This window comes from Nannobrachium achirus (assembly GCF_963921795.1).
Source record: "Nannobrachium achirus genome assembly, chromosome: 24".
Classification (NCBI taxonomy): domain Eukaryota; kingdom Metazoa; phylum Chordata; class Actinopteri; order Myctophiformes; family Myctophidae; genus Nannobrachium; species Nannobrachium achirus.
Window position 1 is genome coordinate 31188293 of NC_137831.1, and position 144179 is coordinate 31332471.

The 144179-nt window shown below is 42.9% G+C and overlaps 4 protein-coding genes across 6 annotated transcripts in view; 1 reads left to right on the forward strand and 3 right to left on the reverse strand.

Annotated features, from left to right (window-relative positions):
- Positions 1-1896: 1896 nt before the first annotated feature.
- Positions 1897-24809, reverse strand: LOC308280044 (uncharacterized protein). 2 transcript variants are annotated; one of them, XM_080720301.1, is made up of 20 exons: positions 24726-24809; positions 21042-21132; positions 19645-19767; positions 18867-18971; positions 17483-17737; positions 16736-16807; positions 16212-16322; positions 15694-15804; positions 12249-12327; positions 11736-11964; positions 8564-10400; positions 8296-8463; positions 7682-7843; positions 7335-7508; positions 6797-6970; positions 6365-6538; positions 5765-5938; positions 4770-4937; positions 4202-4248; positions 1897-2715 (listed from the first exon to the last, which is right to left on the reverse strand). In XM_080720301.1, exons 2-20 carry the CDS (start codon positions 21116-21118, stop codon positions 2177-2179), a joined length of 4779 nt encoding a protein of 1592 aa, XP_080576427.1. In that variant the 5' UTR covers positions 21119-21132; positions 24726-24809; the 3' UTR covers positions 1897-2176. The 2 variants fall into 2 exon arrangements, with proteins under 2 accessions (XP_080576427.1, XP_080576428.1); XM_080720302.1 differs by lacking the exon at positions 19645-19767.
- A 9852-nt stretch (positions 24810-34661) lies between these two features.
- LOC308280215 (EF-hand domain-containing protein 1-like) lies at positions 34662-36125 on the forward strand (the record flags this gene model as incomplete). The annotated part of the gene is made up of 1 exon (XM_080720477.1): positions 34662-36125. The coding sequence occupies one exon, from the start codon at positions 34662-34664 to the stop codon at positions 36123-36125; it is 1464 nt and encodes a 487-aa protein (XP_080576603.1).
- A 5046-nt stretch (positions 36126-41171) lies between these two features.
- mpp4b (MAGUK p55 scaffold protein 4b) lies at positions 41172-66874 on the reverse strand (the record flags this gene model as incomplete). Its single annotated transcript, XM_080720478.1, has 18 exons — positions 41172-41363; positions 43212-43346; positions 43862-43970; positions 45202-45295; positions 45995-46075; positions 48088-48261; positions 51741-51761; positions 52539-52580; positions 53042-53112; positions 54652-54848; positions 56116-56190; positions 57052-57137; positions 57892-57973; positions 62424-62555; positions 65034-65117; positions 65584-65661; positions 66023-66144; positions 66817-66874. 18 exons carry the CDS (start codon positions 66872-66874, stop codon positions 41172-41174), a joined length of 1833 nt encoding a protein of 610 aa, XP_080576604.1.
- Positions 66875-70454: 3580 nt separating this feature from the next.
- als2b (alsin Rho guanine nucleotide exchange factor ALS2 b) overlaps positions 70455-144179 on the reverse strand; it is a 76497-nt gene continuing 2772 nt past the window's right edge. Inside the window, exons 2-36 of one of the 2 annotated variants that reach the window (XM_080720300.1) lie at positions 142760-142868; positions 141540-141685; positions 139424-139862; positions 138275-138863; positions 137933-138114; positions 135839-135993; positions 127225-127402; positions 125007-125103; positions 124028-124105; positions 123047-123328; positions 122236-122407; positions 121720-121909; positions 120475-120540; positions 119009-119171; positions 108548-108679; positions 107512-107640; positions 101568-101644; positions 100440-100506; positions 99166-99383; positions 97790-97855; positions 90094-90192; positions 89424-89588; positions 88563-88674; positions 87809-87886; positions 87306-87439; positions 86682-86846; positions 85885-86002; positions 83099-83256; positions 82669-82785; positions 82027-82203; positions 80359-80416; positions 78214-78275; positions 77004-77153; positions 76029-76125; positions 70455-75509 (exon numbers count right to left, since the gene is read on the reverse strand). In XM_080720300.1, the coding sequence (XP_080576426.1) occupies positions 75471-75509; positions 76029-76125; positions 77004-77153; positions 78214-78275; positions 80359-80416; positions 82027-82203; positions 82669-82785; positions 83099-83256; positions 85885-86002; positions 86682-86846; positions 87306-87439; positions 87809-87886; positions 88563-88674; positions 89424-89588; positions 90094-90192; positions 97790-97855; positions 99166-99383; positions 100440-100506; positions 101568-101644; positions 107512-107640; positions 108548-108679; positions 119009-119171; positions 120475-120540; positions 121720-121909; positions 122236-122407; positions 123047-123328; positions 124028-124105; positions 125007-125103; positions 127225-127402; positions 135839-135993; positions 137933-138114; positions 138275-138863; positions 139424-139862; positions 141540-141685; positions 142760-142779 (5175 nt within the window). In that variant the 5' untranslated portion in view covers positions 142780-142868 and the 3' untranslated portion in view covers positions 70455-75470. Of the gene's footprint in view, positions 75510-76028; positions 76126-77003; positions 77154-78213; positions 78276-80358; positions 80417-82026; positions 82204-82668; positions 82786-83098; positions 83257-85884; positions 86003-86681; positions 86847-87305; positions 87440-87808; positions 87887-88562; positions 88675-89423; positions 89589-90093; positions 90193-97789; positions 97856-99165; positions 99384-100439; positions 100507-101567; positions 101645-107511; positions 107641-108547; positions 108680-119008; positions 119172-120474; positions 120541-121719; positions 121925-122235; positions 122408-123046; positions 123329-124027; positions 124106-125006; positions 125104-127224; positions 127403-135838; positions 135994-137932; positions 138115-138274; positions 138864-139423; positions 139863-141539; positions 141686-142759; positions 142869-144179 lie in introns of both variants that reach the window. The other variant, XM_080720299.1, reaches the window with a different exon arrangement.

Below are 144179 nucleotides of genomic sequence, written 5' to 3' on the forward strand. Positions count from 1 at the left end.
AACAGAGAGAAAACTGGATTAAAATGATGAACATGCACTCCTCCTGAGTCCTGCAGCCGATGCGAACTTTGTTACTCCTCCTCATCACTGGCCCAGCCTCTCTGCACAGCTGCTCATGTCCACCGTGCACACTGCAGAGCCACTGCACTGACTTGTTGAACTTCACTTGACCTCCTCAGCCAAGATACCCAAGAGGCCCATACTGTCGTGCAAAAACATCGTGTCTCCAATATGTATTCAACTTTTAATTTGTTTGTTTGTTTCTTACTTTTGTCCCCTTCTTCTTTTTCTTCCTGTAGTGTAAATCAATACTTGGCATAGGCCTACTAAAGTGTCACACAAAACTTTTGTGTGGCACTTGTGTGACACTTTAGTAGGCCTATGCCTTTGCTTTGTGACAAAAGTAGGCTATAGCAAAAACATTGCAAAATGTCTGTGGGGTATTCAGCCAATGAAAAGAGTTGTTGCTGATAGTTTTCATTTCAAAAGTGTTCCACTTCCAATGGATCTGTAACACTTTTACCCCTCAAATGTAATGACAAGCAGGCCTAACAGTTTTTGGACAATAAAAATCAATAATCAAAACATTTTTTTTTGTAAAAACATTCCCTGCAATTTCACAAGTTTTCACACATTTCCACCATAGCTAATTGCTTCTTAACACTAATTGCATCAGGCAATGAGATGGACTGTGCGTCTGGTCTGTGCCTCACTGAAAATGCTGGGAAACTCTTCTGCTATGAAGAAAGGAGAGAGAAAAACCAAAGGTTTCCAGTGCAAAACACCATGCACAACCAAGTATAATTCAGGCATTACTTTACACATAATACAGGCAAATATAAGTGTGCCGACCTGTAAGGACACAAAGGTGCTATTAGAAAGCTTTGCATTTTTGCAAAGAGTTCCAGACTTAAATTCAAAGCACTTCTTGCATTCACCTTTTTCACGGATGAGAAAACTGCAGCTGAAAGCCATATTATGTTTCATGTGTTACTGTAACATGGACATCTTCTAGGAAAGCCAGACAAACAGAACAAAAGGCTCTGGATCAGCTTCTCTCTTGTATAGCCTAAGTTAATTATATTGTATTGTGACATACTCCACCGCACAAATTGGACCAAATAACACTTTATTCACAAAGAAATGACATAACGGAGCTTTAACACAGAATTAATCATCAGAGACATGTTTCATCATCCTGAACAGTGTACTCATTACATTGTGCTGTCATACATTGCTCTCTATTCTAACTATCGTAGTTTGTTTCCTCAACTTTCTCTGTGGCTCTTCGGCTCTTCCCAATCAATTCCTAAATCTACCCTAATATTATCCCCTTATGCACTTATCTTTTCTATTTAACACATTTTCTGTTCAGCGGTTTCCTCCTTTTGTGTGCCTCAGGCATGTGTTAGGGATGTTTAAATAGTTATGTTTAGTTGTAGGCTCTGTCTGTAATGAGATGGCTTTAATGAATTTGAAGTATTGACGTCAGTTATACTACATACAGGGTACAGTTACAGTATGATACAATTGTACAAGGCTTGTCATATGCATTACAATGATAATATGCCTAAACATGATGTCACAAACACCATTTAACCGCAGTGTACATGTTCACGTGTGTGTGCGCGTGTGTGTGTGTGCGCACAAACCTGTACAGCAAGCAAGGGTCTTCAACAGGGGGTCCGGGACCCCTAGGGGGTCCTCGCAGTTACCACAGCGGGTCCTCCAAATATTTTGTGTGATAGAAGCTTTTTTTTCTCCTTTTTTATATTAACCACTTGAACCCTAGCGTCCATATTCTGAGAACTTAAGCCAAAAATAGCAGATCTACAAGCTCACAACACCTCGCAGGAAAGAGGTTTGGGTTGGAGGAGAAAAAGAGCAGACTAAGTACAGAGTGAAAGGTCAAGTTTATTAAGTATTGACGGTTCAAGTGGTTAAATATCTGAAAACACAGATTGACATGAATCCAAAATACAGTGATGATTGTGCCGTCAAGCGATGAAACTATATGGTATCTATGGGTTGAGGGGGGTCCCTGCTTCATCTTTCTCTTGACTAAGGGATCCTTGGCCTGAAAACGTTGAAGACCCCTGCTGTACAGAGTGACCTGTCCTTTCAGTAGCAGTGTGAGTGTTCCACCAAGACTCAGGATGCCATTGTGCATTACCCCTTATAACTGACACAGAGTCACAGAGGAGACCGAACCAAACCAGAACCCAGGGTAGAGGGGTTCAGTGAAAGTGGACTGGTAGGTGTACCGGTGCGTCAGCATGTCAGAAGAGACACTGTAGAAGGACAGTGTGCCAGCAGGCCAGTCCAGATACACTCCTATTCTGTTGGAGACAGAGGAGGGAGGAACGGGGAGGACAGTGCTCTTCCCGTTGTGATGGACAGTGTAACTCTTGCCGTGGATACCATCAAATACCAGACTCCACGACTTGTCGTTGTTTCCAAACAGACTGGCGGGACCCAGATCTCTCCTGGCGATTGCTCGGTACGTCACTGCGATCGAAACGAGTCCACTGCACTCTACCTCCCAGTAACAGCGTCCAGTCAGACCCTCTCTACACATCACTTGTTCCTTATCAAACCTGTCCGGGTGAACGGGATACGACTGCTTTTCTTTCACCCGCGTCACCTTTCTGTTCTTCTCAGACAGAGAGAGCCTTCTGTTTACAGTGTTTTGGTCCAGCGTGAGCTCACAGGCATCTGATGGAGAGGACAAAGCAGAACCAGTTTACAATCAAATAATAATAATAATTTACTATTTAATATAAATGAATCATCTTCATGACATGAAAACTGAAAATACTGTAGCCGCAACAGTTACAGGAGAGCAAAATAACTACCATGTCATTTCTTTCATTAAATTACATTAAAATACTCATATACTTGTCTATCATTCATCTAAACTTCAGAACAGACTTTACCATGCAAATCTGAAAATTACGCCATATTATCTTTTGAAAATAGCAGATCTACAAGTTCACAGCGTTGTGATTGTAATTCGGCTATTTTCAAATAGCTGAAGTACAGGGCTAAAGTTATTAATGCATGTTTTGTAATAATAATTCCAAACTACAAAGTAACTAAAGTTAGAAACTAAAGTTTTCAAATAATTGTAGTAATTGAAGTAGTTTCAAGTAATTGAAGTAAAAGTATTGAAAATTGGAAATGTACAGTACCTCAAAACTGAACCATGAAGCACAGTACTTGAGTAAATGTAATTAGTTACGTTCCACCACTGCATTATGAATAGATGATAAGTACTGTATATCACTCATTAACTCAGCACATTTACTGATAGATTGCAGTCATGTTCAATCACTCACTGATAGAGTCAGAGATCCGGTGCTTGACTGTTACCTGCACCCCCTGTGCTTTATTCTCGCACTCTTTCCTGTTATGACACACCTTATCTGATCTGATGGAATCTTATCAGCTAATCAGCTGTATGTGTGCTGCTTTGATTAAACTAGATCGGGGCCTACTTGGGAACAATTCAAGTTGGGAACACTGAAAAATAGGGAATACACGCCCCGTCCTGTTATGCAATACCCATTATACCCGTTAGTCATAGTACCTTTGTAACCGTCTGTATGCCTGTGTCCCTTTTATGTCCATATATGGAGATCCCTATATATGTCTGTCCTTGTCCATTTCATGGCCATTTATGGAGATTTGTATATGGGCATACATGGGCATGCCCATATATGGGCATTTGGGGGGGGGGGGGGATAAGCAGTTGTGGAAAGTCCATGTGCAGTGGTAAAGGTCTTCGCACACTGCTGTTTTTTCGGACGAATATCGGAGTGAATTTTGGAGCACGTAAATAAATCATCCAAACGTTATGTCAATCATGTTTAACTTTGCACACTGCCAACCGATTAGTATTTTTATTTTTATTTATTTTTTCGGACCAGGGTCGATGTTTTCCGATTTTCACAGATGTCGCCACTGGGTCCCTTACTCTCTCTCTCTTCTCTCTCTCTCCTTGGGCTGAAAAACATTTATTTTTGCGGATATGGATTTCCAAAACGCAACGAAAAAGCGCAGCAGTGTGCAACCACCTTAAGAGTCTGTGGAGAATGTGTGGAGAATGTCTGAAGAGTGCAAATTAAGTGACTGACTGTGCACTGACCAACTAATCAAATGGCAGGTGTGGGCAATCCAAATTAATTGAATACACACTTACACTTCCTCAAACCTGATATCAGCCTCACCAAGCCACCATGGTTGACACTGGGGAGGGACGAGAAACAAAGTCAGTCCTGTCTCTTTACTTGATAAAAGTATAGAAACAATGATTTATAATAATATTTACAACAATTAACATTAAAACACTACTACACTGCATCACAGTATGATTTCCCTACACAAGTGGTTCTCAAACAATTTCATGTCAAGGACCGTGGATCCCCATCTGAACAGATGTTGTATAGGGACCCCAAGAGGAAAATATTCATGGGTTGCATTTGTAGTCCTACACCAGCCATTTTGAGGACCAACACAGGTGTTTTGATTAACATCAGACAAATTGAACACCTGTGTTGGTCCTCAATATGGCCGGTTTAGGACTACAAATGCAACCCATGAATATATAAAAAAGAAAAAATATATATTATTTCAAAATACTATACTATTTTAGCCAAAAGACACCCCCCTGGAACCCCCTGGGGGTCTCCGGACACCACTTTGAAAACCACTGCCCTACACACCATAAAACATTGATTGGCATTGTGTAGCAACGAGTCTGTGCATACTTGCAAGTCTTCAGTTTCAGATCCTTCAGTCCAGCAGAAAACATCTTCACAATTGTTTCATTGTATTGATTGTAGCTCAGGTCCAGATTTCTTAAATGGGAGGGGTTGGAGCTCAGAGCTGAGACCAGATATGTATAGCCTTCTTCTGAGATGAGACAGCCTGATAAACTACAGACACCGCACGCACACGCACGCACGCACGCACACACACACACACACACACACACACACACACACACACACACACACACACACACACACACACACACACACACACACACACACACACACACACACACACACACACGTTTCAAATCACACAGATTAACAGATATAAATCGACATCAACAGTATGGAGGATCTCTCTTTCTTTCTTTCTTTCTTTCTTTCTTTCTTTCTTTCTTTCTTTCTTTCTTTCTTTCTTTCTTTCTATATAATTATAATAATAATGCTTATTGTTAAATACTATAGACTTATGACGAGTTCAAGAGCAAATTTTCTCTCATTCACAGTACAGGAATAGAATGACAAAATCAGTCCTTGCTTTCTTATCTTTTTCAGTGGCGCTAACGACTCCTACGTCTGGCTTTGTGTGTACGTATGAGTGTCCGTATGAGAGTCTGTATGAATGTCTATATGGGGTGTGACGTTGGTGTAGTGGTTAGTGCATATGCCCTTCATGCGGAAGGTTGAGTGGTTCAAACCCTGCGCAAACTGACACATGACTCACATATAACCTTGCAAAGAACCATGAAATACCAAAAAATTAAAGTTTGTTTGCTTTGCTTGTCTAACACAGAGAACTCACATGGCCACTCCAATCTGTGTTGACTATTACAATTAGGACAAAATGGCTGAATTATTCCCAAAATACGTTTCTCATGAAACATAATGGCAGTGTTTCCCTAAATGCACTTATAGAGTGAAGACGGACAACTCCAGCGATTGTCTGCCTTTGCAATGATCGTCTGTTGAACTGTATCAAGAATACTGACCTGAGTGTCACCAGTTTACAGTGTGAACTCCCCAGTCCACCACACAAAATCGGCATGCCTGAATCCTGCAGATCGTTGTTACTGAGATCTAGTTCTCTCAAACTATTGCCGTTGGAGGTGAGAACCGTCGACAATTCCTTACAGCAACCCTCTGACAGGCTACAGCCACTCAGTCTGAAGAAACATTAGTGATTAAAGCAATGTTAATACATTTTGTTCTGTAAAAGAATGATGATGTAATGATCATTTAAATGTTATTTATTCCTTGTCTTTAATAATCATTTTACGATTAACTTGGTGGTAATAGCAGGTGCACACACTGTCAAGAACATCACGTGAACACAGCTACCTCTTGACTTAATTTACTCTCAATAACATTCTGCACACAAGTTACCTGACAAAACGATCCTGACCCACATGATGGCCAAGCATTATTTCTTTTTTCTTTTACTTTTTTTGTCCATGGTTTATCTCTCTGCTTCAATTGTCTTTGACTCTTTGAGCTGTGCTCCCTAACCCCAGCTCCCTACCCCCCGATCCCATACAAGTACAGCAATTGTCAGCCTTTCCAATGATCATCTGTTGAACAGCAATGCTCACCTGAGAGTCTGAAGCGTACAATGTGGACTCCCCAGTCCACCAAAGAGCAATTTAACTCCTGAATCCTGCAAATCGTTGTTACTGAGGTCTAGTTCTCTCAAACGTGAGGAGTTGGAGCTGATAACTGCAGTTAACTCCTTACAGCATCTCTCTGAAAGCTTACAGCCACTCAGCCTGAAGAGACATTAGTGATAATCAATGGATGGGGGAAAAGGGTTTCAAAAGTCACATCCAAAGCCAAGTTCAAAATTACATAAATGATCAAAGCTGAATTAGAAATATTTGCACTTCATCTTTGGCTATTCTTTACGATAGCTAGGCCTATTCCTAGACACAAAAAAAGAATATAGCATAACAAGTTATTTGTTGAACATACTGTATGAGTGTGGCAAATAAATCTCTTGGATTTCCAATAGTTTTAGTAATACTGACCTGAGTGTCTCAAGTCCACATTGAGGATTCACCAGTCCATCAAAGAGCAGAGTAACACCCGATTCCTGCAAATCATTGTTGCTCAGGTTCAATTCTCTCAGACTAGAGGAGTTGGAGCTGAGGACGGATGACAACTCCTTACAGCATTTGCCGGAGAGGCTACAGCCACTCAGCCTGAAGAAAGGCAAAATCAAAGTTTAAATATACATTTCTTTCTTGTAAAAGAAAGATCACATAACATTTTTGAATAAATCCAATTATCAGTGGGCTCACTGGAAGCCGTCTCACTATTTTATCATCACTTATTAGGAAGTGAGCTCACTCACTACTACACAAATAGTTCCACACTGTAGATTGGATTATTGAGCAAACATGTGTTTATACATTTGATATTATTTACAAAAGGCATTGTCTGCCATCACCCAATAAACAAAATAATACAAATAGTTATCAGATTTTAGTTATCAGATTTTACTCAGGATAAGTCTGGATATGAATAGTCATCTGTTCAACAGCTTCAGGAATCAGAAATATTGACCTGAGTGTCTTCAGTCTACAGGGTGGACTCCCCAGTCCACCACACAGCAGCTGCACTCCGGAATCCAGCAAATCATTGTTGCTGAGGTCCAGTTCTGTCAGACTAGAGGAGCTGGAGCAGAGAATCGATGAAAGCTCCTTACAGCATCTCTCTGAAAGCTTACAGCCACTGAGCCTGGAGAAACAGAGATAAAATCATTTTTCTGTAAAAGATCGATTCACATTAAATATATATCAACATTAAAATATCTTAAGCAACTGACTCAAAGAAAGTGCAAAGAAATCAAAGTATAGCCTAAGTCAGGGTAAATACATGTTCATCTGTTGGACACCTTCAGGAATACTGACCTGAGAGTCCGTAGTTTACCCCATTGTCCCGCAGAGAGCAGGTTCACTGAATCCTGCAGATCATTGTTACTCAGGTCCAATTCTACCAGACTAGAGGAAACGGAGCTGAGAACTGATGATAACTCCTTACACCATTTCGGTGAGAGCTTGCAGCCACTCAGCCTAAAGAAACATGCCAAAAACATTTGCATGTTACAAACATGGCAATGAAGAATAAAAAGCCATTCAAATATACTACTGTATATAAATAGTGTACTATGGGGCTTTTAAGCCGTGACATCATTTTGTAGGCAGAGGAGAATCTGCCCCCAGAGCATTTTCTGTCCCTCGCTATTTTCAACAGATCCGAGACAAAAATAACGACTAAAGTATAATTCTAACACTTTCCTTTCAACAACAAAGAGAAGAAAAATGTGTAAATAGTAAAAATAGGAAAAAGATTCACGGAAACTGGGGGCAGAAATTCTCCTCTGCCTACAAAATGATGTCATACTTAACAGCCCCATAGTTATTGACTGTATTTGACTGTAAACAAACAACTCAATCCATCTGGGGACCTCTACATCTATTTAAGTCAGGATATGGATGGTCATCTCAGTTTCATGAATACCTACCTGAGTGTCTTCAGTCTACAGTGTGGACTCCTGAGTCCAGAGAGCAACTCGACTGAATCCAGCAGATCATTGTTACTCAGGTCTAACTCTTGCAGTCTAGAGGAGTTGGAGCTGAGAATAGATGATATTGCCTTAAAGCTTCTCGTTGAGAGGTTACAGCCACTCAGCCTGAAGAAACATTAGCGATAAAATACATTTAGTATATTTTCTAACCTGTAAAAAAGAGATGACTTAATTAATGAATGTATCCAGTTATCATTTCACCTACAGAGCTGTATTGGAGGCTTCAACTACTGGAAGCATCTTCAGGAGAGCCTCTTCTGAAGCAGAGTATTTCTTAAGATCAAATACGTCCAGCTCCTTTTCTGATGTCAGCAACATGAAGACGAGAGCTGACCACTGAGCAGGAGAAAGCTTGCCGGTGGAAAGACTTCCCAACCTCAGGTACTGTTGGATCTCCTTCTCTAGAGAGTGATCATTCAGCTCATTCAGGCAATGGAACAGATTGATGCTTCTCTCTATAGTGGGGTTGTCTCTGATTTTGTTCTTGATGTACTCAACTGTTTCCTGATTGGTCTGTGACTTACTTCTCATTAGTTCCCGAAGTTTTCCTAAGAGACTATGATTGGTCTGTGACCTACTTTCGGTACGTTCCAGTAGTCTTTGTAGGAATGTCTGATTGGTCTCCAAGGAGAGGCCGAGCAGGAAACGGAGGAACACGTTCAGGTGTCCATTTGGGCTCTGTAAGGCCTTGTCTACAGCACTCTTGAAGAGGAGATTTATGTCAGGGATTTTTGACTTGGGCCTCTTGGGTGCCTGTGGATCTGAGAGAAGGTTGACACCAGTGTCAACGAACTGGAGGTAGACATAAAGAGCAGACAGAAACTCCTGAATGCTCAGATGTACAAAGAAGAACACCTTGTCCTCCAACCCACGCTCCTCTTTAAAGATCTGTGTCAACACTCCGGAGTACACTGATGCATCTCTGATATCAATGCCACACTCTGTCAGATCTGCTTCACTGAAGATCCGGTTGCCTTTTTCCAGCTGTTCAAAAGCCAGTCTTCCCAGATTGCGAATGGCCTGACTGTTGTCTGGATTCCTGTCAGAAGGTGTCTGAGCTCTGTCATGATACTTGACATTCTTCTGTTCAGACTGAACCACCATGAAGTGGATGAACATTTCAGTCTGGTTCTTTGGCAGTACTCCTTTCTCTGCTGTTCTCCACATATTCTCCAGAACTGCAGCAGTGATGCAACAGAAGAGTGGAAACTGACACATGGTCTGGAGGCTTCGTGATGTTTTGATGTGTGCGATGATTGTTCTGGCCTTCTTTTCATCCATGCAACTCTTCATGAAGTACTCCTCCATTTGCGTTTCCGTGAAACCTTTCACCTCTGTCACCCTGTCAACATACTTAGAGGGTATCCGATTGGCCGCTGAAGGTCGTGTAGTTATCCAGATGCAAGCGTTGGGGAGGAGGTTTCCCTGGATGAGGTTTGTAAAAAGAACATCGACTGAGGTTGGCTTATTGACATCAGTCCAGACTTCGTTCTGGAAGTTTAGAGGAAGCTTACATTCATCTAACCCATCAAAGGTGAAAGCAACTCGGGCCCCCTTTAAAGTGTAGATTCCTGCTGCCTTGGTTTCACCAAAAAAGTGATGAAGAAGTTGCACCAAGCTGAAATTCTTCTCCTTAATCAAATTCAGCTCTCGGAAAGTGAACGGAAACAGGAAGTGCTCATTCTGTTTGGCGTTGTCTTCTTTGTCTTCTGCCCAGTCAGAAGCGTACTTCTGAGTTAAGGCTGTTTTACCAATGCCAGCATCTCCCGTCATCATCACTGTTCTGATTCTGCCTTGTCCAGGTAAAGGTTTAAAGATGCCTCCTAATTTGATTGTTGTTTCTGTCCTGGATGGTTTCCTGACCAGACCAGTATCCTGGCTGGACGCTGTTTCAATCTGTTTGACTTCATGCTCATTGTTGGCCTCTCTACTCCTGACCTCGGTGATGTGGGGCTCTGTGAAGAGCTGAAGCGTTGAGTTGTACCGAAACTTCTTCCTCAGATTAGACTTGAGTTGTTGCTGACACACAGGAGCAAGAGTTTCTAAATGAACAGAGGACACAAATGGAGCGTTACATTTTAGTTTTAGTCATAGTCTTTTGAATAAAATTTCATTACGTTTTAGTCATCTGAAAAGTTGTAGTTTTAGTCTAGTCTTAGTTTTACTTAAATATCAAGACTTTAGTCAAAAATGTATTTTGGCAGGCCTTGATTAGCCTGGCTTAGCCAGACTATATACTAATGCAGCTAACTGCAGTATAATAGTCTGGAGCCTATCCCATTCAGAAACAATTCTATGATGGGAGGTTACAAAAACGAGAGGTGGAGGGGAGCTGGGGAGGGGGGAGTCACTGTCACTGTTTACAGTACACAAACATCAGCTAAACACAGCAGGTGACAAAGACAGAAACCTCAGGAATGTAGCCTCCTCAGGAATGCAGCCCCATTTGTAGCAGTAAGCCCCATTTGTAGCAGTAAATAGTGTTGTTGTCTGTTCTGTTGCTGCATGGAGAATGAGATATGCTCAAACGAGTCATGCTGCGAGAGAGACAAAGTCTGCCTTACTTTGTAACTAGCCAATCAGGGGCTACTCACGATTCTGGAGCCACAGATTTGAAGAGCTAGCACTCGAAACTAGACCATCCCCACCTTGTTTTAACATGGGTGGATTGTTTAGCTGTTCTAGGCTAGGCCTTGATAGTGTAATCAAGGCCTAGATTACACTAATGGCTGATGTTACACTTGGTTGCATGCTGAAAATAGCCGATCTACAAGCTCACAACACGTTGCAGTGACACATTTGAAAGTAGGTCACAGACCTAGAGTCTCTTAGGACACCCGATTGCAACCAAGCATAAAATGACCTGTCTTTTAGTTCTACTGATTTCACGCTAGAAGTTATAACTTAATAATAATGCAGCAATCCAGATATAAGACCGGCACTTCATGTATAAGTGGATACATATACCGTAAGTGTTCAAATCACACGCTATATATAACTTCTTCCACTTAAATTAGATAACATACATGTGCCTTTGGCCTCATGGAAATCAAGTAATGAAAATCTTTTGTACCCACACGAGGATAATAAGTGCGTGGCCACCACAGGTGTTGTGTCTTAAAAAGTATTCACGTAACTGACCATGGGGTGGTCAGTCCCCATACATAGGGTAGAAAGACAAGCTTGACAAGCTTGACATGAGAGCACCTATGCAGTATGCAATAGCAATCACATTCATGGTTCATGTTAAAGCTATGAATAAAGATTGCTCTCAATCATGTTATAGCTGTGAATATACTTTTCTTTACGGCTCTCCGTCACAATACAGCTTTGAATAAATGTTTACTGCTCTCCTTCAAGTTAAAGTAGTTTCTTACTGCTCTCCAGATTGTCAGCCAGGCCCTCCTGCTTCAGACTCCTCAGGAAGTGCTGTGTGATCTTCAGAACTCCCTCTCTGAATTGCCTCCTCTGCTCCTCCCCCTCACCATCAGCCACCTCCTGCTCATCCCCCAAACTCTCTAAGCATTCTGGGAAATCTGTTGTAAGAACACTTTGGATCCTCTCCAGGTCGTTCTTCAAAAACTCGCCAAGATTCTCCTCAAGCAGCTGAAATGCAAAATAATCAAAAGTTAAATTTCGACAATCCCAAAAGGAAATGAATCCACTGTGTTTTCCAAGGTTTTTCCCATTGGGTGACATAACTTTGACGGAAGTTTTCCAGGGCTTTTCCCATGGGGACATTACTACACTACACCACTGGGGGGCCACTTCATGTGGGTCTATCATCATCAGCAGCAGCAGCAACGCTCACTTCACACTAGTGTGATTTTAAATTAATTTATACTCTGTGGTATGAAATGTAGAAAAGGTGTTGTTTTAAGTTGGCTCACCTTGAATATGGAGGCCAGGTCTGTTTGTTGCTCCTGAGCAGACTGATCAATGAGATCCTGGGAGCTTTCTTGTTGGTCTCTATGGAGAAACATCACACGCAAGCAGGCACCCACACACACACACAAAAACACACAGTTATGTCATGATGGTTGGTGGTAGAAACAAAAGCTGAACACGGCTGTACACTCTTTGACTCAACACATTTTCACTCGCAAACTCATGACATTCTGACATTTATCAGGAGCTCTGTTCGATGGCTAGGAGGCGCCAGCGCCTGACGGGTAGTGAAGTGCTTGCTTCCCCGAGCCCCCACGATGTTGATCCAATTGACCGACTCGTGGCAAAAGCCCCTCACTTCCCCTCTTCCTGCCGGGATGAGAGGGAAAGGCTTCACGGACAGGCACGACAGAGCATTTTCAGGACTCAACAGAATGGCCTATATGGTCCTGGCCTCCACCATCAGAGTGCCGAACACCACCGCTCTACTGGAGGGCTCAACCACCGAGCTGTTGGGGACACCCCGACTCTCTAACAAATGGCAGAGCTTCGCAGGCTCAATAACGAGACACTGTTACAGACTAAGGTGGCGCTCCAAACCTCAGGACGTGCAATGACCACTCACTGGAAACAAAGGAGAAAGGAAGGGGTGGTGCTGTGGACGTGCCAAATAACCCATCTCACAAACCTAGGCTTCGGGATCGATCAACTACGACAAGAGTGTGTTGATACCCGTGCAGATAGCAGAGTTCATAGGCGTTGCCCTGGACTCGATCTCGCTCACAGCCTGGTTGTCACGGGACAGGCTGCAGTCGTTCCTGTCCTGCCTGGCACGTTTTCAGCTTGACATTTGGTTCCATTCAAAACATGCATGAACTGCTAATGACTAATGCGATTAGGCAGGTTACGGATGAGACCTTTTCAGCTATGGATGGTATCGCTGGCGGTTCCCAGCCATTGTCGGCACAAACAAATACAGGTGACAAGACAAGGGCTTGTCCATGAGGCACACACATGAGTGACCCAGAGCTCTTCTGTACGCTTTACCCCATTATGCCTGAAACCCCCCACAGGGGCACTGGGTGTGGGAAATCATGCCTCTCCTGTACGACAGCCCCTGGCACCTCCCATGTTGAAGACACCTGATATAATCTGTTCCAAAATTCAGCTGTTTTGAGGAGTGTAAAATGCACCTTGCGACAAGACCCCTATACGCAGTTAACTGCCCTGAACCATGGTGGCATGGTATGACTATACCATCCTAAAAAATTAGGAAACAGCATTTCTAATGAGATTTTATTGTGGTGCAAAAGAACTGTAACAAAACAGCATATTCATCTCTCTTGATGGACCAAGTTGAAACACATAATGGACACAATGGATGGATCTGTGTTCTCCTCTTGGGGTCCTCTCTTGATACTGTATGAGAACACAAACCTTAGTTAATGCTTAGGTAATGATCACGTAGGCTAATGATAAAATAATTAACTCACTTCTTTTCTGAAGACGATCTTGCCCACCGCTTTGCCTTGACTCTCTTCAACAACTGTCTGCCGCAAGCGCAGAAATCCAACGAAAGGCTAGGGGGGACACATGCAAAATTCTCTGTTTTTCCCCACCTTTTCCTTCAGATACAGGCATCTTTTTTACGTTTATAAAGGTGCCGTCGTCATTATTTACTTTTTATCACTGCTGCAATAACCACAGCAAAGCACTCAAGAGTCAAGACAGACATGAATGGCAATAATAACTTGTATATTTAACCAAGAGCAAAGCCACACAAAACTACAACTTTCTTCTACAGTATGTGCAGTAGTAGCATGAGTGCTCTAAACCAGCCACCAGCATAGCCCAAACCACCAGTAAGACTCCCTAATCGGGAGATAAGCAACCATAATGTCCCATACACAAACTTTAGAAGGCAATCGTAGTCAATCAGGAGGGAATATGGGAAATGGGACAGATCCATGTTGATGACATGACTTTAGAGATACTGTGTACCGCTTTGCGTGATTTTAGGCCAAAATCTGTAGGAGCAGTGTCCAAAAATGTGTTTTGCAAAAATTGATCTGATGGTTGTGCTAGAAGAGGGCCATGTGAGAAATCAGGGCTGGAGGTTGTGATTTGCCATCCAAGAGGTGTTTGTGCAAAGTTTGGCATCGATAGGGCCAACGGTGGCAGAGATAAAAGTAGGGGCAAAAGTGTGACGTAACAGACGCAGACAGCCAGGGGAGCTTTTCAAAGTAACTTGCGACCTGACGGTCGCAATAACAGGCACGTTACAGTCACAACCCGTCATATTTTCTTATACAACACAAAAGCATGCAAAAAATATCAGGATTCAACAGACTGCCGCATATCCCAAACAGCACACATGCAGCATCCCCAGCAGGCCAGCACACAGCATCCCGCACAGAAGGAAAGGCTAAAGGAAAGGCTAAATAAACGTAGTAGCTTACCATGTGCAGATGCACACACATACAGAGAGTGGGAGAGGAGAGAGGCATACTCAGTTCACTGCAAGACCACATTTGATTTAACAGCAAAATGACATAATTTATATATCAACATTTATATCGTCGCTGTCAGGTGGAAACCTCATGTCAAAAACTGTTACTTTTCAGGGTTCAAATTAGAAGGTCGCCGATCTACGAGTTTGTAGAGCTTGTTACTTGTGTGTGCCGCTGTAGTATGACAATTTAAGGCATTCGTTTACAGGAGGGGGGAGCATAAAAAGTATGGAGATGACATTTCAGCGACGATATTATAAATGTGACAACGAATTGTCCACACACTTATGACATGTGCACGCATGTCATAAGTGTGTGGACACACACACAGGCACGCGCTAAAGCAGGGGTCATCATTATATACGTACACAGAAAATGTGTCCGTGACAAAGACTTGGTCTTGTCCATAGTACATTTTGTATTTTCTTTTTTACACACCATTACAATGTTATGTTAAGATCCAATTACTGCATGTGAAGTCTCCACTACGTTATTCATAATAGCCTATGTATGACACTGATTTACTACAACATGCAACAAGGAGTCTAACTATGCTAGTGGTTCTCAAATGTTTTATTTGAAGGGACCCCCTTAACGACCCTTAAGTGTACCAATGGAGTGTACGGGTACATTGGTTCTATTTGTACACTCTCAGAGTTATAGACCTGTTATGATCATTCAGGGTCATTATGTGATTATCACTTATGTGTTTTTGGTAATATTATATATATATATATATATATATATATATATATATATATATATATATATATATATATATATATATATATTATATACTGTATATATTGACACAAATTTCCACCACAAGCCAGGATGGCGGTGACCCCTGCCCAAAAGTTGTGGCTCATTTTCAATATATTTGCCATTCGAATAGTTTCTTGTTAGTTTTTAGCTCTTTTCTCTTCCAACTCCTGACCTTTCCTCAGTAGCCTGTGGTTCATTTTGGAGCTCAGGAGGATCACACATGGACTGGTCACTCTCCATGGAACCACTGGCTTCAGGGGACTCTGACTTCTCCTGATGGACACTGACAGCAAGATGAAAAATGTAAACACTTTCTATGAAGCCTAGAGCACTAGTTCCCAAACACTGGGGTTGCGGCTCACAAGTAAATGTGCCTTTTCTTATTATTATTTGGAAACAAATCGATATTTCAAAAGATCTTTTATCACAATAATTCGTAAAAACATAAAAAGAAATGTGATAACAATGTCTTAAATGAATTAAAATAAGATATAAATACATTAAAAAAAAAGTAAGTAGTGAAAATAGCAGATCTACCAGCTCAGAACGTGTCACAAGGTGACATGTTGTGAGCTTGTAGATCGGCTATTTTCACTAGTTTGTGGCAAAAGTTGTGGCTCATTTTCAATTTATTTCCCATTCAGATAGTTTCTTGTTAGTTTCTAGCTCTTTTCTCTTCCAACTCCTTACCTTTCCTCAGTAGCCTGTGGTTTGTTTTGGAGCTCAGTAGGATCACACATGGACTGGTCACTCTCCATGGAGACACTGGCTTCAGGGGACTCTGACTTCTCCTGATGGACACTGACAGAAAGATGAAAAATTTAAATTACTAACTCTTTCTATGAAGCCTAGAGCACTAGTTCCCAAACACTGGGGTTGCGGCTCACAAGTAAATGTGCCTTTTCTTATTATTATTTGGAAACAAATCGATATTTCAAGAGATCTTTTATCACAATAATTCGTAAAAACATAAAAAGAAATGTGATAACAATGTCTTAAATGAATTAAAATAAGATATAAATACATTAAAAAAAAGTAAGTCGTGAAAATAGCAGATCTACTAGCTCAGAACGTGTCACAAGGCGACATGTTGTGAGCTTGTAGATCGGCTATTTTCACTAGTTTGTGGCAAAAGTTGTGGCTCATTTTCAATATATTTCCCATTCAGATAGTTTCTTGTTAGTTTCTAGCTCTTTTCTCTTCCAACTCCTTACCTTTCCTCAGTAGCCTGTGGTTCGTTTTGGAGCTCAGTAGGATCAGGGGACTCTGACTTCTCCTGATGGACACTGACAGAAAGATGAAAAATTTAAATTACTAACTCTTTCTATGAAGCCTAGAGCACTAGTTCCCAAACACTGGGGTTGCGGCTCACAAGTAAATGTGCCTTTTCTTATTATTTGGAAACAAATCGATATTTCAAAAGATCTTTTATCACAATAATTCGTAAAAACATAAAAAGAAATGTGATAACAATGTCTTAAATGAATTAAAATAAGATATAAATACATTTAAAAAAAAATCTAACCTCGGTTCGAAGTGAAGCGGTGATGTGTTCTAGAGCTATGAAATCTGTGTTCTAGATCTATACATTCTATCTTCTAATCTAGATCTATACTTTCTATGTGCTTTAGTTCTATATTTTCATGAATTCTGAATGAATGAATGATTTTGTCTGGAGGGCCAAATTGTCATGTGAAGCTTGACCAATCCTCAATTCTGCATGCACGGGACAGACATGGGACAGACAAAGCCACACCTTGGAAGCGGCTTTCACCGCTTCAAAAAGTAAGTAGTGAAAATAGCTCTTCCAGCTCAGAACGTGTCACAAGGCGACATGTTGTGAGCTTGTAGATCGGCTATTTTCACTAGTTTGTGGCAAAGGTTGTGGCTCATTTTCAATATATTTCCCATTCAGATAGTTTCTTGTTAGTTTCTAGCTCTTTTCTCTTCCAACTCCTGACCTTTCCTCAGTAGCCTGTGGTTCGTTTTGGAGCTCAGTAGGATCACACATGGACTGGTCACTCTCCATGGAACCACTGGCTTCAGGGGACTCTGGGTTCTCACAACCTGCCTTGTCACTCTTCATGGAGACACAGGGTACAGGGGACTCTGGTTTCTCACAACTGGCCTCGTCCCTCTTCATGGAGACACAGGGTACAGGGGACTCTGGCTTCTTCTGAAGGACACTGCAAAATGCATTCGCCCTCCCTCGGAAACTGACAGCAAGATGAAAATTTTAAATTAGTAACGCTTTCTAAGCCTTGAGCACCGGTTCGGGACCCATCTGTGGGTCGCGGCTCGCAAGTAAATGTGCCTTTTTTTATTTCTTATTATTATTTGGAAACAAATCTATATTTCAAAAGAGTTTAAATGTATTTACATTATTTTATCACAATTATTCGTAAAAACATAAAAGGAAATTTAAATTAAACAATGCTTTAAAAAAAGTGAAAATAGCAGATCTACCAGCTCATAACGCATTGCAAGGCGACGTGTTGTGAGCTTGCTATTTTCACTAGGCGGGGTCACAACGAAAAAGGTTTGGTAGAGGCCCTAACCTGGGCACCACCCTTATGACTTTGAAAAACGATAGTAATAAATGCCTAAAACGTTAAGCTACCGTAGGTGTAAAGTGATGCACACGATAGGGCCCCATCATCTAACTATTAATTTAAGGAACGTCTGTCCGGTGTCTGTCCACATGCTGACATCACTGATACTAAACAGTGTCGCCACCATGGTAACAGCCGCGTGCTGAAAGAATGCCCAAATAATATCTGTCTACCATGATGAAACAAGTGACCAAATTTGGAGATGACTGACATCACTACAGTGCCCAGATTTGGAGATGACATCACAGCCTGGCCTGGACATGGAACACCATATATGGGCATAAAAGAGAGACAGAGACAGAGATAATGGAACTTCCATATAATATGTGCATGAAAGGGACACGTAAATTCATGCCCTACCGGCCTACTTGATCATAATAGTGTCAATTAAAAGATCAAAACTAGCAGATCCGCAAGCCCGAAATGCTGCACAAAACGATGCGTTTTTGAGCATACAGATCTGCTACTTTTGCTTTTTATTTTTATATATCCTGAAAATCCACAGTTTTGGACAAATGAGGTTTCCACCCGACAGAGATGATCAGCAGTTTGCATGATCTTTAGTTAATGCTTAATAAAATGCATAATAAAAAATTACCAGTTGTTCTTTAGAGTATTTTAGAGAACAACTGTCTCTGTAGAGGAACGCGCACATGCACACAGACACTCGCCCACTACAGTCTGAGAAGAACAGCTAAATAATCTGTTTCTGTCTGTTTTTCGACATTCTTACCTCTGATCAGTAAAGTGGCGTTCATCATCTTTGACGTCGTGAGTTGGATCCATGGACTGGTCACTCTTCATCGGGTCACAGCTGGGCACAGGAGACTCTGGACTCCTGGTAGGAAGATGATGAATACTATTTAGTTTATCCTTTACTGAATCATACAATCCATGCGGAAATCCAACGTCAATCCTTTCAAATTAGCACTCTACGCGGAATTAAAGGTCTCATGACATAACATTTTCATTTTTTCATGTTTCCTGACCTCAGTTACACCAAAAAACCTGAACTTTCAACAGTTTTCAGTTAAAACTAGAGCTGGGATGCGATTAAAAAATGTAATCTAATTAATTACAGGCTCTGTGATTAATGAATCGCAATTAATCACATTTTAATCGCACATCGATATTTGACCTGAGAAGCTTTTTTTTCAAGTAAAACACATTTTGTTGTACGAGTGTGTCAATGAGTGAGTTTTTGAAATCTAAATTTCTCATCCACTGGGCCAAGCAAAGCGCTCTGATCGGCTACTTCTCCCTTTGCGTTTGTTGTCTCTTCTTGGTTGGTGCCAAAGGTTGGTGCATCGCTATGATCGGTATGCCGGAAACTGAAGGTTCTGTGGTGCAAAAACTAAGTGCGATTAAAATGAGTTCATTTTTTTAATCGCGTTAATTTTCTGTAATTAATTAATCGCAATTAATCAGTTAAAGTCCCAGCCTTAGTTAAAACATTTTAATACACGCACAAAAAAACGGCATGTCATAATTGCTTTAATAGATTGACTCACCGACTTGAGCGGCGAGAGACCTTTTCACAGGGGTCGGAGTCACAGGTAGAGCGTGCCGTTTCCTCAAACTGTTTGATTATACTGCTAATCCTTGTCCCCACCCTGCCAGGCAGCATGATACAGCTTTTGTTTTGGGAGGGGACAGAGCAGCAGTGAGACACCAGGGAATTCCAGAGCAATCAAAGCATCTGTCTGCATAATGATATGTCAACAAGTGCAACGCAATAAGGACAGACTAAACACGTTATACGAACATGTAAAGCAGTCGGATTAAGAAGGACAAACATCATCCTATAGCAACAAACTATTTGTGATGAAGCGAAATGGGAAACGCCTGAGATGCCTTAGTTACAGCCAAGGGCTCTGGGCTAAACGAGGACATGTTAAAAAAAAAATAAGTGAAGGAACTGACATTTCTATTAGTCATGGGTCCTGTCCTGCGTGCCTTATTCTTTATGCCTAAACCTTACTACTATTATCTTATACTTTTTGGAAATCTTAGAATATATATTTTTTAAAGTTAACATTTGTAACTCAAATATTTGCTTCTGGGGGGTCCCTGATACATATTTCGAGATGAGGTCGGCGTTTTTCAAAAAACCTTAGAAGGATTTAGAAGATATTTATAGAATCGGTCGAAATACTCAACATTTTCTCAACAAAAATGGTAGATATACAAGCTCTCAGCTGTGAGCTTGTAAATCTGCTATTTTTCAATAGCTAAATTTAAAATAATTCCAATTCTTAATAGATTAAAAAGGTTATTTACAGGGGCTCCCTGTGCCAAAACAGTTTGAGAGCCACTCCACTGCTAATTTCAGAAAGACATGAGGTGGTCAAAAAAGTTACCATAGCCACATTTCTAAAATAGCAAAAATAGTTGATCTACAAGCTCTCAACGCTAAATTATAACTCTTATCTAAATCATAACACATGTCGCATGTAGATCGACGGGCATTGATTGCGATCAAATCAGTTTAAATCTGTTAAAACTATTCAGAGTTGAGGACAATGTGCATAAAACAACAGAATTTGAGGTTGAATGTGAGCCTACAAAGCCAAAGTGCAGTAACTACATTTTTGGGCACACCAACTTTGTTTATCCCAATGGTCAAATTAGCCTTTGTGATTTTGGGGGATACACAATTACCTCAAGAAAAGATATACAATCAGTGTATATCACTGATTGTATATCACTTATCACTTATACTGTATATTGATACCTCATTTGGCTGACCAGTTGGACATTTTTTCAGGCCATTTTTCAAGTATTACTGCACTCGGCTTTGTAGATGGCAATTGCCATCCCCTGGTGACACAAAGGACGCCCCTGCTCTAGGGGTCCCGGCCGGACCCCCCTCTTGAAGACCCCTGTTCCAGATATTTTTTGCTTATACCTCTCTGCTTCTGCATGGCTCTCATGTTCTCCACACAGAGTGGTTCCAGAGGCAGGGTCCCCCTCCTCTCTCTCCATAGTTGAGCAGAGACCTTTAACACAAACACATCCAGCATGCTGTCAGTTGGACATATTCATGTACATTAAGAGGTTAAGGGCCAATTCATACTCCACTTTTAGAGACGAATTTATTTCGGTTCGGCTCTGTCTAAACTACAATGATGTCATGTCAATATGATGTCATTCAGAGGTTCTGCCGAGATTTCGTGACTCCCCTGCAATAATGAATTATTACATAGAATGGAAAAATCACACCCAGTGTGAAGTGAGCGTTGCTATTTACAAGTTAATTTCATTAAGCATCATGTGAAGCTTGACCAATGTGACCCTGGACGCACAACAAACTTTGAGCGCTTTGTGCCAAGATGTAGGCCCGATGTAGGCCACACTTCAGAGCCAGGACAAAGCCAGATGTTTGAGCTTAGCTCCTTCCAGGAGCACTGCTAGTTTTTCAGCTCAAGGGCCCCTTAGCTGAGAGAGAGATGAAGCAGGCACCCAACATGTTGTATAAAACTGTGTTTCATATTAAACTTTCTAAAAAATGTCATACAGATTCATAGACGTCTTTGACAGCACTGTCTGCAGTACTGTATGCTGGATTCATGGTAATGTGTATTTTCAGACATTAACATTAACGATTAATTTGTAAACTTGACCTTTCACTCTACTTGGTCTGCTCTTTATCCCCCCACTACACAAAAACCTCTGCCGAAAACAGAAAGGCATTTTTGCAATTTTTGGCTAAAGTTCTCCTCAGTAATGCTAGTGCTCAAGTGGTTAATGTAAAAAATAAATCACACCTAGTTTGAAGTGAGTGGTGCCTTTTATGAGTAAATTTCATTACGTGTCCCGCAAAGCCTGGCCAATGTCAAGCTCTGTGGGACGTACATGCGGACATATGTACACACAAAGCCAGATGTACAGTAGGAGCGTTTAGCACCGCACAAAAGAATACTAATTGTAGCCTATCGCACAAAGATCTGGCACCCTCCCCTGCAGTAACTCTGAGGACCCTCAAGGAGTCCAGGACCCCCTTGTTGAAGACCCCTGGTTTACATCCAGTTTGAATTAAGTGGACAACATACAATGGAGCAGGGGTCAAAGCCATTTTGGCTTGTGGTGGATTTTTTTTTTTTTTTTTTTCACAGACACAATGAAATAGAATAATATTACCAGAAACACATAAAGAGAGCCTTGAATGACCATAACAGGTCTGTAACACTGAATGTGCAAATGGAACCAAATGGAGTACTGGTGGACTCCTAATATGCCATAGTGTCATAGTAAATATGTGTCATACATACAAGAAAACCTGGGGACTGACATTCAGTAATCGGGTCTTATGATGAAAATAATTAAATTATGATGGTGTGTAATAAAACACAATCTAGAAATTGCCACGGACGAAACCAAGTCTAGCCACGGAAACATATGTTTGTATATTCAATGGAGTCAAACCTAGCCTGTGCCCACCCAGTCCAAACTGAATCAGTTTACGTAAAACTCCACAGCAGGGAAGTCAGAGAGCAGATGTAGTTTTACAACGAGTCCAGTAGATGGTGCACGATATACACAATTACTGACAAAGTTACAGGTACCAGACAGAACCAAGAGTGTAGTTCAAGACCAGTGGAGCCAGCTCCATTCTCGACAGAACAGAGTTGTAGGTCTTTTGTACAACAATTGACCAATAGAACACTGAACACCAAATATATTTGCCAAAAAATAGCTATTTTCAATGAATGTTTGTCACACAGAATAAGACACTAGGTTTCAAAGGTGTGAATGTTTCATTCCTGAGGAGCAGTGATGGAAGAAGAACTCACATGTTTTACTTAAGTACAAGTATCAATACTGCAATGTTGAAATACGAGTAAAAGTCCAGTATTCAAAATATGAATACTGCCAATACAAAATATACTGTAGTACTGGCATGACAATATACTTAAAGTATACCAAAGGTAAAAGTAGGCTACTCATTGTGCAGAATGTCTCATTTCACAAGCAAATGTATTTTTAATAAAATGTAGTAACTCTGAAGACCCCCTAGGGGTATCATTGTTGAAGACCCCTGCTCTACACCAAAATAGGTCTATTATTACTCATCCAACAGCCCTATTTTTTTAATTCATAGGGCTGGTTAGAGCCTCTATGAATCATGCAAGCCGACATCAAGCCGACGTAAAATTGCACATCAATTTACAGCCAACACAACCAACTGACTGGCGCCTTCTAGGAACGTGGAGCAACACAAGCCACTCTGAGCCTCCGCATAATGCCGGAGATGAGCCGCATAGGCCAGTGTTTCTCAACCACTGTGCGGCGGACCTTTGGTGTGCCCTTTGAAATGCTTTGGTGTGCCTTTGAAATTTGACAGTGAAGTCACAATTTAGGGACTTTTAAAACCTTTTTAATACCTCAAGAAAGAAAAGAAAAAAAAGACAATTACTGCATCAAAAGTAATCAACAAACTATATAAAAAATAAAACATTGGCCAAATTGTAAAATAATATAAGAAAGAGGAAAACATTTTGAAAATAGCCACACATACTGTATATCTATGTGTGCCCTGGGATCTTTTGGCTATGAAAAGTGTGCCCTAGCAGAAAAAAAGTTGGGAAATACTGCCAGGGGTGAGATGCCGCGGGCTCGGTTGGGCTGGGCGAGCCCAGACTTATCAAGCTGCACGCACCAGCAGCTTCATTATAAGTCACTCTGAGCCTCTGCATAATGCCAGATGAGCTGTATACAGAGGTGTGACATACATAGTCCATTGGGCCATACGAGATGTCGGTATCGGAAAGGTGGCAAAGGTCATCATGCATTTTTGAAAAGCTCTATATCTGTAGATTATATTTTGGTATGATAACCCTTTCTGAGACACAGCTACATTGGTGTTAAAAACCCCTAGTTTGACCCCTCATATGCTACTTAAAGCAGATTATTTTTTTGCTTTTTTTTCCCTGTAATGTAAAGTTAATGGGACACCAGCTCTTGCGGCTGATAACACCAATTTAGCTGTGTCTCAGAACGGGTTATCATACCAAAATATAATCTACAGATATAGAGCTTTTCAAAAATGCATGATAACCTTTGCCACCTTTCCAATACCGACATCTCGTAGCTATGGCCCATGGACTAACAGTATAGGCACTGAACAGTGAACACAGAACACATAGAAATGTTCTGGAGCAGCATGTTGGCCCGTGAATAAATTTTACGACACTGTCTGTAGACATCTCTGTGTTTTAATTCCTTGCATATTATGAAATGATCTCACTATAAATTGAACGGATGTACACAACCATAAGAATAAAATAGCCTCTACGTGTGGGTTCTACATTTTTAAAACACTGCAACAATCTGCTTGCAAATATATCATTTGTGCTGCTTTACACATGGTGAACATGAAATGCACCATTCCTACATACTTCTTCACCACGATCCTATGGTAGCCCATTAAACTATAATACTAGCCTATTCAAACTGTTAATCACATATTACCATTATGTATCAAATGTGGATACTAAATCAGTATCATTGTATACAATTTATAATTTGATTATATATGATGCAATGGCACATAAACATCTCCTAAAACATAATATAGGATATATAACCTTACCTGGTCAATTCACATCCAGATCAAGTCAAAGCTGATCCTTCATCTGCAGAGCATTGGAGACACTGAAAAAGAAAGCAACGTTTCTTCGCCTTCATCAGTGAGTGTGCGTGACTTTATGAGGGAGGAGTGGTCACACCACATTCATATTTCTCTTCCAAACATCTGTGCAACGGCAGTCTGCTGCTCTGAAATGAAAGAAAGTGTCAGATTACATTTGCTTGTTGTTACACTTACACTCATGTGTAAATGGTGTACGTTGCTATAGTAATGATGAGCTATTTCCATTAGCCTATACTGGCCAGTGTGAAAACCTCATTATTAGTACTTAATGCCTAATGGATGAGCAACATTTCATTGACGTTTCATGGTGTCATTTGATTCCATGCAGACTTTTAATACAAACCAAAACTTTTTCCAGTTTTCCACCCCTGGGAAAACACATGGCATACACACTTCCATACACGTTACACATGGAGCTATAGTGGTTTCACTGGTTTGGCCTGGAGGTGGTAGAGGAACAGCCAATAAGGATGTCGGGAATTTCCTTTAGTGTTGGGGCCGCTGAGGTTACAGGAGAGAATAAAAACCGTTGGCAATGCTTCATTTATACTTTGTCTAGCGGCTCGTGAGACGGTGTCTAGCGCTGAAACTAACAGATCAACAAGATTGGCTCTTTTTCTGGCGTGTGATACCATGAAATATATACGAAGAAGAGGCCTTAGCCTTCCTGCAGTGTTGGGGGGTCAAATCTGACCAATTTATTCCAATCATCCTCGACTACATCTGGAATATCTTGAATCACAAGATATCGGTGTACAACAGCCTGTAGCAGTCAAATGAGGACACACACACACACACACACACACACACACACACACACACACACACACACACACACACACACACACACACACACACACACACACACACACACACACACACACACACACACACACAGTTGGTATGTGCAATGGTGATTTATGGGTTTATGTTGTGTGGCGTTGTGTAGCAAAGAGCCAGCCACGTGTCTCGACATGAGATCCTCTACTCTGGAGCCAGATGAAATCATTAAAATGTTGACACATTTTTGTGTTTCTAGTCATAATATTTACGTCAGTAAATCAAAAATGTTAATGCGCCAGCTGATTGCTAAGATGTGATTCAGCTGCTATCATGACCTTAGATGGCAGCCTTCTTTAGTTGCCCTGAGAAAGTATTTCTTTCTTCACCCCCTTCTCCCGCTTGTAAACAGTATCTTCCAGGAAGGGGGGGAGGAAGGGAGCCTCCCTTCCCTGACTGTGTAAACTCAAGGGTTTCACTGCTAGAAGCTTTACAGCAGGGGTCTTCAACAGGGGGTTCGGGACCCCCGGGGGGTCCTCAGAGTTACTACAGGGGGCCCAGCAAATCTCTGAGTGATATGATACCTTTTTTTTTTACATGAAGGATTTGAAACCTATAGCATCCCTATTTTGAGGATAATTTAAGCCAAGAATAGCAGATTTACAAGCTCACAACACCACACTGCTAGGCGTTGAGAGCTTATAGATCGGCTATTTTCACTATAAAGGCATTTTGCTGTAGAGGGGAAAAGAGCAGACTACAGAGTATAGGCTACAGTACAGTACAGAGTGAAAGGTATTGACGATTTAAGTGGTTAAATGTCTGAAAATACACATTTACATGAATTCAACATACACAGATGACAGTGCTGTCAAACAAATCTATGAATGAATCTATTAAAAACACAAGACAATTGTAATATGTAGTGGGGTGGGGGTCCCTGGCTGCTTGCATCTCTCTGCAACCTTGGACTGAAAAACATTGAAGACCCCTGCTTTTCAGTAGTGTTGGCCTGGCGAGCATCCAGGGCAATTTTGCTGTGGCTTACAGTAATGTGGCTCAGGAAGAGACATCAAGATTGTAGGCAAGGGCTACAACAGGAAATGAAACGCCTGAGAAGACGTTTTCCTGCCATGTGGATCCGCTAACAGAAGATAATGGTACTATTCCGCCATGGATCCGCCATGTGGATCCCCGTTGTTTTTTTGTCGTGTCCTTCTGTCTCTTCTCCAGACAGAGGAGAGAGGACAGTGTTTGTCACTGCCCCCACCTCCACAAACTGTCTTGGCCTGAGCTAAAGATAGATAACAGAAGATAATGGTACTATTCTGCCATGTGGATCCAAGTGGATGCCTGTTGTTTTGTCGTGTCCTGTCTCTTCTCCAGATAGAGGACGGTGTTTGTCAGAATTGTCACTTTACCCTTCCTGACAGGGGACGGAGACAGAGACGCTCACACTCACAGTCACTGGGCCACCTCAGAGAATAGTAGCAGGGACGTGCTGGGTCCCTGATTCAGCCCGGGATTGCGCGCTATAGAGAGAGATCTCTCTCTATAGCGCTGCTGCTACTCAAAGATTTGCCATTTCAGATCATGACAAGTGACAAGCCAGTGGGCCAATTACATGAGTTATACTTTGTCGTTGTCGGGTGGAAACCTTGTATGTCCAGAAACCGTTTGTTTTGTATTTATCATTTAAAAAATTATTTAAACTAGTGAAAACAGCAGATCTACAAGCACACAACGCCTCGCGGTGCAAGGCGTTGTGTGCTTGTAGATCTGCTGTTTTCACTACTTTTGTGCAACGGCCTTGTATGATGAAGCAGGGCTTTGCTTTGCGAAACTTGGAGATACAAGGTTTCTGCCCGACAGTGACGATTTACTTTGTTGGCCGCCCAGCCCCCAAAATGGAACATAGGCCGACATTTTATTTGTATTTTTTTCCTAATGGCCGGCCTGGAATTAACCGGCCGTTCGGGAGTTGGCCCGCTTTTCCCAATGGCCAGCACGTCCCTGAGAATACATCTAGGGATAGTTTAAAGGGATATTACACTTTCAAAAAACGTTTGGTCATTGTATGGTCTAATCAGGCTTGTATGAACACCCTGAACAGTTTTTAATTTGCTTCATTCAGTATTTAGATATTTGATGTAAATGTTACCAGCTCCAACACGCCCAGGCCCTCTCCACATACACACCCATTGTAACTTCAAACTCCATTTTAACCATGATAGATTCATCAAAAACACCCATTATTTTTTCTGGTGACTCATAATACCCTCCTAATACGTGAGCAGACCGTGTTTTTTCAATAACTTTTTTCTTTTATTTTTAATAATTCTTTGGGAAAATGGAAAACATTAAATACAATAATATTTTATTGAAAATAAATGAAAAAAGTTATTGAAAAAACACGGTCTGCTCACGTATTAGGAGGGTATTATGAGTCACCAGAAAAAATAATGGGTGTTTTTAATGAATCTATCATGGTTAAAATGGAGTTTGAAGTTACAATGGGTGTGTATGTGGAGAGGGCCTGGGCGTGTTGGAGCTGGTAACATTTACATCAAATATCTAAATACTGAATGAAGCAAATTAAAAACTGTTCAGGGTGTTCATACAAGCCTGATTAGACATACAATGACCAAAAGTTTTTTGAAAGTGTAATATCCCTTTAAGTACAAGTATTGGAAATTGGAAATACTCAAGTAAAATAGGCCTACAAATACCTCAAAATCGTACTTAGATACAGTACTTAAGAAATGTACTTAGTTACTTTACACCACTGGTTGTTGGTCTGCGACTCTGCGGTATAGCTACTGATCTGACACGAGTTGTTTTATCATACTGTCCTGTGAAACCACAGCCTCATCTGAACTTGTTCAATAAACAACACACGCCCTGCCACAGCTGCATAATAGAGCTGAGCAATTATGTCAGCCAAGCATGCAAATATTTGGTAGCGTATACACAGCGGAATAGCCTTTGGGCAAACAACCTTTGGCAAACATTTGTGTCACCCAATAAATAAATAACAACATGTACTGACAAGATAGGGTGGATATGATCCAGAACAGACCCCCCAAAAGAGAGATTAGATGTTTGCACGGGACCCAAATTAGCGAAAACAGCAGATCTACAAGCAAATTGGCTTCGTGCCGCTTTGAGAGCTTGTATATTGGCTATTTTTACTACGTCTTAAACTTTTGTTTAATGTTTTGAAATAATAATTCAAAACAAAATGTAGGAAACATAAAAATGTGTCCGCGACCCGCAATTGGGTCCCGAGTCCGACTCGATCCTGACCCACTGTTTGGGAACGAGTGATCTAGAACTTCATATTCAGAATAATGAAAAATACAATGATAAAAACACATCATCATGGGTTAAAGCAGCACTTTGTAACTTCTTCTACCCCGGATTTGAACCTGGTTTCTTGTGTTGCTAAAAGTTTTACGAATGCGCCAAGTTGGCCTGCTTGCTCGATCGATACATTTAATCTTGAGAATCAGGTCAAAATTTGTGTCAGATCCTGTGTCTATTCTTTTTAACCTGTATTTAACCAGATAAAAACACATTGAGACATGATCTCTTTTTCGAGTATGACCTGGCCAAGAGGCAAAAATAAAAAATTACACAATCCTTGCTTAAATACAAGACATCACAACAAAAATAGAACATCCATGATACACAAACAGATACCTAAGAACTCCAAAAATACAAAATGTACACTCAATAATAAACTAGTTTGCAATGCACAGGTAGCAGTACACGCACAGTGTGCCCAATGTACCCAAAGGAAGAGATCACAGAGCAAATTAATTACAGGTCTTAATTAGGGATGGTCCGATCAGGTTTTTTGGAACCGATCACCGAGCACCGATCACAAAAGTTTGATCACCCGATCCCGATCAATCACCGATCCGATCAAGTTATTATTTATATTTTCTAAATGTTAATGTTTTAACTTTATTTCATTCATTCACTCATGAATTCATTTATGTATTTGCCTTATAGTTATTTACCAGCATTACTATGTATTTATTATCATAGCAGTAACTAATTATTCCTTCAGCACTGTGGAAATCAATACCCCAAAATGGCCTCAAGTGGGCATACTGAACGGCTGGTTGATCCGATGCACCGATCCGATCGGTTCGGTGAATTTACCTTTTGATCTAAACTACCGATTATCGCTGATCATGCTTTGATCGGCCCGATCTGATCCATTGCCGATTGATTGGTAACATCTCTAGTCTTAATTACAAGTGCAAGCGTTTGTAGATCTGTCTAGAGTGATTCTCTTAAAACTTCTCAAAGGAATTAACACAGCCAATTTGAGTCTGGACTGAAGGTCATTCCATGACCAGGGGCCAAAAAAAGAGAGGCTTTTTTTGCCTCCCTCAGATGAAAATGCAGGTACTACACAGCGTAACCAGGCATTTGATCTGAGATTTAGCCCGTTCTTGACCAGTACAAATTTGGAGGAAATGTAAAAAGGAAGCTCACCAAGTAAGGCTTTGTATACAAAATTCAACCAATGTTGTAACCTGCGAGATGTCAATGAAGACCAATCAACTGCAGCATACAACATGCAGTGGTGAGTCCTGAAAGGCGAATTTGTTATGAATCTCAGAGCTGCGTGATAAAGGGGATCCAATTTGGCCAAAGTGGAGGTACAAGCAAACCTATAAATGGTGTCCCCATAATCCAGCTGGGACAAGAACAAACCATTTACCAATCGTTTGCGGGAGGAGCAAGCAAAACAGGCCTTCAGCCTGTAGAAAAAACCTAAAGTGAATTTAAGCTTCTTTCCTAGAGCATCAATATGAAATTTAAAGTTGAGATGTTTATCCAGCCAGAAACCTAGATATTTATAACGCTCCACCCATTCAATGGGGGTACCTGACCCTTGACACATGACCCTTGACACAATCTAAATGTCTCAATAGAAATAGACAAAATTCCAGTTACGGTATATTGTGGCCTATTAACATACTCTACCATACCGTTTGGAGAAAATTACATTTTAATCATAAAAAAGTTACAGTGAGGCTTTAATATTAAAGGTAGGTGTTAAAACCTTTAGTTGAACCTTTTTTTTTCTTGGGGGTGAGATCATTTTATATGGATAGGAATCAGTATCCTTACAATAGGAAGTTTAAGAGAGTGTAATTTGAATTGACTGGTAAAGATGTTCCAGTACATTATTTCCAAATAGTTTTTGTTACCACTCTGACTGTTCTGGTGCATTGTCCTTAATAACATACATTAACATATAACGTAGATTAGAGAAGAGTCAGTGGCAACATGATCAAAGTCTCTTTACTTTTAGGGTGCACGGTGGCACAGTCGGTAGTGCCGTTGCCTCACAGTTAGAAGGGCCTGGATTCGATTCCCGGCAAGGACACTGTGGGCGCTGGGGGTGTGTTCTCTCCTCCGCGTCATCAGTGCCCATACCCTAGGTGTGGTCGGCAAAAAGGCCTTTCTGTGTGGAGTTTGCAGGTTCTCCCTGTGTCTCCTATAGGGTAGGTACTCTCACAAAAAACATGCAGTAATCCTGGTCTCAATACTGCCAGTCGCCTGATGGAGGGGAAAGAAGCTGGTTGGAATAACGTGTTCCTTCCACGACCACACGCCACGTCCAACCGGGGAAACTCCCCCCTGTTAGGTGAAAAGAAGCAACTTGGACTCCTCATGCATAGAAGGAAGCATGAGGTCAGTCCGTTGTCTCCCCAGGTTGGCAGAGGTTGTGTAGCACCCAGGATTGCATTAGAATGATTAGATAATTGACCTCTGGTGAAAAATTGGTTACAAAATATTGGGATAAAACTTAGAAAAAAAAGAAAAGTGTCTTTACTTTTATTTCTTCATATGCCTTACGTTTTGCTAGAACTGGCCTGGGGAAATGTATGTCTTTGCTTCCTTTTAGGACGGTGGCAACATTGTTGACACTTGGAATGTGAGTATGACACCTATAAAACTGCAAGATGTCTAGGACAGCTAAAAGGCAGCAAAACGTTTACTTTTTCTTTATTGGGCAATGCCATTATTCCAGTGCCAATCATAAGAATGGAGTCATGTTACATTCTCTCATGCCCAAGGGATACAGTTCCACTCAATACACTTCAGTGTGGAAAGCTCACATACTGCCCTAGAATAAGCATCCCCTCAAGATAGCATTAGTGGTGTCTATGCAACAAAGGATTCCATGTGCTCCCTAATAACTTAGCATTTCTCAGCATGTGATATCTTGTTTTCTTTGGTGTCTGCTTTCCACCGTGTGTGTGTGTGTGTGTGTGTGTGTGTGTGTGTGTGTGTGTGTGTGTGTGCGTGCGCACGCGTGTGTCAGTGGTAACATGGGCCAGTTTACAGTTTGCAGCCGGTCTGACAACTTGAATTTGCACTTCATGAAAAGCCTGAATCTCTCTCTCTCTCTCTCTCTGAACATCTTTCCTGTTGTGAAGCATGCAAATCCCAGAGCCTCAGACACATTTAATTGCTTCCAGAATCGGCCTACAAAGTGAGCACATGCTTCGAATGGCGTGTTCAGGGATGTTTTGCACATGCCTCGAATGGGTGATAACCTTGTGAAGTCAAAACACTGTGTAGTGATGATAACCTTGTGAAAAGATTGTGTACAGTTTCCTGAAGTAAGGAAGGATATCTTCCTGTCTGCGTCTGCTGGCACGCTTTGGGTGTGTGTGTGTGTGTGTGTGTGTGTGTGTGTGTGTGTGTGTGTGTGTGTGTGTGTGTGTGTGTGTGTGTGTGTGTGTGTGTTTTTTTATCACTGTCTGAGAACTGTTTGCACGACTTCTAATTGATCCCATCTGGAGTGGGCGGTAGAAGCGTCCTTTACAGCAGATCAGGCCATTTCCCAGAAATGATCCTCGGCACAACTAAAAGTGAAAGTATGCCGTCCAGTGCCTGTGGCATACAACCCCGTTTAGTCACATAATCTAAACTCCCTGAAACCCCCTAGGCATGCACTGACTTGCTTGTACATACTCACTACAAAAAACATAAACAAGTACAAACACACGTGAATCAACTAAGGGCAACGCAGTGATCTGTGTGCAGTGGTGGAAGAAGTAGGCCAGGGACGTGCAGAGAATGTTAGAGGGGCAGGGGCTGAAAGATTTAAAAGGGCCTTTTTGTGAAAATATTGAGAATAGCAGACCGTGTCGCAGTGAGCTTGGAGGTCGGCTATTTTCACTACTTGCATTCATGTTTTTTTACAGATGGATAAAAGGGCAGGGGCTCAAGCCCCCTTTGATGTCTATGTGAGCACGTGCCTGAAGTAGGCTACTCACAGTAAAAGTAGGCCTACCAATACCACAATATAGAAATATAAAAATAAAGTCCCATTTCAGGTTCTAAAATGTATACAAAATCTTTAGAAACTAGCAGATCAACAAGCTCACAATGCGTCACTCTACGAGTATATTGTTTATTTTCAAATATGCTGAAGTACAAAACAAGGCTGTTGGTTAATGTATGTTTTGTCTTAGTAATCAAAATCTGCAGAGCAACTAGTAACTAAAGCTGTCAAATACTGTAAGTGTAGTGCAGTAAAAAAAAGTACAATATTTACCTTTATGTAGTGGAGTAGAAATATAAAGTATAACAAATTTGGAAATACTCAAGTAAAGTAAAAAAGTAAAATGTTATTATGTTGTTATAGTGAAAATGTAATTGCAGATGATGAATTAAAATTACATTAGCTTTAAATAAATAGCCTATGAACAATAATTTAGCTATTTCTATTGAAGAGAGAGCAAAATATACCTATTAAAGGACAACTTTAGTTTTTTACAACAAGGGTTCATATTTTAGATTGTAATTAAAGAATATAAAAGATGAGTGTAAAAATTATTTCATTTATTTCTTTCTATTGTTTTAGAGATTCTTATTTCAGCGGGGGCATGCGTACAAGTGGCTAAATATGTCATTTTACACAGAATAAGCCCATTCCCAAGATAATGTACAATGCAACCTTTCATGGTTGGATGTGACTTATGGGGGCTAGAAGTGTTACTGTAAATAGCAATAAAGAAACTGCTGGCTAAATAGCAATAAAGAAACTGCTGGCTAACCGTGTCTAAAAAGACATATTTAGCCACTTGTACGCATGCCCCCATGCGTACGCATGCCCCACATTTTAGCACGGTAAACACGATAAAACAATAGAACGAAGCAAATGAAAACATTTTAACACTCACTTTTTCTTTTCTCTAATTACAATCTAAAATATGAACCCTTGTTGTAAAAAAACAAAGTTGTCCTCTAATGTTCATGTCTGGTTGTCATGAAGTGATGTACTGTACAGTAAATTACACATTGCATCCTGTTAAAAGGCCCATCCAACCTTAAAGTGTTGCTCCTCTGTGTTTGATCAAAGTTAGCCACCCTTGGCATTGAATGAAGGTTGTTTACAGACAGTCTGCACCCAGCAAAAGGCCACGTTATGATGAGTGGGAGAGTGCTGGACATTGAGAGCCACCACCTCCTGTGTTCAATAATAGCATTGCTGTTGGGAAATCTTGTTTGTCCATAATTCCTTCCAAGGGTATACAGGTCTGCAACTCTGAGACTGTACAAATGGTAGCCACTGGTTATATTTGTACACTTTCAGAGTTAAATTAAAAAGTGTATTTGATTGAAAGAGTGCCCCTCGGGGCACTGATCTCCGTGCGCAGTGGTGGAAGAAGCAGGGGCGGCGTCACAAGGGGGTGAAAAGTGGGACTGAGTTACTAGGGCCCAAGGTGGAGGGGCCTTAATTATTTCATAATATACTTTAGCTATTGAAAAATAGCAGATATACAAGCCGGTCTTAGCCATTGAGGATGGAATATGACTAATCTGGAAGGGCAGTTTCGTTTAATGACTATCGAGATTCTTTTTTCGACATAATGACGTCAGCAAAGGTCTACAGCCAGAGCATAAAAGGCCCAGGCAAGGATTCTTACCCGATATACTTTTGAATCTCTACCACATATCTTTAAGAACTTGAAAGCCCAGGCAGGGATTCTGACCCGTTATACTTTTGAATCTCTACCACATATCTTTAAGAACTTAAATATCGTAGCAGCGGACATGTCTAAGAATACCGAGACCAGTAATATGCTGTTCTCAGCGAACACCCCGTGGACACCATATTATGTGGCCTTAGACAAGAAGATTCTGCGTTTCTACGCCTACATCTATGAGGAAGTGAAGCACTCGCAGATGGAGAGCTACCGAGTGCGACCTGTGGTCATTTACTACTATCTGGAGGACGACACCATGTACATCATCGAGCCACAGGTGGAGAACTCCGGACTGTGTCAGGGCAAGTTGACCAAGCGGCAGAAGCTGCCCAAGAACGAGTGGGGCGATCACTACCACTGGAACGACTTGAACATAGCCGTTGACATAGTGGTGTACGGGGTCAAGTACCGCATCACGCACTGTGACCCCTTCACGCAGAACTTCATGGAGAGTAAGGGCATCGCCTTGAATGACCCGGAGCCGACCCCGATGGATCCTTACATCACTCATCGTCTCCAGCCTGAGCGCAACTTTGTCACACCGCCCGACTTTGACCGGCTGAAGCAGTTCCTCACGCTGGACCGCAAGGTGTTGCGTTTCTTTGCCATGTGGCACTGCAGTGACGTTCCGACTGAAGCCAGGCCCGTCACCATTCAGTATTACCTCGCAGACGACACAGTGGAGATCCTGGAGGTCCATGAGGAGAACTGCGGCCGAGACCCCTTCCCCAACCTGTTGAAAAGGCAGAAGCTCCCCAAGGAAGTTAAACAAGCTTTCCCTAGCTGTGTGCTGGAAGTCACCAAGCGGGAAGTGATCGAATATTTCACTCCCAAAGACTTCAAGGTCGGGGAGAAGGTGGAAATTCTGGGCCGTACCTTCACACTGTACAGTTGTGACGACTTCACTAAGAGCTTCTATGAGAGGAACTTCCCGCAAATAGCTATAAAGCCCAAGGAAATGCCAAAAAAGAAGGTGGAAGAAGTGAAGTGGTTGATTCCTAAGTACAATGGTTTCGGCTCACTCGAGGACACTTACGAGAACTGCCTGAATCCTCTGGTCCCAAAGCGCCCCAAAAAGGACTACGTTAAGATGATGGACATGGACAAGAAAGTGTTGCGCTACGTCTGCAGGCTGGACTCCAAAAATGTCAATGACGAGGGTCGTTTCTTCATCTTGTCTTACTTCCTGGCCACCGACACGATCAATATTTATGAGCGGCCCATCCGCGGGATCGTCGGGGGCATGTTCCTGAGTAAGACCCGCGTCCCCAAGCAAGGCAGCACGGTGGAGGTTCCTGTATTCTACACACCATCTGACCTTGCCATTGGGTCTACTGTGGACGTTTTCGGAAACCGCTTCATCATAGAGGACGCCGACCTCTATGTGCTGAAGTACATGGAGTCCATCGCAGCCTATGTCCCCGCTGAGACCCTGGACTCACTGCGGAGGAAGCTGGGTGCCGAGATGCCAGAAAAAACGACGATTGAGATCGGAGACACCGGAGATGACGCACCACAGCTTTCATCATGATGCAACGGAGTAGAGGACAATGCTATGCCAGGCCATTGTCACCCCTCTTCCTCTCAAGACTAATCTGAATGCTGATCTCCCGACTCCTAATTATGTGCGTTTAATATAGATAATATAGATAGAAGCTAGAAAGATAGACTAGCATAAGCATTACCCATCATTGGACTTGTTGTTAGAGTATACATTGTGCAGCACCCATCATAGTACTTGGACGCCAATCTGTGACGGCAGTATGATGACTTTATATTGATAACATGCGCAATCTCCATATAGGGGAGACAGACAGGGCAGACAGACAGAACCTCTGATCCGAATGCTTCCCCACTTGGCACTCTAACTCTACTCCCTTGGGTGCTCGGTGGCACACATGCCAAGTTTGAAGTCGATGGGTCAGACAGTTCTGGAGATACAGTTATGTGGTGAGGGGGACTCGGACACACATTTGTAGATGGAGATCTAGATAATAAATTTAACTCAAGAGCCATGCAGTCTCCGTTTGGGGTATTTGGGTCAAGACATCGTCCAAGAAAGAGCAATTCCTCCTTCAGATGGAGCAGATGGATGCAGAGTTGGGAAAAAAGTGCATGGCGATGCACAGAGAACAGCGGAAAGGGAAAGCGGAGCGTCTCAAGGAATAGATTTGGGATTGTGAACAGCTGGCTGAAGGCAAGATGATGCAATTTAGGGACAGCGTCGTGGAGAAGGAGAGGTATTGTGAGCGGAGACGACTATTCGAATATTTACGGGCACTTCAAATACGGGTGTTGAGGCACTTCGACAGTGCTACTGACAGACATAAATCTCTCTCGCTGCCACTGACTTAACGCATAGCTTATTATTATTATATTTTTTTGTTATATTAGCTTTGCCCTTTTTATTAAGCACAAGGAAACAGAACAGGACAGGGAATAGGTATAGAAAATGAAGAATAGAATCAACAGTAGAGGAAATGATGCTAAGATCAAACGGTAAAGGAGCAATCATTATACCAAAAGTAATGCATAGGCAGTTATAGAGGCACATATGATCTTGTGAACAGGGGCCTAAATAGGCAGCCTGGGCAAGGAATGACAATTCTTTTTTTTTCCTTTTTAGGAAGTAAATATAAATAGATTTTTCATCATCAGTGTTGAGGCATTTCAATGTATTGAGGGAATGCTTATAGACTGCTGCTGAATCACGCACATCTCCACTAGTATTATGCTCTCCCTGGTGAAACTCCTCACTTTGCAGAGCCACGTAATACTTTTTTTTATAGTATTTTATTATATTTCAAGTAATTTTTTTAATCTTTTAATTTTTTTATTTTTTTTTATTTTCATTAAGCAAGAAACGGAATAGTATGGAGGACAGCATTGATGCTACACCTGAATTTACTGCTACAATAGAATGAAAATCATGAGAAATTCACCTGAACGTAATTATGAACTAGACTGCACTCTGTTGAGGTGCCAACTTGCACTCGTGGTCATGTAGGGTCTACTTGTACACCAGCAGGTTGCACTTGTTGATGGCGACGTCATCAAGAATAATGGTCCCTCACCAATAATGCTAGTCCCTGATTGGCCACGGGCGTAATCACAGACAGACATGCCGCATACAAAATCACCGAACGCAGTACTTGCACACTTCTGCATCAGCAGAGTGTGTGCAAGTACTGCGCAAGTCATTAGATTAGGATATGTACTGGATGTCACAGAAGTGGTCAGCCATCTAGAACAACATACATGTATGTATATATGTATTTATGTATGTATGTACTGTATTATGTATGTACTAATTGATTAGGTCCTCCAAATGTTTGTGTTCTTGAGTCCTTTGATCTCATATAAACCACTTCACTGATCAGTTCCAAATGCCTTGGAAAAGGGCACAGAATATAATATGTATTTCACATTTTGTGAATATGTTTACTGCCTTGCTGCTCTGGCTTAAGCCATCTAAACCCCCAAGTATTTTTCACATAATTGTGAAATTCTAACTTTATTTATGTTAATGTTTTTTTCACGGAAATAACGTTTTATATTCACAATCTAATCATCAGCGGTTCAATATAATCTTCAGACCACCATCCCCCCATAGCTGTGCCTATGCGAGTCAGTGAGACACTTAGGTAATCTGTAGGACATTATTAATTTAACAACATAGATTTTTTACAGTTAAGCCATAGCGTTATCAGTCTGGTTTTTGAAGCGGTGAAAACCGCTTCCAATGAGTGGCTTTGTGTGTCCCACGCCCATATATGGTCATTTCAGTCCAGAATGAACAGGTTTTTTCAAAAACAAAATGTATGTCACCTCATGTCCATATCACTCCAGTCCAGAATGAACAGGTTTTTTCTGTCCCGTACGTCCAGAATATCAGTCCAGAATGAATAGGCTTTTTCAAAAAGCAAAATGTGTGTCCCATGTCCATATATGGCCATTTCAGTTCAGAATTAATAGGTTTTATCTGTCCTGTACGTCCAGAATATGTGTGTAGTGTCCCTCCCGGTCTGATGAATGGATACTTTGAGGATTGGTCAAGCTTCACATGATAATTTGGCCTTCAGGTTTTATCTGTCCTGTACATGCAATAGTTCTCACCTACTGCATCCACAACTAATGCTTCACCGCTTCACTTCGAACTTCGAGGTTTGATTTTTATTATCTCTGCAAAGACCAAAGGCAAGGCGGAGATTACGTTTTCACCTGTGTTAGAAGGTTCGGGGCTAATATTGCATGCTGTTGGACCAATCAGCACCAGGCTGTCAGTCGGCCAAGGAAGAAGTTACTGTACACAATCTTTTCTTCAAATTTTATATAAGTTTTAAATATTTAGGTAGATAGATAGATAGATAGATAGATAGATAGATAGATAGATAGGCCATCTACCTCCATCAATTTCAGCGACGCTAGTTTGTTGATTATCATTATTTGTTTAATCTTATACAGCACATATTACAGGTACCTACAGGTTCCCTGTCGCATTGTTTGTTGGTACGCGTTTTATGTATATTTAGTTCCATATTATATGCTATGTTCCCTATTATCTTTAGTTAATTGCTAAGTGCTGTTTAGTGCAACACTTGGCTTAGCCACATCGATGTTTATTGTGCGGAGTACCTTTTTCCACCACTGGTCTGTTATCTACTGGACATCCACCTTGCCTCGTCCTTTGTATTCTGACCGACAGCCCGGTGCAAAGGCGACAAATGTCTGTTGCAGAAACATTATATTAATTATATTAATTAATTTTGTACAGTAAGGTACAAAATTCTACAAAGGGTCTCGTCATTAGAGACCTGAGGCTGATTCTACACAAAAGGCCTTCTAAATCAGTATTCTCAAACCTTTTCATGCCAGGGACCCCCCAGATGAGAAGATCCTGTGTTAAAGAAAATACAAGCCACAAGTGACGCGCTGTGAGCTTGTAGATCTGACATTTTTGAATAGCCAAATGCCTAAAATCTAAAATGACAGGCTGCACCCCACGACGAGATGAGAGCCGTGGGTATGGGCATCCCAGCGTGCACACTTTTCTAGGCTCTGTTGAAACTATTGTACATTTCATCGTATTAATAAGAACGGATACTCCGAAAGTGTTGCCTCAGAGGCAGCTGGAAGGTTCAAATCCCATCATGCCATCCAAGAATGTGACCAAAACGTTATACAGCACAATTCACAGAAGCCACATCAATGCTGTCTAACTTTTATGATAGAAATCCACAAAATGAACACAAGTACTGTAACTATTACAAAACAAAGCTACTCAAATTGTTTATTTTCAATGAGAGAGAAGTCAGACACCACACATCTGAAGGAGCGTATCGTCGTTGCCAGGTGGAAACCCTGCATGTCCAAGAACTGTTCCTTTCTTATTAAAAACCTTGCACAAAAGTAGTGACAATAGACAATCTACAAGCACACCACACCACACCACACCACGCAAGGCGTTGTGTGCTTGTAGATCTGCTATTTTCACTACTTTTGTGAAACTTCATCATCTTGTATGATGAAGTATGGCTTTAATTTCGAGCAAAAACATACACATTCGAAACTTGGAGATACAAGCTTTCTGCCTGACAACGACGATATGACTTATGCCTCATTCACATACAGAAAAGCCAAGCTAATGGTTGGCTTGGTAATTCAATGTAATCTCTATGCAAACCAGATTTTAAAATTTCCAAGCTGGAAAAAAAAGCTGGAAATGTGTAAAGCTGGTTTGCATAGAGATTACATTGAATTACCAAGCCAACCATTAGCTTGGCTTCTCTCAGTGTGAATGCAGCATTATACCATCATCATTCTCATTTATCTCAGAATGCACTATATTCATTTCACACACACATGTACAAAGGTTTAAACCCCAATATATTAATATATGAAAACGTGTGGTCCCACATTTCGGGGGTCCTTGTACCCAAACTAAACACTTACAACTCCCCTGGCCTCCATCAGAGTAAACGCATGTGACCTCCACTCCACAGTCTCTGAGGGGTTAAACCAGGGGCGTCAATTTGGTATGGCAGGGGTATGCAGCTGCCATACCCTGGGTCCAGGGGGGAAATAAAAGTTACTTTTAAATATAAATCCATGAATGTCTCTTTGTCTATCTGCGCTGGTTATTATGTTGTTAAAGTACAGTAAAATAACTGCAAATGCAAAATGTAACAATGGTCACACTTGTATTCTCCCCATCTTGACAAGATGGTATATTCCCAGGTTCTGCAGGTCAGCTGCACAGGTGCAATGCATTATAGTTTTGTGGCACATTTACTAACACGCCAAGTTTAGCTGCACTCCAGCCCAAGGAACCATAGAAACCTGTGTAAAAAACTGACAAAACTAGTTTTTTTCAGACATCTGCGAGGCGTTGTGAGCATGTAGATCTGCTATTTTCACAATAGAACCGTGTTATACAAAATGTAATGCCTCTTTTCCATGAGGACTCCCATCTTTGCCATACCCTATAGCTTTTGCTGAACTGACGCCACTGGGTCAAACCTATAGACCGTTCAAAAAAGAGAGATCCCCTCAGCTATCATCAGTCCTCTCTCTCTCGTCAGGACTCATCGGTGGGCCGTATCCAGCTGGCGGGGACCCACTGGGGCCCGTCCTGGGCCCGGGTGACCGCCTCCAGCAGCTGCTCGCAGGCCACCTCCCGCTCCTCGTTGACGATGACCTGGTCGAAGAACTGGCAGTAGTGGGACTCCATCTTCCTCGCCGCCTCCTCCATCTCCTGGAAGTCTTCGTCCTGTTGGTTGGTTGGTTGGTGTCGGAGGTGGGAGAGGGGGAGGGGGGGGGGGGGGGGGGGTTGGCAGGTCAATTTGTCGGTTCACAGACTTATTGTATTAACCAACCTTCAGTGTTGTGCCTGAACGCGTTCAGTGAACGATCGCTCATGAACTCGTTCATATTTTGGGCGAAGTGAACTGAACGTACTATATTTTCTCTTGGTGAACGTTATTGTTGAACGCGTTCATTCTGGCGTCAGTGAACGGCGCTCGTTCACAGACTCTCAAAATGTTGAATTAGTAACTATGAACTGAACTAGTTCATTTTAAAATGTGTGAACTGAACTTTGAACTAGTTCATGTTGTGAACTTTCCCAACACTGACCCCTTTAGGCAAATTGACCTATTGGTTTGTACTCTCAGAATTAAAATACGCCTGAGGATTTGACAGTGTACATTGGTGTCCCAGAGTTAAAAACAATAAATCACACCTAGTGTGAACTGTGAAGTGAGTAGTGCTTTTTAGTGTCATTGCCATTGGCAACACACTATTGTATTCGGTTTGAGATCTTTCTTTCCCCAGCAAAGTGAATCTGTGTTTTGTAAACTTTCCGAGTAATGTAATCCGGGTTGGACAGCAGTGATTGGACAGCAGTGATTGAACAGTGAGAGCAACAGGCCTGAGTGAGTCCAGTGAAGTCCATAATCTATTGTAATGGACCACATTACCTTTCACGGAAGCCAGTAGTTTGACTTCTTCTGAGGTGTTACTAAGGATACCAATTAAGGTTGTGTTTCGTTCAGGTCAAACAGTCAGGGTGCTGCTTTGTGCATGTTGGCACACAGGAAAGAACTCTGCTTTTGTTCATGCTTCACTTGACATCTCAATATATAATGTCAATGTTAAGACGGAATTCACATCCCAGCGGATTCCTCGCGTCAAGGCAACGACACTTGCAATGTCCCACAATTGCATCATTCTAGTTATTATGAAGTAAATTTCATCTAGCACATTGCTGGCCAATCACTCCATGTCCTGCAAAGCTTGGCCAATGGGACCCTGGGCATACAACAACCTTTGAGCCGTCTGTGCCAAGATGTAGGCCATATGTATCTATGCCAGTTGGAGGCCACACTTCATATTTGCCAGACGCATGAAATGGGTAGGCCTACATAAGCAAATGTCGGTCTGTCTGTCCGGGTTTTCTATATAAAGGGTATATATGATGATGACATGATGATGACATGCATACAAAAGGCATGATGTCATAAATGATGATGACAGACAGGGGGTCTGGCACAACCAGGTTGACCTGGTCTAGTTTTTTGGGGGCCTGGTCATTTTTGGGGGACCGGTGATTCTATGGTAACCAGACAAAGCCAGATGTTGGAACTTAGCTCCTTCCAGGAGCACCGCTCAAAAACAGCGGAGTAAAAAAAGGTTGAGAATCGCTGTTGTAGGGGGAAAAAAGGAGGGATGGGGACCCGGTACAGACCCCTTAGGTCAGTAGTATAGGTCAATGTACTGTAGTATATATCATTGCTGTCGGGCAGAAACCGCTTATATCTCCATATTCTAACCTTTTGTGTTTTTTTCAAAAATGAACGCCCAAAAGCATCAAGCGAACAGAAGCATCAAAAATAGTCCGGGCCGGCCTAGTGGTCCAGTCCGGGCACCTAGGCTCCTAATGCAGCCTGATGAGTCCCGTTCCTGAAGAAAATTGCTGTCTGTCACCGCTTACTCTATAAACCAGTAAGATGCCCTAAGGGCAAGAAGCGCTGACACAACAGACACTGACACAGTATAGGCATTCCCAGATTAATTATTGTACGACTTTCCAAAGAGATGAAGTAAACCGTGAGCTTACTTTGAACGGTCGGTTGACATAGTAGTTGGTGGTGATCTGGGCGTTCTTTCTGGTTTCTCTGAGGCGCTCCATTGGCGGAGGTTTAACGTAGATAATAAAGGCCTTTAGCTCATGCGTCCTCACTGCTTGAATTGCCTGGAAAGATGTTTTGGAAAAAACAGTTTCAACTCTCTTACAAAATGATTGAAAGCTTAAATTCTGAGCTTATTGTGTTTCTTAATGTTAGCACACGGTCCTTGGCTGTCATAGACCACATGAGACTGACACAGTATGTTCATATATGGGCATTCCAAGATATGGGCTTAATATTGATGACATCAGGGATCTCCATATATGGGTATAAAAGGGACAAGGACTGACACAGAGATCTCCATATATGGCCATCAATGTATTAGTGAATTAATTTTCCCCATTGACTTGAATGGGGAAAATTCAAACAGAGTTCATTTGCAAGTGTGACTTGCGCCACGGCAACCACACTTGCAATTTCCCAGAATTCTTTTAGTTATCTATGCTGCTGCATTAGCTGAAAGAAGCCAAACCAAAACAAGTTTTACTCTTATGTACCTGTCCTGTACACAAGATGCAACAATAATCAAAGTACAACCTTGATCATGAATCCAAAAGAAACAGGGTTGAAGGAGACCTACATTTGGCTCTATATCGATTATGCAGATCTTCCCGCTGGCCAAAACATCTTTCACTGCGTCAGTGCTGGTGCCATAGAAATGTCCTTTGTACTCGCCATACTCCAGAAACCTGTTGGACATCACAGAGACACTGGCTTAGAACAGTGAACAGAGGTTCTCAACCTTTTGAGGCCACGGCCCTCCAAAGTAATCATATTTGAACTGTAGACCGCCCAACCCGATGAGCTCTTGAAATTGGAGGAGTTGAGGTATTATATTGATGTTGTGAGCTTGTAGATCGGTTATTTTCAAAATCTTTGCCTCTTTCTTATAATATTTGACAATTTGGCCAATGTTTGACCATTTTTTATCTTATCGATTTTTGATTACCTTTGAAAGGTCATATACGTAGAACTAGTAATGACTAATTAAGCAGCAGTGAGGGTTTCACTATTCAGAGATACACGCAATGCATGCAGCATAGTGTACTAATGCTTGTGCCTGAGTGATTAACAAATAAAACCCTCTTGAATCTAATAATCTAATAATAAAGCACCTAAGTCTGATTGTGCAATTCCGTTTATATTCTCCCATTCTCAAATCCCATAGTCCCATAATAAACATATTCCCCCATTCTGAATTCCCATAGTCCCATAACAAACATATGATCCCACTGAATTAGTTACGTTTTTACAAGAAACAGACTATCAAATATGAGTGACTGACTATATGATACAGTCATACAGAGCCATCTTCCCAACAATTTCACCGCAACATTTTGGTTATTTTTGGACCACAATGCTTATATGAGACGATTCTAAGGTGACCCAATGTTATTCTCCATACAGAAGAACATCTGCGACCCAGGGGAATGAAAGAGTGGCATCAGGACTTCGGTACTCTATTGCAGTTGTTCTCAACCTTTTCAATAATCATATTTTAACTCTGGACCCCCTCACCCTGACGAGCAGTTGAGGCATTACAATTTGTAACACGGTTCTATTGTGAAAATAGCAGATCTACATGCTCACAACGCCTCGCAATGTGAGGCGTTGTGAGCATGTACATCTTCTATTTTCACAATTTCTGCCTCTAACATGTGACAATTTGGACAATGTTTAATTTGTTATTTTAGAGGTATTAAAAATACCTTAAATTGTCACTTTAGAAATGTGCAGATACCCTCTACACACTTAAACTTTATATTGGTTTGTTTACAGTTCAGTCAGAAAACAAAGTTGCACGTTAAGTTAATCATCTGGGGACCCCCCAAAATAATTTTGGGACCCACCTGGGGGTCCTCCTGACCCACAGGTTGAGAACCACTGCTCTATTGAAGTCCAACAACAGTTGCACTGTACCTGTTGTTATACATCAGGTTTTCAAAGACTTCTCTGGTGGTGAAGTGATATTCTCTGCCAGACTCCTCGAAACTCTTTTGAGGCCTTGTAGTGTCTGGTAGAAAAACATAAACACATGTATAGTATTGTATATGTACCGTATAATAAAAACTCAGAGGACCTATACTGTCTGCCGACTATTGAGCCTCCCACAAACTCAATTCTTAGCATCAAATGTGTTGGTCTTGGTTGCGCAACAATGTAGCTGCAATTGTGCAGCGACCAGCACAATATCTGTGTTAGCTTATATTACTACAGTTTTTGAGCGGTGGTCACACCGTATATCCTTAGCGTGACCGTGTGTGTGTGTGTATCTGTCCGTCTGTGTCTGTGTGTAGCACACACACACACATAGCCACACACACACAGGAGTTGTACGCTGCGTTGCATCATCAGAGAGAGTGCATGATGCATGTCATAGGTAGGCAGAGGCTATATAAAAAATATGACCGACCCGAATCGACGTCCGACAATTCATTATGAAAATACATCCACCCCGAGCCCGTCGGGCTTGTCGGGCTCCACAGGTTTTCGGTCGGGTATCCCAGCTCTAGCACGCATGCACACACAGAAACAGCCTTGAAATTAATGGACACCACCGCTCAGTTCACACTGGTGTGATTCTTAGGTTACCCGCTGCATGACAAACATTTTGGCCAGTGATTGAGGTTGTGTGTGTGAGCGCATGCGTGCGTGCATGTATGTGTGTGTGTGCATGTGTGAGTGCATGTGTGCGTGTGTGTGTTTTACGTACGAGGCACTGCTCCCTGGAAGACGCGGGGGTCGACCTCAAGGAGCCGTCTGCGAAGTTGATTCACGCCCACACCACTTGGTCCTGGGGAAGAAACACAGGTTTATATTCACATGACTCATAATTGTCTCCAAATGTTAACTTTTTGTGTTTTCTTTTTCTTCTCGCCCTCTAAATGACCCAAGGGATGACACGCCCCTCTCTCCTGCCCAGAGTGACCATCTGACCATAGCTGACCCCGTGTCTGAGGGGACAGTAAGCTCTATCACCTGATCCTCCTGGCCTCGGTACACAAGCCAAGCATAAACTCCATGCCTATGTCTACGCCTACGTCTACTGTCAATATGTATTATGAGTTTGTCATTGGTTATCGATGTTTCCAACTTTCCATATAAAAGACAAATAACTGGGGGGCTGAGCTCCTTCAATTCAGCAAGCAGACTGAAGCACTTCATTTCATAGGTAGGCAAGGGGGTGACTCCAGCCACTCAGGTGACTCCAGTAGCCAAACAACACAGATCACCACTGCCCCACTAAACCACTTTCATCCTGGCCACCCTGTTTTCGGCATGTCATTATAGGTGAAAACCAATTTTTATTTTATTTTTTTTAAATATAGTGGCAATAGTCAAATGTAAAATCACATCATAGGTCTAAGTAAATAACCCTTAAGTGGTTAAAGTGGCTGTCCACACCAAGCACTATGTAAGTATAAATAAAGTCTTAAAAATTGTTCCAAGTCAAATTGATGGCCGAGTGCAGACCACAACTATAACAACATTTAATCGTCTATTCATTATAGTGCGTGATGTGGACAGCCTTTAAAGGAGTAGTTCACCGCCAAAATGACTTTTTTTCTATTGATTCGAGTAAATTTACCCCCATTGATTCCGGATGGGGACCCGTTTCGAAACGGGTCCCCATCCGGAACGAATGGTCTTAGGAATGCGACAAAAAACTATAAATGTTATTGAACTCTAGTCTCCATGGCGTGACTAATCAATAGAAAAAAAGTCATTTTGGGGGTGAACTACTCCTCTAAGACCACTTTCTACCTGTTTCCCTGCACACAAAAATAGAACTCAAACTTTTAATGGGTCTGGCCTTAAGCAATATGGCCCATAGTTTAGGAAATGAACGCCCCCTATTGACAATGTTCGGATGGAACTCTGCGTGAGGAACATGGATGTCAACTACCTGCAATAAACGTTTCCAGACAAGGTCAACGCCCTGTCTATTGTGTTGTGGGAAAAACTGTCAACAAAATGTGTCCTGGGTAAGAGGTCAAATTGAATCTAGTATCCTTCTGTCCAGGACATGATTTAAAAAAAGGTTTCCTATGTAAACAAGCCGCAAGGCTTTCTTGGATCTACTGTTAGTTGAACTAGTACCAGTGAACTGTACTGCCATGAAACTGTACCTTTTCCTATGCAAACTAATCTAATAAAGTCTTCAATCAATAAAAAAAAAACTCTGTCTACTCTCTGAGCTGCGCCTTGCAACACACACACACACACACACACACACACACACACACACACACACACACACACACACACACACACACACACACACACACACACACACACACACACACACACACACACACACACACAGTCAACACCATTGCGCAACGAACAATAAATCAGGCTTTAACTTGCTGTGCAGCATTGAACTAGGGATTATGTATTCCGTTAGAAAGGCAAGAGTGAGGAGAGGGATCTAGTATATGAAATGAAATTCACTATACAGTAAACCAGGGGTCTTCAACGTTTTCAGGCCGGGGACCCCCAAACTGATGGGGAGATGGAGCAGGGACCCCCTACCACCTCGTAGGGTGGGGGGGTCGGGGCTACGACATATTTTTCATTTTTAAACATGTACAAGTTACAGCGAGCAGGGTGGGCCGTACCACTACCATTTCTAAACATACTACTTATTAACTGAGAACCAATGTCACTGATATCAACAGTATGTCAATTGCATAGTAATCAAGACCCCTGCAGTAAACAATTCCAAAAACATGGATTTATAACTCCACCCTCCACAACAAATGGAACCATGGATGAATACAGGAGATGGAGGCGGTCTCTTACCCAGCAGGACGACGAGGCGGTAGGGGTCGTGCGGGCTGCGCTGGTAGCGCACCACCTCCTCGTAGGGGCTGCCCAGGGAGCTGAAGCAGCTGGTGGGACAGCGGACGTGGCAGGACGGCTGGCTGGTGCTGTGGGCCCGCCGCCTGCACAGACGCATGCTCCGCCTGAACCCAGCTATGCACATGGGATTGAAGCGATTTAATACAATCTCATGACTGATAACCAGGGGCGTCACAAGGGGGGGGGGAAGTGGGACTGAGTTACTAGGGCCCAAGGTGGAGGGGCCTTAATTATTTTATACTTTAGCTATTTTTGAAAAGTTGTGAAAATATGTGAAAATCTTTGAATATTATGTATTTTTTAAGAGAAAATGTGTAACTAAAATTTTGCTTCTGGGGGGTCCCTGGAACTAAATATTTTGAGGTGGGGGTCCGTGGCCAAGTACATATCTTTTTGGGTGTCCTTCACATGAAAAGGTTCGAGCACCACTGACATAGAAACATGTTTTAACATTTAAAAAAAAAATACCTTAGACCTGAAATATTAAAAGACTTGCACACATTTTCACGATTTTTCAAAACGCACTGAGCTTGTACCGGTATATCTGCTATTTTTCAACAGTTAAAGCACAAAATAATTTCTAAAAATGCCTTCCCAGTCTAAATGGGTTAAACTCCCTCCCCCAATGAAGAACATTCATGGGGGACCCCGCAGTGAGTCCTTGTACCCATGGCCCAGAGTTTGGTGCGACACCCCTGCTAACATTTTTCATGGCCCAAGTCCTAATGTGTGATTTGTAAAACAGTGTGAAAGGAGCCACCCCGCCTCCCCCCTGCAGCAAGTCAGTACAAAAATCATAGTGTCCATAGCAGACGCTTACCTATGTAGACACCGTCAGTGTTATTGCTGAATTCACCCTCCTCTGGTTGCAATGGAGGAAAAGCGAGAGTGGATTCACAGTGAGAAACACAGGAAGATAAAGGGTGGAATTCTGCTTTTTATGCATTATACATATATGCATTGCAGACCTTCATAGTGTATTATAAGGCAGCCATGTTGTGTTATAGAGGTGCTGTAAGCCTCGTATGATAGTAATAGACTCTCATGAACAGTAAAGTTTAGACTATAAGGTCAGCAAGGAATCAACACTTATTCATATTCACTCCATCCATTCAGCATGGCAGGTTATAAGGTCTTATGATGATTTATGTAACCATTATGGATGGAGAATGTGCAAATGGCATATGACAGTGGTTCTCAAACTTTTTGAAAGAAATGTTTTTGAGTTTATAGGTAGGTAAAGATACATTTTCAAATGCACACTTACTTTACTTGTCTGTTTCAGACAATGAGCTGCCTGTCATAAAAAAAATGGTTATGCCATGACATAAATTGACCTTATAACCTGTCACTTTTTAGGTGACGGCCACAAAGGGACAGAGGGTTAGCTGGGTTAGTGGTTCCAAAGTAACACAACAACACAGTAGGTATAGTTTCTACTAACCGTCCCTGAGTTCCTCTTGACATTTACGCATACAGGAAAGAGTTAGGAAAACAACAAGAGATATTTTAATACAGCCTTGAGCTGTTTTATATTATTTGTATCTCTTTATTTTATACTGTATGTGGCTCAGGCTCTCCATTAAAGAAATTAACAGAGATTCTTTTTGAGCGGTGGTCACAACGCTCCTATACGTGGCCGTGTGTGTGGGTCTGTCTCCGTCCGTGTATGTAGCCTAAACTTCGGCGCGTAACTAGTGCCGCACCATTTACGCCACTCGCGCAATATATACATCAAAATGTGCGGCTCGGCCGGGAATGGTGTGCTATTACCTTTCGTTCCGATCCCCCTTACCATGCCGACGTAATCGGCAAAAAACAACGCTTAATTGTCCCCATTGACTTATAATGGGACAATGCAAGAAATCACTTTCAAGTATTTTTCTCTCGTAAACCATAGGAGCTACAGTTTCAAACCTCGGAGAGGAGATTCATAATGATTTTAAGAATGAATCGAAAAATAATTACATCACTCGGCCTCATGGTGGCGCTATAACGGCCCACTTTACGTTTTGCCCCGTAACTCTTGAACCGTAGATCGGAAAATATAGGCCACAGGATAGATTTTCCGCCATCTTGAATTTTCTCCAAAACACACTTTTTGCTCCTTTTCCTACATATTTTCTTCAAATGTCACAAAAATCGGTACACATGATCTATGAGGTGGGTAAACCACCGCTCAGTTCACACGGGTGTGATTTTATTATTTTTTTAAGAGTAACGCACTCGTAACTGCCTGCCTGCCATGACCTTATATGATACTAGCCTCGCAGGCCATCCCGAGCTACGTCATCACCAATGTGCTTCCTTTCTCGGTCTGGTGTCCCTCCCATCGAGCCTTTTTATTAGAACTTGTGTTTCTAATGCTGCACTTGGAGCGACCCGCCTCACAGCGCTCCTGATTGGTCGAGCGGCTGCTACAGCTCTCGCATTTTGTAAACAAACGTGGCGGACCCCATGTCCGACGCGAGTTCACAAATCGCAAATAAAAGCTGCATTAAGCGAAGATTTATCTGAAATCAACAGCATCTCATAACTTAAAAACGAACAACAGTTTGCACCTTTGGAATTTCTGTCTGGAAAAGACGTGTTTGCTGTTCTGACGACGATGTTTTGATGCGCTGGTGGCTACTGACTGGACCTGTCAGTCAAAGTAAGTAACCATGTCATCTTGTAATGCGTTGTCTATGGACAACTCCCAGTCTGGCTGTTGCGAGGCTAATATGATACCTCCACCCATCATGTTGTAACAGTGTACTGTGCAACATAATGAATCAACTTTTGTACCATGCAAAGTAAGCTGTCAAACCAGCTACAGGTTGACAAATACAAATGACTTTGACATGCCACAAATGGGTTGGACGAAGCTCCATCTGATTGGAATGATCTTCCTCTATCTCCTTTACATCCTTCTGCCACTTCAGGACTACCCTATATTCACATCTTGATATAACTTGTTTATGCTTCTAAACTGACTGTAGGGATATATACAGTTGATGGTTGTGGATGGTGGGGTGGGTGGGAGAGGGTGAGCATGTTGAATGTACAGTATGTACTGTATGTATCTATGTCTGTTGTTTGTGTTTCTATGGGAGAACACTGGTTCCCAAGCAGTGGGTCGGGACCCATTTGTGGGTCGTGGACACATTTTTATGGGTCCCTTAATTATTTTGTTTCCTACATTCTGTTTTGAATTTGTTTTTATTATTTCAAAACATTATTAAAAAAAAAACATTCCCCAAAAAGCTAAGATTTTCACTAAAAGGAAACAAAAATGCAAAGATTTTTCAAAGAAATAAATTAAAAACGAAGAAATTCCATGAATTAGGAAACAAATGTTTAAGAAGAGGTGAAAATAGGCGATCTACGAACTTATAGATCTGCTGTTTTCACTAGTTTGGGTCCCAGGCAAACGTCTTATTTCTCTTTTGGGTCTCAAGCTAAATGTTTGGGATCCTCTGCCCTAGAAAATGAGATGCTGTGTCTCTCCTTTCAATAAATCTGGAACCTCGCTTCCATTAAAACTGAACAACAACAACTTTCTCTCTTTTCTTTAATATCATAGTGGCTGTAATTAACAAAGACTTACCTACCAGATTCAAATGCCTCCTCGTCTGGAACATAAAAAGAGAAATTGATAGGATATAAATTATGATACATAATTGCATGGTTTGTGTATGAGGGTCATATGACCATATAAGGATATATTATGAACTGAACTTACAGTATAGGAGACCACATTTTGGTTGGATACTGTAAGCTCAGGCTAATAGATTACAGGTCATAGTAACTTTGGTTGCCATGATATAATCATGTTTTGGTTTATACTGTATGTCACTAGTGGAAAGTTACCAACACTACGTGTCACTGTCTTCCTTGTTATGATCTGGGAACAAATGAATGAGTCCCACGAAGATCTTACTGTCATAACTGTACTCTTTATATACGTTAACTTCCATCTTGGAAGAGAGAGAGAATTAGCAAGCTACCACTAGGATGGTACGCTCACTGTCTGTCTTCCTGGTCTGACTCTCTTCAAATACAGCAATTTATGGACTGTCCTTTGGCTCGTCTCTGTCTTATTTTGGTTATGGATTTTATCCATATTCCATATTTATTTAACTTAATTAATTATTTAACAGAAATACACAAAGGAGTTAAGCACATGAACCCTATATTGTCCTTTTGCTGGGCGTGTCATAATAGCCGAAAAAGACAGACATTGGGAAAAGATTTACAAATATTTGGCTTTTTTGCTATTTGACATACAAATAACATTTTATGTTTAAGTGGTTAAAGAAGTTAAACAAATGGGCTCATCAAAAAGTACCAGCACAGACTACAAATGAGCTGAACACACATGTGGAAGCAGGAAACTAGCATTGCCTTACCGGCTTCCACACACTTCTCATCGATACCCATGCTGTCTTCTTCTGCAGGCGAACGAGAGGGAAATCACAGTTAAATTCACACCACAAATCACACAATTCCAGTTCAGCCTGGCCCTGAAAGATTGCTAGAAATGTAACCATTATGCCTAAAACAAAGGGACAAATCCTTACCCTCGTCCACAGTGCTCACTTCAGTTAAGCGTTGGGTAAAAGACAGTACAAAACATTTATGAAAATCTACAAAATACTGTGTTGTATTATAAATGGTCTATTCTGAACTGAATCAGTAACTAGTGGAACTGTGTTGTGTACTCCTATATGCGTAATACATATTACTTAAAGTATATTCCATGCACTAGGCCTATATTTTGTCATTAGATTTCTGTCAATTGAGGAGATATTTAGTGTAGAATGACAACAGGAGGGGGCCTAGCCTGGAGCACTGGCGGACTCCAGTCAACTAAGCCTAGGGTTTAAAGTGGCTAAGGTCATGAGGGTCTAACCGCTGAGCTTACAGGTGTGGACGCAGGTCTGTGGTTGATAAGGCTGAGACCACCAAAACTCCCTCTGCTTTCTGTGGAGAGAGGCGCAATATGACACACATATTACTACAGTACACCAGTAAGACCAATATGACACACATATTACTACAGTACACCAGTAAGACCAATATGACACACATATTACTACAGTACACCAGTAAGACCAATATGACACACATATTACTACAGTACACCAGTAAGACCAATATGACACACACATTACTACAGTACACCAGTAAGACCAATATGACACACATATTACTACAGTACACCAGTAAGACCAATATGACACACATATTACTACAGTACACCAGTAAGACCAATATGACACACATATTACTACAGTAGTTAAACATATTACAACAGTAAGACGCCCTAAAGGGGTGACCTCGCATCACCAGTCTTTCCACCTCGGAGGAAAGCCTGGTATTCGTTTACAACGCGCGTTTCCTAAACCCACCAGGCTTGAACTAAGACCCGCCTCGCGGGAACACCTCTCTCAACTTAATCTTAAGTATGAAAGTGCATATATTGCTCTTAGTGCAAAGCAATACTATAGGCCTACCTACTACCTACTGATACATTACAATAATACACACAGCATAATATGCCCAAAGCCATATCCAAACTATAACAATTTAACTGATAATCAGTAAGAGCACAGTAGTGACAAATGAATAGCTTTCTCAGTACGTTTTTCTCTTTAGCAAAGTTACAAAGTTTTCCCTTTTTTAAGCACAGTACAAAGTAAATTTTTTTTCACAGTTTATTTTGAGCACTGTAGTGACAAATTAATAGCTGTGCATTGTGCAAATGCTGGCTTTTCTCAGTACAAGATTGTCTTCATGCCTTTACTAGGTCTGACTTTATCCACCCTCCATGTGTCCGGCAAGGATTTCAGCCACTCCTGGAAGTTCTCCCGTTTCCGCGAGGTGGGTCAGAACTCAAGCCTGGTGGGTTTAGGAAACACGCATTTACAATGGGTCTGGCCTAGACCGGATGGCAGAACAGAAGAAGCAGTGTCGCTTTGTTTTCCCAATCCCTATTTAAATGCTAGAGAAGTGTAGTCTTGCCAGTCGCTATGAGTTGTGACTAAAAGATGGCTATACCAAACAAACGTTTCAAAAAATAAGCAAAACTACGCTGCATCAAGGGTTTTATTGGGTAAGTTATGTCCTTGAACACGGGGAATTGTTTTGTGTTAAAACTGATTCTGATTGGTAGTTCCGGCCAGAGTGTAGTCCATTTTGACAACAAAATGACATAGGACGACATCCGTTCCTGACTGGATCATAAGCCCAAAATTGGAAGCTATTCCAGACTACCTAAGGGGTCCTTGAACCCTTTTTATGCCCATATATGGAGATCCCTGATGTCATCAATATCAAGCCCATATCTTGGAATGCCCATATATGGACATATTGTGTCAGTCTCATGTGGTCTACGATGTCATCTCCAATTTTTTATATTTTTAAGTCAATGGAGAACATGTATTCACTAATAAATTAATATAAATTAAACAATGCAACGCCACTAATAATCAGAATGTCCGTTTGTCCCCCTCGAGGCACCTCTTGAGCAGGTTGGCGGAGGGGATGAGGCCGGCACAGGCGGTGGTGCTGGGCAGCTTCTTGGCCTGCCACCAGAGAGCGTCCGTCTGGTCCACGATCTCCAGCACGTCTCCCCTCCGGAAGCTCATGCCGGCGTCGGCGCAGGGGATGGTGGGGTCCTGCTGGGGACTGTAGTCCGCCATGGCCCTCATGTACAGCTGGGACAACAGGCGAGAGTAGGGATGTGACCAGGGACATGCAGAGAATGTTAGAGAGGCAATGGCTGACATTTCTACAAGGGCCTTTTGGTGAAAATATCAAAAATAGCAGACCTCCAGGTATCACAACGCGTCACAGCTTAGAGGTCGGCTTAGAGGTCGGCTATTTTTGGTACTTGATACCAATGTGTATCAATGTGCTTTTAAACCTTATCTGAGCTGTGTATAATAGGTGTGCACTGATCTTAATTTACTGATTTAAACAGTTTTTGACCATTTTAGTCTTTTTGTTTTGCTTCATTGTTCTGCTTTTGCTTCATTTCTTTGCCCTTTTGAATGTGGCACTTTGAGATTTTCTTCAAATATAAAGTGTGTTACAAATAAAATGTATTATTATCATTATACCACACTAAACTAAGCATAATCAAGTGAATACTGGAGATGTGGAGTAACCGCATGGATTTCTACACAGAGAGGGCAATTCTTTCAACATAAGATGCTGCGTTCAAGTTCAGGAGAGTTTGGACAAGGCAATTCTCTCGAATGCTGCCTTCAGGTATGTGTCTTTTGTTGAGTCCCCATTTTTGGGGCGCAGGGCTGATCATCCTTAACCCTTGAATTCAATTACATATTTCAATGGATCTTGTTTGATTTGATGGCCTTCCTGCCCTGGCATTTGGCCTTTGTGCCCTCAAACAATGGACAACACCAAAGGTCAAGTGGCCTTGCCCCTGAAATGACACAATTCCAGGCCTGGTTAACACTCAAATATCTGGAACGCGCCCGAGTCGCGCTAGATTTTAACCACTTTAACCACTATTTTATGCCTTAACCATTGAAAAATAGCAGATATACAAGCTCACAGCGCGGCACTCGGTGCCGCGCTGTGAGCTTGTATTTTTGAAAAAAACGTGAAAATGTGTGCAAGTCTTTGAATATCTTTGACCCGATCTTTGACCCGACTTCCAAATCCTTCCTCTAAATCAGTGGTTCTCAAACTTTTTCATGTCAAGGACCCCCAAAATTACAGGTATTTAGCCACGGACCCCCATCTCAAAATATGTTGTCCCAGGGACCCCCCAGAAGCAAATATTTGAGTTACAAATGTTCGCTTTTAAATAGATATATTCAAAGACTTGCAAAGAAAAATCATGAAAAAATAGCAGATCTACAAGCTTGCAGCGCGGCACTGTGAGCTTGTATATCTGCTATTTTTCAATGGTTAAAGCAGTCAATAATCCTAGGCCCTAAATGGGTTAACACTCACCATGGTCTGGTAATGGATGGGTCTCTCGCTGATGGGTACCACCTTGAACATGATGGTGCCTTGAGATCTAGCCTGCTGATAGAAAGGACACACATGACACACATTATAGTACTGTGAGCAGTGGTGTAAAATAACTTAACTACAATTTTGAGGTATTTGTACTTTATTTCCAATTTCCAGTACTACTTACTTACTTATTTGAACACTTTAGTTACTATTTACTTTGCAGATATAAATGATTATATAAAAAAACATTTATGCACCAGTAAGACTCCCTCATTTTATACCTACTGAATAGGCTATTTGACAATAGCCGATCTACAAGCAAGTTGCGAGCTTGTACTGTAGATCTCCTATTTTCAAACATTTTGTACTTTTGGTACTTGGAGTATATTTTGATGCCAATACTTTCCCCCTCTGTCCAATCAGTTGAGTCGAAGGTAGAATGGGGAGGGTTCTGGAAGTGACTGACAGGCGCGGCACAGGCTTTGGGACAGAACGCGCTGACCGCGCTCCCTGCATTTGTAGTGCTTTAACTATTAAAAAAATAGCAGTTATACAAGCTCAAAGCGCGACACCGAGTGCCACGCTGCGAGCTTGTAGATCTGCTATTTTTTAAATTATTATTTTATTATTACTTATTTGTGCAAGTCTTTGAATATATTGACCCGATTCTATAAATGTTTTCTACATCAGTGGATCTCAATTCAAACTTTTTCATGTCAAAGACGCCCCAAAATTATAGGTATCTGGCCGCGGAACCCCATCTCAATGTTGTTCCAGGGACCCCTCAGAAGCAAAGATTTGAGTCACAAAAGTTTGCTTTGAAAAATGTATATTCAAAGATTTCCCAACATGTTTGCAAAGATTTTTCAAATATAGCAGATCTGCAAGCTCGCAGCGCGACTGTGAGCTTTCAGATGGTCATGGACCTACCACCACTTGGATGACCTGCTCTGGCTCCAGTCCGTCCACTGGGAACCCGTTCACCTCAATGACCCTGTCCCCCGCATGCAGCAGACCTGTACGCACGCGCACACACACACACACACACACACACACACACACACACACACACACACACACACACACACACACACACACACACACACACACATTATTATATTCATTCCCTAGTTGTAACACTGTTACTGTACATGACTGACCCGGTGCTTCTGCTAACCTTAACGTAATTAAGCCCTGGAGTTCAGTCCCAAATCCAGATTAGATGAAATGTAGACATAATTGAAGACCAAAATTAAAAGATTAACATGAAGATTAAAGACTAGGACAATGTCCTCACTTTGCTTTTAACTGATGACTGTTTATCCACTTGAAGACACACAGCATGTAGGACACACACACACACACACACACACACACACACACACACACACACACACACACACACACACACACACACACACACACACACACACACACACAACAGTCCTTCTCCTCACTCAAGCTGCCCTAGTCACTGCCCACACACGCACGCACGCACACACACACTAATCAGATTAAGAACCTCAAGCCATTAACTTCACTTCTGCGAGATTGGAAGTGATTTTGTCCGTGAAAGAGTCAGAGAGAGACTGAGAGAGATATACCTGCACACATCATGTAAGCTGATATTGATATTCTTTTTTAAGTATAAAGTTGTCAAACATGTCATTTCTTTGCATATTTAGGTTATGTGTCATATCTGCCATGTTCAACTTCAAAGCTTACAAGCAATTATTTGAGTGACAATTAATTGCCATGTAAACCACTCACCACTTCGATCAGCCAGGCCTCCATAAATCACCCGTGCTATGAAGATCTCTCCTGTGACGTCATTCCTCTTTATAGTTGCACCCTGGACCAGCAAAAACATAGAAAGATAGATTTTTTTTTTAAAAGCACAATGAAATGCTTGCACATGATTGGTAATGATTGGCTATATTCTCTGATGAAGATGGACAAAGCGAAGCAGGCATTGGTGGAACTTGAATACTAATGATGAGGGAAAAAACATGGAAGTGGTGATACGTACATTAAGACATGGAACTCATTATAACTTTAACCATTATTTTATGCTTTAACTATTAAAAAATAGCAGATATAAAAGCTCATAGCACGGCACCGAGTGCCGCGCTGCAAGCTTGTATATCTGCTATTTTCTTTTAAATCTATTAAATGTGTGCAAGTCTTTGAATATATTGACACGATTCTATAAATGTCTTCTAAATCCTTCTTCTAAATCAGTGGTTCTCAAATTTCTCATGTCAAGGACCCCCAAAATCACATGTATTTGGTGGGGGACCCCCCCCCCCCCCCCCATCTCAAAATATGTTGTTCCAGGGACAACAGGGAAAACAGAAGCAGAGATTACAAAAGTTTCCTTTGAAAAAAATATATATAAAAGATTTGCAAAAATGTTTCAAAAACATCTTTTACATCTGCTATTTCTTTAGCTAAAGCATTAAAAAATTGTTAAAGTGGTTACAATCTAAAGTACCCTATCTATCTATCTATTCCATACACAAAATGACATGAGCAAAAACATAGAGGTAGGACAAAGAGGAGGCGATGTTGACCAAAAAGTCACCACATTGACCGTGACAAAGAAAAATGACTCCATACACAAGATGTGAACGAATGCCATGGAACCAGTGGCAATGCCGCTGCAACGGTAGAATAAAAAGCACATGCTGCAAAGACGATGAAGATGAGAACACATCAGAGTTCAGTGTGAACTCCAGCATGAGGGAACTTCGTATATGAGAGAATATGATGATGATGAACATAATGAATAAATGCTGATACTGTACATATACTGTATGTAATAGATATCAGTGGTGTAAAAGTAGGTTTACTTAAGTACCTTACTTAACTACAGTTTTTAGTTATTTGTACTTTACTTGAGAATTTCCAATACTTTTACTTCTACTCCACTACATCTCGGATTCAAATATTGTACTTTTACTCCACTACGAATATAAAAAAAAAAAATGTTACTAGTACTTTGTATATTTGTCTATTATTATTACAAAACATACAGTAAATTAAGCACTTCAGCCCTATATAGATTTCGGCCATTTGATAGTAGCCGATTTAGAAGCTCACAAGGCGTCGCGATGCAACGCTTTGTTAGCTTGTAGATCTGCTTTTTTCTAAAGATTCGTATAGCCTACATTTGAAAACTTGAAATAGGACATATTAATTATATAAATACTTTTGTGCTTTTACTCAAGTACATTTTGATTTCCAGACTTTCCACCACTGATATACAGTATATAGACCTATATGTAATAGATATTGTACAAGTGCCTGTGCTGAAGGTGAGCGGCTCGCTGGTGACAGTCTGCCCGTCGCAGAAAGGAAAACATCCCTCACAGCAGGCGACCAAAGCGTACATCCTTGCTTTTTCTCACGTCGCCTTTTTCTTCTTTTTCTTCCTCCGCTGCGCGCTCGTCGCCAGGCTGCCCATCGTCACAGAGCCGCCCCGCTCTGACAGGCCGTTGGGGAGGTGGGGTCCGTTGGGGAGGACACGGACGCATCCCGTGGGAGAATCCGGGGAGGCAGCCTCGTTGGCATTCGAGCCGGCCCGCCGCGACCCGCGGCAAAACGTGCAGAGGGAGCCGGTGGCGCCCCGCCCCCGGGAGGTGCACGGACTGCCCCCGCCGCACAGGGAGCGGCGGGACGGCAAGGAAGGCGGCGTCGAGGTGAGGGTTTGGCAGCTGACGGACAGAGGGTGCTCCAGGTGCGTCCTGGAACCTTGGTTCCTGGTCGCCTCTGGGCCCCGCCGCTCCTCGCCACGGGGTTCCTTGTCGGTTCCGGGCGTCGCCGCCGGGACCCCGGACTCCTCGGCCTCCTCCTCCGTCCCGGCCGTGGCGGTGGCGAGCTCCAGGAGGGTCTGCAGCCGATCCACCACCTGCGCCAGGAGCGCCAGGGCCCTGGCGTTCTCCCGCGCGCCCTCCGACGCGCGCTCCGCCGCCGCGGCCATCTTCTCGCCCAGCTGCTCGATGTCCCTGGTGCTGCAATGCATGGAGCCGGCCGCCAGCTGCACCGTCGTCCTCAGCTCGTCCAGGCTCTCCTGCTTGGCAAGCTCCACAGGGGCACAGGGTCCTCCTCCTCCTCGTGGGAAGTGGGACGCCCCCCGGCAAGAGAGGTGGCGCTGGTGGCGAGGCGTCATGGGACTGGGCGGGGCCGTGCGGACACAGAGGCTGTGGCTCCACGGAACGCCTATCCGGAGGTCGTCGGCGACCTCGTTGGAATAGGAGCCGGCGGCGGAGCGGCGCGGCAGGGGAGACGTGGTCCATCTGGGCCGCTGGTAGGTGGGGCTGCAGTCGGACAGGGTGCAGTAGGTACGGGCAGATCCTGATGGACTGTCTAGCTCGTCTGTTACATCGTCTCCAGTGGGAGAGAGAAAGAGGGTTTTTTTATAAGACAGACTGGAGGCAGAAACATATATCCATAAAGCACTGGATTATTAATCGGATTTGATTACCCTACTAATTATTTAACAATTTAATCGAATGTAATGAAAAAATATAAAGATGCAATTTTTTAAGAAGAAAAAAGGTTCCAAAATACTGAAAATAGCCAATCTACAAGTTCACAATGCATCACATTGCGACATGTGAGCTTTAGATAGTCTGTTATTTTTTTGCAACATCGCTGAACAATGAATTATTAAATAGGCTTGAATGGTTAATCAGACTAATCCAGTTTGTTGATTATTTAAACATATTAGAATAGTTTCACGTCAATTTGTTGATCTAAAAATGAAGAAACATGAATCGAAAATGTGCAGTAATTGATAGAATAATCGGCAAGTAAGTCAGCCCTAAATTACTGATGAGATTGACTCAGTCGTGTTCCATGAACCGACAGGAGGTAAATGACGATGATGATGATGATGATGATGATGATGATGATGACTGATTTAATTTATCGTGCAATCGTCCTCTGTCATGCACTGGGATCAATTCACCTTTTATTTGCCAAGCTGCATATCCAGTACCATATTTAACCCTCTATTGGTAAATGTAATATACTTCTTGATACAGTCTTTTTTTTCACTCTCTCTACCAAATCTCTTTGCCAAAAAATAGCCAATCTACAAGCTCACAACGTGTGGTGAGCTTTTAGATATGCTATTTTTTGGCAAATGTTCCGCCCCAGGAAAATGGATGTTGGGGATATTTTGATAATCGCAATAATAACATACAGTAAATCGCGATTTCCTTGGTCACAATAATCGTGATATGAAATGTTCATATTGTCCCATGCGTCCATCCCCAACGTTACTAAGTTACTAATTACTAAGTGCATTAATTGATATGGAATAATCGTCAAGAATATCAGCCCTACATGTAGATTACTGATGATGAGATTGACTCAATCATGATCCATGAACCGACAGGAAGTGAATGACGATGATGATGATGATGAAGATGATGATGATGATGACTGAAGAAAGACAAACCGGGCCCTTCTTACCCATCAGGACGGAGCCGCTGCCCGAGGGGGAGGAGTGGTTCTTCCCCCAGAGTGAGTTGGCGTAGCAAGATCGGCACGGGCTCACGGGGTTTCGAAAGCAAACCCTACAGTTGCTCATCGGCTTGTAGCGAGACCGAGGTGGCGGGGGGGAGGGAGGCACCGGAGGAGGCGGCCCGCGGAAACGTTCGGTCGAGGGCAAGCTTCTCCGCCTGGCGCCGGTCGCCCTCGACGGTTCCTTGACTTCCTGGCCCGTGGCGGCGGCACCCCCGCCCTTGTCAGCCGCTCCCCCGCCTCGGCTGAGCCTCTGGTGGGTAAGCCGCTTAAGCGTGGCCCACTGACTGCGGATGCCACCCAAAGACATCTTGGGAGCATGCAGGAAGGACGAGTCGGGCACTGGTGGGAGCCCAAGGCCTTGGTTTTCGCACCGCTATGAGACAACATATTCACTCAAACATAAAGGGATATAGATAGAGATATGATTCTACAGGATCATAGCTATCAAACATAGAAACAACATTTGAAGCTTTGTTGCCCTTTGTGCTAAGCAATAATAATAATAATATTAAATGGAAGGACTTTTCTTAAAGTTTCAGTGTTCGATGAAATAAATGGCACAAAAGAAGCTACGGTATATAGCTCAAATCTTCCAGTCCAGATGATTGAATTTCCAAAGATAATTGAAATCATGTCCTTTGTGGACACAACCAAACAACAAAGATTATTGAGTGAGGGCATCTGTTTGAGAAGAGAAGAAGAGAAGAGAAGAGAAGAGAAGAGAAGAGAAGAGAAGAGAAGAGAAGAGTAGCTTCCTCTCGACTGACCAGTGGCTGTTTGTTCTTGACCAGACACACTACCCTGGTGGCCTCCTCATGCTCTGGCAGCTCCTCTGGCATGGGAGGTAGCACTGGATCATAGTCCCTCTGGGCCACTGTATCATGTGCCGACAGGAGGGCCTGGTGACACAGACAGACACAGGTTGTAAGGGAGGTGTTAGGAACAGATTACACTACAATACTTTCCCCCCTCTCCATTGTACATTGTATGTTAGTGTCACAAGCCTGGTGACCCTCCGTTGGAGGCACCCAGGACAGTGCCTAACGTTGGTTGAGTTACACATGGGACAGATTAATAGTTCAAGTCAAGTCACATTTATTTATATATAGCACATTTCATACGACAAGCACAGACTCAATTTGCTTCAAAGACAATGCTAAACCAAATCTCTCTGCTGAGAATAGCCAAACTACAAGCTCACAAAGCAACGCGTTGGGAGCTTGTAGTTAGGTTATTTTCGCAGAATGTTCAGCTATTACGCTATAATACTATAATAATAAGACACTGAACGAAGCCAAACAGTCTCTCTTCAGCACCTACGACACCATCAAAGGGGAGGAAGTGATGGAAAGTGTGCGAAGAGTGCAGGCAGCGCAAGGTGAAAGGCAATACGGGGAGGCCTGGAAGGTAATAAATGAGATGACAGGGCGGAAGAGGGCCAAGGAGGGCCAGGTTGAGGGACACAGCCCAGAGGAGAGAGTGGCAACATGGTTCGACCACTTCCAAAGGCTCCTGGGAACATCAGTGGAAGAGGGAGAGGAGGAAAATATACCAACAGTCCTCCAGGGCCTGAACATCGACGATGGACCCTTCACAATCAGCGAGCTCGCCAGGGCAAAATCCACCCTGAGAGAGGGAAAAAGCGCTGGGCCGGATGGCATACCTCCAGAGGTCTTGAAGAACTGCGACCTAGACAACCTCATCCTAGACTTTTGCAACAATGCTCTACAGCACAACAAGCAACCTGAAATATGGTCTCTGTCTAACATCATCCCGGTGCCTAAAGCTGGGGACCTCTCAAAGCCAGACAACTACAGAGGCATCAGCCTGACATGTATCACTGCTAAGGTCTTCAACCGAATGATACTGAACAGGATACGGCATGCCATCGACCCTCACCTGAGAGAGAACCAAAATGGTTTTCGAGAGGAGAAAACAACCGTAGCACAGATCCTGGCATTAAGGAGATTAATAGAGGAGGTGAAAAAGGACAACCTAGCAGCTGTGCTGTGCTTCATTGACTTCAAAAAGGCTTTTGATTCTATCCACAGAAGCAAGATGGTGAAGATCCTTGAGGCCTACAATGTCCCTCCCAACATTCTCCGGGCTATCGAGACCATGTACGCAAGAACAAGGGCCAAAGTGGTGACCCCAGATGGCAGCAGTGAGGTGTTTGACATCCGAGCTGGTGTAATGCAAGGAGACACCCTAGCCCCCTACCTCTTCATCATAGTTCTAGATTATGCGCTCAGGAAAGCCATAGGTGGACGAGAACAAGAGCTTGGCTTCACGCTAACACCAAGGAGGTCAAGGCGGCATCCCGCAGTAGTTCTGACAGACCTGGACTATGCGGACGACATCAGCCTGCTCTCCGACAGCATGGAACAAGCACAAGAACTCCTGAACAGGGTGGAGATAGAGTGTGCCAAAGTTGGTCTCAGGCTAAATGCTAAGAAAACTGAGGTTATCACCTATAACCTACCTGATCACTCACCTCTGACAACAACAGAAGGAGCTGTGTTGAAGGAAGTCAAGGACTTCAAGTACCTGGGCGCATGGGTCGACTCAACTGAGAAAGACCTTAAAGTAAGGAAGGCACTCGCTTGGAGGGCCCTGAACGGCATGAACAGTGTATGGAACTCTAGCCTCCCCCGCCAAATCAAACTTAGCTTCTTCTTTGCAACAGTGGAGTCTGTTCTCCTCTATGGCAGTGAATGCTGGACCCTGAAGCCAACCCTGCAGAAGTCTCTAGATGGGTGCTACACTAGAATGTTGCGTGCAGTACTCAACATCAACAGGAGTGCACATGTTACCAACAGGAGCCTGTATGAGGGAATACCAAGGGTAAGCGAGAAAATTGCCACCAGAAGAATGAGACTAGCAGGACACTGCCAAAGACACCCGGAGCTTCCAGCCAGCAAATTGGTACTGTGGGAGCCAACACATGGGCACCGGTCGCGAGGACGTCCCACAAAAACATACGTGGACGTACTCAAGGAAGACGTAGGGACACAGAACACCAATGAGCTGGCCAGATGTATGGAGAACCGAGATGACTGGAAACAACGATGGAGGGCTCGTCTGAGGACGACCTAGAGAGAAGGGTTGTTGTGAGTCGGCTGCCTGCAAAGTGGTTATTGTTTTCTGTGCTCCAATAGTGTTTTGTACTGACTATCATGTTTTATTCTGATTATTATTTTTTGTCATGGCTTTGTTTTGTTGTTTTGTGGACGCTGCGGCTGTTAATTAATCCTGTTTTTACACTGCCGAGGGGCCTGTATGTGTATGTGAAAAGTCAATAAAAACATCGAGATTAAGAACGAAAGGGTTTTACGTGGTTCAGGATTGACACGGAATAAACATGTGTCATTGCTTACCTGGAAGTGTGGTTGTCTGAGAAGACGGCAGAGCTCCCGCGCTTCCTCAGAGGAGCCTGGCAGTGACCTGATGTCCAGCACCAGCTGCGGACACAAAGCATGACGATGTCTCAGTGCAAAATCACAAGTGTAAAGTAACTAAGTACAGTACATTGATTTTACTTCTACACCACATCTCGGATCCAAATATTGTACTTTTACTCCACTACGTTTATTTGAAAACTTTAGTTACTGGTTACTTTGCAGATAAAAAATAATATTAAATAAAAAACACGTTTAGCCTTATTTTATACCGTGCTATTAAAGCAATATTACACAAGAGGGTGTGGGTTATCGTGATTATTGTACTGCCTACGTTGCCGCAGGCACGAGCCCAAAGGCCCATAGGCAGCGCAGAAGTTCACATAATAATCACATAGCCCACACCCTCGAGGAACTTTTAAATAGCTATGTCTAATAACTGTGATTAGCCGATGATATAATAATTGTGATAACATGCACAGAGAAACCTTACACTTCCTAGCTCAGTAGACAAGAGTCTAGGTCTGACCTGGAGGGAAAGTCCAGAGGCGTAGTTCAGATATGACGTGGGTTGCTCTAGCTTGAACCTTTGTAGACACTCGTAGACCTGGAAGAACAACAGCATGGATATTAACACTTGCGATGCCAAAAACATCCAGGAACGTGATAAGAATTACAACGGTGCTTTTCGGTAATTCTATGAACGGGAAATATATTTTGGTCCATTGACATGAAAAAGTTTGAGAACCACAAATTTAGATGGCATTTATATAATCGGGTCAAAAACATTCAAAGACTTGCACAAATGTTCAAAATTTTTCAAAAATAGCAGATCTGTAAGCTCGCAGTGCGGCACTCTGCACTTTTTATACAGTAGTTAAAGCATAAAATAATGGTTAAAGTAATAATGCGTTCCCGGTCTTAATGGGTTTTTAACCAACGCAGGCTAACGGTGAAGCGAGTCAGACCTTGAGCAGTGAGTGGAGCCAGGGAGCGCTGAGGAGGCTGGTCAGAACCTCAGCCCCGTCGATGTCTTTATGGATGGAATGTCTCACCTCCTCGATCACATCTGACAGGATCTGACGCAGGCCTGACACGCACAGACGTGCACGCGTGCACGCGTACACACACGCACACGCACACGCACACACACACACACACACACACACACACACACACACACACACACACACACACACACACACGTCATCAGACTGGATGGCAGTGGTGGTTAGTAACTACTTTACAATTTTGAGTGGGCAATTTCAGATTTTCAACAATTTTACCTCTACTCCACAGGGGCAAATATTGCACTTTTTACTCCACTACAATTATTTGAAAACTAGTTACTAGTTGCTTTGTAGATTTTGATTATTATTACAAAAAATACCCATTACCCACTTCAGGCCTATAATTTGGCTATTTGAAAATAGATGATCTACAAGCTCACAGTGCAACGCTTTGTGATGCGTTGTGACCTTGTAGATCTGCTATTTTCAAAGGACGAGTACTTTTACTTTTGGCACTTTAAGTATATTTGTGAATGCTCAAGTAGATTTTGAATACTAAACTTGTACTTGTAACAGACTTCTCTACAACAGTATGGATACTTTTACTTGAGTACAAAATGTGAGTACTTAATCCATCACTGCTGGATGGTAGATGGGTAAACCTCCCAATGACAGAGTACAGTACACTATGAACCATGTAGTCCACAGAACAGTATACATTTGGTGTGGAGAACTACATTTCCCAAACTCACTGTGTTCTCCAAGTGCACAATGCGAGGTTAGCACCTGGGCCTCCACCGCCTGTCGCATGGTCCCTGGACCACACACACACACACACACACACACACACACACACACACACACACACACACACACACACACACACACACACACACACACACACACACACACACACACACACACACACACACACACACACACACACACACACACACACGACTGACAGTTTCATCAACAAATAGAAACTAGACCAAAATGTTAGGGAGGGACTAGTGGAGAAGAGATCCAGTAGAACTAAAAGACAAGTCATTTTATGTTTGGCTGCGCTCAGGTGTTGCGCTCTGAAAATAGCCGATCTACATGCTTTTTTCAGCATGCAACCAAATGTAAAATCAGGCGTTACGGCGCCATATAAGGCCCGCCAACATACACTTTAATAGACAAAATCAACTATAGATTTAGTCAACTAAAACTAGACTAAAACTAAAACATTTCAGATGACTACAAAATATGACTAAAACTAAATGGAATTTCATTCAAATGACCGACGCGAATGCCATGAAAGGCGCGCGCGGCCACAAACTGCAGGGTCAAAGGTTAATGACTCGATTTAAAGCAGCCATAGTGCTCATATTGTGGCGTGACCCGTTTTAAATCAACCCAGCATTCAGGCAGCGCTGTTAGGCCTATATAACTCCGCTAAACACAGCGGTAACAAGTTCAATGGCAATACATTGTTCAATATAACATTACAAAAATAATCAAGAGCAAAATAATCATACATTTTCAGTTGTCTAACAGCAGGATGATCATTCATTAAAGGTATCGAGGCAAAGCCGGCTCCGTGACCTGCTTTCCAATTGACCAATTGATGTGCAGCAATGTGACGGGTCTCAGTACTTACCTGTTTGCCAAAACCCGCTGCAACGTCAGAGCCTTGATGATGCAGATCCCGCCGGTGTAGCATCAATTCGGATGCATATATATATATATTGGTAAATGATTCCCCCTTGTAGTTTCCGCCGCCGTGGCAGAGAGAGACGGAGTGAGAGAGAGAGAGGGAGAGGGAGATGTGTAATCTCACTCGATCCCACTTAATCCCAGGCAAGAGCCGCCTGGCAGCCTCTCGCCCTGCAGGAGCGGTGCCCCCCCCCCCCCCCCCCGCCCCCCACCCCACCGGGCTGAGCTAACTGTGTGTGTGTGTGTGTGTGTGTGTGGGGGGGCTCAAATCTTCTTAAGTCCTCTCAGCTTTTAACGCACGCCGCATGGAGGAAGGGAAAGGGAGGAAGAGGGACAGTGTGTGTGGGGTGGAATGAATGAGAGATCTACCACTCAATCCACTACTATGGACGCTCTCTCTGCCCGGGTGTGGGATCAAAAGGTCTTAGCTTAGCAGCAGTTAGCAGCAGTGGTGGGAAAATGTACGGTATTCAAGGGCTTTACTTAGGTGAAAGTATCAATACTGCTATGTAGAAATACTCTGTTGCCAAGTAGAAGTCTTTACTTGAGTAAAAGTTAAAATATATATATATATTGTTGTACTTAAAAAAACAAAAGTAAAAGTATTCTCATTATGCCCCTTTTCAACAATACACATTGCAACACATTGTGAGCTTGTAGATCAGCTATTTTCAAATGGCGGAAACGTATAGGCCTGGAATGGTTAATGTATTTTTTTGCTATAATAATAATCAATCTACAAAGAACTTTTAACTAAAGATTGACTGTAGGGAGTATTTACTATCAAACCCGGCAGAACCTTGACCGTCAGTGAATAGGTAGGTAATGCCTCAATGTAGCTGACTGACCTGTTCCTGTTGTGGCATCACATTGTTGACCCATATTTGGCAATACCCATATATGGAATTCATTTACAAATGCCTCAATGTCTATAGCTGACCTGCCCATAGATGGAGATCCCTGATGTCATCAATTTTAAGCCCATAGCTTGGAATGCCCATATATGGACATATTGTGTGAGTCTCATGTGGTCTATAACATACAGTAAGACATCTGTGACATCAATATTTTGTCCACATTTTGTCCAACTTAAACAACCAACCGCAACTCGAGTCACACTTGCAAATGAATTCAGTCCTGTGCGAATTCCGTCCTTAGGGCATCTTACTGGTAATAATAGTCATAATTTAGTTTGTCACTGTACATTTGCACATTTGTCGTCTGCATTTACCCATCCTAAGTTAGGGGTTAAGTGTCTTGCACAGGGACTCTTTAACACATAAGCCCCCTTTCCACTGCAAGGTGGAACCAGAACTTTCAGGAACCTGAACCTATTTTTTTTTTTTTTTTGTTCTGGTTTTGTTGCACAGTCCGGTTTCAGACGAGGTTCCTGGAACCTTTTTTCGGTCCTGCTCCTGAGGTAGAACTAAACTTGAGTTCTGGGAACCTATGGGCCGGGCCAGCAGTGGTGCTACTCTTTTTTGGGACCTTCCCAGTTAGGTCTGGTTATATGGAAACGTAAGCAGAACTTAGTCCCGGAACTTCAAAGGTTCTTGAAAGTTCTTGGTTCTGGTTCTAGTTCTGGGTGGGCCCTACAGTGGAAATGGGGCTCTACAATGGCTGGGTTTGAACCAGAGCCCTTCTGATTCCCAGGCCTGGCCTCACTACACTCCGGCAGCAATTTCGCAAGCCAGACGGTTGTCTCCCACAATTTCCAAATGCTTCCATCATGCATGGCATTCAGAGATTGTGGAACAGTTGTCTGTCTACACGAGACTACTCTGGCCGCAAATGATGGCAGCAAATGATGGCAACAACCGCAAATCAACATTCCATTTCACATCTGCCAACATAAAACATTGGTTCCTGTTGCGGGGGTTGGTCACTCTCAGGACAAGGCAGGAAATGCACTTGGGACGCAAACGGTTTGTTTCCTCGCAATGCATCAAAATGACACATTGTGAGCTTGAAGATTGTCTATTTAAAAAAGGGGGTGCAGAAAAACTAAAAAACTAAATACAAGGAAAAAAAGAAGTAACATAGAAATACAATACCATTTTTTGTTTTAACATTTGAAAGAAATTTTAAGAATACATTTTTCTTTTCTTTTTTTTTTTCTTCTACTTTGCATATTTGTAAGTGCTAAACAGAAGACACATGATAATGTGAATGCACGCGACCGGGATGGTCTACAACAGTGGTTCTCAACCTGTGGGTCGGGACCCCCAGGGGGGGTCCCAAAATTATTTGGGGGGTCCCCAGATGATTAACTTAATGTGCAACATTGTTTTTCACTCAACAGTAAACAAACCAACATAAAGTTTTAGTGTGGGTATCTTTACTTTTCTAAAGTGACAATTTAAGGACTTTTTAATACCTCTAAAATGACAAATTAAACATTGGCCAAATATTACAGGCAGAAATTGTGAAAATAGCAGATCTACATGCTCACAACGCAAGGCGCTGTGAGCATGTAGATCTGCTATTTTCACAATAGAACCATGTTACACTAAATGTAATGCTTCAACTCTTTAGTGCTCGTCAGGGTGGTGGGGTCCCCAGTTAAAATATGATTATTTTGGTGGTCGCGGCCTGAAAAGGTTGAGAACCACTGGTCTACCAGGGTAGTAGGAACCGAGAACAGGACGAGATCTCAGCCGCAGAACATTTATTATCCAACAAAAATGTCTTTATTGCCCTTGGTTATTATTTTAAGGTACAACACATTTGTCCACGTGTAAAAGTCACACAATGTCAGCCAGCTGAAACAAAATGTCCTCAGAAACACACACACACCATTCCTTTGACATGACGTGAACACTTGAGGTGCCGGTGGCGTGGCTGTCCGCGTGCCGTATTTGCACCAGAAGCGCGTATATATCTTTTTATTTTACAGTCTATGGTCATAAACAGGTGTTGAGGTAAGTTGAATCTGACAGTTCAATCTTCACGAGAAGCGTACATGATTACTAAAGCATAAAACGTGCTCCGCCGTACGACGGCGTCACACGGCAAACAATTGCCGATCTATAAGCTCACAACACATCGCGGATGCAGCGTGTTATGAGCTTATAGATCAGATCGCCTATTTACGCATGAGATAAAAGTAGACAAAGTATAAACCGGGCCTGACACCACTCACTCAAAGTACAATATCTCAGCTTAGAACAACCAAATAACTATTATTACACGTGGATTGAATCCATTTTAACCCATTTAGGCCTAGAATTATTGAATGCTTTAACTATTGAAAAATAGCAGATATACAAGCTCGCTATTTTTGAAAAATGTGTGAAAATGTGTGCAAATCTTATTATGTATTTTTTAAAGCAAACATTTGTAACTCAAATTTTGCTTCTGGGGGTGGTCCCTGGAACTAGATATTTTGAGATGGGGGTCCGTGGCCAAATAAATATCAGTTTGGGGGTCCTTCACATGAAAACGTTTGAGAACCACTGACATAGTAGTCTCTCAAGAACATACTAACTGAGCTAAGTGAAAAAGGACCTTTTCTTTGACGATGGCTATGCTGACATAGAAACATAGGTTTTTCAAAAAACCTTAAAAGGATTCAAAAGACACTTATAGAATCGGGTCAACATTCAAATTTTCACGATTTTTCAAAAATAGCAGATCTACAAGCTCGCAGCGTGGCACTCGGTGCCGCGCTGTGAGCTTGTATATCTGCCATTTTTCAATATTTAAAGCATAAAATAATGATACACAAAATGTGTACCCGTTCTAAATGGGTTAAATAGCACTTCATGTTCTTGCTGTAGATTTTCCGCAGTAATCCAATCGACAGGCGGACAATTTGTTCCAAACTGTGAATAGAATAGAAATAATACAAATGCCATAGAGATTCATTCCTCTCTAAAATGAGATCACACACATTGCCAGATTATGAATAACACTGACTATATAGTTCAGGGAAGGATTATTCGGTTGACAACAACCAGTGTGTAGGTAGGTAGAGTAACTGTAGGTAAATTATTGTCAGCCTTCAGTATTGTGGTGCCTGCGCGGGAAATCCACTTATGAGCTTCCATTTGAGCCCCTAGCAGCCTCCTGAAGACGTCATAAGCCCGTATGATTTAATGTGCATGTTGCCATCTAGTTCTATACAACGGCTCATCTCTTCTTAAGGCCGAGGCATAGTACACTTTCCCAGAGACAAAATCAAATCAGTTGGGTTGATTTGGCGCGGACCTCTGAATGACGTATGACGTCATATTGCAGTCTGGACAGAGCCGAACCGATTTAATTTCTGCACTAAAAGTGTAGCATGCATCACCCTTTAGAGGGAATGATTGCCTTTGGAAAAATAAATAAAAAATACATTACATCTAAGGTGACATAAACGTAATGATTGCAGAAGCTGTTTTTTCTATCAAAACTGATTCACAGTTAACAAAAGTCAACACCTAAACGTACAAGATGATCGACGAATAAAATAAAATAACAGGATCCGCAGGGTTTTAGAGATGCAGTTTGATAAAGGTGAATTTCCTTTTTCCATTCTAAAATGGATATATGAATTCTCTTTGCATTAACACCATTGTTACAAAGACTGTATTGCTAAACCGTAATACTGGTGGCTGTCGCTGGACATAAACCTATAGGCACGTATGGCCGCGCACAGCTGGAACCAAATACTTCTAGGGCAAAGAATGCAGCGCTGTCGCAGAGTCACCACAATACTAAAGCACAATATGAGAGCAGCACAATTTTAAATTGTGTTCTTGATTAAATGTATTTATTTAATTCCTTGTTTTGACCACATGTTTAAAGTGTTAGTTCACCTATTTTTGACACAAAGCTGTATGAAATACTTGCCATTAAAATAGTGGTTACAAATGTATTAATTCATTACCAGAGTCCCGTGGTCAGAGTTCTGGTCAGTTTTAGATGAATATAAAGTAGTTCCGGTAATTTGGCAGGGGCTCATGGCCCAATCATTAAAAATAGATGAATCCACAAAACTAGCGTCATTTGTATTGTTGACCTATTTCTACCAAATAGACCAACTTTCGTTCAATTTTGACCCCTCACTCACATGGTACTATTTTATGTGTCCAGTATCACTACGCCGCTGCAACGTATTTCCCCAAAACAAGGTGCTTTGCAGTCAGCTGATCAGAACGAAACCTCGCTCTATATGGTAGAAATAGGCCAACAATACAAATGACGCTAGTTTTGTGGATTAATCTATTTTCAATGATTGGGTCAAATGGCCCCCACCCCATTGGAACTACTTAATATTCATCTAAAACTGACCAGAACTCTGACCACGGGACTCTGGTAATCAATTAATACATTTTTAACCACTGTTTTAATGTCAAGTATTTCACACAGCTTTATGTCAAAAATAGGTGAACTAACACTTTAAACTCTTAGGGCAATACAATGTCATGTATCAATAATACTCTTTTGTGGAAACGGAGTTGAAAAGGATGGAAAGTTTGAATCGAGGTCCTTCGCGATTCGAAAGATTTCCAGAGGCTTTTCTTGTACTCCTCTTGTTTTTAGCAAAGACGGTTGATGCAGTACTCAATAGAGAGATCCTTCATTGGGAGCCTTGCATGTAAATTAAGCTGCTGACAACCTAGTGCCAACATGCCAATACAGTATTTTTGAAAGAATGTATTAATCTGATCCATTACTCCTGCTCTTAACCACAGATCATGATAATATCAAAGGAAAAGGCTTAGTCATTGACCGCATCGCCCGTAAGCCTTGACTTATGCTTCAGTCGTGTGCAGGCATCCTCTGCCGGAGGTCTGTAGATCTACAGGCCCACAAGCGCCTTTGCACGGCGGTGCATCGTGAGCTTGTAGGTCTGCTATTTAGGGCACACCGGCGCGCGACATAAATCAGGCTTTTAAGCCCTATTAAATTATGTAAGCCACTTCTGCGTATGGGGCTGCACGTACAGTAATGCAGTGCTATCATAAACATTGTGACGTTGTCAAACGGTTGTTACCTTAAATGGTTGTCTACAGACAAACAGATGGCGTGCAGGGGCAGAGTACATACATACTGTACATACAGTATACTGTGTATCACTGTAGCCGGGCGGAACACCTCTTACCTCCATATTTTAACTTTTGTGGGGGGTTTTTAACGGTGCTAACCGCTCTGGCGTTTAACCAACATCTATTTGTACATGGCCAGGGTCACGTTGGCCAAGCTTCGCAGGACGCTTAATGAAATCAACTGAATGGCACCGCTCACTTCACACTGGGTGTGATTTTTCATAAATTAGCGCCCTACTTGGTCTTACTGCAGCGCCACACGAAAGCATTCAAAAGTAGCAGATCCGCAAGCTCGAAGCGTGGTGAGAAACGTGGTGCGAAGTGTCGCGTTTATCTATGTGTGACGATGTGTATGTATGTAATTGGACGTTTGCAGAGGTGGGTTTCACAGTAAATGCTTTCGCCAGGGTTGGACGGGTAGGCAGACGGAGTTCTGTCCTTGAGAATAAGACGTCCTTCGGAAAGTGTCACTGACAAGTGCTATACTCGCGCGTGTTCATGAGCAAATTGAAATACCATTTTAAGACCCGTCTACAGTAGGAACACGGAAAATATTCCTGTATAAAGAACAGGAACCCAAAACACATCCTGTGTTAGTAAAGACAAAGTATTTGTAATGTCAGTGTTGTACAGTTCTTTACTGTGGCAGAAGAGCCGTCTTTGACCAAGAAAATGCAACCTCCTTCCTTGCTTGCTTGTGATTCCTTAATACTGAAAACATGGCTGAATTTGGCATTCAGATTGTCATGAAAAACAAACAAACAACTCCCTCACAGTTTGATTTAGCATCTCATAATTTTTCGCCAGCCATTGCGCTTGGAATACTCAAGACAATGTGGAGCTCACAATGAGGGTTCCTGAAAGTCTCCGCATCGGGGGCCTAAGACAATACACAAGGATATTAAGTCCTGATGGAAATGATGGGATAACATCCATCCTCTGTAGCGGTCAGAGCTGCTCACCAACCCGCCCCTTTAACACTGTTTTTACCGCATGCAAGCGTCATCACGGAACCTCCTTGCCGTTCCTCAGATTCACACGCCGGGAGTGTCAAGCCCTCTTCCTTTTTAGTTTCCTTTTTTCTTCTTCCCCACGGCACAAAGAAGAAGTGCCGCATCGTCCAGCGTCATTAAACGCAGAGGTCACTGTGCCGTGAAACATCCACCCCAAAAACAGTTTTTATTTTGTTTTTTTATTCCCGGCCTTGCTTATTCAGGATGTCCCGGGGAAGGGACAGGAGGGGGGACATCCTTCACTTGGCAGGCCAAAGTCTCCAGAGAGATAGAAACAGTTGTCTTTATGGGGAAAGGGGATGTGGAACTGGCAGTGTGGAAGGGGAAGGTGCCGCGTACATGCAGCACACAGTGCACTGAAACGGTGATCATTCTGTATAAATGAGGCCGGTTCAGGGTCAGCCAACCTACCAGAGTCCTCCAGCCTTTATATAAATACTCTGTGTGTGTGTGTGTGTGTGTGTGTGTGTGTGTGTGTGTGTGGCGGGGATGTTGCCTCTGTAACAGCGGCAGATGGAGCTGCAGGCAACCTGTTAGTGTGATCCTCCTCCTCCTCCTCTTCTTCTATTGGCCGCACCGTGCGTCCGTCATCCCCAAAGCTGTCCCATCTCCGGATCACTGAGGAGCACGTCGGTCGGTGCCCAGCACCTTCCTTTTTTAAGTGATCTTCTCGTGTTGGATCTGGTAGTAGCACGCCTGGGGGAGAGGTCATGGGACACGCAGACACACACACACACACACACACACACATGCACACGCACGCACACACACAGAGTTAACAACATATCAGTGTCACAGATATAAAGGGGTCAAGAAACCCTCCAGTTTCAAAATGCCAAACTCTTTGATGTCTCCCAGTGCCCACGACGCGTTGCCTATTGTTTTATATTAAACTGTATGGGCCAACCGCGGCTGAAGAGAAACACTCCAATTCCCGAAATGCAACGGGAGATCACATGACCAGGAAGTCACGTTTCTTCATAGAGAGCCAGTGTCACAAAAGTGCATTTAATATAATTTTGGGCAATCTTGGTAGCAGATCTGCTACCAACCGAGTGCCACGCTGTGAGCTTGTAAATCTGCTATTTTGCAATAGCTAAAGCATAAAATAATGGTTAAAGTGGTGAAAACCTAAAATGACACAGGTTTGCGTTCCCGGTCTAAATGGGGTTAACTGATTGTTGGGTGTGTGTGCGTGTGCGTGTGCGGGTGTACCTTGAGTGTGGTGAACATGATGCCGTGCTCTCCATGTTGAACACATGGATCCATCAGGTCCTCAATCAGGCTGACCTCTGACCCCAAATTCCTAATCCTGGAGAGGAGAGGAGAGGAGAGGTGACCTTCTGTAGCTGACCTTCTGACATCACATTGTTGACTGTCAAGACTGCTGACTATCATCATCTGGATATCCATATACCAGTATGTATGAAGATCACAACACTATCGATACATGGAGATGACTGGATCATCACCTAGATCTCCATATATGGAGCTGACCTCTACATCTGATTCCCAGATGATGCCCTGATAGAATCCATTTTATGCCCATCAACATTAAGCTCATATCTGGGAATGTCCATACAATAGAATCCCTTTTATGCCCATCAATATTAAGCCCATATCTGTGAAAAGGGGAATACCTGTGTCAGTACTAACCGTGAGACACACTAAACTAATGCAAATTAATTCTGTCCTTGTCCCTTTTATTCTTTTATTTTCTTAATCTACACAAGTGCTACAATCAGTGTAAAACATTTGCATAAAACATCATAAAACAAAAGAAAAAAGATCAGGTCAAAAAAGATAAGGTAAAAAAAATACTTCTGGGGACTCGGGTTACCACTGCGTACTGTATATTATGGGGCTGTTAAGTATGACATCATTTTGTAGGCAGAGGAGAATTTCTGCCCCCAGTTTCCGTGAATCTTTTTACTATTTTTACTATTTACACATTTTTCTTCTCTTTGTTATTGAAAGGAAAGTGTTAGAATGATACTTTAGTCGTTATTTTTTAGTCGTTGTTTTTTGAAATAGCGAGGGACAGAAAATGCTCTGGGGGCAGATTCTCCTCTGCCTACAAAATGATGTCACGGCTTAAAAGCCCCATATAAAAAAGAGAGAGAGAGAGAGAGAGAGCGAGAGAGAGAGTGTGTGTGTATGCTGTGCATGTGTGCATGTGTGCGTGCTGACCGTGCACGGAGCACCACGTAGAGGAAGACGGGGAAGAGGTCGTCCATGGACCACAGGAAGTCCTCCCTCTGCAGCTTAAGCACTTCCTGGGTGATCTCCTCAAACGTCTGCTGGATCACCTGCAGCTTGTCCGACGGCGTGAAGGTGGTGCTGCAATCAATCAATCAATCAATCAATCAATCAATCAATCAATCATTAAATATTTACCGCTATTAACCCATTTAGGCCTAGAATTATTGACTGCTTTAACCAGTGAAAAATAGCAGATATACAAGCTCACAGCGCTGCACCGAGTGCCGCGCTGCGAGCTTGTAGATCTGCTATTTTTGAAAAAGTCACGAAAATGTGTGCAAATCTTTGAATGTATGTATTTTCAAAGCGAACGGTTGTAACTCAAATTTTGCTTCTGGGTGGTCCCTGGAACTAAATGTTTTGAGATGGGGGTCCGTGGCCAAATAAATATCATTTTGGGGGTCCTTCACATGAAAAGGTCTGAGAACCTCTGACATAGTAGTCTCTCAAGAACAGACTAGCTGAGCTCCAGTGGAAGTGAAAAGGACCTTTTCTTTGACGATGGCTGGCCAGATTGCTGACATAGAAACATAGGTTTTTCAAAAAACCTTAGAAGGATTCAAAAGACATTGACAACATCGAGAGACAACATCGACTTTCGGGGCTGTCTGCCCCGTTGTCCTGACCTTTTAACGTGGGCACGTGCGTGCACATCGTCTGTGCACGATCTGTGCACGGATCATGCACCAGGCGTGTGTACAGTCTGTACACCCGATCACAGATTTTTAACAAAAGAAAATCCCATTGAAAAAGACGCTTCCATCGCTGAGCTCCGTCTACTAGTGTTTACATGATAGCTAACGTTAACTGCGTTCTGTTCCCGCCCGGATACGGAAACCATATTCGGCGGAGACCGGAAATGAGACCGGGAGCACTTTTTCGCAGGAGATTAGAAACCACTTAGCGATCATACTTTTAAATGTTTTGTAGCGATTAAAACATATTAAATTCTCGGGTTTATCGGGCCTCGCGGAGAGGAACATAGGCTTTTCCTCTGGATTATCGGGGTGAGGCACTAAATGAGTTAATCGTCATTAACCCCTTTAACTGTGATGATGGTCAGCCACAAACTCACAGTCACAACAACTGTCCTAAAAAAAAAAGATAGCGGTTCTGTTCAGAATTTGTGAAGACCTACCTGATCTGCTGTAGGGTCTCCACTGCTGAGGCGAAGCAGGCGTCTTTAGTGCTGGAGAGGACCTGGGACAGACAGACAGACCGACAGACTGAGTTACTAGGGCCCAAGCTGGAGGTGGGGCCTTAAAGGACCAGGTCACCTCTGGGACAACCAGATCTTATTTTATTGTTGTGTTGGACACGATCAACACGATCCTGAATTATTTTTTGTGTTCAATCTGTGTTTTTAGATATGTTAGTATTTCAGCATGCTACAACTGGTCATATGATGCATTTTGCATCATATGACCAGTTGTAGCATGCTGAAATCGGCTGAAATACAAAAATATCTAAAAACACAGATTGAACACAAAAAATAACTCAGGATTGTGTTGATCGTGTCCCACACAACAATAAAATAAGATCTGGTTGTCCCAGAGGTGACCTGGTCCTTTAATTATGTTATACTTTAGCTATTGAAAAATGTTCGCCTCTGTGCCGAGCTGCGAGATTGTAGATGTGCTATTTTTGAAAGCTCGTGAAAATGTGTGAAAATCTTTGAATATATGTATTTTTTAAGCGAAGATTTGTAACTCAAATTTTACTTCTGGGGGGTCCCTGGAACTAAATATTTTGAGATGGGAGTCAGTGGCCAAATACATATCATTTTGGGGGTCCTTCACATGAAAAGGTTTGACTTTTAAATATAGCAGATCTACAAGCAGATATACAGATCTACAAGCTCACAGCGCGGCACTCGGTGCCGCGCTGTGAGCTTGTATATCTGCTATTCTACCACTTTTTCGAGTCACGTGTTCAAATACTGGATTCTGATTGGCTAAATTCCGGAGGTTATCAGAGGACAACTGCCGCAAAGTTGTGTGTCCGAGATCAATGCGCCTCAGTGTACATCCGGGGACTTCCCCCAACCAACAAATGACGGTGGCAACGGTCCTATGTTTACTAACGTGCATGCTATAGTCGCCGATTTATTTGGATCCAATGCAATCCGCCAACTTTAAAGCCCCTTTTCTCTGAACCTATGCCTTTCTGGAAGCGAACAGCCTCTATTTACGGCCGGAACGGTACTTCTAACTGACGTTAGCTTAGCTGTAAGCTAGACGCATGGATTAGTATGGAGTTGGCGCCATCTGTTGGTGAGTAGAAGATGTTGTTTGTGGAACTATCTGCTGTCTCGCGGAAGTTTTATAGGCAATAATGATTGTAACTTAAGATCCTTGCAAGTTACAACTATGTGTTTTCTTTCATGTATACGGGAAAAAGTGGTAGAAAAGCTATTTACCACTCGGGGTCGGACATTATGCTCTCATAATGTCCTGAGTGAGGTTGTTATCGGACTCGGCTGCGCCTCGTCCGATAACAACCTCACTGCGGACATTATGAGAGCATAATGTCCTCTCACTCGGGGTAAATTGCTTACTTTTTCAATAGTTAAAGCACAAAATGTGAGTGAATCCTTGTACCCAGGGCCCAGAATTTGGTGCGACACCCCTGGGCACACACAGTCAAGTGCTGTTAAGCCGTGATTTATATAAAAAAAAAAAAATAGCAGATCTACAAGCTTGTTGGTCTGCTATTTTCAGTGTGTGAACTGGTGACTCTCTGGTAAGAGTAGAGGAAGTATGAACTGGGTATTAGGCAAACATAACACACCATGCAGAGGCTAATAACCGCAGAATGCCTCGGCCGAGAGAGAGAGAGAGGATTATCCCGATTATACTGTAGCACGGCCACTTACCAACCATTAAAATACTGCATATTTAGTGCTTATTTCATGTTTTGTAGCAACATGAAGCTTTGTGCTGGCACTATCTACCATAACCTTGGACTACACTAAATAAAAAATAAAATAAACCACTTTTTGTGGTCACATACTTCAGATACTGGATTCTGATTGGCATAAAACAGTGGTAAATCAGTCAACAACCTTGAGTTGGCTCATGGACCCCGCCCACTGTTGTGTTGCAGTTGTATAACTAAATAACATTGCAAGTAACAACTGTGTTGTTCGAGGGTCGTGGGTTGTTGGCTGATTTACCACTGTTTCAGGGTTGTTTGGCACTCGGCTTCACCTCGTGCCACAACCCTGAAACAGTGGTAAATCAGCCAACAACCCACTCCCTCTCATGGTAAATGGCTTACGTACCTGCTGCTTCTCTCCCAACACAGCCATGGAGACGGGGATAGCCACGGGCCAAAACTTCCTGAAAGAAATATAAAGATAAATGCACGCAGGCATTAACAATTTATTTATGTCCACATAAATGAGAGCATACAAGGACACAAATATCATAGTTGCAGTAAGGTAACAAAATAGTACTCTATGGGTATAAGTACTGTACGCTATTATTGTTTCCGTAGGAGATGCCTTGCAAAGGAGTGCTTGTAGCAGCTGCCAATTATAGCAGAGACAGCACAATACTTTGCCAGCCTTTTTGCATCCCAATTTGTTGAAGCCCTCTAACACCCAGTCTGCGGAAGCCCTCTAACAACCAGTCTGCGGATATGCCCTAGGCTGCCAAATATAAAAAGATTCAAAACAAATAGTCTGCACCTATAACCTAGCTCTGAGATGGTATGTACTGTAGGAGTGGTATTTAATCACAAGTGTGCAACGCACACACGCACTCGCATAGTTTATTCCCAGAAACAGGAGACAGACAAGACAGAACACAGGTCTATGGCATGTGGGGACATTCCCCACGTTGCACTGTGTGCTCTGCTAAGTATGGATGGGACGATAATCGCTATTATCATTCATCAAGATAATAAAACACTCACGATAATCATACCGTGGAGATTTAAATTTATTGTGAAATTATCCTCCGTCATGCACTGGGATCAACTTTTATTTGCCAAGCAGCAGATCCGGGAGCATTTAAACCATCTATAATAGGTCAAACGGATCTGGAAACAACACACTTGATACAGTCCTTTTCTTTTCACTCTCAACCTAATCTCTTGCCAAAAACTAGCCAATCTACAAGCTCACAACACGCAGCACGACGTGTTTTGAGCTTGTAGATCTGCTATTTTTGCTACTTTTGAATTGGAATCCTGAATTATCTTTTGTTATTTTTTAATTGGAATGTAACTGAAATGTAACATTTTCATTTAATTTCCAATGCATTTAGTTATACTTAATATACTAACATAGACTGAAGTAATTAAAGCGGGTCATGTTTGCATGTATGGAAATGTAACAGCTGAAATCAATAATATCAGTATTCCGATATTAACCTATGGGGCGCATTAAGTGAAGGTGGAGGCCGCATGTGGCCCCCGGGCCGCCAGTTGTCCATGTATGCCAGGGTTCCCCAATAGGCGGCCCGCCGCGGGGGGCTACTGTCTGGCCCACACCAACCCCAGTAATAATGGTTGTATAAGAGCAGCAACAACACTAGTATATCGTCGTTGTTGGGTGGAAATCTCGTATCTCCAAATTTGTACGCTCTTTCCCAAATCATACAAGGCCGTCGCACAAAAGTAGTGAAAACAGCAGATCTACAAGCACACAACGCCTCGCGGTGCGAGGCGTTGTGTGCTTGTAGATCGGCTGTTTTCACTAGTTTAAATCTTTTTTTAAATGATAAATGCAAAACGAACGGTTTTGGACATACAAGATTTTCACCCGACAGCGACGATATCTGAACTGTCGCTGGAGTAGCCCCCCTGCAATGTTGTGGCCCTCGGCTTGGTACCCTAGACATAATTTGTCCCTTGGGGAAAACTAATTGGGGAACCCTGATGTATGCCCTAACCCTAACTTTACTCGGACTAATGGGACCTCGGACTATGGAGATTGTTGACTTACTCCTGCACTCCCAGGAAGGCGAGCAGGGCCAGGTCGGACTGCTTGTTGAGACGCAGGACGCAGTCCCAGTACATGTCGTCCTCCTTCTCCTTGTCCAGGGCGTACAGGGTGAAGAGGGGAGGGTAGAGGCGCGGCAGCAGCACCGGCAGGAGCAGGGCACAGCTGCTCACCACACGCCTGAGGGGACGACAGGCATGGCACACATACACCAGGGGTCGTCAACGTTTTCAGGACAAGGACCCCTTAGTTGAGAGATAGGATGAAGCAGGGACCGCCACAACCTTTCCAGAGATTCCATAGTTTCATGGTTTGACAGCACAATCGTCGGTATATTTTGAATTTGTGTAAATGTCAGATATCTAACCACTTGAACCGTTAATGCTTAATAATCTTGACCTTTTACTCTGCTCTTTTTTCCCCTCTACACCAAAGCACTTTGCCAAAAATAGCCGATCTACAAGCTCACAATGCATTCTGAGCTTGTAGATCTATTTTTGGTGAACCCCCAGATGAAGTATAAAGTTATTTTCAGTCAGTTGTGATGGAAAAGGATATTTCGCACTGCGAGCTTGTAGATCTGCTATTTTTGAAAAATCGTGAACATTTGTGCAAGTCTTTGAACAGTCTATGCCAGATTCATACCCAGGTTTAGGAGACTCCAGTGGAGCATTGGTGGAGCCCGCCTCGCTCTTCTCCTGAACCTCTGTGGAGGGCTCTGGAATCACACCGCCCTCTTCTGGCAGATCAGGGAACAGAAATCTATAGAACAGTGAGCAATATGCCTTAATCAAAAGCAGATTCCATGAGATATTTATTTAATTGAGGAGCTTGCGTTGTGCTCTTTTTTTGGGGGGCAGTCAATGAGTCATGACGCATTCCAATCCCACCAGATTTGTTGGGATTTGAGTCCCATAACTTGTTCTCTTTATTTGCAGTCTTATTTTGTCTTATTTCAAGCACTTTAAATTGCCTTTGTGTATGAAATGTGCTGCCTCCTAATAAACTGGTGTAAATGAAAATACAATCTAGAAAGAAGAAAAAAAAGAAAAAAACACTAAAAGAAGGTTTTAACCTGACTATGTGGAAGATGCGGTTGAGGTAGGACTTGATCTCGTTGACGGCCTGCTGCAGGAGGCGGCGGTTGGCGCCCACGCCCACGTACGTCATCCTGTACACGGCCACCAGGCTCTCCAGCAGCCTGCCCAGAGGGTGCAGCGGGGTGTCACACGCCTGGGGCACACACAACCAAACACACCAGGACAGTTATAGGCATAGTCTTTAAGATTTTACACATGGCTGCATGGTGAAAATGTTTAAGGAGCGCAACACCAGAGCACAACCAAACAAAAAAACGGACAACCGGGTGTTCAAAGGAGATAAAAGACGTCTTTAAGGAGCGCAACACCGGAGGGCAACCAAACATAAAATGACTTGTGAGGCCAACCGGGTGCTCACAGGAGATAAAAGACATCTATAAAAGTGTGTGGTGCTCCTATAATCAGCAGGGAACACACTATGAAAGGTTTCATGATAAAAGTCTTTATCATGGTCCTTCAAATGTGTATTAAAAGGTTTTAACTAAAAAGTCCACTCCAGTGAGCCGTGGCAGGTTTTTTTCTCTCTGTGTGTTCTGAGGCCTTTTGAGTTGCAATGAAAAACAAAATGTTTTCCTGCGGGTGTCACTGCTTAACTGTCAATCTATGCTTCCCCACTTTTAAAGATTATCCATACTCCAAAAATGACTTTTTGTCTTTTATTAATCGATAGAATAATCACGATTACAACTGTAACTGATAGAATCATCATGTCGGTAGGTGTCAGCCAGGTTGGTTGCAGCCAAAAGATATGTCTGCGTCTGCAATGCTACTTGTGATGCTTTGAATTCTTACGGTGCGGGTCATTCAGTCAGCGCAGGGATCGTAAACAATCACTTGTCACCTGGGCTAATCTAGCAGGCTGGGGAAAGCACACACACATGCCATGCGAGTGTGCAAGTGTGTCAGTGTGTCTCCATCTGTCACAGAGAGGATTAAGCCAGGCAGGACGCCCTGGCCAAGATAATTAGAACCTTGGCCTGAAAGATCTCCTGCTTGTTGCCTGCCATAAAGACAGCAGTGCTCTTTTTAACAGATATTTCATTACAGAGAAGGAAACAAAATGTTATGTAGTATACAGCACATTATATTAAAGGAGAATTCTGTGCTAAATCGCTTTCTCACCTTTTTTTGTTGTTATTTTGTCGCCAGAAAGCTGGTCCAGGTGTTTTAGTTTTTTTCAAAAGATGCATTATTGTCCAATTTGGCTGACCCGACCACAGCTCAAAACAAGAGCGGTGGGGCTTAGGAAATCCGCTTACTCCATCACTCCAAATATATATATTTTTTCCCGGTAATTATCTGTTGAGCTAACATGCTTAATTTTGCATATTTTACTCCAGGGTCACGTCATTGTTGAGATTCTGCTGTAAAATGGTTCACTCGCGATCGCGAGGCTTCCGAATCCTATTGGATCCAATAGGCTACAAAATGGCGACAAAATAACAACAAGGTGAGAGAGCGATTTGCAGTAGTACGGAATTCTCCTTTACTGTAAGTACAGAGGGTCTAAAGGGGTTAAACTGATAAATTCCAAATATTATCAAAGTATTTCCGGCAGCTCCCCTGGACGTGTGTCACAGCACCCACTTTGAGAAACCCTGATTTAGAAGGCCCTTGTAGAATCTGCCACAGGCTTCAATGGGTTAAAGGACAACTCCGCCCTAAATCACTTCTAGGCTCATTTTCCTACTTATATTGATCCAAAAAGACTGTCCATGGGGTCTATTAGGCAGAAATGCCCCTGTTGTCCAGTTTCCCCTTCAGAATGCAGCAGCTGTCATTGCATAGAATGGAGTTTATAAGCCTATCGCTTTTACACTATTTGTTGTGGTCAAAAGTGTTTTTATTTTTCATGAATGTGGTACTAGTTGTCCCACACAAGCCATCACACTCTGCTAAACAGATGTTATGCTTTTATGTGTTTTGCCAAGTCCCGGAAAAGATGCCCTGTGATTGGCCAGTGCAGTCACTTTGATTGGCACTTGTGCCGAATGATCACCCCAAAACATTATTTATGAGATTGTGGTGGCTTGTGTGGAGAAAACAAGGCATGGATGTGTTTGTAATGACAACTAGTAACACATTCATGAAAAAGAAAATCACTTTTGAACACAACAAATAGTGTAAAAGCGATAGGCTTATAAACTCCATTCTATGCAATGACAGCTGCTGCATTCTGAAGGGGAAACTGGACAACAAGGGCATTTCTGCCTAATAGACCCCATGGACAGTCTTTTTGGATCAATATAAGTAGGAAAATGAGCCTAGAAGTGATTTAGGGCGGAGTTGTCCTTTAACCCTTCAATCCCTCATAGGGGACAGGTAGAGGTAGTGTGTGTGTGTGTGTTAGGGATGGGACGATAATAGTTTATCATGATAAAAAGAAAACACTCACAATAATCGTATCGTGGAGATTTAAATTTATCGTGAAATTGCAATAGAATGCAATGGAAATTAAGTATTTGATAAAAAAAAATAGTATATTTTTTCTCCTTCTCTACCAAATCTCTTTTTATTCTCTACCAAATCTCTTTGGGAAAAAATAGTCAATCTACACTACAAGCTCACAACGCAAGCTTGTAGATCTGCTATTTTATGGCAGATGTTCCGCCCCAGGATAATGGATATTTTGATTATTGCGATAATAACATAAATCGCATTTTCTTTGGTCACCATAATCGTGACATGAAATTGTCATTGTGTGTGTGTGTGTGTGTGTGTGTGTGTGTGTGTGTGTGTGCGTGCGTGCGTGTGTATTGACCTTGAGCAGGTAGCAGCGTATGACGTGGTATCTCTCCATGGTGATGGGTCCTTGGTGCTGAGGAATCACCTCCAAGCTCTCCAGAGTCCTGCTTTGGCTCCGAGACAACAGCTCAGGACTGACACACACACACACACACACACACACACACACACACACACACACACACACACATACACGCACGCACGCACACACAAAGCAATTATTAGTAATTATTATTGCTGGAATTATCTTCCTCACGTTGCGATTTGACACTTGTAGTGGTGCAACAGTTAGAGTTCAGATTGTAATTAGAGAAAAGATGAGTGTTAAAATGTTTTCATTTACTGCTTTCTATAGTTTTAGCCATTTAACCATTTTGATTTCTGCACTTAAGTAAATTGCTTAATTAAAGTGTGTGTGTGTATGTGTGTGTGTGTGTGTGTGTGTGTGTGTGTGTGTGTGTGTGTGTGTGTGTGTGTGTATGTGTGTGTGTGTGTGTGTTATGTGTGTGTGTGTGTGTGTGTGTGTGTGTGCGTGTGTGTGTGTGTGTGTGTGTGTGTGTGTGTGTGTGTGTGTGTGTGTGTGTGTGTGTGTGTGTGTGTGTGTGTGTGTGTGTGTGTGTGTGTTCTACAAAATGAAGGCACCCACGACCCACAAATGAGTCCCGGCCCATTGTTTTTTGCTTTACACCACTGGTTGTGTGTGTGTGTGTGTGTGTGTGTGTGTGTGTGTGTGTGTGTGTGTGTGTGTGTGTGTGTGTGTGTGTGTGTGTGTGCGAGTGTGTGTGCGAGTGTGTGTGCGTGTGTGTGTCTAACCTGTCCTGGAGGTGTCGTGCACTGGTGGTGAGGGCCACAGCGATGTTCTCCCAGGCCCTGCGCTGGTCACCCTGACCCGACGGCTCACAGCCCAGCTGGGCCCAGCACTCTGAGAACACAGCCTGCCACTTATCCTCCGCACGCACGCACAGACAACCCAGCTTACTGCTCAAACACAGGCACGCACACGCGCGCACACACACACACACACACACATAGAGCAAGTGTTTATAGAAGAACGCAGGGGTGAGATGACGGTGGAGCTATGTGGAGCGGCGTTCCACTACCTGAAAGTGCAGGCACGCCGTCACAGGCACCAATTTCTGTTTTCGCACCTCGCTAACAAAACCTGCCGATCGACGCCGAGTCTCACAGCTTGAATTAACAGCAATGACCGACCTTGTTGATGCATTGATGGACGGTCTATCAATTGTGTGAACTGCTAAGTAGTAGGTGTGAGAAGTTCTGTCTAAAGATAGCAGTCTAAAGACTGCCCCCCCCCCCCCCCCCAAACACACACACGCACACACACACACACACACACACACACACACACACACACACACACACACACACACACACACACACACACACACACACACACACACACTGCGGTTGGCTTACACTGTGCGTGTCTTGTCCTTGTCTGTGTCGTAGAGGTTGGGTTTGTGGTAGGACCCTGCGACCTTGAGTCCGGCGCCCCATTCTCCACTGAAGGAGCCCTCCAGATAGTCTCCATTAGCCATGGTTAGGATGCCCTGAGAGTGAACAACACACACACACACGCACACACGCACACACACACACACACACACACACACACACACACACACACACACACACACACACACACACACACACACACACACACACACACACACGCATGCACGGTCATGAGCGGTTCCAGATAGAAGTATGAGGAACTCAATACGCCACCTTCTGGCGGGGACAGGTTAGATCCATGGCAGAATACATTTTGGCATGAAAAACTTTGGGCACCACTGACACAATTCTGTAGAATTGGCCTCAGGTCTTAATGGGTTTTAATAGCCTGGCATAGCCAGCCTATATACTAATGCAGCTAACTAACTGCAGTTTTAATGTAGCGTGTTATGTGTGCGGGTCACCTTGCCGTTGAGGGTCCAGTCCTCCGAGAACTCCCCCTCGTACGTGGTGTCGTCTTCGGAGACGAGGACCCCTGTACCCTGTGAGCGAGACGGAGAAAAATGTCCAATAAAGGTCCAATAAATGTCTAATAAATGTCAACATCGAGTTCATTCTCATCAATCTGAGGTCAGTTACTGCCACGGGCTGAACCTTTGGTCACACCACTGTGTGACCAAAATGGGCTTGTCTCCCTTGCTGTCACATGGAAGTGCCATTTCATTCTGAAGGAATCTAGCCGTAATAGCTAGCAATGATGAGATAGCGGGGAAATTACTTTTACTGCTTATGAGTGCACGAAGGGGCTATTAGGGGTTGTGTGTCTTGCCCATGGACTCCACAACAAACACATAACACTGGACGAGCTGTAGTGTTAAAGATGGGGTGCCAGGAGTTTATTTTATTTTACGCGATGCGTTGTGAGCTTGTAGATGGGCTATTTTCGGCAAAGAGGTTTGGTGGAGAGGGGAAAAAGAGCAGACTAAGTACAGAGTGAAAGGTCGAGTTTATTGACGGTTCATGTGATTAAATATCTGAAAACACAAATGTATATGAAACACAAATGTATATGAATCCAGAATACAACTATATGGAATCTATGAAGAGATTGTGGGGGTCCCTGCTTCATCTCTCTCAACTAAGGGGTCCTTGGCCTGAAAACGTTGAAGAACCCTGGCCTAGATGACAGTCCCTGGTCCTTTTTTGTCGAATGCTCACCATCATCTTGTTGTCCTTGAAGGAACCTTCGTAGTACAGACCGAACTGGGTGACCACCACCCCGGTGCCCTGTCGCTGCTGGTCCTGCCACATGCCCATGTACTTCTCCCCTCTGTGGGAAACAAACACAAGCAAAAACATAGAGCGTTCTTAAGCTGGTTGCACACTGCACTATGTGTTTTCGTTGCGTTTTGGAAATACGAAATCCAAAAGCCAGGGAGAGAGAGAGGAAAGAGAGAGAGCAAGGGACTCAATCAACCGAAAATAAATACGAAACGGGCGGCAGTGTGCAAACGTGATTGACATAACGTGAGGTTGATTTTTTTTATTCGCTCCGAAGGTCACTCCGATATACGGCCCGAAAAACGCAGCAGTGTGCAAAGACCTTGAGTCTTAGTCTTTTGAATAACACACCATTTAGTCTTAGTTCTGTCTTAGTCTGCTGATATTGTTTTCGTCTAGTCTATTCTTTGTCGACTAAATATCAAAATATTTTAGTCTTAGTCTTAGTCTTTTAGTATTCGTCTTTTAGGCTAAATCTTTTGGGCTAAATATGCCCACATAACTCTGAACAAGTCATTGTCTTCTACTGCCTGTTACTTGGTCAAACTAAACCATACATAAAAGATGTATTTGGCTTTAATTTCATTGCAGTTACATACCAGTGTTAATTTTTACAGCCATTAGTCTTAGACATAGATTTCGTCTTAGTCTTTTGAATAACAAAAATAATAGTCTTAATCTTCTGAAATTGTTTTAGTCTAGTCTAATCTTATCGACAAAATATTACAATATTGTAGTCTTTTAGTCTTAGGCGACAAAATGAACACTGCTCTGCCATCAGATCAAGCAGAGACGTACTTGGTGATGTCATCGAGGACACCATAGCCCGTCTTCTTGTCGTGCAGCCAGTGTCCGATGAAGACGCTGGGGGACGAGGTGTTGAGCTTGCCGCTGCGCAGCATGCCGTGGCCGTGACGCATGCTGTCCTGGAACGAGCCCTCGTACACCTCGCCGCTCGCGTAACTAGAGAGACAAGACAATTAGGGCTGTCACGATTATGACATTTTACATGACAATTAATTGTCACTCAAATAATTGAGATTAACGATTTAATCGAGTGTTTGGCATTGACAATTACATTTCTGTTTGGCTTTTAGGCTTTGAAGTTGCAAATGGCAGATATGACAATTAACCTAAATATACAAAGAAATTACTGACATATTTGACAATTTTATACTTAAAAAAGAACATTGATAGTGGAAATAGCCGATCTACAAGCTCACAACGCGTCGCATCGCGACGCGTTGTGAGCTTGCAGATCTGCTATTTCCACTATTTTTTTACTTTGAAAAATATATATTAACATTTCTCAACATGGAAACGATTATAAAAAATGATTGCGATTATGTCAAATAATTGCGATTAGACGATTATGTAATAATTGTGACAGCCCTAAAGACAATATACCATTCAAAACACTGCTACTGTCTGTATAATCTCTCTAATCCCCCCCCACACACCCACACACCTGTATGTCCCTAAACCATCCTTTTTGCCTTCTTTCCAGAAGCCTTGGTAGTGATCATTCTTGTTCAGTGCCTTGTTGGGAGCCACGTACTCACCGAACCTGCACACAGACAAATAGAAACAAATATACAGTATTTATATGTGCTTATTGTATTTAGTGCAAGAATACATTATGTACATTATGTAAATCGCGTAATGCCTTGCTCCACTTCAAGGTACAAATGTACAGTATATACAGTATATGGTGGTGTTGCTAATAATTTAAGGTGATGACCAGGACAAACAGGCACACATTGTTCTACTGGTTGTAAAGTAGGTTGAGTCCACAGTGGGATCCAAGTTACGGGTCCATTTGGTTTGGTGGTTCCATTTGTAGACTCTCAGAGTTAAAGGAGCTATAGTCAACTTTTTCTTGAAAAACGGACGCTAAAATAAAAATTATGTTTCTATTCAAAAATGACCACAAAAAGCATAAAATAATGATAAAATAATCATTTTAAATAAATAATCATTTTTGCCATTGCCAGACTGACTTTGTTTATATCCCTCTTCTATTCTTTTATATGGATTGATAAGGGATATAAACAAAGTCAGTCTGACAATGGCCAAAATGATTATTTTATCATTATTTTACGCTTTTTGTGGTCATTTTTGAATAGAAACACATATATGAAGTTTAATATTTTATAAAATATTTTCAAAACATTATTTTTATTTTAGTGTCCGTTTTTCAAAAAGAAGTTGACTAATAGCTCCTTTAAGGCCCTTTCAGACGGGGGTGGGGTGTTTCCATGCTATGTGGCGCGCTGAGCTCAGTGGCCTTGAGGTTAGAGTGTCCGCCCTGAGACTGGGAGGTCGGGGTTCGATCCTCGGTCGGGTCATACCAAAGACTTTTGGTATGAATTTATAGAGTGACTCTGTGTGTGTGGGAATGGACCCCAGTTTACTATCAATCAACACTAATGATTTACACCTGCAGAGTCAAACTGTAACCATTTCAGTTTCAGATAGCTCAATGCATTTGTAAATGTTTTAAAAGCCACATTGTCTTGGGCTAAATGGTCACATTGTTTTGTGAACTTAAAATGGCATACAGTATGTTACACTCTTGACGCAGGCCATTATACTACTGGGGTGAGAACACAGCTCCATCTTGGGGATTTTAAGCCGTGACATCATTTTGTAGGCAGAGGAGAACTCTGCCCCCAGAGCATTTTCTATCCCTCGCTATTTCAACAGATCCGAGACAAAAATAACGACTAAAGTATAATTCTAACACTTTCCTTTCAACAACAAAGAGAAGAAAAATGTGTAAATAGTAAAAATAGTAAAAAGATTCACGGAAACTGGTGGTAGAAATTCTCCTCTGCCTACAAAATGATGTCATACTTAACAGCCCCTAATTGCTATTTGACCATTATGTGAGAACTGTATAATGCGTGTATACGTCATAATCTATCTGGTGCTCTGTGCTCATACAGTAGATGTTTAACTCTGTGAAAGACCCATATATGGATGAAACACAGCTGAAGTTATATGTCACATTTAAGGTGTTACTGCAGAATGCTAATGATTGCAGTAGGCCTATATATAATTTGAATACAAATTAATCCTAATCCTATGTTCCACACCATTCACACAATACTGTTGGGGGGGCTTTATGCTCACTGCTTATCATACTAAAAGGAATACATGCAAATGAGTTCAGCCATTCAGCAACAGGGCTACACGCCCTAACCCATTCTCACCTGTATATTAACAAAGAGACACGCATCCTCTAAAGAAAACATCCCACAACATTCACAACATGGGTCTTCTAACAGATTAGATGAAGACGAGAGTTTCAAACCCTAAACCAAGAAATGATGTTTTAGTTTGAGTAAACTGGCACTGATAAAGGGGTGTGTGGATATGTTTTGCTAAGTTACATAGCTCTATCCAAGTGTTTGTTCATTAACTGGGATCTCTGTGTTACCCCAGCTCTGTATCAAACAGACTAACCCAACCAGGAGACCGAACTCATGCAGGATACAGGATAAACAGGCACGATGGAAGTGATGAAACAGGGAAATCAACAGAAAACATTGGTAACTGGGACAATTGATCAAATTGAGGGGGATTCATGGGTAAAATTGCCTGATTTAAATTGTGTTCCCAAATTATACTATTAATAAGGAGATTTTATAAGATATTTGACCAATCTGCGAAGTAAATCGTTACCAAGATATTTCTTGGTGTGTAATAATATGTACTAAAAGGTTGAAATTCAACTCCCAGGGGAAACCTCGTAAATAAACTGATTGTTGTATGTGTTCCATTAACTTTACTATACAGGAAAAATAAATATGCTCTAAGTAGCATGTGAGGGGTTAAACTAGGGGTTTTTCATGATGCTGAATCCATTGCAAGCATTTAACGATGGTTTAGTGATGAGTCATCACTTTTCACCGTTTTTTTGGGGCAATTTGTAGCCCACAGAATGTTTTTCGTGCAAAACACATGCTTGCAATGGATTCAGCATCATGAAAAACCCCTAGTTTGACCCCTCACATGCTACTTAAAGGGATATTACACTTTCAAAACTTTTTTTCGTCTAATCAGGCTTGTATGAACACCCTGAACAGTTTTTAATTTGCTTCATTCAGTATTTAGATATTTGATGTAAATGTTACCACCTCCAACACGCCCAGGCCCTCTCCACATACACACCCATTGTAACTTCAAACTCCATTTTAACCATGATAGATTCATTAAAAACACCCATTATTTTTTCTGGTGACTCATAATACCCTCCTAATATGTGAGCAGACCGTGTTTTTTCAATAACCTTTTTCTTTTATTTTTAATAATTCTTTGGGAAAATGGAAAACATTAAATACAATAATATTTTATTGAAAATAAATGAAAAAAATTATTGAAAAAACACGGTCTGCTCACGTATTAGGAGGGTATTATGAGTCACCAGAAAAAATAATGGGTGTTTTTAATGAATCTATCATGGTTAAAATGGAGTTTGAAGTTACAATGGGTGTGTATGTGGAGAGGGCCTGGGCGTGTTGGAGGTGGTAACATTTATCAGTATTCAAATATCTAAATACTGAATGAAGCAAATTAAAAACTGTTCAGGGTGTTCATACAAGCCTGATTAGATGAAAAAAAAGTTTTGAAAGTGTAATATCCCTTTAAAGCAGATTTATTTATTTTATTTCTGTATAGTAAAGTTAATGGGACACAAACTTTCATCAGTTTTTTATAAAGTTTCCCCCGCCCGGGAGTTGAATTTCAACCTTTTAGTAGTGGTAACGATTTAGTTAGCAGATTTTATTATGTTTCCCTTATTATATATTTTAAGTTTATACAAGAGTTGGGGAGATGGGGAGACTCTTGGTCCTGTTACTGAAGTTAACAAGCATGACAGCAACAAAACAAACAAAAAATACAAGGATAAAAACACGTTTTGTTTTACAACTGTAAAAGTAATTGCAATTTAAATGATACACTGGGTAGGCCTTTGGTGATTATTTGTAGACATAAATCATAACTTTAAATAGTTTGAAGCAAGCATGCATGTCATGTTAATTAATCACCAGACTGTGTTCTGAAAAGTTTCCAGATAGTTGATGTGCTATGTTAATGTTCAAGCATCTTAGCTCCCCCCACTTCCTTTGCTCTGCTCTGATTGGTTGAATTCAACGTGTGAAAGGCCCTCCTCAGGTATAAGTAAAGTACCATAGTGTTGTTGTAGTCTATGTTGTTTGTGCTTTCATCATATTCAGAGACAAGACAGAGAGCCATTTTCAAGGATTTGACTTTCAGAACAACTGAACAAGAAGGTAAGAAGTTGGTCATGTGGTTGAGACAACTAGCTGTGTTTGATACAAACAATTAACCTTGAAGAAGAGTTTGTTCGATATTTGATTTGTGTAGCCTCTATTTCCGGCCTTGTGTTTAATGGGGACCGCAGGTTAGTTACTCGTCACAGTTACTGGGGTTAGGATTAGAGTTAGGGTTAGTTTTAGTGTCGGAATACCGGCCCGTCGGCACACTGATGCGGACCCGTGTTTAATACCAAGACATTTATCATTACAGATGAACCAACCAGAGGAAGTTGAACAGTCCTGTAGAGAAACCAAAGGGAGGATTGAGCACCAGGTTTGTTACGTTTGTCTTATTGCATGTATTATCTACCAGTAAGACGACTAAGGGCGAGGTCGCACAGGACATAATTAATTTGCAAGTGTGACTCGAGTTGTGGTTTGTTGTTTAAGTTGAACAAAACAATTATCGTGTAGCCTAGTTATGAAGAGTATCTCTCACAAATAGTATTTTTTTAGCCTACTGTTGATGGCATGTTCCATTCATGCTTTTTTATATCTGCTTTTCACAAGACACGTTTTCACGAATTGTCTTTTTTTTTTGGCATTTGATTTTACGTGTAAGCTTTAACAGTGGACTGTTGGGTGTGAAGGATGAAATAGTTCCACTGCATCTTTCCAACACCGTGAGATACACAGCTGTTCCACAAAGTAAAATGGTAAGTTGATTATAAATGATATCTGTTGGATGAGGCCTTATTACTCCACATTGAACACTAGCGTTACAAACTACAGTGTCGATGCATTTTCAATGCATTGCCAACATGGCGTGAGCCTGTAGATCAATCATTTCTGCCCAATAGATTTTACGTGTTGTTTATAAAAGGAGAGCCACAGTATTTGCTTGTGTTTAAGTGGCTTAGAGCATGTATTTATTTATTTTATTTATTTTATTTATTTTATTTATTTTATTTATTTTATTTTAGGTGGAAGAGGGCTGTGAAACATCCCAACCAACCAGTGACGCTCAGCTCCTCTCTTCACACCGTTCTGAATCTGATACTGAAGACAGTGATGAGTGGGAGGAGACCAGGGAAGCCCAGTCAGTTTTAAACAAACAGCAATCACACAAGACTCAACAACATGTGAAAGGACAGAGATCGTCTGTGAGCTGCAAACTGTCAAACGGTGTTAAATCATCAAAGGAGAAGCCATCCATGAGGGAAAGGCCCTTTAGCTGTACAGATTGTGGCAGCTGCTTTAGTCGAAAGGATACTCTGAAGAAGCACATGAGGATTCATACAGGTGAAAAACCATATAGCTGTACAGATTGTGGCAAAAGCTTTCGTCAAGGGGTTCAACTGAAGAGGCACTTGATGGTTCACACAGGGGTAAAACCATATAGCTGTGAAATGTGTGGCAAGAGCTTTAGAGATAATGGTACTCTGAAGCAGCACATGTGGATTCATACAGGGGTAAAGCCCTATAGCTGTACAGATTGTGGCAGCAGCTTTAGTGATAATAGTTATCTGAAGCAACACATGAGGATTCATACAGGGGTAAAGCCCTATAGCTGTAAAGATTGTGGCAGTAGCTTTGCCCAAAGTAGTAGGCTGAAGAAGCACATGCTGATTCATACAGGGGAAAAGCCCTGGAGCTGTGAAGTTTGTGGCAACAGCTTTAGTCAGAAGTGTAATCTGAAGCTGCACATGATGATTCATACAGGGGAAAGGCCCTTTAGCTGTGAAGTTTGTGGTAGCAGCTTTAGTTATAGTAGTGATTTGAAAAAACACATGAGGATTCATACAGGGGAAAAGCCCTTTAGCTGTACAGATTGTGGCAGCAGCTTTAGTCGAAAGGGTACTCTGAAGAAGCACATGATGGTTCATACAGGTGAAAAACCATATAGCTGTGAAATGTGTGGCAAGAGCTTTAGTGATAATGGTACTCTGAAGAAGCACATGAGGATTCATACAGGGGGAAAGCCCTTTGGCTGTACAGTTTGTGGCAGCAGCTTTAGTCGAGCAATTAGCCTGAAGAAGCACATGCTAATTCATAAAGGTGAAAAACCCCTTTAGCTGTAGTACAATTTTTGGTAACAGTTATAGTCAAAACAGTACTGTGAATCAGCACACGAGGATTCATACAGGGGGGAAACCCTTCAGCTGTACACTTTGTGGTAACATAAAAATCTGAAACAGCACATGAAGGTTCATGCAGGGGAATAGTCTTTTAGTTGTACTGTGTAAAGCTTTAGTCATTTTACTTTGAAGAACCACGTGAGAATTCATGCACTGGAAGTCCCTTTAACTGTATTGATACTGATTGTGTCTACAGCGACAGCTTGAGAAAGGTCATCTGAAGCTGCACACGCAGATCTATTTTCCTTTAAGGATAGGCATTTATCAGATGTGGTCAGCTGCCTAATGTGAGAGCTGCCTAATGTTTGTAGAAAGATTGCAATCTAGCTCTGTGCTCATATACTTGTTTAACCCTGTAAAAGCCAAGCAAAGTTGTGTGTGTCACCTTTCAGGTGTTGTTGCAAAGGTTAGGTATTTTCCAGTGTGAACATTTTGAATATAAATTCACCCTACTCCTATGTTCCACACCATTCACACAATACTGTTGGGGGCTTTATGCTAGCTACTTATCATACTATAAGGAACACATGCAAATGAGTTGGTCCATCCATTCAGCAACAGGGCTACACACCCTAACCCATTCTCACCTGTACATTAACAAAGGGACAATCATCCTCTAAATAAAGATTCACAACATTCACAACCTGTGTCCACTAACGGATTATATAAAGATAGTTTCAAACCCTACAACCAGAAATATATTTTGTAAACTGGCAGTGATGTATTCGAAGGGGGTATAAGGGTTAAAATGTTGATGTTTACATTGTACATAATGGTTAACCCTGCAAAGCTAAAATATATTGATGAAAAACATGCAATGACCAATATCACCATCCCTGTCCGTCTTCCCTTCATGTAATATGGACCAATTGGGTGCATAATGTGTTAATGTAGGAGATAACACATTATATTATGTTTTGTGTTGAACATTTTCATTAGTTGTGATGTAACTACACTGAACTGATTGTTCACATCTTATTATGAACTAATAAAGTTGTGTTGGCGCTCATTGGCCTGGTGGTTTGTTTTGGTTTCATCTGTACAGAAGGCATCATGTAAACTAAGACTACATGGCAGCGGTAGAGTGGAAGAGCAGAATAAAAGGCAATCTAGACATGAACATATAGCGTAACCCAGCGACCCACTCAGCAAAAAAGAAAGTGCTGATCTACAAGCTCACATTGCATATAGAGTGTTAATATCCTGTTAATATTCTGTGTGAAATGTCATTTCTGTTCACTATAATGTGGCAGAGAAATCCCTGAACCAACACTCCTTTTCATGTCAAGGAACCCCCAAATTATGGCTCTGGACCCCCATCTGAAAATGTTCTGTGCCAGATTTCCACAGGGGAACCCTGTGGAACCCTTCTAGGCCAGGGGCCCATTCTGATATCTTCACAAATTGGTACCACCCAAGGTGGCCGTACGTTTTTAAAATTCTTGTCTTCCTACATGTCTCTAGTTTACATTTTTGTATGATAACCCTTTCTGAGACCCAGCTAAATTGATGTTATCAGCCGCTAGAGTCGGTGTCCCATTAACTTTACTATACAGGAAAAAAAAGCAAAAACATAATCTGCTTTAAGGGGGTAATGCAGACAAAAAGGTTTGAGAACCACTGGTGTAGATTGTGGGCCCCAGAGATGTGAAGAGAACACAAACATGCATAAAAGTGTGTGACTGTGTGTCCTGTCCTGAGAATCACAATCTACAGTGAGGAGCAGTTCCACATTACTCACCCATCTTCCAGTCCGTTCTTGAAGGTCCCCGTATAGATTCTCCCATCAGGCCATTTCAACGCTCCCCTGACAGATACACATGACAGAACCCAACGATGGATGGTGAGCTGGAGAACTTTGTTGAGTGAATCAAATGTTCTACATTGGCCAATCAGTACGGTAGAATATGTTAATATTAATAGTAACATACAGTTTCTACACTTTTTGTGGTCACATGTTCAGATACTGGATTCTGATTGGCTTAAAACAGTGGTAAATCAGTCAACAACATTGAGTTGGCTCATGGACCCCGCCCACTGTTGTGTTGCAGTTGTATAACTAAATAACCTTGCAAGTTACAACTGTGTTTTCTTTCATTTATATGGCAGAAGTGGTAGAAAAGCAATTTACCATTCGAGGGTCGTGGGTTGTTGGCTGATTTACCACTGTTTCAGTGGTAAATCAGCCAAAAACCCACTCCCTCTCATGGTAAATGGCTTACATAACTAGTGCAACTGATGTGGGTAGATGTGGTCTCCCCAGGGGTCATCAAAATGTCCGCACACAGACAAATGTGTCCGTGGCAAAAAAAATCTGTTTTACACACAATTATAATGATTATTATAATTATTATTATTATTTTGCTCATAAAATCAATTTATTGAATGTTGTCAAGTCTCCAGTTTTTCTTCAGAATATGTATGACACTGATTTACTGTGACACTATGGCACATTATGAGTCCACATGTATTAGTGGTTCTCAAATGTTTCATTTGCAAGGACCACCATAACTCAGAGAGGGTACACATGGAACCAAATGGACCCCGTACACTCTCAAAGTTACAGACCTGAAATGGTCATTCAGAACTATCTCTTTGTGTTTGTGGTAATATTATTGTCCACTTATTTTGTACATGTCCGTGGGAAAAATTAAATTTTTACAAAAATGTCCACCACAAGCGAGTCCCCCTCTTTTTCTATTGAGACATTTAAAGGGCTAGTTCACCTCTGGGACAACCAGATCTTATTTTATTGTTCTTTGGGACAAGATCAAGAGTTATTTTTTGTGTTCAATCTGTGTTTTAAGATCATTTAGTATTTCAGCATGAATGATGATGCATTTTGCATCATATGATGCAGCATGATGACTCATATGATGCAAAATGCATCATCATTCATGCTGAAATACTAAAATATCTCAAAACACAGATTGAACACAAAAAATAACTCAGGATTGTGTTGATCTTGTCCCAAACAACAATAAAATAAGATCTGGTTGTCCCAGAGGTGAACTGGCCCTTTAAATCCTGTGTTAGAGGAGGACACCTACTGGTTAAGAAGAGCTATGGCCTGAAACTCAAAGTGACAACATCGACGCTGTGCGAGACGAGACCCACCTGCCGTTGGGCTTGCCGCTCAGCCAGCGTCCTTCGTAGGTGGCCTCTTTGAGCCGGCTGTCCTTGTAGAAGGTGTAGGAGGCCGTCCTCGAGATGGGAGGCTCCGCCCTGGGCTCCGCCTTGCTCCCCGCCCCCGAACTGTGGTTGGAGGCGGTCTCCTGGCCCGCACCGCTCAGCGCCTGATCCACGGCCTGGTTGATGGAGCGAAGCCACTTGGCCTGAGGACGGAGGTGATCATACATGATTAAAAACCCAGTAAGACGTGGAACGCATCTGTGTCATTTGAACCGCTTAACGATTATTGTATGCTTTAACTATTACAAAAATAGCAGATATACAAGCTCACAACGCGGCTCACCGAGTGCCACGCTGCAAGCTTGTAGATCTGCTATTTTTTTTTAAATCGTGACAATTTGTGCAAGTCTTTGAATATATTGACCCGATTCTATAAATGTCTTCTAAAAGGTTTAAAAAAAAAAAAAAAAAAAAAATGTTTCTCATGTCAAGGGCCCCCACAATTATAGGTATTTGGCCGCGGACCCCCCATCTCAAAATATGTTGTTCCAGGGACCCCAGAAGCAGAGATTTGATTTAGAAAATGTTCCATTGAAAAATATATATTCAAAGATTTGCAAAATATTCTTTTAGATTTTTCTAAAATAGCAGATCTACAAGCTTGCGGCGCAGGACTCGGTGCCGTGCCGTGAGCTTGTATATCTGCTATTTTTCAATAGCTAAAGTATAAAATAATACATAGCTATTGTCACCAGCAATTTGACAATTTTTACCCTCCCTGCTCGGCTTCCCTCCACTGAACACGGGCCAGTTTTGTTCATCTAGACCAGGTACTTGATCTACCCACCCAACAACAATGTACCTGAGGGGATCTTTGGAATAGCGGCACTGGTGTTACAAATAAGACAAACTCACTTAAATAGTAGGGAAAAATTGGGAAATAGTGGGGGTAAAAGTCTTCATCCCATTCTGTATGGAAGTGGTCGGTTCATTTGTAATGCTACCGACTCTTGGGGGATTTTTGTTTATTTAATTCTATTTTTAGGCGCATGTCATGTGGTCTACTTTGTGATCTACTGGTAGATCACGATCTAGCATTGGGGTACCCCTCATAGAGATGCTCTACAAAGCCTGCAACACTTATTTTAACAAACATACTTCATCACAACACCGCTGCACCTTTAAAAGAATCAACACCATCCAAGGAAACTATGGCAAACAATTTGATAAGGTCCAGCTGTCAGCCAGGCTAGCCTTACCTTCTCCATGGGTGAGCAGGCCAGCAGAGTGAAGGTCTCTTCTGGAGAGATCACCTTTAACCCATTCCTTGACATGACAAACAGCACAACTTAGTATGCAGTACTGACAAACACAGGCAATTATAGGGGGGCAAAGAGTGCAATTGCACCCCCTGGCGGCCGGCCATCAGCTGAGTGGCCGTCAGAGCATTTTGCAGATAGAGATGGAACACGAAATAAACATGTACCAAATAATTGAACAGTAGGCAAGAGCAAAAGACAGGGGGCTGTAATTCATTGTATAATAGGCAGATACATTTGTCATGTAGCCTACTCAATTATTTGTTTGTTTTTGCTAAATGCTTTGACACTGTTACTGCACGTTGCAAAATGATTGACATTGACATGCTGATGCTGTTTGGCTACATGTCCTGTACTGCAAAAAATAAGTAAATAAATCATATAGACATATGCTCATGGTGTCTAGAAAAAGAATCACCTGTTTGATCTGCACAGTATTGACCGGATATAAAGCCTTTGGCTCTGTTTAATGTATTCTGCTTTCTATAGCACAAACTCGATGTTCAAAGCTGACAGTGTCTAAATCAGTGGTTCCCAAATGTTCCCAAACTGTTCAGGTCGAGACCCAAACTAGTGGAAAGAGCTGATCTACAAGCTCGCAAACCATAGTTTGTTCACAATTATTATGATATAAAATAATTATATACTCATTGGAGAATAGGGATGGGACGATAAGCGATATTATCGTTTATCGTGATAAAAAACACTCACAATAATCGTATCGTGGAGATTTAATTTATCGTGATATCGTCCTCCGTCATGCACTGGGATCAATTCACTCTATCAAATGTCTTTGCCAAATAGCCGATCTACAAGCTCACAACACGTTGCGACGCGTTGTGAGTTTATAGAACAGCAATTTTTTGGCAAATGTTCCGTCCCAGGATAATGTATTTTGATTATCGCGATACTATCGTAAATCGCGATTTCTTTTGTCACAATAATCATGATATGAAATGTTCATATCGTCCCATCCCTATTGGAGAAGTGACCATTCCGTTCACCCTGACTTTCCAATAACAGGTTGACTGCGTGATCGGGCAGATCTGCAGTGACTGACAGACTCACAGGCCAGTGGCGGTGTTCTCCTCTGGGATAGGGTCCACCCACAGCGTGGCCAACGGGAAGATGTGATGAGTGGAGAACTGGAGGAGAGAGAGAGAGAGAGAGAGAGAGAGAGAGAGAGAGAGAGGAGGGAAGGAAAGGGAGCGAGGGGGAAGGATGCAAGGAGAGGAAAAGGATGCAGGTCAGATAAGAGATTCTTTCCGTGTATTATTTTAATGAATCTTGGGCAGAGACAGGCTTCATGAATGCTATTCAGAGAGCCTATCGCTGATCTGCAGCTACTCAAGTCGGGGAGTATAATACCGTATATGAAACTGAATGTTGGATGATTAAATGTCCTCATGCTTTAAGGGATTACAGTCACATGCCGAGGAGGTGTTTGTTCAGTCTCTTCTTAAAGGCATGATTTGAACACTGCTGTAAACTAAAGGCTCTTTCAGACGGTGGGCGGTTGACGCGCCCTAGTAATTCATTTTCAATGAGAGGCTGGCGATTATTTGGGACGCGCAGAGAAGTTGAAGGGAGGAGAGGCAAGGGGGCTCGGTCCCGTGAAATTATCGCTTGCGTGCTCGTTTCATGCACACGCCTGCGGAGGACAAGAGCTGGGTCAGCTTTTTTTTCACACAACTCATTTGCACAGACTCCGATGAGACGGCAGCGCAATCCCCCCCCATCTGAAAGAGCCTTAAGGATGTCCGACAGAAGAGGAAAGAAAACTCTAAGAAAGACAGGCTACAGCATTCTCCAGAAGATTTTCTTTGCCCCCCAGCTTAGGCAGGTTAATAAGAGAACAAAATGACAATCACTGTGGCGCAAACGCTAGCCAGGGTGCCAGCCTGTTCGCTCCGTTCCGCGATTTGTTTTGTCTCTCTGCATCACAGTCTGGAAAGCCTCCTATCTCCAAGGGGAGGTGGGACATAGAAAGCGGCTGGAACACAATCGCGGCTTCAATTGGTCTGTGGTGCGGGGCGGGACGAATACACCGGTGTGTATTGGCTGGCTGATGACGTAGCTACCCTCACCCTACCCTGATTCGTTGGAACAACATCCAATCAGCAACGTCGTTGCCTAAGTCACAACGGACGTTCAGAAATACGAGTCAACTGAATGATTTCCAGACAGTGATGCGTAGAGACAAAACAAATCGCGGAACGGAAAGAAACAGGCTGGCAACCAGGCTACGCAAACGCAGGGCCTTGCCGAAGTTTGTTTTGGCAGTTCTTGAACTGCCAAGATTTTCTGAATAGCCGAATATCGCCGCAGAGACACCAATTTGAACTTGTGTGATTGGTAAGTAATTAACTGTCCAAGGCAACAGATGTCAAAGCACATCAGAGATGTATGTAAGCAAACCGCTGAGATCCATGGTAAAAATCACTGTTCAAGCTCAGTATACAGAGGCAGTGTCTAATGTTCAGGACTCAAAGCCTGAAACCATTTGACTCTGTTTGAAAGTATGCTGCAACAGGCTTAATGTGTGCTTTTTAACTGGGCCTGAAATACAAGCAAATACATTTTACGGCACATCGATAAGCGGAGGCACTCTACAAAATAAGACTTCACACAGGAAAAAAGTACCATCAGACAGGATAATCAAATCTAAAATCGAACAAAATACTTTGCTCCTGAGAGCGCAACATCAATCAAACAACAATATTAACGTAGGAGGGCAAGGTAGACAAGGGGTAGAGGGGGTTTCCTATGGGATTTGGCCCGCAAGGATGGAAGCCATAGTCTCAAACACTACACATTAGTCATGGGCAGGAGCTATATTACCAGTAAGACTTCCTAATTGGGAGATAAGCGACCATCAGGTCACATACACAAACTTTAGAAGGCAATGGTAGGCAATCAGGAGGGAATATGGGAAATGGGACAGATCCATGTTGATGACATGACTGATACTATTTGTAGTACACCGCTTTGCGATTTTAGGCCAAAATCTGTAGGAGCAGTGTCCAAAAATGTGTTTTGCAAAGGTCGGCCTGACATGTTGATGACATGACTGATTTTAGGGCAAAATCTGTAGCAGCAATGAGGGGTGGAGGTTGTGGTTTGGCAGCCAAGGAGTGTGTGTGCAAAGGTTGGCATGGATAGGGGCAACGGTGGCGGAGATATGAGTAGGGGAAAAGTGTGACAGTCCCCATTTGTAAAAGAAGCCTGTCCTCAGTCATTGCCAATGTCAATTAAAACACAGGCCTATTAATAGGTATGGGAGGTCTCAGGTACAAGCCACTTAATGACCAATGTTCCTTTGTAAGCGTCACAGCACACAGCTCCCAAGTGGCCAAGCACGCTGGTAACAAATATGAGGTAAATATACCATATATAGTCACTCTCTTCTTTTTTTAACCTTTTTTAGATCTCAGCATTTTCCAAAAGAGGAAGTAGTTTTCTATTTTAGTCCGTGGCGGTGCCGAGTTACGCGTGCAATGCCTGGGAGCTGTGCGTGCTGCCTGCACAGCTTAAAGGGAACAGAGTATCACACAACAAGACATCTCAACAAGAGGACACCGTTTCATCGGATCATGAAACAAAAAAGAGTGCTAGTCAAATAAAACAGGCAGAGTCACAACTGGGAAGTGAGACTAAAATGATTGAAAAGGGGGGGGGGGGGGGGGACTGGTGCATCACTAGACAGGGAGGCAGGGGAAGGGGAAGCAAAGGCAGACAAAGACAGAAAGAGGAAGATAAAGTTATATATAGGCTAGAGAAAAACAGAATGAGAGGGAGAGAGATGACAGAGACAATGACGGAGAGCAAAGTGACAGACAGCAGGGCAGAGTGAAAGCGAGAGTGAATGAGAGTGAGAGTGAGAGTGAGAGAGACCAAGTAAGACAGGCAGAGGAGAGTGAGAAGGAGGGAAACTTGCTTTGGAGAAGTGAATGAGAGAACTCTGGTCGCAAAAATACACAGGGTAGGATCTAAAATCTATTATCTAGGTATATACAGTCAATGACTAATAATAATAATATCAGTTCCCATAGGATCATCCATCAACATCGTTGTGGAAATTATCAAGCGTGTGCATGAGAGCGTGTGTATGAGACTCTCTGCGGGACAAGGAAAATGTTAAAATCAATTATTTGAGTGAAAATTAATCATGAAAAATGTCATAATCGTGACGCCCCTAGTTACATTGCGATATGATTGCATTATACTGTAGTATACCAGTAAGACTCCCTAATCGGGAGATAAGCGACCGTAGGTCGCTTATCTCCACAAATATGGCAAAAATATGTTTTTCCAAAATCTTCCTGATCCATGTTGATGACATGAGTGTAGACATGCTGTGTAGTGATTTTCGTGATTTTAGGGCAAAATCTGTAGGAGCAGTGTCCAAAAATGTGTTTTTAAAAATCGGCCTGAAGGTGGCACTATATGGGACAGATTCATGGTGATGGGATGAGTGTAGACATACTGTGTAGCGATTTGCGTGATTTTAGGGCAAAAACTGTAGGAGCAGTGTCCAAAAATGTGTTTTAAAAATCGGCCTCATGGTGGCGCTAGAAGAGGGCCATGTGAGAAATGAGGGGTGGGGTGTCCGCGTTGCCTTGGCGGACGAATAGGTACCGGCCCCGGCTCTCCCGGACCCTCCTAGCCCGAGTTACGGCATTTTATGTGAGCTGCAGTGGAGGGGGTCCTCCACTGGGGGCGCCACCACTTTTGCATCCGTTCTGGAGCACCAGGAGTCGGTGGTCCCCGGGAATTCCCCGTGAGCAGCCCCGTTGGGGTGGTCATTTGGTCATTTTTGCACATTTGGTCATTTTTTACATCTGGGGGTCCCCCAGGGACCTGGGGGTCCCTGGAGCTCCGGGGGTCCTTGGAGGTTGTAGTTTGGCAGCCAAGGAGCGTGTGTGCAAAATTTGGCATGGATCGGGGCAACGGTTGCGGAGATATGAGCAGGGCAATAGTGTGACGTGTGAGGTGTGACAGACAGACGGACAGACAGACAGACTGACTGACTGACAGTTTGTGCAGGTTTTGATAGTAAGTGCGACCTACGGTCGCAATTAAATTCTAGTCCAGTGTTTCTCAAATAGGGGTACGTGTACCGCCACAGAGGAAAAACTAGAAAATGGGAAAATGTATTTTAGTATTATGGTTAATGATAAAACATTGACATACTTTGTGTGAACCTGCTCAGTTGTAAATTGTTAAACCAACTGACATCAATACTTTGACTAGTACAACTGTTATTGCATAGAAAGCAATGCTATTTGCCATTAAGCTGTTTTATTTTTGAACACATTGGCATTGAAACTGGACTTTAGATGTCAATGTTTCTAAGCAAAAGTATGCATGGGGAAGGTGGTAATTGGCTTCAGGAATCAGTATAAGGGGGTACTGCAGTCAAAAACGTTTGAGACCCACTGTTCTAGTCTATATATCCTGTAGGACCTTGGTTCTTGTGTGTTCATTCGTCCATTCACTTCCCACCAGGCAGTGGAGGAGAGCAGGCAAAGAGGCCCCAGGGCTTGGCTTGGAAGGCAGGGTGTGTGAACATCAAGCTGATGCTGATCAGTGTTGAATGTGATGTATATGCGTTGATAGCAGCGCGGGCTAACGCGGCTGATAGCTTGTCACCCTGTGGCGGAATCTCTTTCCCCCAGCCTATCCACATTTCATTCCACAATGCTGACAACAATTTGAGAGTTGTTTACCTTTAATTATTTAGACCGATTTGTAATAGGGTTAGTATGTAATGTATTTTCAACACTGTTGAATGCATGGCATTGTATTACTCGAGGAGGACACTGCAAATGAGTTTAACTCATTTTGTGTAATTTAGAGAATAAATAAGTCTTGAAGGAAGTTGAGGTTTGGCCCCAAGCCAAGCCCATGAACACACAGAGAGAGAGCGAAAGAGGGAGAGAGAGAGAGAGAAAGAGAGAGAGAGAGAGAGAGAGAGAGTGAGGGGAGAAGACTAAATTGGGGGTGTGCTTTGGGGGGGGTTGAGGGGTATCGCTACCGGTGTTTCATTGGCTCCTTGCATTGTACTTACGAGACTTTTATAAGGCGCCACGCCCTGACAGCACAGAGACAAACACAACAAACACACAAATACTTGAAAACACACCAGGAACAAAAGAAAGAGATTTGACACAGCCCAGGAAGAGGTGCTGGTGTGTGCGCGTGTGGTAGGGCATTCACCAACTATTCGAATTATTCGAATATTCGAATATCAAAGTCACTATTCAACGTTGTTCACCGAAGTCGAATATGCGCTTTCTTTTTCTCTCTTTAAAAATATATATAGTTTATAAAGCCTGGCTAGATAGGAAGTCATAAGAATGAGTTGTCAATGGTTCTCAAACCTTTAGGCCGTGACCCCCAAAATAAACATATTTGAACTGGGGTCCCCACCCTGACAAGCACTTGGAATTGTAGGTATTACATTTAATGTGACTCGGTTTTACAGATAAATATTGTGAAAATAGCAGATCTACATGCTCACAACGCCTCGCAACATGAGGCGTTGTGAGCATGTAGATCTGCTATTTTCACAATGTTCGCCTCTTGCTTACTTGACAGTTTGCCCAGTTGGGCGAGTCCTATCGAATATTCGAATACTTTGAGGTCGAATAATTCGAATACTAAAAATCACTATTCGTGAATTCCCTAGTGCACGTGTGTGTGTATAGTATGTGCACGTGTAGCTGACTTTTAGTCAGCAAAAATATTGCCGATCTACAAGCTCACAACATGTTGCAACGCGTTTTGAGCTTGTAGATCTGCTATATTTAGATTTTTTGATTATCGTGATAATCACAATAATCGTGACATGACATTTCCATATCGTCCCATCCTTAGTTCTGTCTGTTTGTATCTACTATACCTACTGTGTGTGTGTGTGTGTGTGTGTGTGTGTGTGTGTGTGTGTGTGTGTGTGTGTGTGTGTGTGTGTGTGTGCGTGCGTGCGTGCGTGCGTGTGTGTGTTGCTGACCTGTGCGTGCACCAGGGCGTCGTTGAACAGGATGAACCAGTTGACGGAGAAGCGCCCGGCGTTTTGCAGGGTCAGCGCCTTGTTGCTGCTCTCGCAGATCAGCCGGCGGTGGGGCTTACGCAGCGAGTCCTGAGTACAGTGGTTGGGAGAAAGCACTCGCACGTTTAACCCATTTAGGCCTAGAATTATTGACTGCTTTAACCAGTGAAAAATAGCAGATATACAAGCTCACAAGCACACGTTCGCGCTATACAAGCGCGAACGTGTGTAACTCAAATTGTGCTTCTGGGTGGTCCCTGGAACTAGATATTTTGAGATGGGGGTCCGTGGCCAAATACATATCATTTTGGGGGTCCTTCACATGAAAAGGTTTGAGAACCACTGACATAGTAGTCTCTCAAGAACAGACTAACTGAGCTCCAGTTAAGTGAAAAGGACCTTTTCTTTGACGATGGCTGGCCAGATTGCTGACATAGAAACAGGTTTTTCAAAAAACCTTAGAAGGATTCAAAAGACACTTATAGAATCGGGTCAAAATTCTAATTTTCACAATTAAAAAAAAATAGCAGATCTACATCGCGAGTTTCCCCGAGTTATTCCTATTGTTTGACGCCGCCAAACCCAAGTTTCCCGAGTTGGGGCCGAATTTGCTTTTTTTTCTTTGTTACTATTTACACCAGCCCCCATAAGTCACATCTGGCCATGAAAGATTGCGGTGCATCTTGGGAATGGGCTTATTGTGTCTAAAATTACATGTTTAGCCACTTGCATGCATGCCCCCAACCTGGGGGGTATGCATGCAAATCAAAATCGTTAAAATCACTAAAACAATAGAGAGAAGTAAATGAAAAACATCTTTTCTTTTCTCTAATGACCATCTAAAATATGAACCCTTGTTGTAAAAAAAAAAAAAAAAAATCGTCCTTTAAGTAAACTTTGGGTGTGAAAGGGGCCTAAAACTAAATTAAAATTAAAAAGACTATGACTAAAACTAAATCTAAATCAATACTGACACACACACACCCAGGCAGCATACCGTCATCTTGCCAGGGAAGCTCTTCCAGAAGTGGTAGGTGTAGTCTGCCTCCTTCCTCTTCCTCTTCAGGTGAAGGTCCAAGGCCTCGAACTTAGAGCAGCCGTCTTGCAGCCTCTGGTAGTCACTGGAGCTCTGCACACACGATTAATTGTCACTCAGATAATTGCGATTATGATTTTAACAGTGTTTTTGTCGTTGACAATCGCATTTCTGTTTGGCTAGCAGGCTTTGAGGTCGCACATGGCAGATATGACACACAACCTAAATTTACGAAGAAATGGCTGATATATTTGACAACTTTATACTTAAAAAAGAACATTGATAGTGGAAATAGCCGATCTACAAGCTCACAACTGGTCACACCGCAACACATTGTGAGCTTGTAGATCTGTTATTTACACTATTTTTGAAAATATATGCATTTTTCAACATGGAAACGCTTATGACGATTATGACAAAACAATTGCGATTATGTCAAATAATTGCGATTATACAATTATGTAATAATTGTGACAGGCCTACGAAATTTTGTTGACATTTATCTCAGCTCATGAGCACTAACAGCAGATCTATCAACATGTATACGCATCCCGCAGTTTAACCACTTAAACCTCAAACTTTGTTTGCTGAGAATAGCCATTCGACAAGCTCACAGCGTGTCACCTTACAACATGTTGTGAGCTTGCAAATCTAGCTTCTAGATCTTTTGGCGAATGTTAGGCCCCAGAATAGAGACACTAGAGGTCATGTGGTTAAAGGTCACAAGTCCAGACGATGGCATCCATATTCCTGCAGCTTTATGTACAGTAAGCAGGGCTAGGCAAGGTTAAAAAAAAAAAAAAAAGTACAGTCAACTACAACATTTTCGCTATCCTTACAATTCCAGCCGGCAGATTCGTCACATTGGGACACTGGAAGGAAAACTGCAGCCGAGAGTTCGGTGGAACAAATTGGAGTCAATGAGAACCAGGAAGGGATGGGACGATAATCGTTATTATCGTTTATAGTGATAAAAAACACTCACAATAATAGTATTGTGGAGTTGGTGGAGATTTATCCTCATAGACTGGAATCAATTCAACTTTTATTTGCCGAGCTGCATATCCGGTACAATTTAAACCGTCTATAATTGGTAAAAACTGACCTGGAAATAACATACTTGATACAGTCTTTTTTTCACTCTCTACCAAATCTCTTTGCCAAAAAATAGCCAATCTACAAGATCACGACCAGGATACCCCAGGATAATGGATGTTGGGAATATTTTGATTATCGCGATAATATCTTAAATCACAATTTCTTTGGTCACAATAATCGTGACATGAAATTGTCATATTGTCCCATCCCATAGAGCCAGGTGGACCTGCTTATGAACAAACAATATCGGCGATACTGCCAAGCTGGAAATTGCGTGTTTAGATGCCTCAATAACATTATACAGTGTGCAAAGAAGAAAATAAAAATAAAAAAGAGATATGTGACCAACTAACTGACAAAGGTCCCAATCGTTAAGAAATAGTGTTTGTTCACAAGCTGGTCCAACCGGCTCTCATCGACTCCAGTGTATTTCACCAGACTCCCGGTTCCAGTTTTGCCTCCCAAGCGCGTCAATGGCACCCGACTGGCCTGTGGACTGTCTGTACTTTCTTCTATCATAGCCTTGGGGCTACTAGGTGGTGCAAGCGAAGAACAAACATCCCAGAATAAGCAACATACCTGTACTTCTGCCTGTTTGTGTAGATGGGAGGGATGGAAAGAGAAATAGTGCGACGATTCGTAAGGATCAAAGCTAGTTCAGGGGGCGGTCCCAAGGGAGCGCGCGCGCGGAGGGGGGTGGGTCACTAGGTCCTGCCCCCCCCCTTACCCATAGTTCTTAGGGAAGTCAGATGGTGGGACTCAGCCTTGTTGCATAGCACTGCTGCTGCTGCTACGCATGGCTGTCTCGAAGGGGTTACTGGTTGTTTGTGCTGCTGACTTCTGCTTGGATCGTGTTTTTCGCTGCTGTCTATGCTGGGATCAAGGCAAGGTTGTATGGAAAAACACTGGGATTGTGGATTCGGGTGGACACTGCTGTGTTCTAGTCATAGACTGTAGAAGGGTTCTAGTACTGTTTCAACAAGTTTGTGGTCTCAGCGGATGTTGCTGATTCCCAGCTGATTTCTGCAGTGCAGTGCTGCTGATCCAATGCGGCAGTTGTTGTTGCTAAGCTAATTTTATGGTGCCTTTGTGGGCCATTGCTCTGCTACCGTTCGCTAAGGTAAACTCAGGTACTGTGCTGGTATCAGTGGCCGTGTGGCCTTATCTGCTAGTTGTTGAGTAAGCGTTTTCTCCATTCAGACAGTCAGCCAGGGGCTAGCTTTTGCTGTTGGTGGCCGGCTAGCTATAACTTCTTTACTAGTAGTTATTAGCTGGTAAAACGGCGTGCTATTCACATCCAAAGTACAAGTAATGGCCCGTGTGAAATCGTTGCCCCTTTGAACAGTAAATGACCTAATTCAGGAGGATTATTTTATGTAGGTTGCGTGTGTCCGTAAACAGCATCTACCTAACGTCTAGCTGCCCTCATTTGTTCCACATATTTTGTTATCGATGATGCTGTCCGTTCTGCTACTGCATGAGCTAGGGTTCATTCCAGCCATGAGCTGTTTGTTGATAGTCGGCTAGCTTACAACGCAGGACGCATGTAGCTAAAGACGTTGGCTATCGAACTGTAATGACTCTCAATCTGTCTACTCCATGGGAGTTGCGTGTGTCCGTAGTCAGCATCTACCTAGCATACAGGCTAGCAGAGGGTAACGTCACGAAGCGAAGGGTTGCGCATGTTCTGCGCATACTGAGCACAACGGGTAACGTAGCTCTAGCATTCAACCTCCTTGGCACGTGTCACTTGGTCCTTTAAGAGTCTTTTCGTTATTACATTATTTTATGTGCACGCGCAGTTTAATAAGGTAAGGATGCGCATGTACGATCAATGGCTATGCTTCACTCATGCCTACTATAAGGGTTGTGTGGGGTGTGTGCGTGTGGTTTTATGTAGCCCATTCAGTCACGCATTGTAGTCTGGCCGTCATAGCATCCGCTTATGAGTGGCAGTTGTTTTCAAGGGAGTTGCGGGTAGCTACAGCTAAAAGCATCCCCGTTGTCCCCGTTGCGTCATAGATCCTCTACTCTAAAGGCTTCTTGTAGCCCACCCCCACCTCCCATCCTGCTAATCATTCGCTAAGCAGCATGTAACAAGCTGCAGCGCGTCAGGCTTTCCTCTCAGTTTTAGGGTTTGACAGGCTCTATAACCAATGTTTTGTTCATGAGGATTTTGCCCGGTTTCAGTTAATGCTAGCTTTACCCAAGCTGCGGCTGCCTGCGGGCATAGCAGCCGATAATTACTGCCGATGCTACTCTTGGTAAAAACGCTAACATCTGTTTATGTTTGCAGCTCAGGTCGGAACTGCCACGCGTCTGTTGCTAACATCAGGGCGGCTTCAAGTGTAACAGTGTTAAAGGTGAAGTCATTGGATATTGTCCACTATCGAGCTGCCGTATTTGTTTCAATCTAGGGTTATAGTTTGGGATCACCGCGTATCGCACTGCATGTCCTTGTGGTGTTTCCGTAGCTGCGGCACTCAAGCTAATAATTACAGCTAAGGCTACTGCTAGTGAAAATGACGAGTGTTTATCTTTACCATCACGGTAAAGCGGCCACAGGACTGTTGCTATCATGTTCACCATTGCAGCTCCAGGATAAAGGCTGCTAACGCCATGCTTTCTTTTCAGCTTCAGGCTAAAGTGCTACATGTCTGTTGCTAACATTACTTCATCACTACAGATCCATGCCGGAGCTGTGGCAGGCCCGCTACTACAGCATCATGTTATCATGGCAGCTTCAGGCTAAAGTGCTACAGGTCTGTTGCTAACATTATTATGTCACTACAGATCCATGCCGGAGCTGTGGCAGGCCCACTACTACAGCATCATGTTATCATGGCAGCTTCAGGCTAAAGTGCTACAGGTCTGTTGCTAACATTATGTCACTACAGATCCATGCCGGAGCTGCGGCAGGCCCGCTACTACAGCATCATGTTATCATGGCAGCTGCAGGCTAAGCTGCAACATGTTCCGCTAACAGTGTGTTTTCTTCATAGCTTCGTGCTGCGGCTGCTACATGCCTGCTAACATCATGTTTTTCAGATTCAGGCTGGAGCGGCTGCATGTATGTCTTTGCAGCGTCATGCCGCAGCCGCTGCGTTTTTTCTACTAACATGTCATCTCTATAGCTTCGTCCACGGCTGTATAATACCATGAAGCCAGTCAGGAGTCGATTGGCACTGCAGAGGGCTCTGCTGCTACAGCATCAGCTAACGCAAGCAAGGCGGTCGGCACGCCCGCCAACCCACCGCCCACCCGCCTGCCGGCATGCCGCCAGCCCGCCGCATCGTGCGGGAAGCTGGCGGGGCGCAGGCCCGTTTTCCGGGGGCGTTGTCATGCTGCAACACGCCGACGCCGGTCACGCCGCCATCATGCCGCGAAGGAACCCGGGAACAGCAGTTCCAGCACCAGCGGCGGGAACTCCATTCCTCTCACCAGCGACGGCTATCCCGGAAGCATTGTGGAGCCAGACTCTAGAAGGTAAATAGCGGCGCATTTGCTTGTTCGGTTCTGTTGGGGTGTCAGTTGCTCTCCAAGCTGGGAAATAATGGGTAGCCATAGTTAGATAGCAGTACATTCGCTCGTTCTGTTTGTTGGGTTTTAGCCGCTCTCTTGCATTGCTTGACTTAAAAGTCAAGATGTGGTTTGGGTTGAGTTTTTATATGTGCTTCAGCGGACTCTACAGCAGAACTAACCCACTTTTCCGTCCTTTATTTCCATGCCGAAACACCTGGTCATCCGCCTGATGTCTGCTCCCGACGCCGGGCACCCATGACACGCACCTGGTTCGGCATAAAACCGAGAGCTGCGGCCTGCCCACCCAGCTGGCTGCCTGCACGCCGGCCCCCCCGCCCGACAGCCTGTCTCCCAAACCCTTGCACAGCTCTCTCTCTGGACCGGTGCAGCGACAACAGCAGTGCTCCGGGTGCCGTCATCAACCATGGAATCCTTTAGCCATCGGCAGCTATGTCCGTTCATCACACTCTGCATATGAAGTCCAGCACGCCCAGCTGTCAATGAGCATCAAGCCCACGCAACTCAGGACTGAAGCGGCCGCACCATTAGCACAGGTTTAGAAGGTTACATTATGCGGTTCTGCTTCAGCGTATACCTGTTAAGGTTGTGTGTTTTATTGCTGCCTCTCACATGTATGGGTTTATTGCTGTGTTGCACATGTATGTAAAATGCAAGGCAAGGTGTCCTTTAAGGTTACACCAGTACAGTTGCTGCTCTGCTTCGGCGTATACCTGATATATTTGTGTGTTTTTCGTGCTGCCTATCTGCTGCGCTTCACAGGTCTTAAATTAGTGTTATACTTAGTGGCTCCTGCCCACTATAGCTTCGCTAAAAGTAGAGCTACCTTCTTATCGCTGGTTGGCTTTAGGCAAGCTGCTAGTATTAATACATTCGGTACTACCGTGCATTTTCCTTGCTGGCTCATTCTAGTATACAATAGCGCTCTAGAGTACTAGAGTCGGTCAGTAGGTATAGTGTAATTGCTCCGGCTCAGCAGTAATCACGCATTCATTCGCTGTTGCTTTAGTATTCCATAGCGCTCTAAAGCTTTAGGTTAGGCGGTACATAGTTTAGTTGCCCCCCGCTCCGCAGTAAGGTTAAAAGGTATTGCTTAGATTACAGCCAAGCTGCCTCCTTCGCCGTTGGCTAGCACTGGCATAAGATTATTATTCTGAATAAACGGTGCTCACCACTGCTTCTGGTTCTGCTGTCAGTTATATAGTTTTCAGTGATGCTGCTCCCGTTATTCACTTGGGCCGTTTAGCAGTACTGCAAGTTAGATAGTTTCAGTATTGCTGCAAGTTAGATATGTCAGTGCTGCCGCACTATATTAGGCCACTGTGTTGCTGATAGGTTTGCTCGTTCTAGGTTAATTGCATTGCTGCGCGCTCCAATATTTCTATCATGCAAAAGCTAGGTGGTTGCTGGGGTGTTAGTTAGGTAGGATGTGAAGCTGTATGGCGCTGTAGTTATATGAATTAAAGGTTTCATCGCTGCTTCTGGTTCTGCTGTCTATATATATATACGTCCATGTTGCTGCTCCCGCTTTTCTCTAGGGTGTTTTAGTATGGCTTCAGTCAGATTGCAGTATATCGTTATAGTCAGCAGTACCACCTTCCTCACCGTTGGTTCGGTCTGCCAGCTGCTAACATTCTTAATTATTAAATTGCTTTAGCAGTACTTATAGCGTTTTTGGCAAGCTGCCAATATCATTGCTTAGTATTTTGCCTTAGTAATATTCGCTCTGCCAGATGCTAATATGCTTAATTATTATTTTTGCGTTAGCAGGAAAGGCAGTTCATAGTTTGCCCCGCAGTAATGATAACTTAATTGCTAGAGTCACAGCAGAGCTGCCTTCCTCGCAGTTGGCTAGCACTGGCATGGGATTCTGAGATTTTGGCGTGCTTTGGGGGTTTGTAGTTTTGGGGGGTATCGGGCCAGGGCTCGCTGTAACTAAATTATGCCCTCGATGCTCATGGTAACATGAGGATCGTGGGTTCAGCGAGCCATGGCCCGAGGCAGAACCCCATGCCAAACCATGCTAACTTAGGCTATAGATTCTATGCTGTCTTATAGTAGAGCTAAGGTAGGCTGCCAATACTATGCGCTTAGATATAGGCTTAGATTCTATGCTGTCTCTATAGTAGGGTGCTCAATATGCCATGCTGTGTGATGCTTGCTTTCTGCCTTCATTCTGGTCAATAAAGTATATCTTAACCCAAGTGATCGTCTCCTGAAATAGTGCGACGATTCGTAAGGATCAAAGCTAGTTCAGGGGGCGGTCCCAAGGGAGCGCGCGCGCGGAGGGGGGTGGGTCACTAGGTCCTGCCCCCCCCCTTACCCATAGTTCTTAGGGAAGTCAGATGGTGGGACTCAGTCTTGTTGCATAGCACTGCCCCGCCACCACCCCAGCGCCACCTTCAGGTTCTGCCTTTGATCCCCCTCGGGGGGTATCGGACCGGTGCAGCGACAACAGCAGTGCTCCGGGTGCCGTCATCAACCATGGAATCCTTTAGCCATCGGCAGCTATGTCCGTTCATCACACTCTGCATATGAAGTCCAGCACGCCCAGCTGTCAATGAGCATCAAGCCCACGCAACTCAGGACTGAAGCGGCCGCACCATTAGCACAGGTTTAGAAGGTTACATTATGCGGTTCTGCTTCAGCGTATACCTGTTAAGGTTGTGTGTTTTATTGCTGCCTCTCACATGTATGGGTTTATTGCTGTGTTGCACATGTATGTAAAATGCAAGGCAAGGTGTCCTTTAAGGTTACACCAGTACAGTTGCTGCTCTGCTTCGGCGTATACCTGATATATTTGTGTGTTTTTCGTGCTGCCTATCTGCTGCGCTTCACAGGTCTTAAATTAGTGTTATACTTAGTGGCTCCTGCCCACTATAGCTTCGCTAAAAGTAGAGCTACCTTCTTATCGCTGGTTGGCTTTAGGCAAGCTGCTAGTATTAATACATTCGGTACTACCGTGCATTTTCCTTGCTGGCTCATTCTAGTATACAATAGCGCTCTAGAGTACTAGAGTCGGTCAGTAGGTATAGTGTAATTGCTCCGGCTCAGCAGTAATCGCGCATTCATTCGCTGTTGCTTTAGTATTCCATAGCGCTCTAAAGCTTTAGGTTAGGCGGTACATAGTTTAGTTGCCCCCCGCTCCGCAGTAAGGTTAAAAGGTATTGCTTAGATTACAGCCAAGCTGCCTCCTTCGCCGTTGGCTAGCACTGGCATAAGATTATTATTCTGAATAAACGGTGCTCACCACTGCTTCTGGTTCTGCTGTCAGTTATATAGTTTTCAGTGATGCTGCTCCCGTTATTCACTTGGGCCGTTTAGCAGTACTGCAAGTTAGATAGTTTCAGTATTGCTGCAAGTTAGATATGTCAGTGCTGCCGCACTATATTAGGCCACTGTGTTGCTGATAGGTTTGCTCGTTCTAGGTTAATTGCATTGCTGCGCGCTCCAATATTTCTATCATGCAAAAGCTAGGTGGTTGCTGGGGTGTTAGTTAGGTAGGATGTGAAGCTGTATGGCGCTGTAGTTATATGAATTAAAGGTTTCATCGCTGCTTCTGGTTCTGCTGTCTATATATATATACGTCCATGTTGCTGCTCCCGCTTTTCTCTAGGGTGTTTTAGTATGGCTTCAGTCAGATTGCAGTATATCGTTATAGTCAGCAGTACCACCTTCCTCACCGTTGGTTCGGTCTGCCAGCTGCTAACATTCTTAATTATTAAATTGCTTTAGCAGTACTTATAGCGTTTTTGGCAAGCTGCCAATATCATTGCTTAGTATTTTGCCTTAGTAATATTCGCTCTGCCAGATGCTAATATGCTTAATTATTATTTTTGCGTTAGCAGGAAAGGCAGTTCATAGTTTGCCCCGCAGTAATGATAACTTAATTGCTAGAGTCACAGCAGAGCTGCCTTCCTCGCAGTTGGCTAGCACTGGCATGGGATTCTGAGATTTTGGCGTGCTTTGGGGGTTTGTAGTTTTGGGGGGTATCGGGCCAGGGCTCGCTGTAACTAAATTATGCCCTCGATGCTCATGGTAACATGAGGATCGTGGGTTCAGCGAGCCATGGCCCGAGGCAGAACCCCATGCCAAACCATGCTAACTTAGGCTATAGATTCTATGCTGTCTTATAGTAGAGCTAAGGTAGGCTGCCAATACTATGCGCTTAGATATAGGCTTAGATTCTATGCTGTCTCTATAGTAGGGTGCTCAATATGCCATGCTGTGTGATGCTTGCTTTCTGCCTTCATTCTGGTCAATAAAGTATATCTTAACCCAAGTGATCGTCTCCTGAAATAGTGCGACGATTCGTAAGGATCAAAGCTAGTTCAGGGGGCGGTCCCAAGGGAGCGCGCGCGCGGAGGGGGGTGGGTCACTAGGTCCTGCCCCCCCCCTTACCCATAGTTCTTAGGGAAGTCAGATGGTGGGACTCAGTCTTGTTGCATAGCACTGCCCCGCCACCACCCCAGCGCCACCTTCAGGTTCTGCCTTTGATCCCCCTCGGGGGGTATCGGGCCAGGGCTCGCTGTAACTAAATTATGCCCTCGATGCTCATGGTAACATGAGGATCGTGGGTTCAGCGAGCCATGGCCCGAGGCAGAACCCCATGCCAGACCATGCTAACTTAGGCTATAGATTCTATGCTGTCTTATAGTAGAGCTAAGGTAGGCTGCCAATACTATGCGCTTAGATATAGGCTTAGATTCTATGCTGTCTCTATAGTAGGGTGCTCAATATGCCATGCTGTGTGATGCTTGCTTTCTGCCTTCATTCTGGTCAATAAAGTATATCTTAACCCAAGTGATCGTCTCCTGAACTGTGTTATGTGATTCATAACCAGTCACCTTGATGAGCATCAGTTTCAGTTTAACTGTACTTCCCATGATGCATTGTTTTGTTCTGCACTTGACTTAATATTTTATATTTTACATTCACTTAGAATCACAAGCATAGCACATGGAACAATGACAAGCATTCGAATTCCGGTGAAATTGTATATGATCCGTCGAGAATAGGGATGCGCCGATATATCGGGCAAACATAGATATCGGACAATATTTTCCGTTATTGATCAATATCGCAATCGACAAATAAAGCTGACATTAACCGATGGCAGTACAGTAGCCGATATTTATCTGTTGTTGATAAGCATGCATTTTGCGATGGCCATGTTGCTGTGTTGGTTATCTGCAGCCTACCAAGAGAGTAGATTCTGAACAGTTATTTCTTATAATAATTTATTTGTTTCCCTGGCCCAAATAATAATACCAAAAACTAAATAAACAAATATCGGTATCAGCATCAGCTAAATTGTTATTTTAAACATCGTATCGGCCTCATGCTTCCTTCTAAGCATGAGTCGTCCAAGCCGCTAATTTTCATCTGACAGGGGAGCGATTCCCCGGCTGGACGTAGCGCGTGGAAGGAACACGTTATTCCAACCAGTTCCTTTCCCCTGCATCAGGCGCCCCAGCTGACCAGGGGGAAGCAGTAAAGAGACCAGGATCACTGCATGTTTTTTGTGAGGGTACCTACCTAGCCTAGGGGACATGGGGAGAACATGCAAACTCCACACAGAAAGGCCCCTTTGCCAACCCCACTTAGGGTATGGGCACTGATGTTGCGGAGGAGAGAACACGCGTTTACCACCCACAGCGTCCCCAGCGTGAATCGAACCCAGGACCTTCTAGCTGTGAGGCGACAGCACTACCAACTGTGCCACCGTGCCCACTCATTATCTTTTTATGAATGGCATATATTCCGGTCCTTGTTGTGACGTACCACCTCGAAGCAGGTGGCCAGCTTGAGCAGCAGGCGTCCGTACTCGTGGAGGTGTCGCACCGGCAGGTAGAAGAGCGCCGCCAGCAGGTCGGCGGTGGGCGCGCACTCCTCGCTGCTCTCCGCCAACTTGAGGAGCAGCTCAGGACTCTTCCCAAAGAAATCTCTGCAGGCCAATGGAGAGAGCATGGATTAAACCCATTAAGACCTCAAACCACTTTAACCGTTATGTTATGCTTTAACTATTGAAAAATAGCAGATATACAAGCTCACAGCGTGGCACCGAGTGCCGCGCTGCGTTTTGCTAATCTTTGAATGTATATTTTAAAGCGAACATTTGTAACTCAAATATTCGCTTCTTGGGGGGGGGGCCCTGATACATAATATTTCGAGATGGAGGTCAGTGGCCAAATACCCATAATTCTAGGGGTTCTTGACATGAAAGAGTTTGAGAACCACTGAGAAGGATTTAGAAGACATGTATAGAATCGGGTCAAAAATATTCAAAGTCTTGCACAAATTTTCATGATTTTTCGAAAATAGCAGATGCCGAGTGAGCGTGTAGATCTGCTATTTTCGAAAAATCATGAACATTTTTGAAAGACTTTTTGACACGATTCTGTAAATGAAAAATGTTTTAGTCATTTGGATTCCGAAAAAAACAGCATGTCTTCTATGGAAGCACCAAAAATATCAGATCCACAAGCTCACAACAGTGTTGTGAGCTTGTAGATCGGTTATTATCGGTTAATAGTTATTTTTAAGATGAAAGAGTATCTGAAGTGGTTAAACAGAATAATACATGTTTAGAGGCATCGGCCATAAGCATGAATGGTGTCGGAAATGTGATTTATTCAACTGGTTGTCTCTATGTAGGACAGTAGCAACAAAAGGTTTGATGATGAAACCTAACATCATCATTACATTGTCAGTCATGAGATTTCATTTTGATTTTGTTTTTTTGAGCGAGAGGGAGATTTAGGCCTAGGCCAGATGGAGCTGGATATTTCAAATATCTTGGTTTTTCAGATATTCACATAGAAAAATATCTAGGTCCACATGACAAAGATATCTAGGTCTAAAATAATCTGAGTCCCCAGACCTCCACTAGGGGGACAAGCACACACACAGTAAAGTCTTCAGAGATATCCGGGTTCCATGTCTACTACACGGATCGACTGAATCGGATATTTTTCAATGCCTCCACTTATCTATCCGGTTTAAAAAATATCCAGCTTCGCAGCCAAAATATCCAGCTTTGTGTGGCTGCAAGCCCCAACCACATAAAAAAATGTCTAGCAAATGTCTAGCTTCAGAAATATCCAGCTCCGTGTAGCCGGCACCTTAGTGGGTTTGAGGCATGTGGGTTTTGTGTGTGTGTGTGTGTGTGTGTGTGTGTGTGTGTGTGTGTGTGTGTGTGTGTGTGTGTGTGTGTGTGTGTGTGTGTGCGTGCGTGTGTACACACTCACAGTGAGGGCTTGGTTAGCGTCTGAAACCCTCCCATCACCTGGAAGTTGCCCACCGAGTTGCAATACCTTGGAAAGAGAGATGGAAGAATTCTGAGGATAAACGACAAAAAAACCTTTTATAGAGAATGATTACCCAAGCGTTCTGGTGTTTAGCCATGCTTTCCATGTGTTTCCCAGGATTTTCACGCGCGCGCGTATGTGTGTGAGAGATAAATTAACATGGCTTTTTTTGCATCATGCTACAAAAATCACAATGTCATAATCACAAACATGTCCACTGAACAAACAAAACTTAGCAACTGTTAACAAATGTAGCTGCTTGTAGCAACTCTCCTCCACCATGGTGCCTTTTCTGAATCAATAATAAGCAACAGAACTACATTTTTTCCAGAGCAGGACTTGAACTATGCACTTCTATGTAATGGATAAAAAAAAAAGCCCTCAGCAGATTAGTCTGGTCCCGCACCGTTGTGATTGGATTTAGCTGCCATCAATCAGGGCCCAGTATGCAAATACGGGGCGGGTTTATCACCAGAGGCATTTTTTTATCCGCCCCTTGGAAATGCAGGTTCCACTCCACACACATTGTCCAGATTCCAGACTAATATCTACGCAGTTATATTAGTAGTTTCTATATTTGTTGCGTGACACCACACTGAACAAAGCATTATCAAGTCAATACTGGAGATAAGGCGAGGGCAAGTTCAGGAGAGTTTGGACAAGACAATTCTCTTGAATGCTGCCTTCAGGTATGGCATGGAAAGAGGGCATTTGCATTTCTTTCACCACAGTAAAAACTGCATTGATGGTCTGGAGAGGGCACTGTTTACAGACAGGTGAAAGGGCAGGTGCTCAAGCCCCCTTTGATGCCTATCTGTGCACGTGCCTGCTAGGGCTGTCACAATTATTACATAATCGTCTAATCGCAATTACTTGACATAATCGCGATTATTTTTCATAATCGTCATAATCGTTTCCATGTTGAAAAATGTTCATATACATATTTTTTAAGTAAAACATTGTGGAAATAGCAGATCTGCAAGCTCACAACGCATCGCATTGCGACGCGTTTTGAGCTTGTAGATCGGCTATTAATTAAATCGTTAATCGGCTATTAATTAAATCGTTAATCGGCTATTAATTAAATCGTTAATCGCAATTATTTGAGTGACAATTAATCGTCATGTAAAATGTCCTAATCGTGATAGCCCTAGTGCCTGCTCTCTGCATGATATGAACACCTACTCGTGGTAAGACTCCATGAAGATGGCGGCGTGGTCCAACATGAGCAGGCCCTTGACGTCGCGGCCGCGCCGCAGGTTGGCGGTGAGGCTGGCCGAGTGCTGCCCCGTCAGGTGGCACAGGAGGCCGAACCGGGACGCCAGGGTCTGGAGGAGACCCAGCAGCGTGGGCCCCAGGGCCGTGCTCAGGTTCTCTGCAGAAAAAACACCTAAGGACACTCAAAATCACCTACTAAACCAGTGGTTTTCACATCTTTTCATGCCAAGGACCCCGGAATTGACACTTATTAGCCCGCGGACCACCATTTGAAAAGATATGCCAGGGACCCCCATGTATAAGAGAAGTTTTTTATGCCTCTAGCAGTGATTCTCAAGCATTTTAATTCCAAGGACCCCCATGCAGTTTGACATGGTTTAGGCTACGGACCCCCATTTAAAATAGGATTAATTTGGGGGTGGCGGCCTGAAAAGGTTGAGAACCACTGCTCTAAGTCTTTGCCTCCATAACTGTGCCGCTCACCCATCTCCAGCAGGGGGCGCAGTATCTGCGTCTTGATGCTGCAGAGCTTGCAGTAGAACTTCCTCTCTGCCGAGGCCAGCTCGTGGAGGCTGGCGATGAAGCCCATGACGTTACGGTCTGACAGCGCCACGCACCGCTGCCCGCCTGCGAACACGCCACTCACATAGCCCAGCTGGCACGCATGCACGCATGTATGCACGCATGTATGCACGCACGCACGCACGCACACGCACGCGCACACACACACACACACACACACACACACACACACACACACACACACACACACACACACACACACACACACACACACACACACACAGTGTCATAAAATAATGCACACATGGAAACACACACATGCATGCGGTGTACAGTACAGTATAAACACATGGATTTTCAATATAATTAGAGTGCAGGTTTTGTAAATGTTCATGGAAAAATGTAGACATTTCTCCGTTAGAACACTTCATTTGTTGAAGTCACTTGATAAATACTTAAAAGCTTTAGAAATTAGAATGTATTCAGTGTTCCCACACATTTTTACCAATTAATTTCCAAACTTTTCCAAAACCTTTCCAGAATATTTAACCCAATTTCCAGGACTATATAACAATAATTCAGCGCAATAATGAGTCTCTTACACTTATGTGCCCAAAGACAGGCAGTGTAGCAAAACTAAAGCTGCTAACGGGCATGCACGTGCCCACGTCAAAAGGTAAGGAATATCTTAAATATGTCTCTTTGGTCACAATAATCGTGACATTGACATCTCATATCGTCCCATCCCTAGCGTCCCCTCTCTCTTCCTTACGTTCATGCAGAAAGGCAGAAGGACCGGCTGCCGAGTGTAGCCTCCGGCCTGCTCCTCCTCCTCCTCCTCCGGTTGCCCCTCGCTCCTCTTCTCCCCCTCGCCTCCCTCCTCCTCCCGGGTGGGGGGTTCCCTGGCCACCGTGGCGGCGGAGCCCTCCGGGGCGCCCTCTTTCACCTGCTGCCCGCTGTAGTAGAGGATGGGCTGCATGCAGTCTCCGTCGGCCAGGAGCAGCGTGTGCTTCTCCCCTGCCGCCACGTCCCACACCCTGATGCCCTCCGACAGCTGGGGATGGATGGGAGAGGAGGCAGATCCAATTAGTGGACGGACACAGAGAGAGAGTTATTACTACATTATCACTCTGGAAGGCCTGCTGCTGGTGAGATTGATGACAGAGATATAATTGTCATCTTGAAACAGAGAACAGAGAGGCTTGGAATCAGGGGGGCAGGTGCCAGGATTTAAAATTGGCCGCTAGTTGCGCTGTTCTGGTACCAGAAGCAACATGTTCTCCATAGGATTCCATTCTATTCCCCCGAACATTTGATTTTGTTACCTTAATAAACATTGTCATACAGTAAGTACTTTTGGTTCCTGTTGCTAGTTTAAAGCCTTGTTTCAATCACCATGATATGCGTTTTGCGAAAATATGTGACCGTTGGAAGCCAATAGCATTCGAGATGGTACCATTTCTACCAATGAACGTTGATTTCTACAATGATGGCGGCACTCGTACAAGGGACAAAAAAACGCAGCATAGAAACCAATGGCACACACAAAGACGGACAGATCAAAGATCAAATAGGGAGCTGTCGTTTGGAGCTGCCGTTGTATCCCCGCCCTTTTATCCCTTGGAACGCACAGGGCTAGAAACACACAGGCTTCCGTTACAGACTGATACTATAAAATGACAAAAAAAAAAACATTTTTGATTGAGATTCAGTAGGACAATCAATCATCATTAAGGCGAGCAATGTTTCGTACCTTAGCGAGGCGAGGAATGGTGCTGGGAGACTCCATGTGTCCCAGCTGTCCTGAGCTGTTACTGCCCCACGAGAACACCTGCGGGGCACAAAGAAACATCATCAGTTAGAAGAATCCTTGGTAATGGAAGTTGCTCCAGATGGAGCAGCGAACAGAACAACCTGGAACGCATTATTACGCCTAATTACTTTAACCATTATTTTATGCTTTAACTATTAAAAAATAGCTGATATACAAGCTCACGGCAGGCTTGTAGATCTGCTATTTTTGAGAAATCATGACAATTTCAGGAAGTCTTTAGAATATATTGACCCGATTCTAATGTCTCCTAAATCCGAACAGGTTTTTGAAAAATGCTTGTTTCTATATCAGTGGTTCTCAAACTTTTTCATGTTGAGGACCCCTTAGAATTATGTGTATTTGGCCGCCGACCCCCATATCAAAATATGTTGTTCCAGGGACCCCCCCAGAAGCAAATATTTGAGTTACAAATGTTAACTAAAAAAGGTGCAATTGGAAATTACAAGTGTGGTTGCTGACGGTTGCTGACTATATTCTACAGTAAGCTAACTGTCATGTGAAACTCGACCAATTGATTCCCACTCCCATTGATTCCTTATTGATTCCCACTTCCATTGATTCCCTATTGATTCCCTTCCCGGACAGAAGTCTGTCTGTCTGTCAATTTCCAATGGCAGCGGAAAAGTTACCCTAATAATAAATAAAGTTTCCCCAGGACTATAATGTGTTGCCCTGTTGGGCAACCACACTAAAAAGATATATTCAAAGATTTGCAAAAATAAAATCAAGATTAAAAAAAAAATAGCAGATCTACAAGCTTGCAGCGTGGCACTCTGTGCTGTGAGCTTGTAGATCTGCTATTTTTCAAGAGCTAAAGTATCAAATATTTCCAGGTCTTAATTCCAGTTGATTTAAGAGTCAACTGGAGGGCTGTACAATGCTTGGAAGTGGAACTAACCTGAGACTGAGCCGTCAGGGCCAGGGAGTGGTGAGCCCCCGCAGACACACGGACCACCTCCTTGTTGCTCAGGCTCTTGATGCACAGCGGCTGGAGCCTGAACACAAGAGGACTTACTGGAGTCAATCCGTATTATATACCCCTGTTGTTTTTGTTTCTTATTAAAGAAGTGTGTCCTTTCAGTACATGGATTGTCCATCAGTAGCCATTAATGAACTCATGTACTAGTTTGCCTGCGATAGCAATATAACTCTTAGGGCTGTCACGATTATGACATTTTACATGACGATTATTTGTCACTCAAATAATTGCGATTAACGATTTAATTGTGTTTTTGTCGTTGACAATTACATTTCTGCTTTTAAGTTGCACATGGTAGATATGACACATAATTACTGACATATTTGACAACTTTATACTTAAAAAAGAAAATCGATAGTGGAAATAGCCGATCTACAAGCTCACAACGCGTCGCGATGCGACGCGTTGTGAGCTTGTAGGTCTGATCTGCCATTTCCACTATTTTTGACCTTTTATTTAAATATATGAACATTTTTCAACATGGAAACGATTATGAAAAATAATCACGATTATATCCAAAAATCACGATTAGACGATTATGTAATAATTGTGACAGCCCTAATAACTCTCTCTCTCTTCCTCTGATCTGGCAGTACTGTTGGTTGCAAAACAACCAAGGCCTCTTTTAACCCCCTCACCAGACCCCAGGGTTCTTACAGATATTATTCATTGACCCTCATAAAAGAAAACCATGATGTACATGATTTATAGGGGGAAAACTAAATAAAATAAACACGTTATTGACAATAACATAACTACTAGAGGTGTTAAGTCACACACAATTCTAATTCACCCTTGAGAGTAAACATTTCTCCCGAACTGGTCTGTTTAGACACTGAAGAGACGAATAGGGAAGATAAGATATAACGAAAGAGAGACACAACGCAGCTCAGGCGGTTTGGTTTAGATCGATTTAGCCCACATTAGCTCAAAATCGAGTTGCATTTAATTCAGTTTAGTTTGCTTTAAAAAAAAAAGGAACACACTTCTCCGTTACAGCCAAAAAGAAAGCACAGCAAAGAATCACAGTGCGTCTCACCACAGATAACTGTGATAATTAAAAGATATTAAACCAAAAGAATAGTTCCAGTCAAAGCAATCTTACTGGTCACCATCACTATAGAGCATGCTTTAATCACTGCTATTCCGGCTGTTAAGATGTCCATGGTATGGAATTAGTTTCTAATTATCTGCGGCACACAGGCTGCTTTGAATTAAACGTTGTACTTAGCGAGAGCTCTAAGCATGACTTATCATGGCTACGCGGTATAATATAAATACACTTCATTGCTCTTTGATCAAAGATTCACAACAGAATATCAATGCAATTTGTTTGTTAATGCGATGTCAGCGTGCCTTCGTCGCTGATCCCTCATTCCTCTCGCTTGGTGACCTCAGAAAAGTTCACTGTTCCGTTCAGTTGTGACAACATCAAAAGGCAAAGTCAGAATCTTAAAGCCAATGCACAGAATAAGGGCCCAGGATTGTTGTAATATGGGACTTTGTATGTATGACCATATCTCTGCTGTCGGGCCGAAACCTCCTAACCTAATTTTCGGGAAGATGAACTCAAGTGGAGTTAAGAGGTTTTGACCAAAGCACTTTTTAATACTTTTCATTGGTTCAATATTATTTTAACCAACACAAAGATGTAAAGGGTGTTAAATAGCACAGATTTATGTAAAACAAAAAAAGAGTCTGCCAAACAGGTGGAGTTAGCTGGTTTGGCAGAAAGTGTGGAGTTAGGAGGTTTTGTCCAAAGTACTTTTTACTACTTTCCATTGGTTCAATATTATTTTAACCAACACACAGACGTAAAGGGTGTTCAATAGCCTTGATTTATGCAAACAAATCGAAAACCTCAAAAATTGAGTTTTGGCCAGACAGTGACACCTAATCCTTATGTCCCTTTTCTGATTGTACAATACAATAATGAGTAACAGTAATTGTACAGTACAATAATGTCTTATGTTATCTCTTCACTATGTTATTTATTTATGTATCTTTTTATTTCAACCCCCCAGAGTCATCATGTGGGTCTATACATAATCAACATACTGAGTAGAACGACGGGGGACAAAACTGTGAGATGACAGAAGTGCATAAGACAATCTTTAAAAATGTACACATGACCTACCTGGGCAGGTTGTCTCCGTGCCCCAGCTGTCCGTCCTCGCCCTGGCCCCAGCTCCACACCTCAGTCTGCAGGGAGGGCAGCACCTCCTGCCCCTGGGGGAGCCCCCCTGCCCCCGGTGGGGTGAGGGCCGGCGGGCGCACCCTGGGGCGGATGGCCTTCCTCAGGAGACGCGGTGACACTGTGGAGGGGGAGAGCACAGAGAGGGGCACGCTCGCTGAATGCGGATACGTGAACACAGATGCAAGTGTATGCCTACACCCGCACACATGGACATAATACGCAAACATTGACGAGCACACAGAGACACGTGCCCACACACAATCATAAAGAGACCCATAATTAAAGAGGTGTTGCCACAGTTTTTTACTTTTTCTGTTTTGTATGTGTCTATGGAGTTATTACTCTAATGCAAATGCACCTTCCCTGTGTGTTATTGGTTACTCCCCTCCCCTTTTCACCACACAACAACACTGTGGGTGTCGCTAACCCACCTGACAACCAGGCATACCAAATGAACAGGTGGGTGTGGAGACATAAAAACATAGTTTTAACACTTTATGTACACTTTTTTTGAAAAATATCTTCCTCCTAGTATAATCATGATTCCTGATTATTATGTTGCAGAGGGGAAATATCGTGGCACCCCATCTTTAAAGACATAAACTCAAGACACACAGGAGCAGATATGGACATACAGTAAATACATATGCACACAAGGAATCGGTTCAGACACACAACTAATAATGTTCTACCAGGAGTCTCAGACTTTCAGTGCCAATTCCAATATCAAAGATCATGTAAGATATGGTCAATGTTTGATACGGTGCTGGCAGTCGCAGAGCTATTGAACCCATTGTTCTCTTTTAAAGGACCAGGTCACCTCTGGGACAACCAGATCTTATTTTATTGTTGTGTGGGACACGTTCAACATAATCCTGAATTATTTTTTGTGTTCAATCTGTGTTTTTAGATATTTTAGTATTTCAGCCGATTTCAGCATGCTACAACTGGTCATATGATGCAAAATGCATCATATGACCAGTTGTAGCATGCTGAAATACTAACATATCTAAAAACACAGATTGAACACAAAACATAATTCAGGATTGTGTTGATCGTGTCCCACACAACAATAAAATAAGATCTGGTTGTCCCAGAGGTGACCTGGTCCTTTAAAGGATTTAATTGTGGGCTCGCTGAAAGACAAGACCAGTATGTTATAGCAAATCATTATAGGTCAAGTTTATTCTCCACACAAAAATGACCAACAGTACAAAGAAAGGCAGGGCACTTAGCCAATGAGGAGCAGTGTTCTAGGTGACATCATCACCAACAAGTGCGACCTGATATAAATAACAACAACACGTTGGCTCGAGACCGTATGTTATATCAGCATATTATGCTATACTTTACGTCCCCTCTGTTATACCAAATCCTTATAGGTCAAGTTCATTCTCCTCAAAAAAATTACCAACAGTACAAAGAAAGGCAGGTCTGCAGGTCTCTTAGCCAATGAGGAGCAGCGTTCTAGGTGACATCCTCACCAACAAGTGCGACCCGATACAAATAACAACACCACGTGGGCTCGAGACCAGTACGTTATACCAAAACATTATAACGACAGACAGTACAAAGGCAGGGCCTTTAGCCAATGAGAAGCAGTGTTCTTGATGACATCACCACCAACAAGTACAACCTGATATACATTGCAACAACACCCACATTAAATATTTTGAATTGTGTTCTCACAAATCTTTGTATACTCAGGTTATCCTCCTCAAAAAACTAGCCAATGAGGGAGCAGCGAGCCCACACTAGGAACAGTATTTCTCGCTCCAATATGACATTCCCTGTCCCCTGTCGCGCACACTTCGCAACCGGAATAGTGGGCCACCTGGTATTTCTGGGCACCTTTTCTTTTTCTCAGAACACTGGACACCCTACAGTATTTTCATAATTGACTGAGGAGATATGGAATGTGAATCAGGAATCAACCCGGCACACATTCTCGGGTCCCCTGGATCCTCTGGGGATACTTGGACCCAACTTTGAGGACAGCAAAAGCCGACCCTAGACTCTGACTCCGCTTTGGAAGGAAATAAGAAAAAACGCAGGTTTCAGATATTACAATATTTAGGACTACGTTTTTGTCGGTAAAGACAAACAAAAAATAACTTTTAAACGTAGAGAAACAAAATTCATGAAAAAAAATAAAGACGGGTCTAGTAAAGGCATGGCCTCCAGGTGGGTCTCTGACATAACGTGGCCAGTCTAGGACATCAGTTATCTATGATGTGTTGTTATCTATCTTGGAAAAATACCAGATCTCATCCCCATTGACTTCCATTCTAAAAAAAAAGTTATAAACATGGAAAATAAAATGTGTGTTTGCAGCCACGGACAATCTCTGTGATGCGTGTAAGAGATATTAACAATACAAAAAAATACAAATAAAATAATGTAAGCTCCTTGAGCATGACCATGTGTCTTCATCTTCAGTGTGGTATAAAAACAGGGTCTATGATATGTGATATCTACATCTACATCTACATCTACAGTACATCTACAGACAAAGTTGGCCAAGATTTCATGATCTGATGATCTCCATTCCTTAACTTACATCATAACAAAAAACACTATGGGGGAAAGGTTAAATATTCTGCTGTACAAACAGAATATGGGGAGAAAAAAAAAAGTGTAATATTCTGCTATAACGAGTTCATTCAACCACAGCCGAGGCTAATATACTTGCTCCAAATTCGTGGTTGAGCTTTGACATTCTTAATGGTATTGCCTGATTCAACTTGCGGGTGGGGCATCTTGACAAAGATCTACATTCCACCTCTCAGACGCAGCACTAAGTGAAGAGTGGACTCCTTCTGGATGTTGTAGTCAGACAGGGTGCGGCCATCTTCCAGTTGTTTACCAGCAAAGATCAACCTTTGCTGGTCAGGGGGAATTCCTTCTTTATCCTGAATTTTGGCCTTCACGTTATCAATGGTGTCGCTTGGCTCAACTTCAAGGGTTATGGTTTTTCCGGTGAGGGTCTTGACAAAGATCTGCATTCCTCCCCTGAGACGGAGCACTAAGTGGAGTGTTGACTCTTTCTGGATGTTGTAGTCAGAAAGGGTGCGGCCGTCTTCCAGTTGTTTACCAGCGAAGATCAACCTCTGCTGGTCAGGGGGAATTCCTTCTTTGTCCTGAATTTTGGCCTTCACGTTATCAATGGTATCGCTTGGTTCAACTTCCAGGGTGATGGTTTTTCCGGTGAGTGTCTTTACAAAGATCTGCATTCCACCTCTCAGACGCAGCACTAGATGAAGCGTGGACTCCTTCTGGATGTTGTAGTCAGACAGGGTGCGGCCATCTTCTAGTTGTTTGCCAGCGAAGATCAACCTCTGCTGGTCAGGGGGAATTCCTTCTTTGTCCTGAATTTTGGCCTTCACGTTATCAATGGTGTCGCTTGGTTCAACTTCCAGGGTTATGGTTTTTCCGGTGAGGGTCTTGACAAAGATCTGCATCCCTCCCCTGAGACGGAGCACTAGGTGGAGTGTTGACTCTTTCTGGATGTTGTAGTCAGACAGGGTGCGGCCGTCTTCCAGTTGTTTGCCAGCGAAAATCAACCTCTGCTGGTCAGGGGGAATTCCTTCTTTGTCTTGAATTTTGGCCTTCACGTTATCAATAGTGTCGCTTGGCTCAACTTCCAGGGTGATGGTTTTTCCGGTGAGGGTCTTGACAAAGATCTGCATTCCTCCCCTGAGACGGAGCACTAGGTGGAGTGTTGACTCTTTCTGGATGTTGTAGTCAGACAGGGTGCGGCCATCTTCCAGTTGTTTGCCAGCGAAGATCAACCTCTGCTGGTCGGGGGGAATCCCTTCTTTGTCCTGAATTTTGGCCTTCACGTTATCAATGGTATCGCTTGGTTCAACTTCAAGGGTGATGGTTTTGCCGGTGAGGGTCTTGACAAAGATCTGCATGTTTGCACAATTGTAATTGGTACCGTGAAGTGCTTGAAAGTATCTCAGTGGTATTCCTCTGAAACTACTCACTAATATTACAACCACAAAAGTATAGCTATGAATGATTCAGTGAAGTGGACAAAATGCTTGATATAGGCTACCAACTTGATGAGGTCATTGCTGACATCAGCCTTGCCCAGATATGGAATTACAGTTCCAGGCCCTCCTTCTTCTTTCTACTTAGGTCCACCACTTCAGTAACTATAATAATTAAATAACTAGAAAGATGCAATTGGAAATTGCAAGTGTGGTTGCCGACGTGACTATATTCCGCAGCAAGCTATCTGTCATGTGAAGCTCAACCAATACTCGAGCTAGCACCACTCCTAGGGCTGTCACGATTTTACAGGATGATTAATTGTCACTCAAATAATTGGCGATTAACGATTTAATTGTGTTTTTGTCGTTGATAATTACATTTCTGTTTGGCTTTTTGAAATTGCACATGGCAGATATGACACATAACCTAAATACACAAATAGATTACTGACATATTTGACAACTTACAACTTAAAAAATAACTTTGATAGTGGAAATAGCCGATCTACAAGCTCACAACGCGTCGCGATGCGACGCGTCGTGAGCTTGTAGATCTGCTATTTCCACTATTTTGGACATTTTTCAACATTCACGATTATGACGATTATGACAAAATAATTGCGATAATGTCAAATAATCACGATTAGACGATTATTATGTAATAATTGTGACACCCCTAACCACCAATTTCCAATTGCATCTGATTCACGGCAAAAACCCATTCACAAAAAAATGTTTATCTAGAAGAATAAATAAAGTTTCCCCAGGACTACAGTGTTACCCTGTTCGGCAACCACACTAATTAACTCAGTAAGTTTAAAGGGATATTCCACTTGCATGAGTTTGCCTCCCCAGGCTCAGGGCCTCTCCACATACACACCCATTGTAACTTCAAACTCCATTTTAACCATGATAGATTCATTGAAAATTTTGTTTTGTATTTAATTTTTCTCATTTCCCCAAAGAATTATTAAAAATAAATGAGGCCTGCTCAAGTATTAGGAGAGTAGTATGAGTCACCAGACAAAAATAATGGGTGTTTTTAATGAATCTATCATGGTTAAAATGGAGTTTGGAAGTTAGTTTTTGAAAGTGGAATATCCCTTTAACTATAACAAGCTTTCTGTGTGGCACTTGTCTTGGATGTCAGACTTCATGTGGGCAGTATGTAACATATCAAACGAATGTAAAATGGCCATGTGTGACAAACATACCTCCTTGACATACAGAGAGCAAGCGCAAGAAAAGTGATGCTGCTCGGTCAAATGGTTTGCGAGATTAGCCCTGGACAGACTGGGTCTTCCATGTGGAATGACATCGTCATAAGATGTCAGCTACTGTGACATTGGCACCATGATGTCAGTAGGCCTGTACAATTATTATTACATAATAATCGTCTAATCGCAATTATTTGAGGTAATCGCAATTATTTTGCATAATCATTTCCATGTCGAGAAATGTTCATATAGTTTCAAACACTTTCAAAAAGTAGTGGAAATAGAAGCTGCGATTTTCCACTATAAATGTATAAATAATAAAGTTGCCAGTCACTCCTTTGTATAGTAGGTTATTCGTCATATCTGTCCTGGGCAACAGAAATGTACATTGTATTCATGTTCATGTTTAAAAGCTCATTTTAAAAGTAGCTCTCAAGTCAAAAGTGTGGGCACCCCTGTTATAGGGTTTAAGTGGTGCAATGTTAGGTTGTCTCCAGGCCTGGAATTTCGTGATTTTAGGGGCAAGGCCACTTGGCCTTTGGTGTTGTCCAGAGGGCACAAAGGTCAAATGCCAGAGCAGGAAGGCCATCAAATAAAACATGATTTTAGTCCTTTGAAACAATTTGTTGAATTTAAGGGTTTAGGGATGATAATCTTATCTACAGTGAAATAGATAAATGATGGTATTTGCAATCTGATCCATGCTCAGGCCTGCAATCAAAGTCACTGGATTGGTTTAAAGATGGGGACTCGGAGGAGTTAAGATTTCAGAATCTCAACGAAAGACACTGGTGTCTACATGACAAGAAAGAGACACCGGTGACTACTGTCTACATATTGACAAGAAAGAGACAGAGGAGAAAGTGATACAGTCAGCTGGGGCATTAAGGCCACTGTGGCCTCATGGCATGCCATTGGTTTGAGGAGCACAAGGCCAAACTGAGGGGCAATGGTGGCCTTGGCCTTCATGGCGTCCATGAAATTCCTGCCCTGGTTGTCACTGAGCCACGCACGAGGTAGCCTGACTGCAAGCGTCAGACTCTATCACACACTTCGTTTTGGGAAGAGAGTCTGAGATTTCGGGCAGACATTCCACTTCTGGGGGGGCGGGCAGGGGGTGGTTTAAAAAAATGTTAAGTTGACTTGCTCTTAATTGCTCCCTCTGAACTTCAAAGGGCTTGTGAGCTGCTGTAATTGATTGAGCCATACAAGTGTCAATAGCTCGTTAGTCACTGAAAGCATCAAAGACTACAATCTGTTTGATGTCTGTAATAAGAGTGGAGGGGGGAATGTGTTTGAATACACACAGACTCGCCTGATTGGCTGAATGGTTTTGAACCAGGCCACCACCCACCACGTGCCCCAAGCCTACAGCCCTGATTGGCTCGCCCTCTCTGAGGGCTGGTGGAAAAAGCTTATTTAATGTGAAGGGCCAGACTACACAACACCACCACTACCAACAGGGGGTGGTGTTGTGCAGTCTGGTTTATTAACCAGGCTACGCACGAGGTACCAAAGCAAATTGTTTGAACCACATGGTATGGGGGTTCATTGATTCTGTGTCTATCGATCTCTTTCTCTGCCTCATTCTCTCCGTCACAGCTCTCTCTCACACTCATATTCTACGCTGTTGAAAAAACATTATATGCACTGATATGTGATATATTTAGAGTTTCTCTCTCTCTCATCATCTTGCTATCACACACTCTCTCCCATGTCTCTATTCCCAGTTGCTGCGCAGAGGGCAGTTTACACAACGTTACAAGGCTAAATATTGGCCTGCATTCCTCTGAGGCTCAGTACTTCTAATCAGACTCGGACAAAGGCTACATTGAGTCGAGAGCTACTAGCATCACATATGGCAGCGTCCTGCAAATGCTTGGAGCTTGCATGCAACGGCCCACGGAGACTTTGTTTGGAACACGTCAAGGATGTGTGTATTTACTGTACTATGTGGTAAAACTGACAGGTCTTGATGACAGAATTTGGAGGTTGATACCATAGTGTACATGTGGGGTTTTCTGACTCTGCAGGATGCCTCGTACCACATTAGCATCCTCACTTAGAACCTTTAGATTCTGACAATATAAACACGATTCCAAATCTACTAAATGTATGAAGTCATATAAACCACTTAAGCCACACTATAATGTGCAAGCTCACAACGCAGCATGCCGACATGCTGTGAGCTTATCTGCTCTATTTCACCTATAATGACATGATTAATTGGGATAGTGGTTACCTTTTGCAGCCCTAATACTGTAGGTTTTATATAGTTTGATATAACTCTAAAAACTGCAATATAATTGTATTGAAATCCATACTGTGCAGTGTGCAGCCCTTGCCTGGGATCAGTAGCATTTGGGGTTTCTGATCCGGTCGGGAGCGGAAACAACCTACATCATGTTGTAGTCACTACAAAGACTACACTTTGGCCGGAACTACCAAACCGGAAGCAGTTTTAACCCAAAACAATTCCCCGCACTCAAGGGCATAATTTTAGTGCCTACCCAATAAAACCCTTGATGCGGCGTAGTTTGGCTTATGTATTGAACAGTTTGTTTTGGTATATCCATCTTTTAGTCCAACTCGTAGCGACTGGCAAGACTACACATCTCGAGCATTTAAATCGGGAGTGGAGAAACAAACAGGGGGGGACCAAAACAAAGCGACGCCACTTCTTTTGCCTTTTGCCGGTTTAAGCCATGCCAAGACAGGATCACGCGGCCTGTTTAAAACGAACACCAGGCTTTCCTTTCGCGGAAAGCCTGGTGACGCGATGTTAGTGCAGCCCTAGTGACTGTGTGCGCACATCAAACAGACCCTAGGGCTGTCACGATTATTACATAATCGTCTAATCGTAATTATTTGACAAAATCGCAAATATTTGTTCATAATCGTCATAATCGTGAATGTTGAAAAATGTTCATACACTGATAAACATTTTCAGAAATAGTGGAAATAGCAGATCTACAAGCTCACAACGCGTCGCGATGCGACGCGTTGTGAGCTTGTAGATCGGCTATTTCCACTACCATTGTTATTTTTTAAGTAGAAAGTTGTCAAATATGTCAGTCATTTCTTTGTAAATTTAGGTTATGTGTCATATCTGCCATGTGCAACTTCAAAGCCTAAAAGCTGAACAGAAATGTAATTATCAACAACAAAAACACAATTAAATCGTTAATCGCAATTATTTGAGTGACAATTAATCGTCATGTAAAATGTCATATCGTGACAGCCCTAACAGACCCATCCACAGACAGCCACGTGCCGGCACGCAGGCGTACTTACGCAGCGTGGCATAGGAGGAGGATAAGAGTTGAACAGCGTATATACCCTGAGAGAGGAGTCCTGGCAGAGAGAGACGGCGCCTCAGGCCCTCGGCCTCCTCCTCGCGGATGTCCCCCGTGCTGGAGCTCTTCTTGGCCTGCATGGAGTCCTCCAGGAGTACCCGCTCCTCTCCCGGGCCTGGAAGAGCCCCTGGAGAGAGTCTGCACACACACAGCGCAAAAGCAAATCGTTGTTGTCGGGTGAAAACCATGTATGTCCAAAACCGTTCGTTTTGCATTTATCATTTTTAAAATTATTTAAACTTGTGAAAATAGACGATCTACAAGAACACAACGCCTCTAGTGTTTGTGTGTGGGTAGATCTGCTATTTTCACTAGTTTAGGGTGACACTTTTGCATGATGGAAGTAGGGCTTTAATTTACCAAAAAACATACACATTTAAAACTTGGAGATAAAAGGTTTCTGCCTGACACTGACAAAACATAGGTATACAGCTGTCATAATATTGACATAATCATTCATAGTCCATTCATATTAATGAATCTGTGTCATGTGCCAAGAGCTATTCTTATATGTAAAGAGAAATGCAGCTTCCTAACCACTTTAAACCTGAAATGAGATACCCGTCTTTAGATACTTGAACAGGACTAGAGTCCGTCTCCCTCTCTCTCTCTCTCTCTCTCTCTCTCCAAAGTCCCTCCCTCCCTCCCGACACATGCATGAGCGAGCTCCGTTGAAAACAGCTGATCTACCAGCTCACTTCATGCAGCTGAAGACATGAGCACTGCAGCTGCAACTAGTTATAAATCAGCAGGTTTTGCGCAAAATATCAACGTGAATCCGTTTGCAGGATTAATCTCCTCTCCAGAGAAGGTCTGCTGCTGTGTGCTGCCTCTCCCTTTCTGCTTGCAGCGACCTGCGTAGCAAAGCTAGTGAATAAGTTCAAATGAACGGTAACTTAAATTTTACGATTTTATGATTATGAGGGCAAGTGGCCATGACCTGAGGGCAAGTAGAACACGAGCTGCACTTGCCCGACGGGCAAGTGCCTCTGAGACCTTAGGCCGGCTTTACACTGCAGTCAAATCCAGCCCAAATCCGATTTGTTCTCAAATCTGATCTTGTGGCCCGACTTTTCACACTGCATTTGCAAGTGACACAGATCTGATCTGTGCATTCAGACAGCGTCAGCCCAAAGCTGCCCTGTGGCGACATGTATGCTTTGGTTACCGTGGTAACGACGTAGGCGTCATGACGTTACGTCACTACGTCGACGCTGGCTGATTACGTTCTGATTACGTTCAGGAAATGCGACATAATAGACCTTTGTAAACACACGTTAATATTGTTTTTCTCTCTTCTTTTCTTTACGCTTGTGTTTCACTCTTCTCTCTCGTTTTCACTGTTTAGCTCACGTGTTTTCTCTCTTCTCTTTTGTTTTTCTCATGTGCTCAGTGCGCTGTAATCAAATAGTAAATACTCACGCTCTGTAATGATGTAATTTACAGCCGCGCTCGGGGACGCTTGGCCACTTTGAAGTGGCTTGTATGTGACCTGCATATAACTCAATGGGGTGGAAGTGGTTGCTGCTTTCAGACTGTGTCAGATGTCCTCAGATCCGATATGGATCGGATTTGAAACTACCTCTGGATGTGGTTTTTCAAAATCGGATTTCATGTGACCTGAATGTGACATGTTTGGATTTAGACTATTTTAAAAAAATCGGATTCCACTTTTGAAGTGACCCAGATCTGATTCAGGCTAGATTTCAGTGGCAGTGTAAAGCCGGCCTTAGTGTCAACTCCTGTTAACCACATGAACCATGATGGCCAAGTGGTTAAGGTGGGCACATAACAGTAGTAGCCTGGCCTGGGTTTGATTTCCGAGCTGGACTCTCTCCCCGTTTCCTCTAATCGAATAAAGGCAGAAAACCCCCCTCACCCCCAAAAAACATGAACCATCCCTATTCTGAGCACGTCATAATAGTCAAAACTTTTGACAAAAATGGATGGACATTCGGCAAAGGCCTACTGTAAGTAGCTAAAATGTATTCTGTTGTCACAATGAATCTAGGGTGGTGGGGCCTCAAATTCCAGTTCTGCATCGACGGACGATAAATCAGTATAGAACATTCCTTACCCATCTGCCCATCCCGGCATCCCTAACCCTCCCCCGGGCACTGCCCCCGTGGAGGGAAGGTAGAAATTCATCATCTTTTTCAGGGACAGGGCCTCGTAGGTCGAGGCCACCCGCTCGCCCACAGCCGAGGCACACGACGTCACCAAGCTGTTGAGGGCAGAGGTGGTGGTGGTGGCGGCAGCCTGCACATACAGTAAAAAAAAAAGCAAACCTGATTTCTCTTCAGCATTTCGACATTGCTGATGATAATCATTATTTGGCAACTAAAACGGTAACCAATGTGAAAGCGTGAAAACACAGCGAGAATAGAAAATATCATGGTCAAGCTTCTAGTCAACTAACCTGTAAAGAGTGTGCCTTTGCAGTCTGCTCCATGAGAGTGTGGTCTGACAACTTCCTCAGATACTCCTTGACAGCCTGCTCGTCTGGATAGGGTGAGTTCTTGCCCGGGGCACCAGCAGCAGCAGCAGCAGCAGCACCCGCGGACTGAGCACCGTCTACCTGGGCGTGATGTTCGGAGGTCGCTGCAGGCAGCTCTCCATTAGCCATCTCCGACTCCCCTTCCTCTGGGCCTTGGGGGCGGGAGGGGGTGTCCGGATCGGTACCTCGCGCCAGGGCGGAGGAGGCGGTGGGAGCCGCAGGGGTTGACGTGGAGGTGTGAGAGGAGAGGATGGGCTCTGACGGGGAGCTCCTTAGTCCCTGGGCGGAGGCGGGCGCCTCCAGCTTACCGTCTCCGTCGGCTACCTCCGTGCCAAGGGGACAGTAGTGGTTGTCGGAGATGATGACGTGGTCCTCTTTGTCCGTCATGGTGTACAGCAGCTGGTGACACTGTCCGCATTTGTCCTGCGGGGGCCGGCGGGGCTCGCCGGCGCCCGCGCACCGGACGAGGGCCAGGCTGTGGGAGGCGCCGCACGACACCTGGAGGACGTACCTGGGGATGGGACAATAATCGTTATTATGGTTTATCGTGATGAAAACACCCTTGATAATCGTATGGTGGAGATCTCATTTATCGTGAAATCGTCCTGTCATGCTGCATATCTGGTACCCTTAAACCCTATAATTGGTAAAACGGACCTGTAAATAACGTACTTGATACAATATTCCTTCTCTCTACCAAATGTCTTTGATAGAAAATATCAGAGGATAATGGATGTTGGGGATATTTCGATTATCGCGATAATATCGTAAATAACAATTTTTCTGGTCACAATAATCGTGACTAGGGATGGGACGATATGAAAATTTCATATCACGATTATTGTAACCAAAGAAATTGCGATTTACGATAGGGTTAGGCCTACGTTTTACCAAAAGAGGGTTTAAATGGTACCGGATATGCAGCTCGGCAAATAAAAGGTGAATTGATCCCAGTGCATGATGGAGGACAACATCACGATAAATTAAATCTCCACGATATGATTATCACGAGTGTCGGCCCATCCCTAATCGTGACATGACATTTTCATATCGTCCCGTCCTTAGACGTACCTGCCCGCCAGGTGCTCCACCTTCTGCGGCCTCCCGATGGGGACGGAGACGGTGGCGGATGCCAGGCCCAGCTGGCACCCGCTGCCCCAGGCCCACACCTCGTGCTGGGCCGAGAGCGCCAGGGTGTGCCGGCCCCCGCAGGCCAGCTCCAGGACGGGGACGGTGTTGGGCGGCGGGGCGCCGGCGTCCGAGTCCGGCAGGGCGACGGGGGTGGGGTTGGGGACGGTGCTGAGCCCCGTCAGGCCGCACTGCCCCGACGAGTTCTCCCCCCACATGTGGACGCCGCCGTCCTCCGTCACCGCGCCGCAGTGGAGGTCCCCGGCCGCCACGGCGACCACCCGCTGCCCGCTGAGGGCGCTCTCCAGGACCGGCGACGTCGCCGGCTCGTGCGCCTGGCTCTGTTTCCACGGCAACTGGCCGAAGCTGTACACCTGGCCCCCTGTCCGGTGACAAGCCAATGAATCATCAGGAGCAAAAAAGGTATTATGACTCTATTATTACTTGCGCCAGCGATAGTATGTAAGTACCTGAAGAACACTTCCTTAAGTGCTGGCTTTCTTCTGCTTTCATTTAACTCTTATGAGCCATGCATGTGGTAAATAGTAAGCTGTAGTTCAATGTATTGGTTGAATAGAATTGCATGTTACCACAGATTTTGTGGAATAGCTGAGTGGAATAAACGCGGAGGACTATAAGCTGTCTCCAGTCACAGTGTACGGTACAGGTTTTCCACAATCAAAAGTTGTACTGTTCAATTTGAAAGATACCCCTCACCAATCAAATACATTGACATGTTTTCTATCAAATAATTAAACTCTAGCTCTGAGGACTATAAGCTTTACAGTATAGGGCTGCAGTCTACAGTATAGGGCTGCAAGCAGGCACCTCTATATAACCTTGCATCTCCATATTCAACTCATATTTAACTAGGGCTGGGTGCAATAACCCTATACCACGGTTGTTTTAATGCATATTGCGGAGTAGATATCCACGATTATTTTTTTTTAACTAAAGATAATATTTAAACAAAAAGGTTCTGGTTGATGACAGAGTTCACACCACAACTATGAGGACAGTTAACATTAAACTGTTTGGTGTAAACTGTATACCCTTAAGGCCAGTCCACACCAATGCAACTCCTTGCAACCATTCTCCCCAATGGCTGTTGCAAAGAGTTACATTTGTGTGACATGGCCTTAAAACTGTTTTGTTGCAAGGAGTTACCACTATTTGCAAGGAGTTGCATTGGTGCAGTCTAGGGCTGGTGCAATAACTGCAATAGAGGGTATGCGCGTGACATACGGAAGTTATGCGGGAACGCCTACTGAGTGGCAAAAAAACTACTTTCTGGCCTTGACAGCCCATACATGTACATCCAAACAGAAAAGTCCTATCGTCCTATCTGATTGCATTAAACGAAGATAAACTTACTTCGCCTCTCGATTTGCCATTCAATTTATGCATGAGCATACCCTCTATACTGTGGTTGTGTAATTCATACTGCGCTGTTTGTTTTTTTATCATTCAAAACAACTTTTTGGGGAGATACCACGTTACCGTAATGGAGTAATGCATCCGGTAAACAGTGACTTATTACCGCGTTAACCAAAGAAATCATACCGCCCCAGTCCTATATTTAACCCAATTAGTTAACCCAAGTAAAAAAAAAAAAAAGAAGATTGTTGTTGTCGGGTAGAAACCTGTCCAAAAGCGTTTGTTTTGTATTTATCATTTTCAAAATTATTTAAACAAGTGAAATAGACGATCTACAAGCACACAACACCTCGCACCGCTAAACAAGTATATGTAAGCCATTTACCATGAGAGGGAGTGGGTTGTTGGCTGATTTACCACTGTTTCAGGGTTGTGGCACGAGGCGAAGCCTCAAATGGTAAATTACTTTTCTACCACTTCTACCATATAAACGAAAGAAAACACAGATGTAACTTGCAAGGTTATTTAGTTACAATCATGCAACACAACAGTGGGCGGGGTCCATGAGCCAACTCAAGGTTGTTGACTGATTTACCACTGTTTTAAGCCAATCAGAATCCAGTATTTGAACATGTGACGACAAAAAGTGGTAGAAATATAAATTGGGTTAAACAAGTCTTACCTTCCACCAACAGGACCCCATGCCGAGTGCCCAGGGCTGCCTGGAGGACAGGCCGTGAAAGGAGCAGTCTCTCTGGGGTGAGACTGTAGGAGTAGCCCCTCCAGGAGTAGAGCAGGCCTCGCTCCCTGGAGCTGTCCTCCTCAGAGCTGGGAAGAAGAGGCACTCAGTCATGTCACGATTATTGTGACCAAAGAAATTGCGATTTTTACGATATCATCGCGATAATCAAAATATCCCCAACATTCATTATCCTGGGGCGGAACGTTTGCCAATAAAATAGCCGATCTACCAGTTCACAACGTTGTGAGCTGGTAGATCGGCTATTTTTTGGCAAAGAGATTTGGTAGAGAGTGAAAAAAAGTTTGTATCAAGTACATCATTTACAGGTCCACGATTCGATTATTGTGAGTGTTTTTTATCACGAAAAACGATAATAGCGATTATCATCCTATCCCTAGCACTCAGTGACTGACAGACATTGTGACAAACACACACACGCAGGTTAGAAAGTTCAGCAACACAAAGTTGTGTAATACTATGGGAAACCTGCATTTTCAGCATCACGTAAAAAAAACATATGTAACTGATGTTAACATCTGTGTGCAAAATTAAATAAAGTGGTACAGTATGTATACAAGAGAGGTAATTGCCCACCCCTGAGTTAGATGATTATGATAAACTTGAGATATGTTTTGTTAAAGGAGCTTTTGCTGTGGCAGATTGTATTTGTCAAGCTTTTTTCTGTATAATTCTGGGCTGAAATTGAATGTATTACGTGAATGTAGACCTACTGTAAACATGATGTAAGTGTAAAGTAGTGTCTTATAATAACCGCACAAGGGTTGGGCACTTTGTGTGCAGGAAATGAAAATTAAATTATCAACCAAACAACCAATCAATCTACAAGCCTGGTGAAAAGGGAAAAGACTATTTAACCAGCCACCAATTCATTGATGAACTCACACGTGTTTGGCACCATCATCATGCTTAAAAATAACAATGTGGAACAGAGAGAATTGCAATTCTCTATTTTTAAGTTCCAAGCAAGTGAAGAAAAGCCCCTAAGCAGTACAAGCGAACAAGCGTTGTTTTGTGGGCGAATATGCAGAAGTGAGCAACGGTCTATCCGAGGGCTATGTCACATGGCGATCACCATCCATTTAGCACAGTAGAAGAAACAGATTAATAATCCTCTTTGAAGTAAGGAAGGGGCCGCATACCTCTTTCTCTGGCTCTCCATCACTGGGGTCTATTCGTCACCATCTCAACAACTTCATGATGATGATGATGAAGATGAAGACACTCGCCTCCTGCTTCCTGAATGTCAACCTATAATTATATGACGATCGAAAAGAAGCAAACGTTATCTCTTGGCTTTGCAAAGTCACTGCCAACGTCTGGTTTATCTGTCTACAACGCAAACAGGTTTTAAGCTTATGTTGACAAAGACACCCTCGCTTCTGTTTACTTAGCTAGTGCCCCCGGTGGGGGTGTGTAAAACTGCTCAGCAAATCAAAAACTAAACAAGGGTTTTGTCAATAATGTCAATAAAGTCATGTCTGTCAGTCATAGGCAAGCCAGGGTACAAACTGACTGACAGATGGTCTGGGACATTGACAACATTTTGTTTTTGTTAGGATAAATGTCCCTTGGGGTATGTTATGTGGTTTATAATACTATAATAAATCATAATTTGTGGGGGAAAAAAAATCGGTTTCATATTTAGATTTGTTTATTACTTAACACATTGGCCGCCATTTTAACATTGACTGTATGGCTCTCCTGCCATTTTGTTTAATAAAAAAAATTATATATTTTTTTTATATTGACATTTTTCCTAAATTCTGTGTTTTTTCGACCATGTCTTACAGTACCTGAAAAGAAAGAAGACAACCTCTAGTCTCACCAAAAAATAAAAAAATAAAATAAAAAGCTTTTTTTTCTATAGTTGCAGCCATCTCAAAATAGCAATTTTTGACCAAAATCCAGCTCTAATTGATAAAACTGGAGATATTGACCTTTTTGTGATCGATCGCTTTTCAAGTGGATAATTCAGTTGATATTTGTATTTATGGCGTCAGGCACTTATCAGATAAGTTTACTAGTGTAATAAGTGTAATTGTGTAATAGGGCAATAACTGGAATAGTGTAATAGGGCTGTAATAGGTCACCTCTTGCCCTTAGGGCGTCATACTGACTTCACACAAATAGAAATAATCTTTTTACCTTTTATTCACATTCAAGTGTTTTATTTTGCACAGATCACATTTTGACACACACACACACACACACACACACACACACACACACACACACACACACACACACACACACACTTATAACTTATAACTTTATATAAGGCAAAGCCTATGTGTATAACTGTAAATATGTTCCCCATATTCAACTGTTTTATTTATTTGTGGCACTTGCTTTGGCGATGTAAACGTAGCCTATGTTTTCTCATGCCAATAACGTTCCTTTGAATTGAATCGCTCTCATGCTCTGTTGATGTGCGCAAACTGCTGGCTGGCCTCAGTGGCAGTGGCGTCAGTTCAGAAAAAGGTAAGGTATGGCAACATGACTAGACACCAGTCATGTTGCCATACCTTAGCAACAGGCACGATGAAAAGTACATTTTTA

What these genes read in the sequence shown, in the direction of transcription:
- LOC308280044 (XM_080720301.1), bottom strand. Translation starts at nt 21,118, where the DNA reads ATGGAGAGAGAGGAGGGGGACCCTGCCTCTGGAACCACTCTGTGTGGA. An exon ending in CGCCACTTTACTGATCAGAG is followed by an intron (nt 17,738 to 18,866) that starts GTAAGAATGTCG and finishes TCTTGCTGTCAG; the next exon opens with TTTCCGAGGGAGGGCGAATG. An exon ending in GGTAAACTACGGACTCTCAG is followed by an intron (nt 7,509 to 7,681) that starts GTCAGTATTCCT and finishes CTGTTTCTCCAG; the next exon opens with GCTCAGTGGCTGTAAGCTTT.